Raw genomic sequence first — 144,179 nt, 5'->3', positions numbered from 1 at the left:
TATGGCCAGGTAGCATAAAGAGGTGTGCATATGGTCTTTCTTTGTGGTCCTGCCTTGGTCTTGGCCTTTTGGCTTAGAGGAAGTAACCCATACAGGGTCAGACAATAGATAAAACAAAAGCCAGGCTGAGGGAAGGTGACTTATCCAGGATGGGTAACAGACTGTGGAGGACCAGAACCACTGAATGCTAAAACAGCGATGAGCCCAGTGGAGCTGAAAACTCAAGCCAGGGAAAACCTTACTAGAGAGAAAGGAGAACTGAAGGACAGCAGCAGGCTGGGAGGTAGAGTTGTCCCCCATCCTGGAGCACGGGGACCCCAGCAGCAGTCTGGGAGGCAGAATCAGGTCCCCCTAAACCCAAGCCAGGGAAAACCTTCCTACAGAGAAAGGAGAACTGAAGGACAGCAGCAGGCTGGGAGGTAGAGTTGTCCCCCACCCTGGAGCACGGGGACCCCAGCAGCACTCTGGGAGACAGAGACAGGTCTCCTTGGAGGGCATGGACCCCAGTGGCAGATACAGAGGTAGAGTGGTTCTCCTTGAGCAAGGGGACCCCAGTGGCAATCCAGGAGGCTGTAGGATCCCACAGGAGGGTGTAGACTCCCAGCGACAGTCTAGGAGTTAGAATTGAGTCCCCCTGGGGCAAGGGGACCCAGCAGCAGTCTGGGAGGCATAGTAGGGCCCCTCAGGAGGGCATGGACCACAGCAGCAGATCCAGAGGTGGAATGGTCCCCCTGGTGTAAGGGGAACCCAGCAGTCCGGATCGCTCAGGAGAGTCATGGTCCCAGTGTCAGATGCGGAGGTAGAGTTGTCTCCCTTGAGCAAGGGGACCCCAGTGGGCAGTCCAGAAGGTAGATTCAGATCCCCCAGGAGGGCATGGACCCCAGGGGCATATCCAGAGTTGGAGTGGTCCCCCGGAGCAAGGGACCCCAGTGGCAGTCTGGGAGGCAGTCAGGTCTCCCAGGAGGGCGTGGACCCCAGCGAAAGACTGTGAAGTAGAGTCACATCCTCCATGAGGGCATGACCCCAGTGTTGGCCCGGACCTTTCAGTGAAGTGGAAGGAGACAGTTTAGATACAGCGGACCCCCCCCCCCCCCCCCCCAGGCCAACACTGCCCACCTGCCCAGTTGCATCTTTTCACATGGGTGACACTTGGGATAAAGGGGGGAGGATAATAATAATAATTTAGTAAGCAGGAACGCAAGAGGTCCCTTCTTTTCTATTTGATGGTATACTGTGGGGGCCATCAATCTCAAATTGCAAATACTAAATGAACATAAGAGCATAAGAACATAAGAAATTGCCATGCTGGATCAGACCAAGGATCCCTCAAGCCCAGCATCCTGTTTCCAACAGAGACCAAACCAGGTCACAAGAACCTGGCAAGTACCCAAACACCAAGAAGATCCTATGCTACTGATGCAATTAATAGCAGTGGCTAGTCCCTAAGTCAACTTGATTAATAGCAGTTAATGGACTTCTCCTCCAAGAGCTTATCCAAACCTTTTTTTGAACCCAGCTACAATAATTACACTAACCATATCCTCTGGCAACAAATTCCAGAGCTTAATTGTGCGTTGAGTGAAAAAGAATTTTCTCCGATTAGTCTTAAATGTGCTACTTGCTTACTTCATGGAGTACGCTCTAGTCCTTTTATTATCTTAAAGTATAAATAACCGATTTACATTTACTCATTCATGACCTCTCATGATTTTAAAGACCTCTATCATTTCCCCCCTCAGCCGTCTCTTCTCCAAGCTGAACAATCCTAACCTCTTCAGCCTTTTCTCATAGGGGAGCATTTCCATCACCTTTATTATTTTGGTTGTCCTTCTCTGTACCTTCTCCATTGCAACTATATCCTTTTTGAGATGTGGCAACCAGAATTGTACACAGTATTCAAGGTGCGGTCTCACCATGGAGCAATACATGTTCTTGCTACCTTGTAGAAATGTATATAGTTTGAGACTATTAACCATGAGTAGATGTGTGCTGCTTGACATCCTTTTAGCCATGTACATAGTCATGTAGAAATGTATATACTGAATAGTCTAATAAACCTGTATATATTTGTACATACTACCAGTATTGTTCACAATCCCATTTGTTTTTCCTGGGGTGGAGGGAGGGAAATCCCACCCACTAACACCTTCTTCCCCAGGTGGAGGCACCAGGTGCCAAGAACATGAGGATTGACAGAGTCTGCCCTAGGGGCGCTCCCACCAGGTTGGTCCCGGACCCAGGAATGCCTTGCAAGGTAAGCGGTCAAGGAGGCATTTCAACCATGTGGCCCATATAGTCTGCCCATCCATCTAACTAATTTAGCATTATAATTCTTATCACTTCCTTGGAGATCACCTGTATTTATCCCATGATTTATTGAATTCAGATACCGTTATTGTCTCCACCACTTCCACTGGGAGGCTGTTCCACACATTCACCACCCTCTCTGTAAAGAAATATTTCCTAAGATTACTCCGTTCAACATCATCGCATGACCCCCTCATTCTAGAGACTCTTTTCTGTTAAAAAGGCAAACCTCCTGTGCAAGGAAACCTTTGAGATATTTGAATGTCTCTATCATATCACCCCTATCTTGCCTCTCTAGAGTATACATGTTTAGATCTTTCAGTCTATCTCCATATGCTTTAAAACAAAGACCACTGACCATTTTAATATCAGGTCATTAACCCCATCTTTGTCCATCCTAATAGACAGTACAGCGGTACATCTCCTATTGAGGGAGACAGTGTTGCAGTCCTGGCAGGCTGTGCAGGAGTAGGTAAGTTTTTAGCAATATGAACATGCTGACAACTTTTATACTAGAATGGGCTCCTGCTCTAGGCCATATCCAACTTGCCTAGGAAAGGGCGGGGGTGGGATGGCACAGACAGTGCCTTGGGGTTAAAAAGAACAAAATTCCTTTCTAACACAGTTTGGTCCACATATAGACACATTCATTCTATGTTCAATTTGTAGAGATCTGATAGACTATTGTTCTTTATGTTAATCACAATCACAATTATATTTAGCTCAATAAAAAAGTATCATCTTGTTTTCTGGTTTATATTTCTATAAAAATGTAGGTTGATTGTTGCTTATTTTCCTCTTTTATGAATTTAGGAAGCTATAGGCACATGGGGCCTGAGCCAAGCGTGCCTAGCACTCTCCTCCAGAGCTTGAAGTTGCTCCTGCTTCTGCTCCTGGCCTACCTTTCTCTCCCTTTCCTTGTTCAGTCTGTGTCCCGGCCTGGAGCTGTAAAGTGTAAACTTTTTCCTGTAGTACTAGCTCCTCCTCAATTACTGTCATGGCCAGTGTGCTTCATACAACTGCTGTATGATCCATACAGTGCTTTCTAGGGAGCCCTTTGTGGTTCAAACAGTGCTGCTTTATGAACCACATGGGCAGTGACAGGAAGTGAGGAGGAGCCAGCGCTGTAGGAAGAAGCTTAAGCTTTACAGTGTCAGCTAGAACATGGGGGATGGGGAATAGGGAGAAAGGCACATCAGAAGCAGGAGCAAGCTTCAGACTCCAGGAGGGAAGAACCAGGGCTCTATTGCAATAATAATTTAGGGATGGCCTGGTATATTAGGATGTGGGACTGGGGGACTCCCAGATTTGAAAGGGAAGGGAAGAAGAGAGAGCAAATTGGTGGGTAGGGGAACAAGAGAATACCATTTCCATACAGGGTGTGGAGAATGGTGACTACCAGATTGGATGGTGGACTCAGGGATGGGAGGGAAGAGTGGGCACTCAGAGATTGTGCTGGGATTGGATAGTAGAGCAGGATCTCAGAGAGAGACTAGGGGGAGAACAGGGACTTGAGATTGAATGGGGACTTGGATACTGAACAGGAATTGGGGGAAGGGGTAGCAGGGACTCAGAGATGGGGGGAGGGCTGGGACATTAGGATGGATGGTACAGAAGGGACTCAGCAGGTAGAGGGGAGGTATGAGTGTGGATATGTTAGGTGGGCTAAGGTATGAGATGAAGTTATGTATGTGAGATGGGGTGTGAGATAGGGGGGGGGGGAATAAAGGGTGGGGAGTTTGGGATATGGTATGAAGGACCTGGAGGGCTGGAGAGTTGGTGAGAAGCAGTGGAAAGAGTTAGCCCTGTGAAGGGTTTGAGAGAAGGTGAAAATGGCTCGGTGAGGAAGTGAAAGAGGAGTAATGGGACACTGGGCAGGGGATAAGAGACAGAAGAAAGGGGATAGAAGCAGGGGAGAGGGTGAGCAAAGCAAAAGGCAGGGACTAATGAAGGAATGAGAGGTAGTAGTGAGGGCTGAGGAGGGAATAAGGAGGGGGTGGAAATGGGGGATTGGGGGAAATAGACTGAGGAAGGAATGTGAACAAAGGGAGGAATGAAAGGACTGTGAATGGGTGAGAAAGGGAACGGTGGTAGATACTGATGAACTGAAAAGATAGGGATTCAAGTTCTCTCATTCTCCAGTCCTCTAGCTCTGTCTTTTCATCTCACCTACCTACCATCTTTCTCTTTCTCACCCTTCACAGTCCTCTCCTGTTCTCTCTTCTTCCTCAGTCTGTTTCCCTCACTCCCTATTTCCTCATTTCCATCCCCTGCACTCACCCCTTCCTCAATTTGCAGTGGATAGAGGTAGAAAAAAGAAGAAGGGGAAAGATCAATGGAGACAGAAAGGGGAGAAAGTGGAGAGAGAAGAAATAGAAAAGGAGAGCCTGGCTAGTAGAAGAGTGGAGGAGAAGCCTAATGGTTGAAGCAGTGGCCTATGAACCAGGAAGCCAGGCTTCAAAATCCCACTGCTGCTCCTTGTGACCTTGGGTAAGTCACTTTACCCTCTGTTGCCTCAGGTACAAACCTTGGCTCTATTTACTAAGCATTTTTTCTATAGACCCAAAATGGGAGAAAGCCTTTAGTAAACAGCCCCTTAGGATCTTAATGTAATCTGCTTTGAAGTGTCAAAAAGCAGATATAAATAGAAGATAGACCAGAGGAAGGTAGAAAAGAGACCAGGACCAACATGATTAGAAAAATAAAATGCCAAGACAGCAAAGGTAGAAACAAACATTTTATTTTCAGTTTAGTGATTGGAAGATATCAACTTGTAAATGTTTGCGTATTTACTATTATTGTTTTTTGTAGGAAATCTATAGCATGAGTCTGGCTTGTTTTGGTCAGTATGTAGGGTATTGGTGTTCTAGGTCCTACTGTAATATTTGCAGTATGGCTTTTTTATGGGTGAGATTATTGTTTGAGTTTGGAGTCTGAGTACATTTTTGCAAGGTTTTGTATTTCTTCACAATATTCCTGATAGCAGAGGGAATTTGTGTGCTATTACTGATATGACACAGAATTTGAATATAACTTTTGTAAGGTGAGTAGCAAATTTAATATTTAAGTCTGATGTCCAATTATGTATTGTTACAGGATTATTTGTGGTGGTGGTGGGAGGAGCTGATTATGATTGTTGAGTTTATTTATTTTGCAAGCTTATTACTTGCCTTATCATGCTAATGCACAAAGTGAGTCACAAAATCTCAGAGGAGGAGGTGAGTGAGCTTATAGGTCTGTATCCCGTGTCTTTTAACTACTTAGCAATGCCTCTGCATTTAAAAGAAATTGTCAGATGTATGAATGCAGTAAGTGTGTAATTGGTCTTTGGTTTTGCAGCAACACCATAAAAAATCTCCCTTTAACCTTATCTCCATGAGATTGGCACTGCACATTGACTAGATAGAAAACCAAAAAATGTACACCCTAACAAAAAGATTGCACATTTTTGTTTGCCAGTTGTGGAAAGTGATCTATTGGGTAAATGTTTCTTTTGAAAACAATGTTCTTTGCTGTTTCAACAAGCATTACTTGTCTTTTTTATTATCTTATTGCTTATATAATTCAACATTCAACATTTTTGTTGGTCCTGTGAAAAGTTTCACAACCCATTAAATTTCCAGTTCTCTCCAACATCATTAAAGCCACTAGAACTCCCCTTATTAGGATTTACTCTTTGGGGTCCTGAGTAATTCCTTAGAGGCCAATATACTAACCTGAGAGAAATTTTGAAAAGCTTGCATCACAGGTAAAAACAGCAAATATTGGGGCGGATTTTCAAAGGGTTACGCTCGTAAATCGTCCTGCGCGCGCCGAGCCTATTTTGCATAGGCCCGGCGACACACACAAGCCCCGGGACGTGCATATGTCCCGGGGCTTTGTGAAAGGGGCAGGACCGAGACCTCCGGCACAGAGGCCGTGCCAGGGATCGCGCACCGGCACTTGGCTGGCTCAGGCAGGCATAAATAACAGAATAAAGGTGGTGGGGGGGGGGGGATTTCGGAGCAGCCTCGGAGGGAATATGGAAAGCCATCGGGGCTCCCCTAGGGCTTGGCGCGCGCAAGGTGCACAAGTGTGCACCCCCTTGCATGCGCTGACCCCAGATTTTATAACATGCGCACGGCTGCAAGCACATGTTATAAAATCAGGCGTACATTTGTGCGCACTGGGTTGCACGCACGTCCTAAAATCCAGCCCATTGTGTTTGACTATTTCAGGGGTGGCCAACTCCGGTCCTTGAGAGCCAGATACAGGTCAGGATTTCCGGATGACCATAAAGAATATGCATGAGATATTTAATTATTTACAAACACTTGCGGCCTTCATTGCCAAAAATGTGTTTGAAGTAGATCATAACAGTTCATAAACAATCAAGCATATACTGTTAAATTAAAAAAAACAACCCCCTCCCCCCCACACTCTGGATATTCTAAACACCTGGCTTTCTAGGACTGTATTTGGCCACCCCTGCACTACCTGCTGTTTTAGTACTCAAATGAGGCATTGCAAATTATTCCAGCTTTTCAAATTTCAAGTGTAGGCTCATTAACTTAGTGGATAGTAAAACTATACATGAAATTGACTTTGCAAAGCCAATTTCATAAAAATTGTAACCTCATTTAACTAATGTGGAAAAGAGGATTTACATTCAGACAACATCCAATAAGGCATGGATCTGTGCAGTCTGGGTAAACAAGCATCGGGGTAACTTGCTTGATGCGGCGGTTACTACCCTTAACCATTAAGCCTTATGCTCACCTTTGATGCAACTCCAACATTACTCTCTGCATCAATGGCAGGGGGTGGCAGGAAATTTGAATCAAAGAGTTACCAACAAGGGCCCTGAACTTGGTGGTCGGTGAAACAGATAAGTATGGGAAAATAAGTGTGGGAGCTTGCTGGGCAGACTAGATGGGCTGATTGGTCTTTTTCTGCCATCATTTCTATGCTTTATGTTTCTATGTTTACACTTCAATGTGTATAGTTAAATATTTTGTAAAGTTTCCTGTAGAAAAACATAAAGGTGAATTTTCAAAGGAAGTATGCATGTAAATATAACATACTATTGCAGCAATTTTTAATAGCCATTTACCTGTGTTAAGTGCACTTAAAGTGTTGTGTTGGAGGTGGACCCTTGGGCTGAGGTGGGGTTGACGCAACCCGTAGACGAGGACCTACGGGTCCCCACCATCAGCAGATGGAGTGCGCTGAAGCTAGAGACCATTGGAGCTTCACCTATAGCAAGCCCTCATTCCCCTTGGGTTGAGCCTTTGGGTGCCGGGGCCGGCAGGACTTAGGTGGCCCTCGAGGTTAGCTAGAGAAGAATAGTAGTTCAGCCCAGACACAGCAGTCTGTAGATGGTGCAGTTCTATCCTGGACTGGATTCAGTATGGAGGCTCAGGTGCCAAAGGAACAATGGGGAACTGGAGGCACCCAAGCAAAGGAAGGCCTAAGCCAGAAGATAGGCAAGGAGAGGTGTCACTGACAGGCTAGGTTCAGAACTGGTGGTGAATGGAAGTTGTGGTAAGCAATGTAGAGATTTAACACACAATCACTATACACTGTACATGTGCACACAAACAATCAACCAATGGAAAATATATATATAATAAAACGATACTCACAGATTATTGGAGATTGATGTACATACTTACAAAAATTGATCCATCATATGCATAACCACCAGGGCAGCACAAAAACTTCTTTAAGCCTCGTCTCTGAGTTCAGTGTCCTCCGGGTATTACTGCTCCAGCAATGCTCCTCCAGGACACTTAAGTCTGGGTACTCTTCCTTTGAACTTAAAACCAAATTAAATGTCCGAGAACTTAGTGTGGAATTGGACCCTGTCCACCAGCATTCAATGCAACACTACCCAAAATAACAATAGCCTCAGCTATTGCTAAGTCCCTTCGTGCAGTTGCCAAAAATGTATATATTACCTGACTGTGTAAATGGCGCTTCTCTGCTACAGGACACACAAGGAAATCACAAGGAATTTAGTAAAAGCAAAGATAAATTTATTATTGCATATCCTTGGGAGACACAGACAGCCAGACCTTCAATATAGGTAGGGCATTACTGTCTCTCCCAGTATCTTGTAAAAGCTGTATTATATAGGTTTAAACCATACACAGAATGCCTGTGATGAGGATTACTTACGCAATATGACAGTGAAATAAACTAAACTTCTTTAACCTGAAACTCCACCCACATTAAGGTCCCTTTGTTCTAGCCTTGCTTTTGATGTGTCCTGCTTCTTCTGAGTTTCTTTGTTCTGTCAATAGATCAATCATTTCATCTCCAGGGGGCAGGGAGAAACTCTGATTTCAGTTTGAGTCTCTTGGAGCCAAATAAGCCAAGAATGCTGCCTGGAATGTTGCCTCAGCCATTTGTTATCTGTAGCCTCATGACCTTTAAGTATAGGCTTTGCAGAGCCTAAATGTATTCCAGATGTCTTCCAAAGTCTTGAATCTTTTAGTTGCAAACAGGTCACAGACAATGAAGGATTCTGGATGCTGAGTGAGCAATAGTCTTAGCATTAGTCTCCAAATTAGGCTGTGGGCATGCCCAGTGCACTTGCCAATAAAATAGCTGCACAAACTCTGCTGGGAGCAGCTAAGATGATGCTGGAAAGTGGAGAGCACCCTGCCAAATTGCGGAACGAAGTTTGCACCCCTGGGGGCACTACCATCTATGCCTATCATGAGCTGGAAAGAGGGGGTCTGCGGGCCACAGTCATGAATGCGGTGGAGATAGCAACAAAGCAGGCTCAAGAAATGGGAAAAAGCTAAGACCTCCTGCTACACCAGGGGGAATGAGAAACTGTTGTTGGACAGCTTCACCTGTGCAGTTTGAAATGCACATTGTTCAAATACACTCAAGTATTCAGGACTAGTGATTAAAGAGCACAGATCTGTGGAAACTAGAGGTTCAGGTTCCAGTCCCACCCCTACCAAGCAAGGCACTTAACTCCTTGTACTGAAAAAATGTGAATTATTATGAGTAGGGGTTTTGTAACCATCTCATTTATAAAATACTATGTATGCTGACAGTTCTGTATAAATCAGTAATAATTAAAATAACGTGACTGATTGGGTAGAATGCAGTTATCTCTGGGTTACATCCAAAAGCTGCTGCGATGGATATATCTGACTCTTAAGAGCTTTATTTGGCTCTCCCAGTCTCAGGACCTTTTTGCTACTTGGCAGTATTCTCAGTCCAACTTGAAAACAGGGCCTCCTCTATGGCAGCACAGAAGGTTACCTACTGCTCCAGGTGTTTGGCACAGCTCTGAGTAAGCAAATAAAGGCTATTGCTGATTGTCTGAGGTCATTTCATGGCTGCGTAATGAAAGAAATCTTTACTCTTTAAGGCCTAATATATCAGGACACAGGAAAGTCTATAGCGTAGTTGTGCAAAGCAAGGGTCAGGGCATGGAGAAGGCAGATGTAGTCAATTCAGGCAATAGTCAACGTATGGAGAAGGCAAGTGTAGTCTGTCAAGGCAATGGTCAAGGCATGGAGAAGACAGGGGTGGTCAGGCATAGCAGATGTCCGGGGTTGGAGAGAAGCTGAAGAGTAGTCTGGCATAGTGGAGGATCGGGGCTGGAGAGAAGATGAAGAGTAGTCAGGCATAGTGGAGGTCTGGGGCTGGAGAGAAGCTGAAGAGTAGTCAGGCGAAGTGGTGGTCAAATCCAGAGAGTCAATCCAACACATAGATTAACAGGAACTAGGAGAACAGGAACCGGGAACCAGGAAGACAGGAACACAATAACGAGACGAATCAGGAACAGGAATGAGTACTCGGAGTACAAGGAGACCTGTTGCAAAGGCAACGCTATGGAGCGAGGCCTGAGCTTTTATACGCTGAGGAGTCTGACATCAGCATACGGGTCCGTGGCCAGGTTCCCGCTGTGGGCCGTTGAAAATGCGCGGCGCTGATGGCGCCATCTCACCGTGGGCCACGAGGAGAGGCCCGACGAACAGGGACATCCTGGCTAGTGACACTGGGTAGCGTGGCAGGGCTGGAGGCACTGGAGGGAATCTAAGGTCGGAGCTGGCGGCCCACCGCCACCAGCGAGGAGGAGCCAGCAGCTGGAGTCCGTCTGGACAGGTGAGAGTGCCGCACCGCGGGGCTGCAGCGGGCGGCATCATAACATAAAGCTAGTAAAACCTATGGACAAGTCAATAGCATATATTGCAGCAATTTTCAAAACCCCCCTTACACGGATCAAGTGCATTTACACATGTAAAACCCAGTTTCAAGCATGTAAATGCTTTTGAAAATCAGGCCTTATGCTTACTATTTTTCTACTGGACTTATTTTGTTTCCAGTTTAGAACATAATTGCCATGCTGGGTCTGACAATGGTCACTCTAGGTCACAAGTACCAGCAGATCCCAAAAAGTAGATCTATTTCTTGTTACTCATGCCCAAGAATAGAAATAGCTTTCTTTAGTCCACCTAGCTAATAATGGTTTATAAACTTGTCCAAACCACTTTTGAACCCCGCTGTGCTAGTCACTTCGATCACATCCTCTGGCATCAGATTCCACAGCTTGATTGTGCACCAAATGAAAAAAAAATACTTTCTCTGATTTATTTTAAATCTGCAGTTAGTTTCATGGAGTATCCCCTCCAGTATTTGAATATGTACATAACCATCCCTTTTCGGCCCCCCATGCATGATTTTATAAATCTCTATCATATCCCCTCTCAGTCCTCTCTTCTCCAGTCTGAGGAGCCCTAATCTGTTTAGCCTTCCTTCAAATGGGAGTCATTCCATCCCTTTTATCATTTTTGCTGCCCATCTCAGCAATTTTTCTATTTTCGCTATCTTTTTTTCAGATGGGGCAACCAGAACTGCACACTATACTCAAAGTACAGTCACAGCATAGATAAATATAGAAGCATTATGATATTCTTTGTTGTATTTTCCATTCTTTGCGGATCATTCCTAACATTCTACTTGCTTTTTTGATTGCCGATTTCAATATATTGTTGCCGGAGTCTGAACAGGGCACAGACACAATTCACAAACAGCAACATGTATTAAACATAACACAGGTTCCTGGCTTAAAATATGCAGGAGAACCAAAAGTATTCAAGAGTACTCTCTTACCGGTGGAAGAGGGTGGGGAAGGAGAATTGGATTCAGACTGCAACCAACACAGGCCCTGACTTTTACGGTCTTGGGGAACTGATATGCAGAGATAAGGAAATAAGCACCCGACTTCTTCTATGCTCAAATCCAAAAGTTAAACAAGTCAGCATTGCTGGAATTTTCTGGAAGGCAGTAATTTTTTTATGGGTTTGACAGTTGCTTGGATTTTGATTGTAAATATTACTACCCTTATCATAAGGACTAGGGGTAACTGCTTGGACTATCCTTAAGAGAAACCTAGGTGTGACCTACATGGTGCAAAAGATATTACCATAAGAAGCTTGCTTGGCAGACAGGATGGACCATTTGCTCCTTTTCTGCCATCGTTTCTATGTTACTATGTTATATGTTAAGCGAGGAGTGAAAACCAGAACTGCTCAGCCAGATTCAGAGCAGCCCTTACAGTAGGGTTGCCAATTGGCTCCAGGTTTTCAGGCAGGCTGATCCAGTCCAGGTTTCACCCCCACTGCTTGCATGGACTTGTAGATCTGGTGTCCCTATTGATTTCCTAAGAAAAGCAAGACTAAAAGTTCATGCAGACAATGGGCTAAAACCAGGGATGGATCAGCTTGTCCTGAAAATCTGGAGCTTTACAAACCCAGCCCAGAGAATTAAGGATTTGTTATGCCAGCAGAGACTCTATGTTGGCTAGGGGTTTAAGCAGGGTACGCTATTAAGGCTAGGTCTCCTTTTGGGCCAGTGAAACTTCACTAGGCGTGTCCTAGCCCCCAATACCTGGAAGATAGAAATAACTAGTGAGAAAAATGCTCCAATTAGAGCCAAAAAGGTGAATATATTTGATCCTCAGCTGTTTAACTAAGCACTTAAAAGCTTTAGACTAGGAAAAATACTAGTAATATTTGTTGAAGGTATAGTTAAGCTCTGAAAAGAAAGGAACTAGGAAAAAGTGAAAACCACATGTGTTACCATATAGATGTTAAAATCTTTTAATAGGTCTTCCAATGTACAAATATATCACTTCCACCAATTATATGATGTGGCCTCAGAGCAATTCCCTATGGAGTATGATATGATATAGTGAATGTATAATCCAAAGCCACAACATTTTATAGATATGATTTCTTTTGTGTCTATTATTTGAATAAGATGTTAATTGAAATTACATTGGTTGAAAAAATGTGTCAGTGTAAGCATTTTCCATGAACTGTTGTTTGCAACATGGAAAATATATTCTCAATCAAAATTAGTCCCTTATGAATGTTGTAAACATTGCAAGCAAGAATTCTTTGCCAAGTTTGTTGCAGTAAGATTCTACACACTACATGCTCATTAATATACAACCATTTAAAAAGTACCTCATGTATGAACATTTGAATAAAAAATTTAAAAGGTGTATGAAAATTTGATAACTCTTGCTTTCAACCTGTTTTCAAAACATTTTGAAAACACTTCCTGTTTTATCATCATTAAACAAAGTTAAAAGCATGTCTAATTTTGCAAATGTGAAATTTTTCTAATCAGCTCAGGTGGGAATTTTATGTAACAGTTGATTGCAAATTTTTTATATTTCCTTAAATTTTGATGAGGCTTATACTGTTATGCATACTACAGCTTTAAACTTTGCAGCTAGTAGAGTATTTGGCTGTCTTTATACACAGGATTCTGTCATAGGAGATAATAAAATGGAATGCTGAGATTTTATGCACTGAAAGTTTTGCAGTAACTGAATACAAATTTTTTCAGTAGTTCTTCTGATGTTCAGATATAAAGTCAATATGGTAACACCTATGGTTTTTACTTTTTCCTAGTTCTTTTGTGAAGGAGTGAACAGGATACTCCCTCAGAACACCTTAAAGGACTCGCCACAGCTATCTGGCCCAGTCCTCCTTAAAAACCAGCCCTGCAAGGGATTCTGGTTGTAGGGTGACACCTTGGAGAGAAAGGAAAAAAGTTAGGGCCCAGAAGCAGCTTGAGAGAGAAGCCTGGGATGTGAGAAGGTACTGTCAGACAGGGCAACCTTAAACAGAGAACAGGGTTAACTGCTGGAAAAGCAGACTGCTTGTGGGACAAGCTAGAGGGAGCACAGACAGGTTCTGCTGGAAGCCCTAAACCTGAGGATAGGGCTATCTTAAACTGCAAAGGTGAGCAGACTGTGTATGTTTGGTGAATGTACTGCATGAACTTTCTGTTTCCCTCTACAGTAAAGCAGTCTGGTTTAGAGGAGTTTTGTGTCCAGCTGCTTCTGTTTCTGACTTGTGTCCAGAGCCAGGCTGTTGGCTCTGATACACATGGTGGCAGCAGTGGGACCATCTAGTCTACGCAGTGCACAGACCAGAGACCCATGACACAGGGGGACTGAAGCTGGCCACAGTAGCAGAGCTAAGAAAGCGGATTCCCAAAGGAATAAGGGGAATTCTGGATGGTCAGAAGACAGACAGGCAGTAAAGAAAGCAACCAGACCAGATCAGACCAGACCAGGGACAACCAGAAGGAGACATGGAAAGCAGCAAGAACAGTCCAGACAGTGGGAGCTGTGGAAAGCTGGAGAAGCCTGTTTTTCTTCATTCTGGTAAGCGTACCTGGTGCAGGTGGTTGTAATGAGGCTAGGTGTAGCCCTGAAAGACACTAATATGCCTTACTATTGGTAGGTAAGGTTAGCTAACCCATAGGAGCTTGGAGTTGTAGAGTTGCTGTTTTGCATGGGAGGGGTCAAGAGAAGTAAACCTTAGAAAAATGTTTCCCCTTCTCTCGTCTTGTTTCTAGTTCTCAAGGGCAGATTGCAGGAAAATATCAGCCCGGGAGATTTTTTTCAAAACCAGCCCATGGGGTATCTGACTCCCTTGTACACTTCTGCTGCAGCACATGCATCAACACGCCAAGTCGAAATTGAACCTGGCAAAATTAAGCCCAAATATTTCCAAAATAAATTTCACATTTTTCCTAAGTAACTAAGAAATAGAACATACTCTAGACCAGCAGTGAGTAAACAAAGCTGTAAACCCCATTCCATTCATACAAATCGATTGTGGCCACCCCACAAGTCTGCTTAGCAGAATACCTCACCTTAGTCACACATGAGGAGCACTGACCCTCACCAAATACAAAATGAAGAGATAATAAAGTGTATGTTACAGCTCCGGTCTGCGCAGCTCCGCGGCCGGTTCCTCTCCCTACCTCGGGGCTGTTAAAGCTGTCCGCGGCGTCCTCCATGCCCAGCCGGGCATTGTCGGGGCCTTCCCGCGGTGCTCCCTCCACGAGGGAGATGCTGCTCTGTCTCCACCCCTTAGACACACGTGCGCACAGGGGCCGAAAATTTAAAGGGACCAGCGCGGGAACTTTAGCTCTGCCCTGGGGAATGACATCAGATGCCTTCAGACATTTAAACCCAGCTGTGAGTCCCACTCTTTGCCTTGCAACGGGTCTTCTCGTTTGAGAGTGAGTTGCTGTTCCTGCCGTTCCAGCTTGTTCCTGATTCCTGCTCCGCTCCAGCTTGTTCCTGATTCCTGCTCCCTCCACGCCTGGTCCAAGCTCCTGCTACTCCCTTGGCTTGTCTCTCTGGCTCCTGACCTTGGTACGTTCTCTGGACTTCCTGTTTCACTGCCCATCTTGACCTCTGGCTTGTCTCTGGTTTCCCTTGCCTGCCGCCTGCCCAGACTACTGGTCCATGTCCTCGTACTGCACCGCTGCCGCCTGCCACAACCTCTGGACTTCCTAGTTTCTCTGTTCCGCCTCCCAGCTACGAGCCTCGTGTGGACCTTCCCTCAGCAAATCCTCTTCATCCTCTAGCCGGCTCAAGGGTCCACAACTCAACGGTATAAATAGAAACATGCAGACAAAAACTGAACTTGAAACTGCAACAGAGTCTGTATGGAATGGTAAAACAAATATTATTCCTCATTAAACATCAAACAATAACATCAAGAAATATAAAGCATCAATTATATTAGTAAAACCAAACTCATAAAAAGAATAAATATTTCAAAACAACTGATGAAAAGAACATCTAATGAAAAAAAAAAACAATGTTATATGTTTGTAAATTTCCCAAACATCGATAAAATATTTCAAAATAGCATACAGCAAACAACACCCGATAATTAAAATTAAAGCTAAAATAAATCCCCTGCTCTCCATTCCTGGGAAGTTTAGATTCCAGTCATCCTGAGATTGTCATGGATTAGTAAAGGGTGAGAAATGTGCACAACTTTCTTCTCTCTCTAACACACATGTTCATTCTCACACAAACTCCCGTATATTCTCTCTCACACGCATGCTCACTAGATCACACACTGTTTCTAGTACATGCTCACTGGCTCACATGCTCTCTCTCACAGATATGTACAAGAAAGTCTGTAAGCAGGCAAGGCTTCCCATAATAGAGCTGAGGAGCAGGTAAAAACTTGAATCAGCAGTTAGAAACCCTGAAGCTAAAGCAGAAGGAGAGCATAGAAGCTCAGGAAGCTTGGCATGAGCTGAAAGGAAGATTTGAAGAGAAGGAGCAGAATTATAAAGCCCAAGTCCAGGAGCTGAAATTTCAACTGTTAAAGAAGGAGGGTGAGCTACAAGTCATAGAAGGTGCCAAGTAATGCCTAGAGTGGAAAGTATAAGACAAGGCTCAACAGGAGAAAAGTATGAGCCTTAGGATCTGCAATTAAAAGCAGAAATGGATACTTACGAAAGGAAGCAGATGAAGCAAGAGGATAGACTTCTGGAGGCCCAGGACCGGCTCCTGGAGAATGAGCAAGCTAAGATTGAGCTTATTGAAGAAGTTGCTCAATTAAAGGAAGAGGTCTTTGTCTTAAGGGCTCAATTGCAGGAGAAATAGAGACAAACCCAAGGAAAGGCTAACCAGAATATAAACTGGGTACTCTGGGTTCAAAACAATGAAGAAGTAAGCTTGAGACTGAAGGGGAAGACATGGACCTGTAATAAGTCGGAAGAAGAAGAAGAGCTCATGGCTAGGGCCATGAGGTCCGATGAAGCAGAGTCAATAAGAAAAGAAGAATCTGGCAAAAGGACTTGGATATGAAGCAAAGCTGAGCTGCTAACACCTAAACAAGCAATAGAAAGGCTTTGGAAGCTGGAGCCAGTAGAATAAGAATTAAAATGCCCACTATTAGGAAGGAAACTAGTAGTGGAAAGGTTTAGAACAACTGTGTACAGTAAGGAACCACAAGGGGTGACAAATCAGGAACGAGCAAGACCTGAAATAGTCTGGAAGGTAGATCATCAAGGAAGAAATCTGCTGCATAGAAAAACAGGGGGGGGGGGGGGGGGGTCCTTAGTGAGGTTCCATGATCTGGCTAGGGGTAGCCAATTAAGGAGTCAGAAGGGGCTAGGAGGTGAAGCTCCTTGGCAGATCCATTGGGGGAAGGATTGTAGGAAGAATGGGAGCACAAATTTGTTTATAGCTTATGTCACTGTTAGACAAAATAAGCAGTTAGAAGTCGGTGAACCTTTAAAAGCTCTGAAAGAACAAACATGGGTAGATTTATAGGACACAAGGTAAACAGAGGAAGGAAAGCAGAGAAATCAGTTGAGTATAATGCCTTCTTTTAGAATAGAAATCTCCCCCCCCCCCCCCCAAGTCCCTGTCTTGAGAGAGGTCCCTGGCAGGGGCAGGCACTCACCTTGGTAAGGCTGAGCTGAGGGTAAAGGTATGTGAGGGACTGTATAGGATACCCCCTCAGAATACCTTAATGAACTGGCCACAGCTGTCTGGCCCGGTCTGCCTTAAGTACCAGCCCCTCAAGGGATTCTGGTTGAAGGGCAGCTGCTTGTTTTTCTGCAGTTTCTCTTTTTGAGAGGAGCACAGAGAAGCTCTCCCTCTCTAACTGCAATTCACCACTCTAACAACCTTAGTTCTAAACTGTCATCTAATTCTTAGTGTAAACCTACCTCAGTGAGAGACAACTTGTCGTAGCCGAGTGTTGTGTATTCATTTGGGATGTGAATCGTTTTTTGACGATTTAAAATATCGTCCGATATATTTTAAATCGTCAAAAAATTGTTAGGGCCACGATACAATACCAATTCCCCCGATTTATCGTTAAAAAATCGTAAATCGGGGGAAGGGGGAGGGCAGGAAAACCGGCACACTAAAACCCCCTAAAACCCACCCCCGACCCTTTAAATTAAATCCCCCACCCTCCCGAACCCCCCCCCCCAATGCTTTAAATTACCTGGGGATCCGGCGGTGGTCCAGAACGGCGGCGGTCCGGAACGGCCCCCTCAATAGAATCGTGTTGTCTTCAGCCGGCGCCATTTTTCAAAATGGCCGCCGCAAAATGGCGGCGGCCATAGACAAAAACGATTCGACGGAGGAGGGCGTTCCGGACCCCCGCTGGACTTTTGGCAAGTCTTGTGGGGGTCAGGAGGCCCCCCCAAGCTGGCCAAAAGTTTCCTGGGAGTCCAGCAGGGTTCCGGGAGCGATTTCTTGCCGCAAATCGTTTTCGTACGGAAAATGGCGCCGGCAGGAGATCGAGTGCAGGAGGTCGTTCAGCGGTGGTCCGGAACCCCCGCTGAACGACCTCCTGCAGTCGATCTCCTGCCGGCGCCATTTTCCATACGAAAACGATTTGCGGCAAGAAATCGCTCCCAGAACCCCGCTGGACTCCCAGGAAACTTTTGGCCAGCTTGGGGGGGCCTCCTGACCCCCACAAGACTTGCCAAAAGTCCAGCGGGGGTCCGGAACGACCTCTTCCGTCGAATCGTTTTTGTCTATGGCCGCCGCCATTTTGCGGTGGCCATTTTGAAAAATGGCGCCGGCTGAAGACAACATGATTCTATTGAGGGGACCGTTCCGGACCGCCGCCGTTCTGGACCACCGCCGGATCCCCAGGTAATTTAAAGCATTTGGGGGGGGGTTCGGGAGGGTGGGGGATTTAATTTAAAGGGTCGGGGTGGGTTTTAGGGGGGTTTAGTGTGCCGGCTCACGATTTTAACGATTTTTCACGATAGTTTACACACCCAAACGGCAACAATACGATTCCCTCCTCCTCCCAGCCGAAATCGATCGTTAAGACGATCGAGGACACGATTCACATCTCTAGTATTCATGGCAGCAAGTAATTGATGGTATGTTCACAGCAATACAGTTTAATATAAAATATTAAAAGAATAACTTCACTGACAGTAATCTTTTAGAATTTCATAAGTTTACTTTTATTTGAGCACAATATCTTATCTATAATAGATTACTTTTAGTTTCTACACTGACTTGAAATGAAACACCAGATATCAATATATATCATATAGTTTCTATTGACTATACTCGTTTTCAGATTTTGAGAAAGAACTAAATAACTTCAAGCAAAACAATACATCAAGTTATTCCTACTACCAAAATTATTATCTTAGATAATTATATATTTTTTCTCTAAATTATTTCTTTAAAACTATCTGTAATAGTCACTTGTTTCAACTTCTGATGTGTTAAATTCTATTTTCTAATAATGAAGACAGTCAATGTGTGGTGAAGGATACTCGCTGATAAGTATCTCTCTTTCTCTTTTCTCTATTTCTTTTCCTTTTCTCTCTTAATAGTGTTTATTATTTCTTGTCTGAGCTCAGGCCCGGCTTATTGAAATGTCTTATTTGTGTGAGTAATCACTTATCTGTTCATCATCTTCTTTATGTGTTTCTTTGCTGGCCAGATGTCTTCCTTCTTCTTCCTTCTTTCTTCTCTCCTACTACACTAAACTTTAAATAAATTAAAAAGAGAAACTAACTTCCTTTAACCGTTCCCAATCTTCCAAATGCTAAATCAGTGGTTTTCCCTATTGTGAATATCCATGATGATTTGTTGTAACTGAATATCACTAACTAGTAAAAATAAATGATAATTCTTGAACCCTATTATTGATGTCAAAGGACAGCTAAAAATGTGCATTCACGATCTCACTTTATCTCTGTATGAATAACTTCTTAAAAGTCAAGTTTCAAATTTGTCATAGAAAATCCTTACATATATTTCTCATATATTCAGGCAATTAGGCTTTTAATCATTTGCTAGTATCTTCTGCTGTTTCTAAGTGATGTTGTGCTGATGCGGTGGAACATGAAATTAAACTAAAATAAACTATCCTAAACTTTAATTTAATTGTAAAGAAAATGATATTACTCATTCATTCCATATATTCCTATTCATACTTTAAATGTTCTATACTAAGGCTAGATATGAGAAGAGTTCCAGCAGCACCTCCTCTCACTTCAGCTAGACTATGTTCCATGGGAGCGTTTGGTTGGTTCAAATGTTCTTTTCTTTTCTTTTTTTTTTTTTTTTAATTCTTTATTTTAAGTTTTCAAAATACAATTCCAGGTATATAAACCTTGTACAGAAAAACAGGATATTGTTTTTTCAATATAAACACAAAAGAGGAAACATTTTCTTTCTCAAAAATAATTCAATTTCCAATTCACAATATCCATAAATTATAAGTAAATAATGGGGGTGGGGGAACAGAAAAAAAAGCAATATTAAGAAGAAATTCAATATAACAAAGGAAAACAAAGCCTTTACATCGAGGAGAGCAAAGGTACTTTAGCTTATTGAGCCGGGTTAATAACTGGTGGTGATAGGGAGCGAGCCTCTAAAAAGGCCCCAAGCTGCTCTGCCTCATAGAATATGCATTGTACATTCTGATACCTTATTGCATATTTGCACGGATACTTGAGAACATAGCTTGCCCCCAACTGTTGAACTTCAGATCGCATCTGTAAAAACATTTTCCTACGTACTTGTATTGTTTTTATTATATCTGGGTAGATCCATATGGGTCGTCCAAAAAACAGTATTTGTCTATTCCTCAGAATCAAGCGTAGTATATGATTGCGTTCTGATAGGAAAGCAAAGGAAATTAAGAGTGATTTCCTTTGGGTAACCTCAGTTCCCATGGTCGTTTCCAGGAAATGTATTAAATTTAAAGTAGCATCTGCATTTCCTTCTTGTTCCCCTTCTTCAGTTTGGGCCTGCTGTTGCTGTTGTGGAAGATAGTAAGCCTTTACAATTACCAGTGTAGCAGATTCCGGTATTTTAAGAATCTGGTGCATATATGTCTTGAAAAGTTCCAACGGAGAAATTAACCTAATTACAGGGAAATTTATAACCCTCAGGTTATGAGCCCTTAATGCATTTTCTACTCTTTCGAGCCTTTTGTTAAAGAGTCCTTCAGATGTAATTAATTTTATCTGGGTGTTTTCGGTAGCTGTCATTCACTTTTTCAGATCCTCTACTTTTTTTGTATAAGAAATAATCAAGTTGGTCTCTAGTATCTATTGTCACCAGTGATAGGGACTTGATAGATTTCTCTATCGATCTTAACACTGTCCATATCCCTGATAATGTGCCACTTTATCTGTCTCTGTTAAGGAACCAGACATCAGGGCCCTCAAGTGGTTTTCTCCCTCCTCCAGTTTACCGCTCCTCTCAGACGGCATACCTTGTGTTGTTTCCAGCAATCGTAGTTGTTCACTCCGGGCCATGTCAGCAGGCAACTCCTCCACTATTCTCCCTGGAGCTGTCTCTGCATACGCCGCTTCCTGGATTGCCTCCTGGATCCTCAGTGCCTCTCCCCTTCGAACCACCATCGAAGGAGGGCTTCCTCTCTCCCGGGTACACTGGGTAGCATCGATATTGGTCAGGGGGCTGGTCTCACTGGCTCACCGGGGCTCAAGGTAGTTTCAAGAGTCAAGGAGGAGAGCGCCTGCTCTCGCGATACTCCTCCAGCAACTGAGCTTTCCGGAGTTGACGCCATTGCTCCCGCAAAGAAACCTTCGATTCAGGGTTGATAGGCATCCACCGTCGGGGAATAAACCGACCCCCTTAATCTTCCCTTTCTCTTTGTGTGTGGCATGGAGAAAAGAAGAAAATTTTCAATTCAGGTAAAAACCTCTCCTCGAACGGCGTTTTAGCGGACCTATTCAATGGCGGCCATCTTGCCCCGGTTCCAATGTTATTTTCAATAAAGTTTTTTCTTTTCTTTTAACTCCAAAAACCCTTTCATTCAGTCAGAAAAAAATTATCTTCTTGTTCATTTAAAATCTTTTCGGAAGTTCAGAAGTGCTTGGTAATAAATTTTATTTTATTGTTTAAAATTCGCCAAACCGATCGCAGACATTATCAATTGTTCATTAATTCAAGGTTCAGTTCCAGACCCTCAAACTCGCAATCCTCAAGCCGCTCTTGAAAAAAACTAACCTTTCCCCAGATGATCCAGCCAACTATCGACCCATTGCAAATCTCCCCTTCATCTCTAAAATCCTGGAAAAAATAGTAAACAGACAACTGACGGAGTACCTAGATGACAACAAAATTCTAGCACCATCACAATTCGGTTTTCGTAAAGAACGGAGTACTGAAACTCTTCTAATCACTTTAACTGACACAATACTCCTGAACCTTGATAAAAAACAATCCTGCTTACTCATACTCCTCGATCTATAAGCCGCATTTGATACGGTTAAACACTCTCTACTCTTGGAACGTCTAGCTGACATCGGAATCAAAGACACCGCTCTTAACTGGTTTAAGTCATTTCTACAAAACCAATTCTACAAAGTCAGAATCAACAACAAGGAATCACACCCCGTCGACTCCTCCATGGGAGTCCCTCAAGGCTCCTCACTATCTCCGACTCTTTTCAACATATACCTCTTACCGCTATGCCAGATCCTTTCCAAACTAAATCTTAACCATTTCATTTACGCAGACGACATACAAATTCCTTATACCAATTAAAGAATCCCTTCAAAAAAACACTAGAATTCTGGAACACCTACCTTTTATCCATCAACAACTTGCTCTCAAACCTTAACCTAATCCTCAATTCTAATAAAACGGAAATACTCCTTATCTCTTAAGACGGTAACTACGCTAGGACAAACTCTAACCAAACAAATCAACCTTCCTTTTCTACCCAAGTGAGAAATCTCGGAGTTATCATGGACGATCAACTAAACCTAAAGAGATTCGTCAATAACACTGCTAAGGAGGGCTTCTTTAAATTGCAAGTCCTTAAATGACTCAGACCACTCTTACACTTCCAAGATTACCGTTCAGTCCTCCAAGCAATCATCTTCTCTAAAATCGATTATTGCAATTCTCTGCTAATCGGCATTCCAACTAATACCCTTAAACCCCTTCAAATCCTGCAAAACTCCACAGCCAGGATATTGACTAAGACAAACAAGAGAGACCACATCACCCCCATCTTAAGGAACCTACATTGGCTCCCAATAAAGTACAGAATCTTATACAAAACACTAACAATCGTTCACAAAACCATACACAATCTCATTCCTCTGGATCTCAACATTCCACTTCAATTTCATCTACCAACCAGACCAACGAGAACAGCTTACAAAAACACTCTCATAACAACACACATCAAATCTTCTCTAAGCAAACGTTCCTTTTCTGCAGCAGGTCCAACACAATGGAACTCTCTACCGCCTGCACTCAGGACAGAACAATGCCCAATCAACTTCAAAAAGAGACTAAAAACCTGGCTTTTCGAGCAAGCGTTCCAATTATGATAACAATATACCTCAACACCACCACACTATTCAACAGGCTAAAGACTCTTAAACCAAGCTTATAATATCACATTTTATAATAAGATTAAGTTATGTTTGTTTCCCTTTTTCTATTATGTTCATGTTTTACTGTATACTGTACCAAGTTTTATTTCCTGTTCTATGTAATTAGCATTCTTATATGCTTGTTTTTCAGTTTCAATGTAAACCGAGACGATATGCGAATTCGCATGAATCCCGGTATATAAAAATGTTAAATAAATAAATAAATAAATAAATAAAATCTGTCACTTCCTGAATTTTTAGTTTGCTTCCTATTTTTTTTTTTTTTTTAAAGATCTTGATTAGGATTGCCCTGTCTGGTACAGCTTTTTGTTCTTAAAAATAGATACTTTCAATAGGATGGTTAAAAGTCACTTTGAAGGTGCATTGCTGGTGTTGTTTTATTTATAACAGTGTCCTCCTAGATCCAACACTCAATTGCAGCATTAGAGGGGGTTGTCAGTGGTGCAGGAGTTGGGTGAGGGGGAGAGAGAGAGAAAGACAGACTCTTTCTAGGGCTCAGTCTGATATTCTATATATGGACCATTGTAAGGGGGCACTTTTATTTGGGGTGAGATTTTAGGATGTAGGTTGGGGTTAGGCGGTGTTACAGACAAATTCAGAGGTATCTATTGTAAAATTCACATCATTAAAGATTTTTTGACCTTAAAAGTGATGTAAAGGAGTTGATTTGTAAAATGCAGTTGTCAGAGACTGCAGTGTACAAATCATCTCCTATTAAAATCTACCTTTAAGTGCATAAGTGCTGCAAACACACCTCTCTTCTTTTGCTTCCCTGTCTCTCCTACACGGGTCTCACTTTTCACTTTTTTCTTTTCATGCCGACGCAGCAATTTTCTTTATCTCTGTCAGCTTTTAGTGTTGTAGTTTCTCTCTCTTCTCTCAGTGCTATCAGGCTTGCTTCTCAGTCTTCATGGCCGCTTCATTCGCAATGTGACTTGACATCTTTTGTCTCATTTCCTTCACTTGAGGTCTTTTGCGGTGTGGTGGCTCTTCCCTTTCATAACATTTTCACTCTCACAGCTCTCTGTCATTACTGAAGTCAAATTTGCTCTCAGCATCACTATCACAGGTCTCCTTCTTGGTAGTTCTGATGTCTGCTCCGATACTTTACTGGCCCCCTGGCATCCTTAAGGCTAGGCCTGTCTCTCCATTTAACTCTTTCTCCTTTTCTTTTTATTAATTCAGTTATCTTTGCTGCCCTGTCTTTTTAAACTTGGGGTTTCACTGGCACTCTTTTTCTGATTTTAGTCCTCTCTTTTTTTTTTTTTCTTTTTACAGATTTCTTTCCTTCTGAACCTCCATTTCTTGCCTTCAGGCTCTGGCAGTTTATAGTAGCCTCGCAGAGCACTGTTTTCAGCCTGCTGTCACTGCCACTGGCCTACTCATCTCAGAACTCATCTGGACATAGCCATTCTCTGAAGCTTCAGAATCAGGTAAGTCCAAACTTTAATTAAATCTTTTTATTTATATTTATTTATTTATTTATTTAATTAATTTTTTTTTAGAGTACCCCCTTTGCACTAGCATCAAGAAATTAATTCTCTCGCTTACATCATCTGACATCAGAAATAGTCCTTGCATTGATTGGTATTAGGTAATGCTATTAAATAATCTTCTATGAACTTTGTGATTCCCATTCTGTTCATTCACTCCTCCCCTGCCATAAATCTATCATTCACCTTGTTACCTCTCACTGATTCCTATTCAAACCTCTCTCCAACAAAATCGTCACTTACTCCACTTTGCTTCTTCCCCTAACCCCCAATGAATCTATTACTCACCCCAGTTCACTCACTTCCCCACAGATCTCCGTTCTGCACATTTACTCCCCATGAGCCCTGTGATCTCCAGTTCACTGTCTCCCTGCCCCACCTTTATTTCCTTGCTCACTGTCTCCATTGACAATGAAACGGGAGGAGGAGGAAGAGGGCAGCCTTGTAGCAGCTCTGGCATGATCTTTTTCCTCCTCTGCCAGGGCCCAGGGGCATGTATTTAGCCACATGATTCAAAGTACACCATGATGCTCAGGCCCCAGCAGTCTCTTGGAGAGACTGGGTGGTCTGGATCCTCTGTCTTCTACTAAAGTGGCCACCATTGCCCATGGGTGCAGGTGGCTGGCAGGACTTCCCAGGCAGAAGAAGGACCGAAGATTAGACCTGGAACTGGATGCAAGGGTGTAGCCCAGAGCAGGACCCAGGACCACAGGAACATGGCCAGTCAACAATATAACACAAAGCGAACTCTGCATGGACTGTTGGTCTAGAAATACTGGGTCAGGCTAGAGCTCCTTACATACAGCCCTGTATTTAGGACACACCCAATGCTTGTCCAATAGGAAGCCTCCAGAAGCAGGGCTCTCTAACTTTACTTCGCTTAGTATTTTCTGTAGAGTTCTTGATGATTCAGAGTCCTTGTAGCTCCACTGCAAGATCCCCTGGACTTAAACATCTGGGGCTACAAATTAAATCCCTGCTGCTTCTAACAGAATGTTAAGTCTTTGGGGGGTGACCAGGGATCCTGTCTTATTTATTTAAATAATTATTTTTAACACAGGCATGACGCAACATTTAAAATACCTTATAAAACAAGTCAAATGCAACATATCAAAAAATGGCTTTGAAGTGCCTGAAAAAGTGGAATATAAATCTAAATAAATAATGGGAAAATACATTTCTAGAGAAGAATTGCCCTTATATTCATTAAAATTTTATCACTGTGTGTGTATTCTTCATGTAGCAATCCTTGTTGACAGGTTTAATAATTTTCTCATAGAAAAATTATCAAAATATGAAATATAGAAAGAGAAAGATGAGTTATAGAGGCATAAACAAAAGTAGTCCAAATTCTAAGCTTTAGTACTGCAGTTTACAGAAGAACTCATTTTTCTACATTGCATGGTTAATGCTGAGGAAGGAGGAGGGTAGTACTTTTTAGCCAAAAACCCCTACCCCAAATATTCCAATAGGGAATCTCTAAACAGGGGTGCCCCTGACTTTACTATGCTTAGTATTTTCTGCAGGGGGATTACTGGTTCAGAATTGCTGTGGCTCTATAGCAAGGTCTCCTGGTCTTGCATACCTAGGGCTGCAAATTCAGTCCCCACTGCTCCCCTTGCACAATGTTATTTTTCTGGGACAGGTAACCAGGGACTCAGATTTATTTAAATAATTATTTTTGACACAAAATGAAAAATATCTCATAAAAGTCATGAAATGCAACATATCAAAAACAGAAAAAGGCCCCTGCTAATATTCATTAAAATGTTATCACTATGGGTACATTCTTCATGTAACAATCCTTGCTGAGAGGTTTCATGACAGCTTTCTCATTGAATAATTATCAAAATATTAAATAGAGAAATATGAGTTGTAGAAGCATAAGACAAAAATATTCCAAATTGTATGCCTTAATACTACAATTTTCACCACCCCCATCTTTCTACATTGGCTGGTTATTGCTACAGAATAGAGTGAGGGACGCTTTTCCCAACCCCAAATATATTAGAGGCAGTGCTACTGGCACTGCCTATGGTACTGCCGCTCCAGGTCTCCACAATTAGCATGGCTCTCCAAGGGCCTTGTCCTGGGTGGTGACTCCCATAAGAACATAAGAAATTGCCACGCTGGGTCAGACCAAGGGTCCATCAAGCCCAGCATCCTGTTTCCAACAGAGACCAAACCAAGCCACAAGAACCTGACAATTACCCAAACACTAAGAAGATCCCATGCTACTGATGCAATTAATAGCAATGGCTATTCCATAAGGGCCAGATTTTAAAAACTACGCACGGGCGTAGATTTGTGCACACAACTGGGTGCGCACAAATCTACGCCCGATTTTATAACATGTGTGCGCATGTTATAAAATCCAGGGTCGGCGTGCGCAAGGGGGTGCACAATTGTGCAACTTGCGCGTGCCGAGCTGCGCAGCCTTCCTCCGTTCCCTCCAAGGCCGCCCTGAAATTTAATTTTTAAGTTGTGCCTGCCTCCGGGCAGGCGTAGGTTTTGCGCGCTGCTGACGGCCGGCCTGCGATCCCAGACACAGCAACAAATGGCCGCTGTGCCTGGAGGCTCCAGCCCCGCCCCACCCATTTTTCAAACCTCGGGACATACGTGAGTCCCGGGGCTTGCGCGCGTCGCCGAGTCTATACAAAATAGGCTCGGTGCGCGCAGGAGGATTTTAAAAGGGTTACGCTCGTATATTACATGCGTAACCCTTTTAAAATCCGCCCCTAAGTCAACTTGATTAATAGCCGTTAATGGACTTCTCCAAGAACTTATCCAAACCTTTTTTGAAACCAGCTACACTAACTGCACTAACCACATCCTCTGGCAACAAATTCCAGAGCTTTATTGTGCTTTGAGTGAAAAAGAATTTTCTCCGATTAGTTTTAAATGTACAGAATACAACACTGTTTAGCTGTCGTTGAGATTATTTTTCCTATATTCATCACTTTGCACTTTAAAATTTAAATACCATTCAGATGGCAAGTCTCCTAGTCTCACGAGGTCCTTCTGCAGTTCCTTGCAATCTGCTGCTATTTTAACAACTTTGAATAATTTTATGTCATCTAAAAGTTTGATCACCTCACTCATTGTTCCCTTTTCCAGATCATTTATTAATATGTTAAACAGCACAGGTGCCAGTACTGATTCCTATTGTACTCCACTAAGAACCTTTCTCCATTTGGAAAACTGACCATTTAGTCCTACTCTCTGATCCCTGTCTTTTAACCAATTACCACTCCATAATAGGACATTGCCTCCTGTCTCATGACTTAATTTCCTAAGGAATGTCTCCTAGGGGACTTTGTGATATGCTGTCTGAAAATCTAAAAACACTGTATTGAGCAGCCCACCTTTATCTACATGTTTATTTACACCTTAAGAAAAAAACATAAAGTTTGGTAAGGCAAGATTTCTCTTCCATATTAAGCCATATCTATCTCTTTGGCCAATGATTTTATTTTTAAAAATAACTTCTACCATTTTGTCTAGCACTGACCTCATGCTCACTGGTCAAGTTTCCTGGATCATCCCTAGAACCTTTTTAAAAATCAGCAATACATTGGCCATCTTATAGTATTTAGGTATTGTGACTTTTTAAATGATAGGTTACAGATTACTAGTAACAAGTTTACAATCTCATCTTTTAGTTATTTCAGGATGTCATCAGGTCCTGGTGATTTATTACTTTTTAGTTTGTCAGTTTGATCAATTACATCCTCCATTATCACATTGATTTGTTTTAGCTGCTTAGAATCATCACCAAAGAATGTTTCTAGTGTGGGTATATTCCCAAAATCCTACTGGTTAAAGACTGAGGCAAATAATTAATTCAAATTTTTTTTCTGTTTCTTTGTCCACCCTGAATAACCCTTTTATTCCTCAGTCATCTAGCACCCTAATTGGCTCCCTGACAGACTTTTTGCTTTGAACATACTTGAAAAATTGATATTAGTATTGCCTCTTTGGCAAACTTCTTATCAAATTCTCTCTTGTCTGTCATGCTTTTGTTCTACAACTAACTTGCCAGTGCGTTTGCTGTTTTCTTCATTTAGGTCTGCTTTCTGTTTTTTGAATGATGACCTTTTTGGATTTAGCTGCCTCCCTCACATCACCATTAAACCTTGCTGGTAGTTTTTTGATCTTCTTTCAACCTTTTTCAATGCATGTAATACATATTGGGGCGGATTTTCAGAGCCCTGCTCGCCGGTGCGCCTATGTTCAATAGGCCTACCGGCGCGCGCAGACCCCGGGACTCGCGTAAGTCCCGGGGTTTTCCGAGGGGGCGTGTCGGGGGGGGCGGGCCCGATCTGCGCGGCGTTTTCGGGGCGGGACGTAACGTTTTGGGGGCGGGCCCGGGGGCATGGTTACAGCCCGGGGCGGTCCGGGGGCATGGCTGCGCCCTCCGGACCCGCCCCCAGGTCGCGTCCCGGCGCGCTAGTGGCCCGCTGGCGCGTGGGGATTTACGTCTCCCTCCGGGAGGCGTAAATCCCCCGACAAAGGTAAGGGGGGGGGTTTAGACAGGGCTGGGCAGGTGGGTTAGGTAGGGGAAGGGAGGGGAAGGTGAGGGGAGGGCAAAAGAAAGTTCCCTCCGAGGCCGCTCCGATTTCGGAGCGGCCTCGGAGGGAACGGAGGTAGGCTGCGCGGCTCGGCGCGCGCCGGCTATATGGAATCGATAGCCTTGCGCGCGCCGATCCCGGATTTTAGCGGCTACGTGCGTATCTACTAAAATCCAGCGTACTTTTGTTGGCGCCTGATGCGCCAACAAAAGTACGCCAAATCGCGCTATTTGAAAATCTACCCCATTGTCTGGTAAACACAAAAGGATAGATGACTTGATCTTTTTCAAATATTTATTAAAGTAGAGACGTATTCATAAAACCGCCCGACTCAGGCCGAGTTTTGCAGCTCAACAGCTGCTGCCTCAGGGGCTTAGACAAGTCTTTACTGCTATCCGAGCGGAGAATTGCAAGTTGGTTTTGCATTGCTGACACACAGTTACTTGTTGCTTGATGATACTACACCTTTGTATTTCATTCAAGATCTTGGATTGTCTAAGCCCCTGAGGCAGCAGCTGTTGAGCTGCGAAACTCAGCCTGAGTCGGGCGGTTTTATGAATACATCTCTACTTTAATAAATATTTGAAAAAGATCAAGGCATCTATCCTTTTGTGTTTACCTGACAGCCATTATAGATTGCCTACCTCTTTGCTTTCTGGATACATATTGTCTGTACTTCCAAAATGGTGTTTTTAAACAAAAGGAAGATTCATACGAGGTTGATAGAACACAGGAGTTGTATAAAAACATCCAAACTCATGGCGCCCTTGGTGTAACATTGTATACAGAAGAACCATGGTTTTGTGAATTTAAGGTGGTCGATTTTGGAACAGATAAATGAGGGAGGAAGAGGGGGAGACATACAGTTTTGTTTAAATAAACGTGAACAGTTTTGGATTTTCACATTAGATTCGGTAGATCCTCGAGGTTTAAATGAGAGAATTAATTGGTATTCACTAATTTAATTCGGAGTCTACATGCACATTTTGGAAAGTATTATTGAGATATTAGGTAGGGAAATACAAAAGGAAGAGGACTCCAGAACTGCATAGATCAATGTGGGTCTTTTAAGAAAAAACACTACCTGATTAAGAACTTTGTGTTGGTTGTAACAAGGGAGGTAGGACCTGTTTGAGAACTTTAGGTTTGTCTCAAAAAGGAAGATAGTACTTGTTTGAGAACAGAGAGTTGTTGAATAAGGTTCAATAAAAATGTTCAGTATTATTCTATGAAACATTCTGTATTGTTTACAATTAGTAAGTCGCTATCTAATAGCATATACAGTTGGGAGTGAGTTATTAAGCAGTAACATTATGTATTAGAGCATGTTACGATGTTTACAATTTGCAAATTACTACCTGATAGAGAACTGTGAATAAGAAACGTCACTTCTGGGAGGTGTATAAAGGGTTCCTCATTGCCGCCATGTTTTGAATAGTTTGAAAAAAGATGGCGATTCTGAAGTCAGGTCGTGGAAGAAAATTATGAAGATAGCTGCTTTGACAAATTGACATTGAGCTGTTTGAATGTTTGGAACTGAGTGAAAATTCAAGAAAAGATTCCCCCTGAGGCAGAACTGTGTGGTTCGAAACATGATCATGTCGGGGTTGGATTAATGCTAGCTTTGGAGAGTTGAGTATATACCAATTTATGATTGTAAAAAAATGATCATTGATATCAGAGTTCATCAGCATGTTGAGAGACATTATTGAAATAATTTTTAGAAAAAATTGATGAAATAGTAATAATAAAGTAAAGGGACCTAGTACTAATTTGGGTTTGATTGATATACAAACTCCTTAAGTGTGGGTCCTACATAAATAATATCAAATAAAAATAAAAAATAACAAAAATATATAAATACATATTTATATGAAATAAGTAAGTAAAGTGTGGCTATACGTAAGAAGAAATATTTGAAGGACATACCAGTAGACTAGTTGAATTGCGTTGTATTACTATCAACAGTCTCTGGAATACATATTTGTATAAGGACAGATTTTGTGTTTTTAAACAAGCGCCATGCCTCATGCAAACTTTGCATATGCTCCTTTTTAGTTTTTTCTAATTTCCTCATTCTGTTATAGTTTTCCTTTTTTTTTAAATTATATGCTATTGAAGTAGTTTAACTTAATGTCTTCCTTCCAGTGATTATGTCAAATTTGATTGTTATAGCTTAGTGACTCAACAATAACCCCTTGCATCAGATTGTGTGTTCCATTGAGAACTAGATCAAAAGTAATTGCCACTCTCTTCAGTTCTACACCAGCTGCTCCATAAAGCAGACCTTTATGGTATCGAAAAACTACTTCTCTAGATTATCCCAATTAAACACTGACCCAATCAATTCTGGAATAATTGAAATCCCCCATTATTATTGTTTTGTCAAATTTATTTGCCTTTATAATGTCTAAGGATGTGCATTGAAAAAAATAATCATGTAGGTTTTTTGTTCTTGTTGTTTTTTGGGTTTTTTTTCCCCCAGGATATTGTTTCTTGTAATCTTTATTTCATTTCTGTTTGTAAAAATGAAATAAATATAAAAAAATGCAAATACAAAACAAAGCAGGGTTTCCCCAGGACCTACTGAGCCTCATCACACCCACCCCCAAAGAGCTGGGGTCATGAACTTCCTTGGCTCCATTTACCTGATCAGGAATCTATTGTGGCCTGATCCTGTCCTTAAGGCCTAGGCCTAATGCTGGGGCCCAGCCCAAGGCCCAGTCCTGATGCCTAGGCTTGACATTAGGGCCCAGCCCGAGTCCTGGCTCTGAGGCCTTGGTCCAATGCTATGTCCTGGCCTGATCTAGCTGCTGAGGCCTAGACAAGGACTCTCTTCTTCAGTTCTTCAAAAAGTGATGTGTCTGATTTATGGATGCACTACAATGACATCACTGTAGTACATCCCTAAAGTGGTTATGTCATTTTTTTTGAAGAATCAAAGAAGAAACATAGGGGGCCTGGTTTAGGCCTCCTCAGCAGGACTGGGCCTTAGACTGGGCTCCAGTGTTCATCCTAGGCCTTGGCAGCAGGACTGGGCCCCAGCATCATGCCTAGGCCTCCAATTTTTACATTTTTTTTTCTAAATAAAATGAAAGTAAAACCAACAAAATGTTGTTGCTTTTTTCTTTGTTCTGTTTTGAAAATGATATGAAACAAAATAGGTTAGTGCAGTTAGTGTAATCAGTTTAAAAAAGGTTTGGATACATTCATGGAGGAGAAGTCCATTAACTGCTGTTAATCATGGTGTCTAGGGAATAGCCACTGCTATTACTGGCATCAGTAGCATGGGATCTACTTAGTGTTTGGGTACTTGCCAGGTACTTGTAGCCTGGATTGGCTACTGTTGGAAACAGGATGCTGGGTTTGATGGACCCTTGGTCTGACCCAGTATGGAAATTTCTTATGTTCTTATTTGAATGGCATTTTCTATTTTATTTCAAATGAATGAACATCCTTAATAATTTCAGGGAGCATTTCAGGTTTTTTCTTCATCTTGGCCAGGTGGCTAGTAGCATGCACCCATTACATATGGAATTTATATGCATAAGGGTTATGCTGCGTATTTTGTTTCCTGTAGACTTTTATCAGAATTGACTTTATGCCATCCTTTACATATAGTGGCACCACTCAGCAATTTAATCTGTCTTGACATGGCAATAAAAGGTTTACCTTCATAGTGTCACATTGATTATCCTCCTTCCTCCAGGTCTCTGAAATTCCTATATCCTCAGATCACTTTTCTCTGGGCTGGAGAAGAGATGGCTGAGGGGGGAAATAGTATGGCCAGGTGGACGGTAGTATACTTCTATCACTGTACTCTTACCTAACACACATGGGATTTCTACCAATATAGGGGCGGATTTTCAGAGCCCTGCTCGCGTAAATCCGCCCAAAACCGGGCGGATTTACGCGAGCAGGGCCCTGCGCGCCGGTGAGCCTATTTTACATAGGCTCACCGGCGCGCGCAGAACCCCGGGACTCGCGTAAGTCCCGGGGTTTTCGGAGTGGGCGTGTCGGGAGGCGTGTCGGGGGCGGGGCCGGAGTGCGCGGCATTGCGGGGGCGTGTCGGCAGCGTTTTGGGGGCGGGTACGGGGGCATGGCTACGGCCCGGGGGCGTGGCCGCGCCCTCCGTACCCGCCCCCAGGTCGTGGCCCGGCGCGCAGGAGGCCCGCTGGCGCACGGGGATTTACGCCTCCCTCTGGGAGGCGTAAATCCCCCGACAAAGGTAGGATGGGGGTTTAGACAGGGCCGGGGCGGGTGGGTTAGGTAGGGGAAGGTGAGGGGAGGGCAAAGGAAAGTTCCCTTCTAGGCCGCTCCGATTTCGGAGCGGCCTAGGAGGGAACAGGGGTAGGCTGCGCGGCTCGGCGCGCGCAGGCTATACGAAATCGATAGCCTTGCGCGCGCCGATCCAGGATTTTAGCCGATACGCGCGACTACGCGCGTATCTACTAAAATCCAGCGTACTTTTGTTTGCGCCTGGAGCGCAAACAAAAGTAGGCTATTCGCGCTCGTCTGAAAATCTACCCCATAGCTTCTACTGAGTATTTAGTCTCTTGTATGGTCTTTATCTTGTTGAACTCTATACGCTCCCGGATATAAAACACAACACCCCCACCAAGTTGATCCTCCCTATCATTACAATATAATTTGTACCCTAATATAGCACTGTTCCATTGGTTATCCTCCTTCCACCAGGTCTCTGAGATGCCAATTATGTCTATCTCATCATTCACTGCTATATACTCTATCTCTCCCATCTTACTTCTTAGATTTCTGGCAGATCTCAAAGTGTGTTTTTTGTTTTTATTAGCAAACTGCTTTTCAATTGATAGTGATAGTTTGGAATTCTTTAGCTCAGGTGATACATTGCTTATAGGCACATGGATTACTTTTGCTCTTATTGGAATATCTCTGTCGGGATGCCCTAACTCTCCTGTTTCATTAGTATCCTTCAAAGATGCATTCCTCTGAACCACGCACTGCTGAGTGACTGTTGGCTTTCCCCATTGTTCTCATTTAAAAACTGCTCTATCTCCTTTTTAAAGGTTAGTGCCAGCAGCCTGGTTCTACTCTGGTTAAAGTGGAGCCTGTCCTTTCAGAAAGGTTTCCCCTTCCCCAAAAGGTTGTCCAGTTCCTTACAAAACTGAATCCTTTTTCCCTGCACCATTGTCTTATCCATGCATTGAGATTTCAGAGTTCTGCTTGCCTCTGGGGACCTGCACATGGAACATAAAGCATTTCAGAGAATGCCAACCTGGAGGTTCTGATTTTCAGTTTTCTACCTAAAATCCTAAATTTGACTTCCAGAACCTCCCTCCCACATTCTCTTATGTCGTTGGTGCCCACATGTACCATGACAGCCGGCTCCTCCACAGCACTGTCTATAATCCTATCTAGGTGACGCGTGAGGCCTGCCAGTTTCGCACCAGGCAGGCAAGTTACCAGGCGGCCCCTCATGTCCACCAGCCACCCAGCTGTCTTCATTTCTAATAATCGAATCACCAACTATGATGGCTGACCTAACCCCTTCCCTGCTGGGCAGTAGCCCTAGGAGACTTGTCCTGAGTTACAGAAACCAATGCGGGAGTGTGAATGCCTGACAACCCTTGTCCTGTGCTTACTGACCAGCTTGTTAAGATTCAGCCACTGCTCGATTGGTCTCAAGCAAAACAACAGGGAGCTGGAAGGAGGGAAAGGAGGTGGGCAAACCTCCTGCAGCTTTCACTTGTGGTAGTGCGGCATAGACAGGAAGGGAGCTGTGAAAAGCTAGTGTGGGGCAAGCCAGCATTGATGTTTTGGCACTGTTTTCTTTGTTGTCCTGACGAATGGGAACATCAATGGTTTTTTTTTTGTTTCACACCTTCCTTTTGAGCTAGTTTGCTCATATTTTAATTGGAGTTCTCTGTATGCTGTTGCCCACGGTGACATCCTTCCACAGGGGCTGCAAGTATTTGTGTTATGATTGGAGCCTAGGCATTTCAGACATAATGAATGTAAGTCCAAAATGGATATTTTTTCTTACATTTTTCTCACAGCTTTTGAATGTGCTGTTTCCCTTCTTGACGGAAGATGATTTTCCTGTCAACATTTTTGTTTTGATTATCTTGGCTGTAAACGTGGAAATGCTGGAGAGTGGAGCGAGATCTTTTCCTGATCGTTGGGGAAGTAGATGAAAATAGACTGAGGGAAGGGTGCACACTGCAGCACTAGCCTACTAAGTCCTGCACATGTTTAGAAGGTGGTCTCAACACGTTCTGAGCTAGGAGAGAGACAAGGCCTGATTTGGCGCCATCAGATGACATTATCCATATTATGTGGTTGTATTGTTCTGCTTGTCCACAGAGAATGTAAAAATCATTGGACCTACTTAACAAAAATGGTCATCAAAATATTTCCAAGAATGGTTTGATCTGTTCCTTTTCACAAGCTCGTCAGATCACACATACTTACATTGTTTTATGCTTATTTTTATAAGACTTGCAAATGGGAATGCTAACCCCAGCATTTGGTAATATGAATACCCGCAAACCTTGTTTACTGTACACATCAGTTTTCTTCTGTTGGGGGAAAAAAAAAGGCTCCTCTTTATCGTTAATGATCTAAAAAAGACAGTTCCAAAAGCTGCATCTAGAGTATCCAAACAAACACTCTGTGCAGTTGGTTACATCCATTCTTTTTGTTTTGAAGAGGCCCTGTGGGAAGCAAATAATATTAATCTATAAATTATCTCAGTTGGATTAATGAAGACAATCAATTTAAAGCATTTTCCTTGCGATTTAGGCATGGATTTGTTCTCTTCAATACGACTTTATTCTTTTCTCAGTATACCACAAGCTATGTTTCTTTGAATGCAGTGCAGCAGCAGCATAAATCATCTTGATAAAGGTTGTATCAGAAAATCTCACCAGCTCTCTGCTAGGGGGCAAACAATATATATATATATATATATATATACCTATTACAGAAACCAAAACTAAGGCAATGTGTAGAGCTAACTAGTGCTTATTGTATATCACACAAAAAAAACTCCAAAAGGAGAAGGAAAAAAGCACATTGAACGATTATATATTCTCCAAAACACAAAAAGTATGTAAGTATTTGAAGTAAATATTTATTCAAGCAATAATCCTATAAAAATCCCCTTCTGTCCACGCTCTCTCCCATAGCGCACCACACGTTCGGAGACAGGATATCGTACCATCGGAACACTACAGCTTGATATTTATAAGAATATTACACCTCTTACATTTATATGACATTAAGAAAATGTTTTGGCTATAAATAGTAGATCAAGAGATACATTGTTAAATTGTTTAACAGTGCTTGTGATACTTTGTTACATTATATAATAGTGACTGTGATTGTATTTTTTGGATGCAGAAGCATTGCCTAATTTCAGGTTGGCTTGAGATTAGTAGTAGTAGTTTAGATCTGAGGGTTTGGAATGTCTATTGATGTACTTAATATATCAATGAATAGTAAATATGTGTTTAATGTGTTTTAAGATATATGTATAAGTATTTTTAGGAAAACTTTAGGGATGAGCATATGTAATTTGTTTTTATAGGATTATTGCTTGAATAAATATTTACTTCAAATACTTGCATACTTTTTGGAGAATATAAGAATCCTTCAATGAGCTTTTTTCCTTCTCCTTTTGGAGTTTTTTTGTGTTATATATATATATATATATGTGTGTGTGTGTGTGTGTGTATGTGCATATATGTATGTGTGTATATATGTATATGTTTGTGTGTGTAAATTTCACAACCATATTGCCTTAGGTAAGGATCTTAGTAGCCCCAAAAGCTTGCATCATAAAACTTTTGTTAGCTCAAAAGAGATCACATCTTTATCCAGTTACTTTGTTGGTTTGCATTGGACAAACTTTATCTTTGGTGGGCTAGCATAGCTCTTGCTTTATACAGAGGAATAGACAGTTTACAATGCATTAGAACAGCTTCAGAGGTACAAATGAGAATCTTGGGAATGTATCATGGAACAATGTAAATTAAATATTTAAATCCATTATAATTTGCATATGACCATTAATAGGCAGAAATGACAGCAAGTATTACCTTCACTGCTGTAGGTCATTCAGCTGCTAAGGATAATGTAATCGCTATCACGATTTCCCTAGTGAGCTGGTGATTAAGACTAGTACTCAATACTCATTTAGGGGCAGCTCAGCTCTGGAAAGCTACAGGGGGGTGAAAGCTTTGCTGCTGCAGGACCAAAACTGTGGGGAGAGGGTGAGGAGCTGGAGCTGTACAGAGCTTCCAAAAGCAGCCAGATTTTGGGAGGATTTCATCAGAGCACAGCGACAACTTAATAATAATGTTTTGTTTTATACAAAAAGATCTTGAAAATTGAGCAGCAGAACTCAGTGGGTATAGAAAAGTAGCCAATAAACCCCAGACCAACCAAAAACAAAACAGCCATCTTCAAAACTGTAACCTGCATTGTCGCTGCAAAGCACCAACTCCTCCTCAGATCACATGACAGACAGTTAACGTGAAATTCTGTCTAAAGACTGTCAAAACATTCTCTCAAAAGGTACCTGCCTAATCCTCTCTTCAGAACAACAGAGAAACAAGCTTTGGACGAAAATAGCACTGAAGTAAGCCCTCTGATAAACAAGGTCTCCAAGATGCAGCTACTTGTATAAGAAATGTGTAATTTTATTTTGTTGTGCAATAAAGTAAATTGAGTTGCTCTGAAATGTTGTTTGTCTTTATTACTGCTGAATATATTATTGTATTTCTTTAAATTGTACCCAACAAGAAGTATTAAATAGAAATTATTGCCGTTAATGTAAAGAAAACTTGCAGTTAGAGTTAGCTCTGGTGCCTGCTGGCCTGAGGAGCATGCTTCATCCAGCAGCTCTTCTCAGCAAATACACTATTTTTGTGGCCTATGTGCTATGGTATTGGTGTTAATGCCCACACTATTACTAGCATTAGTAATAGCTATCACCCTTGTATTATAGGCATTCATGCATGCTTTTTACATACATGTTAGCATTACCACTGGCTCCCCAACAGTAATATTAATATGCTTGTAAATGATCTTTATAGAAAAGAATGCAAATGTATTCATTATGTATCTCTCTTTCTTTCTCCAGGCACATCCACAACACTGCCAAGAAGTGTTGTTTCTTTCTCTATATATCCAAAATCTGTCTTTTCCTTTCTGAACATACTGCCAGAACCCTTATGTGCTCTTATCACCTCCCACTTAGATACTGCAAACTGCTCCTCAAGTCCTCATGGGTCTTCCACTGAAGAATCTCTCTCAATTATAGTCTGTATAAAATATAGACTTGTGCTATTTAATGCATTCATAAATGATCTGGAAAAAGAAACAATGAGTGAGATGATCAAATTTGCAGATGACACAAAATATTCAAAGTTGTTAAAATAGCAGCGGATTGCGAGGAACTGCAGAAGGACCATGTTGGACTCAGAGACTGGACAACTGAATAGAAGATGAAATATAATATGGAAAAGTGCAAACTGATGCACATAGGGAAGAATAATCCAAACTATGGTTACATGATGCTGGGTTCTGTATTGGGAGTCACTACTGAGGAAAAGGACTTTGGAATTCTTGTGGACAATATGGTTAAATCCTCTGTTCAATGTTGGTCAAAAAAGCAAATAGAATGTTAGGAATAATCAAAAAAAGGAGAAAAAAATGGAAATTATCATATTACCTCTGCATTGAGCCATGGAGTGACCATATCAGTATAAAAAATCAGTGAATGAATGAATGAATGAATGAATATCTTGAGTACTATGTGCAGTTCTGGTCACCCTATCTCAAGAAAGACATAGCGGAACTAGAAAAGGTTCAAAGAGTGACAAAAATGATAACAGGGATAGATCATCTCTCCTATGATGAGAGGGAAGGCAGACTAGGGATCTTCAGCTTAGAAACGAGATGGCTGAAAGGGGATATGAAAGAGTTTATAAAATCATGAGTGGGGTGGAACAAGTAAATAAAGGAAGGTTATTTACCTTTTCAAATAATACTAAAATAGGGGGGACACGCCATGAAACTAACAACCAGAAGTTTCAAAACTAATCGTTTAAAGTTCCTTTTTCACTCGACACACTAGCAAACTGTGGAATTTGTTGCCAGAGGATATGATCAAGGCGACTGGCATAATGGAGTTTAAAAGTGGTTTGGATAAATTCCTGTAGGAAAAGTGCATAACACATTATTAGCCAGGTAGACTAAAGAAAGCTATTCCTAACCCTGGGAGCGAATAACAGGCATTATATCTGCTTTATGGAATCTGCAAGGTGCTTGTGACCTGGTTTGGCTAGGGCTGGCGCGTCCATTAGGCGAACTTCGGCGGTCGCCTAGGGCGCCGAGCTGTAGGGGGTGCCGAGGAGCAGCCACGTGGTGCCGCAAACGGGGCCTATCCCGCTGGCAGCAAAGAGAAATAGGGACTGTGTGCTTCTCAGGGCCACGAGCAGTGAGCTGTTCACGGCCCTGAGAAGCAAACAGTTGGTGCCGAAACAGGTACGGGGAGGTGGGGAGGGGGGGGTGGCAGTGCAAGGTTCGCTTAGAGTGCCCAATACCCTTGCACAGGCCTTGGGTTTAGCTACTGTTAGAGACAGGATGCTGGGCTCAATGGGCCTTCATCTGACATAGGATGGCAGTTCTTATGTTCATATGTTCTTATTTACTGCTGATATCATTAAGATTACGTAATCCTTCTGAAATCATTACATTGATTTCCATCTGCTGCTTCCACATAAAATTCAAATTTCTTATACTTGCCTACAAGTGCATTCACTCTGAAGATTCTCATTAACTCTTCTCATTATCTCTTATTTCCCCATATACCCCTCTTTCCAAACTTTATTTGAGCCCAATTACTGTTATCTGTACACCTCTTCCCATAGTCAAATCTCTGCTCTGCACATTCCACCTTGCTTCATTGAATACCCGGATTAGCCTTCCTGAATGCAAGTGCCGGATTTTGCTCTTGCAATTCAAATCCAGCCTGAAAAATCACCTCTCTGAGGCTGCTATTAATGCTTGAAACTTAGATCTGTTGCATGAGGAGGAAGAATTGTCAGTCTGACATCTGGGCTGGGAGTGCATTTCTTAGTGTGTCTCAGATAGAAGTGGGGTAGATATTCTATAACTATTTACATAAAGTAAGAAAAGGCTGACTAGTAACAGCATACGTAACCAGAGTTCTCCTTAAATAGTAAAAAGACTCCAATATCAGATTTCATGATATCAGTTCTTGATGTTCCTTCTCCGAGAGTAATCCAGTTGGAAGAAATATGGGAATGCACATTCTCTTTTGCAGGTCCACTATTATGGAATTCCCTTACATATGATCTGAGGAACCTTACCAAAAAATCTTTTTTCAGAAAAACTTTAAAAACATACTTCTTTAAGAAAGCCTTCCCCAACCAAGCGGGCAAGACAAGATTATTCCTGGCCTCCCATAGACAGGAAATCAATTTATCCACTAAAGTAATCTTAATTCTGTGTTATATTTTTTATTGTATTTTATTTTTTAAAGTTTTAGTGATTTTGTTATGTCTTATTTATGTGTTACTTATTATGTATGTTTTTATTGTATTCTGCCCTGAAGGGCGTGTAATAAATGCTTAATAAACAAATAAATAAATAAATTCACATCCTCAGTTTAATCCCATCTATAACCACTTGTTTTAATTCTCCATAGTTATGGCCTTGTTGCAAGTGTTGGTTCCAGTCGCCATGGAACCAATCCGCTCTGGTTTTTCAGGATATCCCTAATGAATATTTATTTATTTATTTATTTATTTATTAACTTTTATTTACCGACATTCGTGAAGCACATCATGCCGGTTTACAAAGAACTCAGGCGGGAAATACAAAGAAACAAAGTAACAATATAACAATATAACAATATAACATTAATAACAGAACCAAAAATCAGAATACAAAAAGAACCAAAAGGGGCAAGGATGGCGGGGGGAGGAAGGGGGGAGGGAGCGGTGGGGGAGGGGGTATGGGAAAGAGGGGATGGGGAGCGGGTGGAAAGGCGTATCTAGATGAAGTATACGACAACAGAAACAAAAATGAAATAAAAAATAGAAGAGGGAGACTATGTACAGTTGAAGTATGTACAGGTACATACCAGCTATATTAATTAGGCATATGATAGATCTGCATAAAATTGAAGCAGCATGCTTGGAAATATCTCTCACACATATTCATTAAGGATATCCTAAAAACCTAAGCAGATTGGTATCCATGAGGTCTAGAGGTTGCCTGCTCCTGCCTTACTGTCTTACCTCAGAGCTTCATTTTTGTTTTTCTTGTCTTCTTTGTCTTGACTAGAATGTAAATTCCAAGGAGTAGGAACTGTCCAAAATGTATCTCTGTACAGCACTGCATACATATGTTTTATACAAATGATTAATAATAATTGTTTCTGGATTTATGTTCCAGAATTAATAGCTCACAGGTTAATGCCATCCTCCTAATGCAGCAACGTTAACTATGCCACGAAATACATCCAGGTTCTCCCACCCTAAACTTACAAAGTGGACCATAGTATTTGTCAGTTAGTGGACCAATTTTAATTTGGTGCTACTTCCAGGAGAAGGGAAATTGACTCCCTCCCACTGATGAAGAATCTAAAGACATTTTGGAGGGCTGAATGGGGGGCTCTGGGATGGATGGGCACCCCTAAAATCTACTTCCTAAGTTTGGGGTTCAGAGTGGAGTATATTGGGGGGGGGGGGGGGGGGGGGGGGGGGGGCCAGAGGCCATTTTGTAAGTTTTGGGATCCAAGAAGCTACTTTAACTTTAGGTGGTATCCAGAGACCTTTGTGTAAGTTTCTGGTGGGGGGTGGGTCAGGGAGTATCAGAGATCAGAGGCCTGAATTTGTGTTTGATGAGCTGGGTGGGATAATGACAGCAGTCCTTTGTGTTTAGTTTTGGAGGTGGGATAGAGTCCCTGTGTTAGTGGCCCACCTCCCCTCATCGACTACCTTGCAACCCATGTTAATCATCTACATTTCTCATGGTTGGTGGTTGGTTAATGAAGGCTACAAGAGACAATGCAGGGCATAAAATGGCAGTGTTCAGTTTAGCATGGCTATTTTAACACTGCTGCATTCTGCATATCTTTAGTTTGCATCCTACATTAAAACAGGATGTAATGTCTGTGTTAGAATGAAGAAGTGCCACCTGCCACTTCTAATGCGGTTTAGGATATACCCTAATGGTTTTGAATTGGATGGTTTACAATATAATTACCACTTTGATGTTCATAGAATGCAAATAATTCACTTCTTCATTAGATTAATCTGATATACATTTGTGACTACACTTTGAAAGTTGTTTTCCATTCATCATGTCAGTGTAAAATTAACTAACTTGGACACTGGGCAGACCTGTCAGGTTTATACATGCAAAGAGGCCTATGATCAATTCACTAAGAGCTATGCTTCTCCCACCAGAGGACATATTGAGATTGTCAGATTAGTGAGTGGCTGAACCATTTACTATGGCATTTCCCTTTAGGAGTGCCCACAATAGTGCATTCCAGAGTGTTGATCACAGAAGCCCAAGAATATTTTTTGGATCTGTGAGAAGTCGTCCAGTCGCCTCCTAGGCAGAAGAGAATAGTTGGAAACTGGAGAGGGAGGAAGCAATCCTCTTGTATCCAGGAACCCACAGTGAGTATATAAGACCACACAGTAATGTCCCTGTGCTGGTGGCTTCTGATACAGCATTATAAGTAGCTATTCCTGAGGGATCCATCAGTGGGGTGAAGAGTATCTCAACCTAGCTTGATGGACTGTCTATCTGGGTAACATCAAGCTAGGTTGAAAGAACATTGCACAAATCTCATCTTTGAATGAGTTTACTCACTCCGAGGGTTATCAAATCTTCACAAGAGAGAACTGTTCTGTTCGTATGTCTCACTTTGAATGTCAAAGTGGCCCCTAACCCCTACACTAATACCTAAACCTCACCTCGAGTTACTAGTTGGACCTCCCATAGAGATATAAATACCTATCTAATGTTGGGGGCATTATGGCTAGGTGCTCTCTTTCTCTCTCTCTCTCTCAGACAGGGCCTGGATAGATTGGCTGGTGCTCCGGAAGCCTCAAAACTACTAAAACAGCATCAAGAACACATCACAAAATGCAATCAAGCCCACTCCTGCCCCTAACTCCTCCTTTTCAGATTTGCATTGCACCATACATTATGGTGCTATCACATGTGTTAAAGGCATTTTTGCATGCGATAAGCCCTTAACACATGTGAAAATGCCTTATAGCATTTTGATAAATGACCCTATTAGATTGTAAGCCCTCTGGGGATAGGGAAATACCTACAGTACCTGAATGTAATCCACTTTGAAGAGCTGAAAAAAGTACGAAAAGTGGAATATAAATCTAAATCTAATTAAAATGTAAAAGGAGAAAGATTCAAGCATTTGGAGTAACAGCTACCAAAAGGATCCTTGGTGAAGTCAAGAAGCCCAGCATTCATCCTAGAGAACCTTTAACCCCCCGGAAAAAAAAAGTGAGGGGATCCCAGGAGGGTACACAAGGAAGCATTAGAAACCCCTCCTTGTGATATCTCGGTACCTCTTTGGAAGATATTTCCAGCTTGAAGCTCGTTGACATTGCCTATGTGGTTAAAAATGAAAGCACATTAGATGGTTACTTTAGAACTGGAGATAGAGAAGTAGGGAATATTTCTTTCAGTTGTATGGATCCCTCAGGCACAGCTACTATAATGCTGTATCAGAAGCCACCACACAGGGACATTACTGTGTGGCCTTATATACGCACTCTGGGTTCCTGGATTCAGTAGTAGTGACTTTTTTGCTCTAATGTAAATGACCAGCAGATAAAGACCAAAATGGTCTCTCCTCTCTGTTCAGTGCTGTTTGAGACTGCAGCTCTGCGCGGTTATCCCCATGCATTTCTTGAGGTATAAAGCAGCCATAGCACTACTGTTATGGACCTAACTGTCGTTTATTGCTCCATGCAGTTTACCCAGTGCTTCATTACCATCATCTTGTCTCCAGAGATCCTTTGTATTTATCACACTGGGGTTTTTTTTTTCCTTTCAATTCTGTTATGTTTATGTCTCCACTACCTCCTCTGTGGGTTTTCCTTTCTTTGCATTGCAATAGGTTTTCTCTGGATATTTTAAGTGAAGATGCAAATTTCTTGGAGAAAATTTTAAGATTGTAGATGGTTTCTTTTAAAGGATTCAGTTAGAACTTTGAATCCTGTCTGTTTCTGTCAGAACACATATATATATATTTTTTTTTATGAAGTCTTCAAGTGAGAATATTCTTTCACTCTTTTCAGAGAAGGGCGAACAGGTGAAGTTTGCTATTGCTTCAGATGTATTTCTGAGTTTCAAAGAGCTATAATACCGCATTTATGAAGAGATTTAGGACCTTATTCAGAAAAGACTTTTCCTTGGTTTCTGGAGAAATTCTTTATTGAGTTAAGCTCTACAAATGTTCTCCCATTTGGCACAGTTTTGCCCTTGGTGTGTGTAGAATCTTGATCAGGCAGCGACAGGTTAAACATTATCCACTGCTAGGCTGGATACCTATCCCTTAGGTTAAGAATCTACAAAACATAACAGAAAAATGACCATTATAAAAAGTACAAGCACCACAGAGGAGCAAATGCTGCACTCCAACTATAATATCCAAATCACCAGGGAGATGCAGAAACATAAAGTCAGTCCCAAACTTCAAAATTTGTGTGAACAATTTTTTAATTCATTATATCGGCAACTCCATTGCTTAAAAGGCGCAAACGTTTATCAACACGGCGTCCCCCGACACGGACCCGTGTTCCACCAAACGCAGCTGCGTCGGGGGGGGGGGGGTAATTTTTTGCGGTATTCAAAGCTTTAAAGCTTTAAATTTAAAGCTTTGAATACCGCAAAAAATTACTGTTCCCCCTCGACACAGCCGCGTTTGGCGAAACACGGGTCCGTGTCGGGGGACGCCGTGTTGATAAACTTTTGCGCCTTTTAAGCAATAGAGTTGCCGATATAATGAATTAAAGAATTGTTCACACAAATTTTGAAGTTTGGGACTGACTTTATGTTTCTGCATCTCTCTGGTCATTATAAAAAGTAACAATATTGGGTCACAGCACATACAGAATATACTATACTCTGCCCTCACAGCCACCATATGGTAAAGTTTCTGCTGTAATCCCTTTGGGATTGATTCAACTCTGCTCAAGTGTTAGATACATTTGGCAAAAATATATTTACACTCTCAGAAGAATAAAAATAATGATATCTCGAAGTTAAAAAAAAACAACAAAAAACCCTGCCGAGAAGTGCCATGCATCACGGAAAGCTGTAATAAACAAACCCCCTTTCCTAGAGGCTTTAGGTCTAGACTTCAACCCCCCATCACATACTGCATTGTCAGATTCATTACAACCTGCATAATCCTCCTTATCTATGTAAAGTTGTTATGTTGCTGTCAACAACATCTGGAATAAGGTAGAGGAACTACAGAGCATGATCACAGCATGAGACTACTGTAATCCAAGGGATAGAGGCCAAAATGACCTGCTCTCAGTTCATTTATTTAACAGCCTCATTTTAAATATTCCTTCAAACACTTATGTGAACTGACTTCATAGGAAACAATGGGGAGAAATGTAATAAATATAAAGCAAAGAATCTAAACTTCCAAAAATCCATTTTGTTATTGTAACTTTTGTCAGAATACACATTTTTATGAGAACAGCAACAAAAAAATAACAAAAAATTAATAAAATCCCTTTTCTCTGCCTTCTCCTTAACTGAATAACAGCGCAATTCTTCTGCCCATAAAGGTGCATCGTTGTCAACTCAGATGGCAAAACGCACCTTTCTCATACTCAGTCAGCCCTTGCAATATTTTCATGGCCTGAGAGCTCTCAGCAATATTTAACAGCAGCGATGATTTAGCATTTTGTTATCCCTACATACTGTTGATGCTGTCTCTCCCTCCCCATATCTTCCCCGACCCATAAGATAAGACAACAGGAAGTAGATCTACGGCACAGCCTCACCGTTTTCAGTGGAAGCTCAGGAATAGATGTGGTGGCAACAAATTGAAAATTCCAAAGCGCATTGACAAACATTCTCATCTTTTAGTTTACATTATAAAACAAAACTAGTAGTAAAAGCCTGTCCAAGGATGGGGAAATACTGTGAAGTATAGGAGGTGTGTAATTAGCATAAATGGCTTACTGTAGGACACATTTGTGCGGCGCAACTGTGGGGTCGGAACATGGCCTCCGAGTTTCACTTATATGGTTATAACTCTTGGAATACACTGCCAACCCCGGCCGGAGAGGCCTATTGGTTAGAGTGGTTGCATGAGGGTCGTGAAGGGAGGACATCCTGTTGTTAGAGGGAAGTAGGAGTTGAACAAAAATGACGGAGGAGGTCTGATCACAATTGTCTTGTTGTGGGCAATGGTTTACTTGTATATGTGCATGAGAGGGTAGGGGTGGTGGCTGTGTATGTGTGTGTGTATATATGTGAGATGTATGTGAGGAGGTTGGTGGTGATGTGTGTGAGACATGTGCATGAATAAGAGAGTGGCAGTAGTAGTGGTGTGTGGGAGAGATGTGTGCATGTGTGGGGGACAGGTGTGGTGTGTGGAAGATGTGTGCATGTGGGAGAGAGCTGGTGGTGTGTGTCTGTGGTTGTGAGTGTGTGTGAGATGGGGTGTGCTGTGTGTGCAATATATGCAGGGTGTGTGTGTGTTTGGGAAGGAGAAGTTGGTGGTGCTGTGTGGTGGGTCTGGGGGAGTGTGTAGGGGTGAAGGGGTTTGTGGTGTGGAGATGGGGTGTGGGGGAGTATATGTGTGATGTGTCTGTGGGGGGTTGGTAGTGTGGGATATGGGAATGTGGGGAGGGGTTTGTCTCTGTACTCTCTCCTCCCTCTCCCTTAGCACTCTTGCCTTCCCCCCTCTCCTCTTTGTTTCTCCTCTTTCTCAACCCTCCCCTCCCCAGACCTTGCTGCACCCCTCCTCTTCCACCCAATCCAACTGTTTTCATTTCTCTCCTCCACTATGGGCCACTTTCTTTGGCTGATAGGTCACAAGAAACCCCCACCTGCCTTTCTGAGACCTTCTTCACTGCCCATTGCGAATCCTACTGCTCACTCCCCTCACATCTTGGCTGCTTTTTGCCGCTAGTAGGGGCCCAGCTGCTGGGCTGCTTGTTTTTATTCTTCCCTCTCTGGTGTGGCTCTGCTGCTCCTGCCTCTCTCCTGATGTTTGTGGTAGTGGCCCCGCCCCAAGTGGCTTCAAGTGAATGTTGCTGCATGTATCCATGCACAGTCGCACTACGATGATCACATGGAACCCCCAAAATAGAGCTTTACCCCCATGTAAATAGAGGCCCATCCCCTTAAGGGGTAGAGCTCTATTTGCATACCAATGATGCAGTCATGGGACAACATTCCTCTTTATTGCATAGAGTTTTCAAAAGTTGCTTGGGTTTGTATATTTTATTTTCTTTTTAGTGGGTGAAGAAAATGATTATCAAGTATCAGTATATGGAAGAGGTCTCTGGGATGGGCAGAAGAGAAGATAGGAATCTAGGAAACTTCCAGATGGGCTCAGCTCAGCCAAGCTGAGTAGGTCTGGGCTGCCGTATTTTGGGAGAGGGGTGAGGAATCATAGAGGGCCTAGGAGGCCCCCCCCCCCCCCAGCTCCAGCTACTGATCTCATTTTATTTTATTTTTCTTGTGAAATAGTGCATATTTGCTAATAATGCACATTATTTCCAGGAAAGAAAACACCTACATTTTCAAGATTTGTTTCAAGATGTGCATTTGTTTCATGTAATCTGAACTGAAATGAAAATGTCCCATCTTGGTTCAGACTACCCATTGTTTAAAGCAATTGTACTGTATATTTCTACTGACAATTATCCCTGGTACATCCTCCTGCCAGATACAGTTACTATTTGTCTTTTCCCATATTATTGTTTGTACGTTTATGGTTCCCACACATTGTTGATGAGTCTTACATGTGCTATAAAGGTGTCAGAGCAGTTGTGGTTGATTTGAATTTTGCTATGACCTTAAGTTAAATGGCAATTTCCCTTTTGTGTTTTTAGACATACCTGGACTCTGTTAACACTGTAGCACCGGTCCAAGGATAAGGCAGGGCACCCATTTGCCTCACAAGTAGAATGGGGAATACTCATCTTCCTTCTCTAACTACTTTCCCCACCTCCCTTTCCTTTCACTCTCCCCTCCCCTATCTTTTATCCCCTTCCTCCCACCCCATCACCCCTATCCCTTCACTGTCACTCCCTTCATTGGGCTCTCACTCACCCACATATCTTCTCAGTCTTCCACTGATGAGGTTTCCTTCTCAGAGTTTAATTCAGTGGTGCAGGACAGCTGGCTTCTGTTCCACTGACAAGGCATGGCCTTCCCATCAGTGGCTCCTGTTCCATTGATGGGGCTTGGTCTCCATGTCAGTGATTCAATTTAGCAGCATAGGTTTAAGAGAAATAGGACAAAATATTTTTTTTACTCAACGCATAATTAAACTCTGGAATTCACTGCTGGAGAATGTGGTGGAAGCTGTTAGTGTAGCTGGTTTAAAAATGATTTTAACAATTTCCTGGAAGAAAAGTTCAAGTAGACTTGGGAAAATACACTGCTTATCCCTAGAATAAGCAGCATAGAATCTATCAGCCTTTTGGGATCCTGCCAGCTACTTGTCACCTGGATTGACCAGTGTTGGAAACAGGATACTGGGCTTGATGGACTTGTGATCTGACCGAGTATGGCAAATCTTATATTTTTATATTCTTATGTAAAAGCAAGCTCTGTGGGCCATAGTTTGGAGACCTCTGCTCTAGCTCATCATAAAATTAATCCCTTCTTTTCTGAACAACCACCAAAACCCTTATCCACTCTCATAATTTCTTAATTAGACTGTTGCAACCTGCTCTTCAAACATCTATCTCTACTACAGGCAATGCAATATTTAGCTTTGTAACTTGTCTTTTTACAATGCTATTATGATCATGTAACCCCTCTACCAATCTTCTTTTAAATACAATTCAAGCTGCTTCTCCTCCCATACATATCTTCACTCTGCAGCTCCTCATTACTTCTACTCTTCTCTGTACACTTCCTTTTGATTTTAATTAATTCAGCATGTTATTTTTATCTGTGCCCTTCTCTATCGCCAGCTCCTGACTCCACACGTTCCACCTTGTAGCACCAAATGCTTGGAACAGTTTTCCTAAGACAGTGTACCTTTCTCTTCACTAAAAGCCTACCTTTTTGAGATTGCTTACAAATCTTAAACTTTGGCTTTCCCTGATCATAGCTTTGTTGATTTTAACCATTTTTACTGTAATAAATCATTTTCTTGAACCATCCTATTTATTTTGTTTATATCTTAAATAGATTGTAAGCTCTCTTATGTGTACTCATTTAGGACTGCATACAGCTAGTAACAGGATGCTGGGCTTGATGGACCCTTGGTCTGTCCCAGCATGGCAATTTCTTATGTTCTTATGTTCTTAATGCTATAAAAGTAAGTAGTAAGGGTAGTCTATGATTGCAAATTTGCTTTCACTTGGTATATTTATTTTTCATGCTGGTATGGCAGGTATTGTATAATAGTTTCTAATTTCTGTATGTCCTTGTTCATGTCTGTCATTTATACCTGTGCTATGTAAAAAATTGTATTTTGTGTTGTTGGCATAGTTTGATATTGCATATAAAAGGAAAAATGTATGCTGCTTATTGCAGAGTAAGTATTGTTCTCAAGATGACTACAACGTGGTCTAACTTTTGTTACATTATTTTTCTATTTTTCTTATCTTGTGTTTAGCTATCCATGGTCTGTTTATGGTTATATATGTATTTCATTGTCTTTTCCTCTAGGTCTTTAATATTTTAGTTATGTATCCATTTTCAGATGCCACTATTTAGATTTTAAGTTAATGACACAGTCTGAATTAATGCAATTTTCATAAGTCTCTACAGTCCATGCCTGAACCGAAAACCAACATGGAGAAAGGCAAATGCCCCAGAATCCTCTGGTTTCTTAGCCTGCATGAACTCTAAGTGACTTATTGAGAATGACTTACAGAATTCCCAGGACATCTGGACAGGCAGTCAAGCTGGCTTCATAAGGTGATGCTTAATCATAGGGTCACACAAAGCAGAAGCCAACAGCGGGAACTTCAGGCTATCCTGTCACAATAGAGGCACTCTTTTTCAGGGGTTTCTATAAACACAGCCACAGATGTGTTAATTACCCTGACCAGCAAGATTCTAACAGAACAAAAGACTATCCAAAGAGTGATGGTAAATGGGCCCCACCTTGGAGAAATACCCAGGGGTAGCTAGGGATAATCTTATCATGCTGTTGACATGACAACCTATGACAACCTATGTAAATTATCCTTGAGGTAGTCATGCACTCTAGAATCTGCCACAATATTGTATGTTATCTACAAAAGAAGGATCACTTCCTATATATGATGAGATGCTGGTAGTCAGTTTGTCAGAGAAATGGCATCAGCATCTCCCAAGAATACTTATATTAATAAATAAAAGATTATGCTTTCTACCAAAATCTAAGTGTTCTTGTATCCCTGGACATAAGCGTCATAATGAATGGCCTGGCACTTAACAGTCTATAGTGTCCTTTGTGGAATATAAAGAGACTCCACAGCTCCCTCTGTAATGGACCTAAATCCTCAAAGTCTAGATTTTCTGCTTGGAGATGATGCATGCTTGCATACTCTGGGGTTTACCATGGAGTAGATAAGATGGACCTTCTGTATGAGGAGGTACATATGCTGCCAACTGTCTTGTGTTCACTTCCCTATGTTCTATCTATGGAACATCTTCTCTCATTTGCCTTTTTTTTTCTTTCGCACTGTAGCTTGCTGGTTTTCTGGCAGGAGGACCAGTTGGAGAAGTAACAGGAGAGATAGTAGCAAATAAAAGTCCTCCCCTTCTTCCTTCAAGAGATGAAAAGAGTGACCTTCCATCTCCTGTATGTGTTCTGCATTCCCAGAGGTGGTAACCAAAAGATAGAAAATGCAGGAATTGTTTCTAGTTTTTCAGTCAATATTTTATTTTTGGCTTAAATATTCTGTATAGTATCATTTCTTGCAGGCATAGTTGTGCTTGACCATGAACCATAGGTATGAGTGAATGTCCAGAATATGTGTACTGCTTATGTATGAATAGCAGAGAACATTTGAAAATGAGGTATCTTTGAAAGCAAGGGGCATATATAGTAAGTTAGAGTACTAGGGTAGTAGGAGGTAATGTTTGGTGAGGTGCTTTTAAAAAGAAAGAACTGTGATCTGCTTCAGAGAAGGCAGTGTTGTCTCTTTAAAAGTAGCTTCTGCCATAAGAAATTACAGCCAGTGTTGCTTTTTTCACCAAAGATTTATTTTTAACCTTTACAGATCATGGTATGTCAGAGTAAAAAGGCATGGCTTGTTTCTGCTAGGTTTGTCATTTTTTACCAGGAGAGGAAAAGAAACATTGACAACTTTTTCTCATAGACTATGATGGGACCTGTACAGCTGTGGCAAAGAAACGTCTTGAGATTCTCCTGCCCAGGGCAGTAGTAAATGACTTTAGGTTGAGGGCACAAGGAGGTAAATTAAAAGGGCATAAGATAATGTGAGTGAATAATTCTTTGTGGGCCATTCCATGGGCAGAGTAGAGGGAATATAACAAATAAATAATGTATGGGTGAATGGGGTGAGTGAGTAGGATAGATAGCTCAGCCAGGCCAGTATGCAGTTCAGTAAAGGTTTATTTGTATAGCTTTAAGGCAGTTTCCAATAATAGATGATAGGAATATAACTATGAGCTTGACAAGAGCAGGAACTGAAGGAAAAAAAAATAAAAGCATTTACCCTGAATAGCAGGTTCAACACCAAGAATAGTGATTCAGCCTTACATCTTACATGTGATTCCTTATGGTCTATATTTCACGTATTTATATATTTATTTGCATTATGTATCTACTGTTGTAACTTGCTGTAACATGCTTTGAACTCTCTTGGTGCAAAAGTGGACATAAATAATCTATCTTGATGTTGATCTGTAGGCTCTGTAATCTTCTCTAGCCTTCCTCTCTCTCACAGGGAGTATATATTTGGGCTGGGCAGGGAGTATAAGCAGCTAAACTCCCTCTGCATTCTTCAAAACTGTCACACAGTATAGCACTCTCCCTTAGCTGCCTCCAATCTGGGCAACAGGAAATATTTTCAAGCTGCCCAGCATGCTCCCTAATTAAGGAAGTTTTATTACCTGACTTTAGCCAGTTGCTAATAGGAGGTACAGATCTGAGCATCAGGTCTGCAGTAGAAGCATTCGGCCTCTGTCTAATCAAGGGATACTTTTCTCTAATCAGTATAATTCAGTGTCAAGGGATACCCATACCTGATCAGTGTCTTTCAGTAATAGGGCTTTCCACTGCAGATATATATATCTACAGTACACCTATATTCTTGTTTGTTTAGTGGAAGACCTGGTTGAATTACCAGCAAAGGTTGTAATCTAGTGTAGCAAGCCTGGCAGAAACCTGATTATCCAGCGATATTCGCTTTCTAGAGTTCTGAAAGTTAGGGGTTGAGTTGACCGCTTTCAGTTTAATAATATATCTTTAAAGTATCCCAAAATGCTTAGTTCTTACAAATTATATAACATGATCTTGAACCCTTACATATTTCATTTTTGTACTATGTTGTCACCTGCAACTTATTCTATAGTAGATAGAAATTCCTAACATTTCATAAAATCCTTTTTGCATGAAGCAAGCATATACAGTATAGCATATTTTGTTGATATTACAAAAATGTTGCAGGAAATAAAGGTCTCATACAACATATTCCATAATGTGTTTATGCTTTTCTAAATAAAACAATTTTTTAGCCTTGGTTCAAGAGAACAGAGAGGCTTATCAGATTGAACATTGCATTTAATGTTTGAATGTGTCATCCTTCCACTCCCTTTATAGATTTGGAATAGCTATTTATTTTTATTTTATTTATATTCCACCTTTCATACCTAGCTACACCAAATTTTGTGTGGAGTTAGGTTGTAGTTTTTAAAGTTCTAGACTGATATGTTGGTGGTGGAGGAGGGTAAATTTGGCATATTTAGGAAATGCATGGATGTTAAACAGAGACTGTAAGGGAGCCAGTAAGTAAATCTACGGCTCTAGCACTAAACTTTTAAAAGCAAAACTTTGATAAAATGAGAAAAATGGTTAAAAAAACCCTGAAAGGTGCGGCCTCAAAGGTTAAGAGTGTGTAACAGGCATAGACATTGTTAAAAAAAAATACCATCCTAGAAGTGCAGTCCAGATGTATTCCACACATTAAGTAAGGTGGAAGGAAGGTCAAACGATTACCAGCATGGCTAAAAGGTAAGGTGAAAGAGGATATTTTAGTCAAAAGATCGTCATTCAAAAATTGGAAGAAGGATCCATCTGAAGAAAATAGAATAAAGCATAAGCATTGACAAGTTAAATGCAAGATATTTCTTGGGTGGTAGAACCTAATATGGAACCTAACATTGTATAACTATAGCATGGGTTATTTTTCCCTATATGCATCACCTTGCACTTATCCACATTAAATTTCATCTGCCATTTCATAAGAACATAAGAAATTGCCATGCTGGGTCAGACCAAGTGTCCATCAAGCCCAGCATCCTGTTTCCAATAAGGCCAAACCAGGCCACAAGAACCTGGCAATTACTCAAACACTAAGAAGATCTCTTGCTACTGATGTAATTAATAGCAGTGGCTATTCCCTAAGTAAACTTGATTAAAAGCCGTTACTTTTCTCCGATTAGTCTTAAATGTGATACTTGCTAACTTCATGGAATGCCCCCTAGTCCTTCTATTATTTGAAAGTGTAAATAACCGATTCACATCTACTCGTTCAAGACCTCTCATGATCTTAAAGAACTCTATCATATCCCCCTTCAGCCATCTCTTCTCCAAACTGAACAGCCCTAACCTCTTCAACCTTTCCTCTTAGGGGAGCTGTTCCATCCCCTTTATCATTTTGTTTGCCCTTCTCTATACCTTCTCCATCACAACTATATCTTTTTTGAGATGCAGCAACCAGAATTGTACACAGTATTCAAGGTGCGGTCTCACCATCAAGCGATATAGAGGCATTATGACATTTTCTATTTTATTAACCATTCCCTTCCTAATAATTCCTAACATTCTTTTTGCTTTTTTGACTGCTGCAGCACACTGAGCTGACGATTTTAAAGTATTATCCACTATGATGTCTAAATCTTTTTCCGGGTGGTAGCTCCTAACATGGAACCTAACATCGTGTAACTCCAGCAAGGGTTATTTTTCCCTATATGCAGCACCTTGCACTTATCCACATTAAATTTCATCTGCCATTTGGATGCCCAATCTTCCAGTCTTGCAAGGTCCTCCTGTAATGTATCACAATCCGTTTGTAATTTAACTACTCTGAATAATTTTGTATCATCCACAAATTTGACAACCTCACTCATTGTATTCTTTTCCAGATCATTTATATATATATATATATATTGAAAAGCACTGGTCCAAGTAAGATCCCTGAGGCACTCCACTGTTTACCCTTTTACACTGAGAAAACTGCCCATTTAATCCTACTCTCTGTTTCCTGTCTTTTAACCAGTTTGTAATCCATGCAAGGATATCGCCTCCTATCCCATGACTTTTTAGTTTTCTTAGAAGCCTCTCATGAGGGACTTTGTCAAACGCCTTCTGAAAATACAAATACACTGCATCTCCTGGTTCACCTTTATCCACATGCTTAGTAACCCCTTTAAAAAAATGAAGCAGATTTGTTAGACATGACTTCCCTTGTGTAAATCCATGTTGACTGTGTTCCATTAAACCATGTCTTTCTATATGCTCTATGATTTTGATCTTGAGAATAGTTTCCACTATTTTTCCCGGCACTAAAGTCAGGCTCACTGGTCTATAGTTATCTGGTTCGCCCCTGGAGCCTTTTTTAAATATTAGGGTTACATTGGCCACCCTCCAGTCTTCAGGTACAGTGGATGATTTTAATGATAAGTTACAAATTTTAACTAATAGATCGGAAATTTCATTTTTTAGTTCCTTCAGTACCCTAGGTTGTATACCATCTGGTCCAGGTGATTTGCTATCTTTAGTTTATCAATCTGGCCTACAGAAACAAATCGGAAACCGATCCAAGATGCTGATAAGCGAAGAAACATAAGGTGATCGGTAAAAAGCAGCCTTTATTAGAATAAGCCCGACTCTGGCCGAGTTTCGCTCATGCAACTGGTTGCTAACCTTAGGTTCATATTTTTTCACAGATTATTACACCAAGTTGCTCCATCTGAATTATTGGTTTTTAGACTGCTTGTGTAAAAACCACAATTGAAGACATTAACCAATGATAGGTAATTACAAATTTGTGTTCTTGCGCAATCTGACCGGCCCCCACCTTCACAGCACTTCTGTTTCTGCGATATACAGCATGCATTCACAACTTATTAATAACAGAGTCTTAGTCCACTGTACTGGTTTTTTTTTTTTTAAATACAAAAACACATACATGTACATTTATAATTTATTTTAGATTTGTATATAATTAGAAAACCTAATGCATGTTAATTATGCACACCTGTATTCGTTACATTTATCTGTTTGTGCATAGGATTTGTTAAATTGTTTTACAGTTATTTGTCTATTGTTTTGAAAATATTTATTCAAACAGTATACCCTATAACATAAACGGACCCAAAAAACAAAGCGGTAGCCGATCCAATAGGCTGTGTAACAGTGAAGACAATAGGAATTGGATGATGAACAAGCCCTTTATTAAAATGCCCGACTCTGGCCGAGTTTCACTCTTTTGCACAGAGCTGCCTCAGGGGCAATTGATTGAACCAGGACTTGGATTGGTTCACATTGATGATATCGCAATGACATTCAGTGTATTTGAGTGCATATCAAATAAGAAGAGCTTTTTCTTATCCACACAGCATTGCCATGTGATACCGACAGTGAAGGCAATAATATCCAATAAATTGCAAATCAAGACAAACAAGCATTAACTGTAATACTGCTTGTTCATCATCCGATTCCTATTGTCTTCACTGTTACATACCCTATAACATATACACATATTCTCAGTAGATTCACACCTATTTATGTATTATGGGGCAGATTTTAAGAGCCCTGCTCGCGTAAATCCGCCCGGATTTACGCGAGCAGGGCCCTGCGCGCCGGTGCGCCTATTTTACATAGGCCTACCAGCGCGCGCAGAGCCCTGGGACTTGCGTAAGTCCCGGGGTTCTCCGAGGGGGGCGTGTCGGGGGCGGTCCCGGTCGTCGCGGCGTTTTCGGGGCGTGTCGGCAGCGTTTTGGGGGCGGGTACGGGGCATGGCTACGGCCCGGGGCGGTCCGGGGGCATGGCCGCGCCCTCCGTACCCGCCCCCAGGTTGCGGCCCGGCACGCAAGAGGCCCGCTGGCGCGCGGGGATTTACGCCTCCCTCCGGGAGGCGTAAATCCCCCGACAAAGGTAAGGTGGGGGCTTAGACAGGGCCGGGTGGGTGGGTTAGGTAGGGGAAGGGAGGGGAAGGTGAGGGGAGGGCAAAAGGAAGTTCCCTCCGAGGCCGCTCCGATTTCGGAGCGGCCTTGGAGGGAACGGGGGTAGGCTGCGCGGCTCGGCGCGCGGCTTAGCACGCGCCGGCTATACAAAATCGATAGCCTTGCGCGCGCCGATCCAGGTTTTTAGCAGATACGTGCGGCTCCGCGCATATCTACTAAAATCCAGCGTACTTTTGTTTGCGCCTGGAGCGCAAACAAAAGTAGGCCTATTCGCGGAGTATGAAAATCCGCCCCTATATGTATGTGCATTTACTTGTGAGTTTTTAATTTTAATCTTTTATTTTTGAGTTTTAAGTTACATATTTTTTTGCCCCCAACAGTCCCTGAGGCAGCTCCTGCTTGAGCGAAACTCGGCCAGAATCGGGCTTATTCTAATAAAGGCTGCTTTTTACCGATCACCTTGTGTTTCTTCGTCAATCTGGCCTACTACATCTTCCACGTTCACAATGATTTTCGTTCCGTTTCGTTCAGCGTGTATCCCCAAAAACCCGCTCCTCCATGTGCTGAGCCTATTTTGCATAGGCTTGGTGGGGGGGGGGGGGGGTGGGTTAGATAGAGTAAGGGTGGGGAAGGTGTAGGGGGAGGGGTGAAAGGAAAGTTCCCTCCGAGGTCGCTCCAAAATCGGACGGAACGAGAAAAGCCATCGGGGCTCTCCTAGGGCTCGGCGCTTGCAAGGTGCACAAGTGTGCACCCTGTTGTGTGCGCCGACCCCAGATTTTATAACATGCACGTGGCTACGCGCGCATGTTATATAATCGGGCATATATTTGTGCGCGCCGGGTTGCGTGCACAAATCTATACCCATGCATAGGTTAGAAAATCTAGCCCATTCTTTGCTTCAGTGTTTACTGAAGAGGATATTGGGGAGATATCTGTTCCAGAGATGGTTTTCAAGGGTGATGATTCAGATGAACTGAACCAAATCATGGTGAACCTGGAAGATGTGGTAGGCCAGACTGAAAAACTGAAGAGTAGTAAATCATCTGGACCGGATGGTATACACCCGAGTGATTCTGAAAGAACTAAAAAATGAAATTTCAGACCTTTTTTAATTAATTAATTAATTCGTAACCTATCATTAAAATTATCCATTGCATCTAAAGACTGGAAGATGGCCAATATAATCTCAATATTTAAAATGGGCACCAGGGGTGATCTGGGAAACTATAGTCCGGTGAGCCTGAATTCAGTGCTGGGAAAATTTGTGGAAACTGTTATAAAGAATAAAATCACAAAACATTTAGAAAGACATGGTTTAATGAGACACAGCCAGCATGGATTTACCAAAGGGAAGTCTTGCCTAACAAATCTCTTACATTTTTTGAAGGGGTGAATAAACTTGTGGACAAAGGTGAACCTGGAGATGTGGTTTATTTAGATTTTCAGAAGGCATTCAACAAAGGCCCTTAGGAGAGGCTTCTATGAAAACTAAAAAGTCATGGGATAGGAGCCAATATCCTTTTGTGGATTGCACACTGTTTCAAAGACAGGAAACAGAGCGTAGGATTAAATGGTCTATTTCACAGTGGAAAAAGGTAAATAATGAAGTGCCTCAGGGATCTGTACTTGGACCGGTGCTTTTTAATATATTTATAAATGAAAGGGGTATGGCAAATGAGTTGATCAAATTTGTAGATGATGCAAAATTATGGAGACTAGTTAAATTTATAGCGGATTGTGATAACTTGCAAGAGGACCTTGTGAGACTGGAAGATTGGGCTTCCAAATGGCAGATGAAATTTAATGTGGACAAGTGCAAGGTGATGCATATAAGAAAAAAATAACCCTTGCTGAATTTATATATTGTTAGATTCTTTCTTAGGAGCTACCACCCAGGAAAGGGATCTAGGCATGGATAATACATTGAAATTGTTGGCTCAGCGTGCTTTGGTGGTCAAAAAAGCAAAAGGAATGTTAGGAATTATTAGGAAGGGAATGGCACATAAAATGGTTGATGTCATAATGCCTCTGTATTGCTCCATGGTGAGACCACATCTTGAATACTGTGTGCAATTATGGTCACTACATCTCAAAAAAGATATAGTTGCACTGGAGAAAGTGCAGAGAAGGGGCATGGAATGCCTCCCCCACGAGGAAATAACTTAGGCCTGTTCAGTTTGAAGAAGAGATGATTGAGAGGGGGGGGGGGGGGGGGTATGATAGAGTTCTACAAAACCATGAAAGGACTTGAATTGACTATTCTTTTAGATATTAGAAGGACTAGGGGGCACTCTATGAAGTTAATAAGTGGCTCATTTTAAACAAATTGTAGAAAATTCTTTCACTCAGCTCATAGTTAAGTTCTGGAAATCATTGCCAGAGGATGTGGTTACAGCAGTTAGTGTAACTGAGTTTAAAAAAGGTTTTGTTAAGTTCCTAGAGGAAAAATCCATAAACTACTATTAATCAATAAGGAATAGTAGCTTGAAATCTATTTAATGTCTGGGTACTTGCTAGGTACTTGTGACTTGATTTGGCCACTGTTGGAAACAGGATGCTGGACTTGATGGACTTTTGGTCTGACTCAATATGGCAAAACTTATATTCTTATAGAATGTCACACCTTCTACTGGTTACACGGTAGAGGAAGGTTTGACCCATAAGTGCTTAAAAATGTGCTGGGTACATTTCAATGGATTGTTTTCCATTGGTGTATAAAAAAAGCTATAAGATTTGAGTCAGATATGTATTAACACTATGGACTATGCCAAATATCCAGGTCAAAGAGAAGCCTACTTTTGTTTGCTTTAGAGTCATGAGCAGACTTACCTACAAACACAGATCAACACGAGATTTAGAATTAGATGGGTTAAACTGATGAGGGAAGGAAACCTAGACTAAAGCACTCCAGTGATTACACACCTGACATCATGGTTTCTGAGGATGACCGCATTTGCAAGTGTGATCTGTGTATGTTTAAATTGTTATCTGACAGTGTCCTATAACCTAAAGGCAAGCTGATTCCATTGCCGCTCCATGTTTCATGTAAATCAACATTTGTTGTGTACATGATCGTTTGTCCATGTAATTTAAAATATGCCTGAATGACCAAACGCAAGAATAAGACTAGACTTGTAGAGCATAGAAGTTGCTTAAAGACCAGCAAGATGGAAGCCCCCTTGGTCACTCATTTTTTACAGCTTAAACATGATTTCAAAGATATTAAATGGACCATCTTGGAAAAAGTCCCGGTGCATTGGAGAGGTGGAGATCTAATTTATAAAGTCCAGCAAGAGCAGAGATGGATATTTTGACTCCAAAAAGTCATTCCGCAAGGCCTGAATAAAGAAATTGAGTGGGGGGGGGGTTCTTGTAGCTTGTTCTCGTAGCCTGCTTTATGTAATATTGTTCGGTCACATTATCTAATTATGTCATTCATGTATGAGTGATGTATATCCTAAGTGTATGCATAGGGCCAGATTTTAAAAGCTCTAAATCACCTTACACGTGCCGGGCCTATTTTCAAAAGGCCCGGCGACGCATGTAAAGTCCCAGGACGCGTCTAAGTCCCGGGGCTTTACCAAAGGGGCGGGGGAGGGGGCGTGGTGGTCTCGGGGTGGGGCCAGAGGCCTGCGACACAGTGGCAATTGCTGCTGTGTCAGAGGATCACGTGCTGGCAGGCTGCTAGCGTGTGCAACCTGCGCCAGCCTCCAGGCGCAAAATGTTTAACAAAGGTCAGGGGGTAGAGTAGGGCTGGGGGGGAAAGGTTAGGGGAAGGGGTGGGAAGGTTAGGTTAGGTTAGGGGGGATGGAACGGAGGTACGCAGCGCAGCTCGGTGTGCACAAGGTGCACAATTGTGCACCCCCCCTTGCGTGCGCTGACCCCTGATCTCATAACCTGCGTGCGTCTTCTTGTGCAAGTTATAAAATTGAGCGTACATGTGTGCGCGCCGGGTAGCACACACACATGTACGCCCGTGTGCTGCTTTGAAAATCTACCCCATAAAGCGCACACAGCACAGGTGCCTAAGTAACGAAAGTTGATGTGCTTGAGATGTCCCGGCGTCTAGTAAGTGTTCTTTCTGTCACATGAATATTGTCTTTTATGTGAAGTGGCTTTTTACTCTTTTTAATTTTTCATTGTTCAGTGATTTCATCAACTAAATTATTAGGAAGTGTGACAGTCATTCTTGTTCTTAGCAAAGAATTATACTGGGAGCCCCTGAAGCAGTTTATTATGAAACATGATATCGTGTTGGGCTTGTTCACATTGGATGATGGTCCTTCTCTCCAAACTTTGTTAAGTTGCTCAATATTGAAGACTAATTTGCACACGTCTCTTGTGTTTTAGCATTGTCTCGTATGCATTTTTGACTGGACTTTTTGCGGGTAAACGTTCACCTTCCAGCAGCAGATATCAGCATGTTTTCCTGGCCAGTTTATTCGATCTTATCTGCACTATAGTTCCTACTTCCTCTTGTTGGGGGGGGGGGGCATCTTGTTTCCTTCTTTATTATATGTATATATACTGTGGACCTTGCATTTCTTCTTTTCCAGAGTTTGGTTCTTTACTACTCCAGCATGCAAATTTTGCTTCCAGTGGATCCTGTGGTGGCCTTGTTTCTCCCTGGATCTAGACTTTTTGTTGGACTCTCTTTATTCAGGCTCCAGCTCCAGTTGTGCCTTGGCTCTCCTTTCAAAGTGACTATCCCTGAAGATGTTTGTTCAGCTGGTTTCTCTTTGTGTCTGACTATCTTGGGTAACTCATCTCCTTGAACCAGCCCTGTGCAGCTAAAGGCCTAGCAGCCATCAGCACCTAAGAGCTCAACTGGAGGAGAAGGCAGAAACTACAAGTGGAAGACCATGCCTTCCATATTCCGGTACCAGGGTGCTTGGTTCTGCAGTTTTCCTTGCCTTGTCCCTGGGCTTCATCCTACTCATCATTTTGGGGCCCCTTCCTTCAATAAGAATCATCACAGGGTGCTCTAATTCTTCTTAAGACAGACCTTCAGTAATAGGGGTTATATGATTATTCTGTTTGAAGCTGTATCATCTGCTCAGTTTAAACTTAATGAATTAATTCAGTGTAATATTCAGTTTAATGAATATCAGAGTAATAATAAATTGGGGCTTGGATGATTCATACAAGAGCTGACACTATTAAATAATAATAGCATCTCTCTATTTCTTGCTGATATTTGCTCTTGAAAGAACCAACCTGAATATTGCATACGCTTGAGCCTAGGAGCCAACTTTTCAAAACCATTGGGAGTGCTAAACTCAACACAAATTATTCCTTCCTGGACACAGTGAGGGAGTTTGCTGAATATTGGGGGTGCTCAAGGGCTCTCTGTACTCACAGAGCTGGCACCAATGTGCCAGATGATCATTCTAAGGAAGTCAATTTCTTCTTCACATTATCAGCCTCCCCAGACTTCAGCGTTATCACCAACAAAATACAAGAAATGTTCCAGCACTAAAGTTTCACATCTGTCTGAAAGAAAGAGAAAATCCCGCTTGCTTGAAAATTAGAACAGCTAAAGGTCTGCCCTGCTAGGAGTTGTGAACATGCTTCAAAATAGCTTTGCTCCAGATTTTTCTTTGTGAAGCTGTTTATCAGAGATATTCATATCTGATTCCTAGAAAGGACATGTTTCAGTGATAAGTCAAAAAATAAGAAAATGAACAGCTGGTGATGCTTTTCACATAGCTAGAATACAACTGAATCTGAAATGATCAAAGCCTTTGAATAAAATCCATTTTATCTTTCTGAACTAAGCTGCTGGTAAATCACTTGCAGAGAGATCACGTTCAAAACTGGATTCAGGATTATTAACTGGTCTCAATTTTTAATTCCAAAAGTAGAATCGTGCTTCATATAGAAAAAGATTATATTAACTTTCCACAATCTTATATAGATCTTTTTCAGTGTGAAATGTGATGTGTTCAGTTCTACTTTCTGAATGGGAACTTGCTGGAATAACTTACTTTGACCCCCCAAATAAAGATAAACAAACCCCTTTAAACTCTGAAAAGCGCGGATTTTGTTGAAATTTGTTGCATATTCTTCCTACTTCATTTCCATTCTTTTTTTTTTTACTTTCCTAGTTTTTATTTACATTGCACGCATGGAACTATGGTTTTAATTTTCATGAAGAAAGCAGGTCTGTTTTAGATTGGTAAACTTATGATCCCACCTGGAGCTGGGATAAGGTCAACAAAGGCAAAATTAATTCCAAGAAGAATGTGATCTAAACAAAACTTCAGATATGGGAAAGGCAATTTTCAAAGGCCATTTAGCTACGTTATTACTGATTTACCTGGGTGAAAGGACTTTTTGAAAATTATCCACCTTCCCTCTGCTTTTAACCTGCATTATGTAGCTACATTCCGGGGGAAGGGAGGGGAGGGGAGATTAGATCAAGAGCTGCAACAGTAGGCATAGTTTTGCATTTTCAAATCTGGTGCTTTCCATAAAAGAAGTATTTCTAGAGAAAGCAAGTGCAAATCTCCGTGGGTACTTTTCCTGGGACAGCTTTCAAAGGAAAAGAATGTTCATATGATCCCTTTCAAAATTAGTGCAATTTCTACAGGTAAAGTGCCCATGGACCTTTGCACCTAGGTGAGCAGATATAAAAATTTGTCCCAACACTGTGACAAAAAAATAACACAACTGCAAATCATAAATGAGAAACAGTCTGCAAGAATATTAAACATTGAAATGCAAAACATAACCTGGAGGGACAGAGGATGAGCATGGCATATAATTCTGCAGGTAAAAATAATTGTATCCATATAAATCTAGCAGTCTAAATATTGCCATCCATCAATGGAACTAAAATTACACATGACTTTATACAATGTACGTACTTTTTGCCACATTATGAGAAATTGGGCGTGTTTAGGTCAAGGGAGGAAATTAATGCATGTAGATTGCATTTTCAGACATTTTTTCATGAAACAAGTACCCACAAGCAAAGCAGGCACACCTGCTTTCCTTGTGTGCACTCAGGGCAAATTTGAAAGGGAAAATATGCATGTAGTTTGAGAATTGATGTAAAACTTGCAGATAAACATACAGTTTTAAAATTACCTCCTTAATGCCCATGGCTGGTGAAGGTATCCATGAATCCAGTAGATATATCTACATAATGGGGTAGATTTTCAAACAAGGCGCGTTGGCGTACTTTTTTTGGCACTCCAGGCGCAAACAAAAGTACGCGGGATTTTAGTAGATATGCGCGGAGCCGCGCGTATCTGCTAAAATCCTGGATCGGCGCGCGCAAGGCTATCAATTACGTATAGCCGGCGCGCGCCGAGCCGCACAGCCTACCCCCGTTCCCTCTAACGCCCTCCCCTCACCTTCCCCTCCCTTCCTCTACCTAACCCACCCCCCCGGCCCTGTCTAAACCCCCCCCTTACCTTTGTCGGGGAATTTACGACTCCCGGAGGGAGACGTAAATCCCCGCGCGCCAGCAGGCCGCTAGCGCGCCGGGACGCGACCTGGGGGCGGGTACGGAGGGTGCGGCCCCCGGACTGCCCCGGGCCGTAACCACGCCCCCGGACCCGCCCCCAAAACGCTGCCGACACGCCCCCTAAACGCCGCAACGACCGGGCCCGCCCCCGACACGCCCCCCTCGGAGAACCCCGAGACTTACGCAAGTCCCGGGGTCTGCGCGCGCCGGTGAGCCTATGTAAAATAGGCTCACCGGTGCGCAGGGCCCTGCTCGCCTAAATCCGCCCGGATTTGGGCGGATTTAGGCGAGCAGGGCTCTTAAAATCCGCCCCAATGCTTTGCTTAGACATGATGGACCCCATTGCCCAGAAGAGGATCCCACAGCTTATGGATGTATCCCAGACCAAATTATGTCTACTGGCATTATGTATTGACATTCTGACAAGAGCCAGGAGGAGATCGCTGTGTGTATCAGGACCTTGAACAATATGCACCCTACAATAAATAAATGAGGGGAGAAAAGAAGCCAGAAATGCAGCAACAAAATTCTTAAAATAAAAAAGGGGCTGCAATCTTGTGCTAATCAAAAAATATGGAATACCAACTCTTCCTTCCGACAAACAGGAGAAGACAGTATGGAGTCCATGAAGCATGCTAGGAACTCACCCATGCTAACAGCACCATACAGGATTCTTCAGCTTAGGTACCTGGTCGGTCTTGTGATGAGCTGTGTAGAATACTGTCTATTGGAGATCCTTGACTTCAGCAGGCAGGAGAGCATCCCACCAGATGGTGTCTGGGTGAGAGACGTGGAAGTACAGGCTATGCAGTATGAGTCAGTAGAGCTTCTACCTCCACATGTTACAGAATCATGTTGGGGCAAACTCTGACATCCAAGATGTCTGGATGGGAAGATTAAGGAGATTTGCAGCATTTGGAGCAGATGAGTAGATCTTGAAGTTTGGGGCTCAGAGCAGGTATCACTCCCTCAAGTAAAGTGCTTTTCTTTCTCCCAGCTTGATGAAGTCACTTTTGATTTGATCTGTGTGGCATCTAGCAATATTTGTGCCAACATATAAAAAACAAAAGCAATGAATAATAAAAAGATTGCCCCTTATTTGACAGGTAGAACCCATCCCCGACGATCAAGCTCAATCCAAAGCCAATGAACTCGCTATCTTCTTTCAGAATAAAATCGCTAAAACTCTAGCGCTGCTCCCTACTAACCCTACACCTCTAGATCTAAACTACGCTACCACAGACTCCCCCAGAGCTACCCTAGAGTCCTTCGAGCCTACCACCTCTCTGGAGATAGAATCAACACTCAAGAAGTTGAAACCATCCAACCACCCGATGGACCAAATCCCAACAAAACTACTGCTCCTTATTCCAGGCACCATCTCCAGATCCCTGGCCGACATTATTAACTGCTCCCTTGCCCAAGGAATTTACCCGGATGACCTTAAAACAGCATCTATTAAACCCCTCTTGAAGAAACCCAACCTGGACACCAATGAGCTCTCCAATTTCCGACCCATATCCAACCTCCCGCTGCTAGCAAAACTAACCGAGAAGGTGGTGAACACACAGCTTTCGGATTACCTAGAAGAACATAAAATCCTATACCCCTCCCAGTATGGCTTCGCAAGTCTTCCAGTACTGAAACCCTCCTCATCTCGCTAACAGACCACATCCTTATGGGCCTAGACAAAGGGATTTCATTCCTGCTAGTTCTCTTGGACATATCTGCGGCTTTTGATACCGTGAACCATAGCATCCTCCTCAATAGTCTCGCAGACATTGGACTATCTGGATATGCCTTCCAATGGTTCAGCTCATTCCTCGATAATAGAAGTTCCAAGATCACGATCAACAATAAAGAATCTCCTAACTTCAAAACCACTCTAGGTGTTCCTCAAGGCTCCTCTCTTTCCCCCACACTCTTTAATATCTATCTACTGCCTCTCTGCCAGCTCCTCACAAACTTTAACCTAATTCACTACTTATATGCCGATGATGTTCAGATCCTGATCCCTATAAAAGAATCCCTTCCAAAGACACTCTCCTTCTGGGAGGACTGGCTCAAGTCCATCAACCACCTACTCACCAGTCTGAACCTGGTCCTCAATGCAGCCAAAACAGAAATTCTTCACATCTCCTCCGACCATTCTACAGCCATGATCAGACAACCTATACTCCTCAGACCACTCATGTTAGAGACTTAGGAGTCACCACCGACAATCATTTAAACCTAAAAAAATCAATCAACAATATTACAAAGGACTGTTTCTTTAAACTACAAGTTATGAAAAGACTCAAACCCCTCCTCCATCTCCAGGACTTCAGAACGGTCCTCCAGTCAACCATATTTTCCAAAACCGACTACTGCAATACTCTCCTCTTAGGACTCCCGATCTCTGCCACTAGACCACTACAGATGCTCCAGAATTCAGCAGCCAGGATATTAACCAACACTAACCGGAGAACTCATATCACCCCTATACTTAGAAATTTACACTGGTTACCCATTAAATACAGAATTTTGCACAAGGCATTCACCATTATCCACAAATCCATACACAACCAACTTCCTCTAGACCTTCAGTTCCCTCTCAAACTATACACATCTACAAGACCCATCAGAGCGGCACACAAAGGAACCCTTCAAGTTCCCCAAAATAAATCCACCCGTCTAACCTCCACAAAAGAAAGAGCATTCTCCACAGTTGGCCCCATCATCTGGAACAACCTGCCAACTGACCTAAGACTGGAGCCCTGCCTGATTACATTCAGAAAGAAACTCAAGACTTGGATTTTCGTCCAAGCCTTCCCTGAAGCCTAACAGTGCAACAGTTTTGCTTTCATATAGCCCATCAGACTAAATGTCAGACCTAACCATTGTTCATTCATTCATGTTCATTCTCCAGTTCTTTCTGTCCTTAATTTCCTGGCTACTCTAGCCCCCAAGTTTAATATCCCTGTTATTTGTACCTGCGCCTCGGCCTTCTTGTTATATGGTTTTGTTAAGTTAACCCCAAGTTTGATGTAAACCGGCCTGATATGAAGCTTGTCATGAAGTTCGGTATAGAAAAATGTTAAATAAATAAAAATAAATAAATCTCTGTTCAGCAGTCCTTGAAACATTGCCCCCATGTTCCAGGAAGCCAAAATATTCTCATCGGCAACATCTACACAGCTGTTCATTCATCTTCAGAATATGAACTTCCCTGCCTGGGTCTTTATCATTGAGGATTGAGGAGAATAGTACCATTGCACCTATCTGCTTTACCTTCTCCCAGAGCCATGAAATCACTTTTGATTTGATCTGTGTGGCACCTAGCAGTATCATTCATGCCAACAAATCAAAAACAAAAGCAATGTATAAGAAGAAAAATTGCCCCTTCAAAATAAGATCTTGAATTGAGTCAGAAAGATAACTGCTGTTTATGATAGAGCACCTCTAAGGATCCTTAGAAGAGATTCGTAGAGAAGATCCATAGAGGTGCTCTATCGCAAACAGTGGTTATACATAAAATATAATAGAAATCATGAAGAAGACGAAAAAACCCCATAGATTACAAAGACCTAGGACCTGAATAAGGAAAGGTAGCTTTAGAGTTAAAATTTAGCCTGGTATAATCAACAATAAGCATTCTTAAATAGGAAGGTTTTCAACAGACCTCTAAATGTTTTTGTACAGACACTGAGTCGCAGTTTGATAGAAAAGGAATTCTATAAAATAGGAACTTCTACTGAAAAGGCAGACTCCCTAATTGCAAAGAGACAGGCACGTTTTAGAGATGGAACAAGCAGCAAACCTCTCTGGGAGGATCCTAACTATCATGAGGGCTGATGCATTTTGAGAAAAGCATTTGACCAGGGTCAAGAACCCAGGTGAGCTAGACCAATTTTGTATTCAATACGCTGTCACACAGGCACCAATGTAGATGTACAAGCATTGGGGTAATATGCATATACCATTTGACACCAGAGATCAAATGAGCAGCAGCGTTGAGAAGCAGTTGGAGAGGCTGCAAAGTGGCATCAAGGAGGCCAAGATAGAAGCCATTACAATAGTTGATGAGAGGAAAATCATTGCATAAACAACAATGTGAAACTCTGGATCATGTAGCAAGCACTTCAGACCAGAGAAAACTCAAAGTTTATGGAAACCAGCTCTACCAACTGATTTGATGTATGCCCAGAAAGAGAGGTGAGAATTGAGCCATACACCTAAACTCTCGATACTTCATGCTTGATGCTAAAGGTCACACCATTTGGAGTAATAGAGGAATGTTGTAGCATGGATTGTGTCCTTTGAATAAGAAGATATTCAGACTGGCAAACCAATTGAGGAGTGCTTTAAACTAGATGGGTAAACAAAGTCCTAATGGAAGGAAAAGTCCACAGGTAAATAAAACATTAAACAATTGTATAGAAGTGGGGAAAAAAGTAAGAGAAGTTTTTTTTTTCTCTTTCTCTCTCTTTTATTTTAATAGAATTTTAAAAAAGGCACAGTGTGGGGAAAATGGAATAATGGAATAAAATAGGCTAAGAGAATGAGAGTTGCCTCCCTTGAAGCTCCTATTGCTGGCTGAAGAGTGAAGTAATAAACAATATAAAAATAAAGATCAAAGGAAATATGTGCCCTAAACAAAAAAACTAACCCCTACATTAAATCTAAACTGAGGGATATTAGTAACTTTCAAACTGGTGCGCGGGTGAACATATGTGCGTGCATGGCAGCCCGCGTCGAGATATGCAGCCATTTTATTACATGCGCGTGTATGTTATAAAATAACCTGGCCTTGCGCACGTGTGCGCCCAATTGTAAGTGGGCGCACTTATGTGCGCGAAAATCCCATTTTTACTGCACAAGTCGGGGGATTTTAAATGTGGTCCACGCCAACACCTTTGCCAGTTAAACCAGTTTATCCCCAGTCCGCCTAGTTAAGGGATAGGTCCTCCAAACCCTCCTAGATTAAAAGCCTTCACTCCCCCCCCCCCCCCCCCCCCCCCCCCGGTTAGCCCCTACCCTTCAAACCCCGCAGATGTGCCCATTTTTCTTTATTTTATCACTTACACCTCTGCCGTAGCAGAAGTAAACATAAGCGGCAGAGGATCTGGGAATGTGGGTAAGAATTTACACGCACATCTTTGGTTCAGGGCCCGAAACACCCATGCCCCGCCCAGACCATGACTATTCCCCACCCCTTTTTTTTTTTTAAACCTTTGGAGATGCGCGCGCTACAGGAGATGCGCACGTATGCAGGAGGCTTTTAGTACCTGCTCAGTGTCCACGAGCCCAGTTTATTTGCGCATTCCCTAATTAATGTGTGCGCTGGACTTTTAAAATTCACCTTATAATGTAAATCTTGAAATTAAACCTAAATGTACAGCGAAATGAAAGGAGAGGATATGAAAGTAAATAAAGCTAAAGGGGGAGGATATGCTTCTTGTAATATCCGGAGGTAGGTACAAACAAATTAAAGCAGAAATAAATTAAAATGAAGATTAATACCGCAATACAAAATGAACTGAGGCATTGCTAGTTACCTAAAAGATTGGCTATTTCAGACCCATAGTCACCATCTCCTCCAAAACACTCACTTGTGCACTTCTTCTCCTCTCCCCCAATAAAGAATGAGCATACAATAACATTTTTAACAATTTTAATGATTTAAAGTAGTAGAGGTAAATAAGCAGTCTATAGAGAGACCAGGGAAAATGTGTGTCGTAGTCTCTCACATTAGGCAATTTCGTAATATCTATGATTACATTTTGTTACCACAAAATTTAAGTTACTGGCCAACTCTCAGGGCTGGAGGATATGTTCTAAAGAGAAGAGAACTAGGAGTCAGATAAAACCAAATCATTTCATTAAATTATACAGTTTCCTACATGTACATTTTCTCTGTGTGGGAGATGCATCCAGGTCATGAAACTTTTAACTGGGTTGCAATATATTTTACATTGGTTAATTCATTTATATTCTCTTTCAAGCAATACAATAATCTCCAGACTTTGCAATCTCTGACTTGATTTTCTGCTCTTTTTTTTTGCTTTCTCTCCAGAATTGTTTGTTCCCTAACTTCCTTATGTGATCTTTCTCCTCTATGTTTACCTTCTATATTCTCATCCCCTGCATTCTCTCCCTCTCCTCATTCCTACTGACCAGGGGTGGACTGACCATTTGTGCAATAGGGCAGTGCCTGAGAGCCCACTGCACTTTCCTCTGGCCTCGCTTAGGGTCCAATGATCCTTATTGCCCAGGGGCCCAGATCACTGCTAGTTTGTCCTTGCTCCTGACACCTTTCTCGTCTCCCCCCCCCCCCTTCCTCCTGGGAATTTTTACCTCACCCCATTCCTCGTTTATTTTTCTGCACTGGTCAGTCTTGCACTATCTTTCCTATCCTCCTGCTGTCATCCCCCTTACCACATTCAAAGTGTTCTAATCCCCCTACCTCCTTGCGCTGTCTCCCTTCTTTCCTTCCCCTCCACTCCAGGCATAGGTAGAAGGGAAGACCAAGAGCAGATCGCTGATAATCCCTTTCTCTCCCGCAGCATGTGATTCTCCCAAGGAAGGGAAGGAAATGAGCCAGTCCTATCTTTTCCTGTGGTATCAGCAAGAACTCTTCAGGAGAGGAAGAGATTTGCTGGTTGGTCCTCCCTCCTGCAGTAAGGGTAGCAGATCTTCCAGTGGATAGGGAGAGGATGTGAATCAGCAGCCATCCTTTTTCCCTTCCAGTGACAATAGCTCTTCAAGAGAGGTGGAAGGAAGCAGAGTATCGGCTGCTGAAGGCAGTTCTTTGGAAGACAAGGGGGAACGATTGCTTAATGGCCCTGTGCACACAGTACAGAAGGGGAAAGGCAATATCTTTTGGAGAGAGGGAGAGTACCAGACCTGCTCCCCACCCCTTAAAGACAAAGGAGCTGTCAGGCTGGCCAGCTATTTTACAGAACCCCAGGTATTTGTGATGGCTTTGTTTCCCATGCAATTAAGATTTAGCATGGTCAAAAATTCTTGGCACAATGCAAAATAGATTTGGAGCACAGACCCCATTGGTCCCAGCCTAACAATGCCCCTGTAAAATACAGTATGTCAAAATTTGAAACCTAACCAACAGATGTTTATATTTTATGAAACCTTCCCTCCCAAGGGAGAGAGGGTAAAGAGCATGCTACCATTTAAGTGAACTGCAGCAGAGAAAACAAAGGGGACAATGCAGCTATGTAACATGAGCTACCAGCCTAGGAAACCCAGAATGAGATTGAACAGGTTGCTAGACTCCTTACTGTGAAAGTGCTTAAATGACCATTGAATAGATGAGTCAGAGACTCAGGTAGGGGAATTTGCATGTCACAGCCCTCTGGACTACGTTTGGTAACTTGCAGTGAAATATCACTTTAAATCAACAGAACTATGACTGGAGAAGTCCTACACTGGAGAATTCTGAATGAGAGAGGGATTCATAGGAGAAATGTACTGAAATAAAAACAGTCCTACGAAGCAAACAGATTCTTACCCTAACAAGGGAAGTTAGAACCTTGGGTACCCAATTCTCAGACAACAGAAAAATAAAAAGCCAGGCAGGATAGAAAGGTATGCACACATTCTCTTCCCATGGTCCTGCTTGGGTCTTGTCCTTTTGGCTGAGAGAAGGTAACCTATCCAGGCTGGGTAACAGTGAATAACTGGCCATGAGCTTAGCAGATCTAAAATCACTGAAAGCCTGAATCACTGAATGCTAAACAAGCCATGTGCCTAGTAGAGCTATAAACCAAAGCCAGGAAAAGCCCTCCTACCAAGAGAGAAGAATTGAAGGATAGCAGCGTATCTGGAAGTGGAGCAATTCCCCCAGAGGGTGGGGGACCCCCAATGGCAGATCGGGAGGTGACTTTGGGTCCCCCTTGAGCAAGGGGACCCCAGCGGCAGATCAAGAGGTCCCTATGAGGGTGTGGACCTGCTGGCATAACAAGAGGTCCCCAGGAGGGTGTAGACTCCAGCAATATTCCAGGAGTTGGGTCCCCCAGGAGAGTGTGGACCCCAGCATTGGCATGGACCCTTCAGCAGAGCAGAAGCAGCACTGATGAGATGGAAGCAATTTAGATACAACGGACCCCCCTAGGCCAATACTGCCCACCAGCTCAGTTGCATATTTTCACATGGGTAAGACTTGGGGAAAAAAAGGGGGAGGATAACAATAACACTTGATTAAGCGGGAACTCAAAAGGTCTCTTCTATCCTATATAGTGGTATATTGTGGGACTAACAATCCCACATTGCCAAATATTAAATGTTCTTGCTACCTTGCAGAAATATTTGTAGTTGCGTGGCCTGAAACTATTAACCACGGTAGATAAGTGTGCTGTTTTACATCCTATTAGTTATGTACATAATCATGTAGAAATGTATATACTTATATAATCTAATAAACCTGAATATATTTGTACATTCTGCCAGCCTTGTTCACAGTCCCATTTGTTTTCCTGGGGTGAAGAGAGGGAAATCCCACCCACTAACACCTTCTTCCCCTGGTGGAGGCACCAGGCACCAAGAACGTGAGGACTGATGGAGCCTGCCTTAGTGGGGGATTCCCACCAGATCAGTCCTGGATCCAGGAATGCTTTGCAAGTTAAGCAGTCAAGGGGGTGGTTCATTTATGAATTCCATTGCTGAATCTGATCTGAATACATTTTGTCTCAGCCCTATGAAAAGCAAAACTATTTTAGGCCAATAAACTATTTCTCCTAATATAGGAATCATTAATACCAACATTAGTTCTCCCTTAATAAAGAAAAAGCTAAAAAGAATTGATCAAATATGAAAATAAACACAAATTGTAAATTGATTGTACATGATTATGTATGCTGTGATGTTGAATCAGAAAGGAAAACATTAACACAAAGCACATGATCTTTGACCATGTATAAGAATGCCAGTTCTGTAAACCATTGTGATCTTCTTTTGGAATGATGGTATATAAAACACCCAAATAAATTAATAAATTAATGAAAAGGCAATATAGTATACCTGAATAAAATAATGAACACTATATACTAAGCGTTTTTCCCATAGGCAAAACATGGAAGAAAACTTTAGTATTCAAAAATAACCCAAAATCTGTACGGGTCAGGGAAGTGCAGAGCACATAATTTACTGCCCACTGGTTGCCAAAAGCATCCACTGGATCAAAGGATACTATAAAGAGGTGTTCTGCTCAAATCCAGGAATGTATCACTGAACAGAACATGACCCAACAGTACAGGGGGCACTCGGGCAAACATTGTCTCCTGGTAAGGATATGCAACACCAACATTTTCAGCTTGGTTCATTTTCTTTTACTTGGATTCAATTTGTTTAATGTTTGTTTTGTTTTAGATCATTTGCCAAACAGGAAAACACATTAAACTGGGGGAAAAAAAACAAAGCGAAACATAAAAATACAGGTCTCTAGTGGCCCTGGCTGGGCCATCCCTAGCCCGGTGTCAATGCTTAGGCCCGGGTCTGGTCCCAGCACCAAGGCTAGGGCTGGGCCTGGGCCTAAAGCCTAGATTCAATGCTAGGGCCCATTCCTGAGGCCTAGGTGCAGGAGTCTTGCCCATAGCTGACACTTGAAAAATGATGCTGTCTGCCTGTAGGATGGTGCTAGAGTGATATCACTTCAGCACTTTCCAACAGTGCAGTTGGCACCATTTTGACTATACATTTCTATGGCTATACATTAAAATGGTACCATCCGCTCTGGAGGAATATACTGAAATGACTTTACTCTGGCACTGTCTTCTAGGCAGATGGTGCCATTTTTCAAGGGCCAAGACATGGGTAAGACCAGGCCTCATCATCCGACCTAGGCCTAGGCCTTGACACAATGTCTGGTCCTTGACACAAGGACCAGACCTCAGGGCCCCAACTGGACATAAGCCTCTGGATTGTGCCTTGCGGGCAGGCCTGGACTAGTCAAGGCCTCGAAGCTGGCAACAGGTCTCATGGCCAGGCCATTTCCTAGGCCTTGATGCTAGAAACAGTCCACAGGCCTGGCTCTGGTACCAGAGATAGGCCTCAGGTCTGGGAACTGGAATGGGCCTAGGCCAGGTCTCAGCCCTGGGACCAGTCCTCAGTGCCAGGCTCCAGCCTTGGCTTAGGACCTGGCACCAGGAGTAGGCCTTAGTGCTGGGACTGGCCTGCGCCTAAGCCTCAGTGCTAGGACCTGACATAGACATAGACTTCAGTGCTAGGGCCTCAGCATCATGCCCAGTCCGGGCCTAGGTCTCAACAGTGTGGTCTGGTGCCTATGCCTGGTCCCTCAGGAGGCCTCTTTTTTTTTTTTAATGCAAGCAATATGAAAATACCTGAAAACTTTTGGCTATTTTTGATTTGTTCCATTTTGAGCAAACCAACAATGGTCTTATTTGTTGTATTTTTTGCATTTGTTAAAATGAATGCACATCCCTAACTCCAGGTCATATAGATGGACATCTTAGAAGAGGCTGACAAGGAGAGATTCCTTGTGCTGCGATTTAGAATCCTGAATATGGTACACTCCAAACTGCAAAGGTGTGTGTTGGGTTACGGAGGGAAGGGAATGAAGCCAATACTACAGTTGAAGGTTCTTTAAGAATTAAAGAAAAGAGCTACAATCTGGTATAGGGTTGCCAGCTGGCCAGTTTTTGGGCAACTTTTCCAGTTTAATTGACAGGAGGTTGTTGGTTAGCAGGACTTTTAAACCATTAATGATATTCTGCTGACCGCCAGTCTCTGCTACAGAAAACCTTCCTCTCTTCCCTCTCCAGAAACCATCTTCCCACCCCCAAAAGCTCCTCTCTTCTCCTCCACACAGCATCTGCTATTATTCTCTCTCTACAGATCTATTCTTTTTCACAAACCTCTCTTCCCATATAGACCTTTTTTTCTGAAGTAGGGGTCATGCTGGGCCTAACCATGGTGGCAGTAACAAGATATGAAGGCATGCAGATCTAGGCTTGAGCCAGTTGGTACTCTGCTCCTAGACCCCACCTCTTATACAGAAGCCAGGAGAAGTCAGGGCCATTATGGAGCCTAGGAGTAGAGCACATTCTGGCTTAGTCCCTGGCCTGTGCAGTGCACCTTCACAACCTGTCGCTATTGTCCTGCAACAGTTGGGCCTAGGACAGACCCCTGCTGCAGAAGAACAAATATGTAGGGAGAGGAGGGGATAGAGAAGGAACATTCCACAAGAAGGGGAAGGTTGTGGAAAGGTCTAATGAATAGAACCCTCATATAGAATGAGAAAGGATTCCTCTACTTCCCTTCATTCAGGAGGCAGTTTCAGGATCACATGTTTTCTAAAAGACATCATGTGGTGTAAAGCTTTGTCTTTGTAATCCAGGGGTAGGCATTGCCAAGATGGGAGAAAAGATCTCCCTTCTCCTCACCCAGGGTGCCCAGGTCCGCTATCAGTAGAGACTTGGGCATATAGTATAGTATATTTAATAGCATTACCCACATTTCAGGGGACACTAGAGGCTCAATTTGGGTATAGATCCCCTCTGTCATTCTGCCATAGATTAAGATTATTGCTATGTGGGCAGCAGCCAGCATATGCAGGAAGATAACTATATTCTTCTACATTCTGTTGGCCACTGTGATGATTGCATGACCCACCCCCCAGGCCAAAGCCTTAACATGAGCCTAAAGTGGAATGTCCCCTTCCCCCCCAATAGTTGAGCACCTGATCCCATGTTTCTGGGACAAATTGAAAGTAGTACCCAGTCTAAATGGGGAAATGTCTTATCCTTGCAGCTGGTTGAATTGGTTTAAGGATCTGCCTGCAAAGGCCCCTGCCACCAAGTCATCGCATAAGGGGAAATGCATGGCACTTTGGCAACAGTGGAGGTGATAGAAAAACTATGGTAGTGATGGATGTTGCTGATCCAAAGACATGGAGACAAAAGCAGTAGTATTAGGAGTGTAAATGTGTCAAAGTGTCCTTTACTATATGCATCAGAGTCTTCAGACACTGGACATGTAATGTTAGAGAGAGTAGGAGTTGTGATGAGTTGAGCCAGAGCGGAGTCTCTGTGCTGTAAAACTTTGAGGTGTTTTCATGGTTACTTTGCAGGAAGGAAACTACATTTCCCAGATGCCCTGGTAATCAGCCTCAGGAAGGGTTGGGGGCAGGGAAACACAAGGGTGGTGTCTTCCTAGGGAGGGGCACTCTATCTGACATAAAGAGAGTAGCCTTCCAAAGGAAAGGGAGAGAGGAGAGCTGGAGGGAAGGCAAGTAAGATCTAAAGCCTGAGGCTGGGGGATGGTGCCCAGGCAGACCTTTTCCACTAAAAGCTAAGTCAGCTCTAACAGGGTTCCTTCACTTTTAATGTCTGTGTAACAGTGGGTATGCATAAGTATCTTCAGCAGTGCCTTGAGGGTTAATTAGAGGGATTAGCTCCGGTGGCGTTGAAGAAGCTGAGGTAGGAAGGTTTATGTAAATGTGGGGAATGCTTATTGTGGGGTTTGGAACGAAGTATAAGTTAAAAAGGAAGAATATAAAATGGTTTTAGGACTGCACAAGCCAGGGGAGCTTGTGGCAGTGAAAAGAGTTGTTTTACTTGATTAAGGCAGCTGGAGGAAAAGAGGTGATTAGGACCTGGCAGCTGGCCCAAGGAGACGTTCCTGCAGTGGGGGAGGTTTCAGTACTAGGTTATACTTGGGGGGAAGAAGAATGTACTGGGGGAAAAACCTACTTTGCCCACATGTTGTGCAGGGGAACGTATACTAGAGACTCAGAGTGAGAAGCTTGATGTTTGGGGATTAGTGAATCAGGGCTTAAAGGGTGTCAAACCCGCAAGCTCCCAGTTACTGCTTGGTAATGCAGGTCTGGTAATACTGTTTATGTTGAGTGTTTTTCCTTTCTGTGGAGTTTGGTTTAATTAATAAACTTCAATACAAAAGAAGCTTCTGCCTGAATGTAATATGTTATGTTAAAGGGCTGCCAGGGAGGTGACCCTTACTCTAGTGGAGAATGAAGGAAGTTTGATCTCAGGGGCCTAGTTGTAAGAGGGCCTTCCCTTACAAGTGGTGCTGACCCATAGCCTCCTTGCCTTATGGTTATCCTCTACTCCTGTCTCGTGGGAGAAACTTCAGGAAGGGATCTGCTATAAAGGACTTTGTGGAAGCAGTCCTTGATAATTAGCCCGGAGCCCGAAGTCACCGCTAAGGACCTGCCACCAGGGGTACCATCATCGCCACAGAGTGTATAATGTTCCCTGATACTTCTGAGTTGGAGGTGTCTTGTCAAGGACCATGTTTAACAAAACTCATGAGCTCACTTTGGCTCATGTTCTTTCATCCAGTATTGCATCCCTACCAGGAGGTAGGGATATCATCTTGGGGTCCAGGGATGATCCTGAATTTGAGATAACCAAAAGAAGTGAAGAATAGTGAAAGGGAGTTAGTCCCATATTCCTTACATGTCACTGAAGATTTGCTTTAAGGGTCTTCAGAGTGGATTTCTTGTTTTAGTCAGAGTAAAGACTGGGAGATCTACTTTCAGAGTTGCTTCTTAGACAGAATCAACTAAAGCTCCTCGATTCAGGAGAGAGTGTTCTGGTTGCTGGCTGGACTACAGAGATCTGCACACAAAAAAAGGAGGTACCAGTAAGGAGAAAACCCATGGAGGGTTCCAGTCTCTTGGTAGTTCTGAGGCATTCCCTTAATCTGTGAAAATTTATAGTGACTAACTTTTTGTGCTGTGTACTGCCTTTCATTTTGTATGCCAATTACAATATTCATCAGTGTGCACTCTACTGAATGTATTCATCTGCATCAATATTCCAGTAAAGGTTTATTTTTTTGAACACCACCACCACCACCACCACCACACTGTGTGAAAGTGTGTTATTCTTACTGGAAGGTAGCTGAAGATCTCCTAATGGCCTAAGGACCTTGAAATACTTTAACTTTCCCCCCTGCCAGGAAAGAAATCTAGGAGCATGTGTTAGAAGTTGGCCTTAGCACTCCCAAGTAAGCCTCTAAACCCTACTAACCCAGTTGAACATCGGCTACAGAAGCACTGGTGGAGACTTTGTCTAGAGATGCAGCTAGCTCTGAGGTGGTTCTAGACAGAGGCAGAAGTGACAGGGCTGAGGCATCACTGACAATCACAGCAGTGGGTGACAATAGAATAAGAAATGCTGTGGTCTGCAGAACCCTGGACAAGGTGGTGTGTGATGCAACATTACATTTAGATGAGATAGCAGTTTGAGACACTGCAACAGATGGCATAATGTTCAAGACTGCTGTAATTTGGGTTTCTCAGTTAAAGGGGCCTCTGCCCCTGCCCTATAATGAGTCAAGGCAGGTCACTCTGATCTCACATTAGACTTTGCTGGGCAGAAGATACATCACCAGCAATGGCTATAGTGACCTAGGGTAACTAACTGGCTCCAGATTTTCAGGACAGTTTAATCCAGTCCTGGTTTACTATACTATCTGTATGGAGCTATATTAGGATAGAAAAACAAAAAGACTACAAGTCCATGCAAGCAGTGGGGGTAAAACCAGGACTGGTTCAGTCTGTCCTGAAAATCTGGTGCCAGTTGGTAACCTTAAAGGTGGGCAGCAGTACTTGCTGCTGCTGGGGTGAAAGCTGCAGATCACAGGGGATTTAGCTGTTGGTACCGCCGGAAGTATAGCTGCAGCGGATGATGATGCTGCACCCTCAGTGAGCAAGAAAACTTAAGAAGAAAAGGGAGGCTGAATTCAAAAGGACAGGCAAAAAGTCTTAATATAAACCCTCACCTATGGGAGGGAGCACATAAATAACTCCACCGCTCAGTTGTGTAATTTAGAATGGGATTGTGTAGCACTCCCAAACAACTGAAGTTTCTCCCAGAGGTGATTTTTATTTATTTTATTATTATGTATATTTTTATGTGAGCTGCTAAGGACATCTGATTATGTGGCATTCGAATGTTTTAAAATAAATAAATAAATCTCAGTAGGGACTGAGCAGTAGGCAGGGATAAAACTTTGTGAAAGCATTTTATACATCTAACAGAGGCAATATCAGAGAAAAAACCAACATTCCTCATTTATCACCACAGAATAAATGAGTACAATGGTAAAACAAGCAATAGGAAAGGATGTCATCATTATAACGGCATGGATATTTATCAAAATCCTAAATACCAATAAATATTTTCAGTACAGAAAGGCAAGCGAATTAGATTAGAAATCCAGCATAGGACAGAAGAGAATTGAACATCATCATTTATAATTATATTGTTTTCCTCCCAGAAATCTAATAAAAACAGAAGCTAAAGTCGAACCCATAAAAATGCCAGCTAAAAAGAATTCAACTATAGTTTCTTGATTCTAATATATTTAACTGCCTGAAATCATTTGAGATGCAGATGTTTTACCATCTTATCGCATACTCATTCCCATTTTGATGCTTGACTAAATTAACAGCATATAACCTTGTTTGAAGAGGTAGTTGACTTAGTTGCAATCCCAATTTGACTCTAATTGGATTATGAGCCAGACCCAATAACAAGTGACTGTTTTTTCAGAACAGGCAGATTCAGTGCGGATTTTACACCATTTCATCCATCCATTTCACATGGAAGCTTTTTTTTTTTTTTGTCTGCTTCTTAATGTAGTCTAGTGGTTTATTAAGTAGTTCTTTTCCCTGCCTGGTTAGGGCAAATTAAAATTACAAAGGAGATAGTCCTGACCACTTTTTTTGAACTCAGGAAATGCCAAATAGCAGAACAACTAATGTTCCTTTTGAAATTCAACAGGAGGGCCATTAACACTTCTGGTGATGATTGATTATTACATTCTTTTTGATGCCTTTTTAGCTGGAAGCCAGTGCTATATTATTTCCTATACTACACTGACACAAGTGGACATTACTGGAAAGGAAGGCTATCAGAATTCATTATAATTAATTTTTCATAAGCAGCCTATGAAATACTGATTTATATTTGAACTGACAAATGGCATATCTTTTGTATCAAAGCTTGGGTGGGTACAAGTGAGAAGCAAAGGATTGAATAATAATCAATCATTTTAATCATGTATGATAGGTGGGGCTGCTTTTGTTAAGGGAGAGAGATAGAAGTCATGAGGTGAGATGTTTTACCTGCAGCTTGGCTGCAGACTAAAAAGGTAGCAAAACACAAGGAAAGCACTTTGTTGTGCTTTTTTTTTTTTTTTTTTTAAAGAAAGAGTAATTAAAGTGACCTTTTAGATAAGCTTTGTTTTGTTTATTTTCCAGTTGCTTTACAGTCCTAGAATAGTTGCTTACACACTATGGGGTAGATTTTAAATATTTGCGCAATCGCATACTTTTGTTCGCGCACCAGGTGAACAAGATACGTGCGAAGCCATGCGTATCTTATAAAATCCGGGGTCGGCTCGCGTAAGGGGGTGCACATTTGTGCAACCTGCGCGTGCTGAGCCCAGCACGCGCTGCCTGTTCCCTCGCCCTCCCCCCACCTCTTCCCCTCCCTTCCCCTACCTAACCCCCCCCCCCCCCCCGGCCCTATCGAAACCCCCCCTAACTTTGCGTGCACCGGCCGGCAGCCCCGCTCGTGTTCCGGTCCCAGGGGCTGGTCCGGAGGCCTCGACCACGCCCCCGGGCCGGCGCCATGCCCCCGGGCCCACCCCCGAAATGCCGCGGCACGCCCACGCCATGTCATTTCGGGAATGCCCCCGGACACGCCCCCTCCCACCCCTTTTCGAAAGCCCCGGGACTTGCGCATGTCCCAGGGCTATAGGCGTGCAGGCCTTTTAAAATCCGCTCCTATTAGTATTAGGCTACTTTAATTCAGGGACATTTTTGAAGATTTGTCACATTATTTTGATTAGAGATGGAATTTTTTTTTTTTTTTGTGAGAGCTCAGACAATCTCTATAAGAAGAAAGGCACTGGAGGTGCTGCAAAGTTGCCATCTCTTCCTCCTCCTGTTTAACTTAATCAGCAGGTGAGTAAGGGGATATGAGGGGGGAGGGGGTGCAGAAGGGAAAGCTGTGTCTATCACAATATTTTTCTTCTGGAGAAGGCAGGTTGGAGAAAGGCAATGAACTGAGTGCTGTCCTACTATCACTAATGCATTTTTTTGAGAAAGTCCCTGGTTTCCCTTGCTAATAATGGCTTCAGAATCATGAGAGACTGGGGGCCCTGGTGATAGGTCACGTCCTCTTCAATGTTTTTGTAAGTGACATTGGGGAAGGAAGAGAATATATACCTATATGCAGATGATATGAAAATTTTCAGCAGAACATAAGATATGCCATGCTGGGTCAGACCAAATATTCATCAAGCCCAGCATCTTGTCTCTTAAAGTGGCCAATCTGGGTCATTGAAAATACCTAGCAGATTCAAAGAATATATTCATTTCTTGTTCCTCACTCCCAAGGATAAGCTTTTCCAGTTTCTAGTTTATTAGTTTTTTATGTACCTCGTATCAATAGAACCTTCACAATGGTTTACAATACAATGAAAGTAGAGAAAATACAATAAAACCAAAATACTAGCAGATATATAGCTATAAGATAATAAATAATTAAGAACTAGCAGAATAGTAAAGTAATAAAAGCATAATAATTCTGCAGAGATGTTGTTTTATTTTAAAATACCTGGAACTGAAGGGAGTTTGTATATTCACCATTAATAAGGTGACATCAGAATCTGAATTAGTTTTGTGAGTTGTAAGAGGAAACATCCTAGTTCTGATCTGTATCAATTGTTGGGGAGTTTTTGTGAATGCATATTATGTTTACAGACCTGGATTCACAGAGGTCCATATTCAAAAGCCATTTAGATAGATAACATAATAGTTCTGCATCTAAATGGCCTATCTGGCTATATTCAGCCTTTATTCGGCTAAATTCTAGCCAGCTAAGAAGTTAGATAGCTAGAATTTAGCAAATTAAGTTAGGGGCAGTCCAAGGGGTAATTGGGAGGAGTTGAATTAGCTAAGTTAACTGGCTAATTCTAATATTCAGAGTTAGCCAGATGACTTAGCTGGCTAAGTCTGCTTGAGTCCAAGAGCTGTTCTGTAGTTAGTTGGCTAACTAATTAAGATAACCGGCTATATTCAATAGTGTGACTGTAATGTTGAATATGCCTCCACAGTTATCCGGCTAAGTTTATCCAGCTAACTTTGCTAACCGGTCTATATCTGACTATTGACCTCACAGATCTTGTGATCTTGTCTCATTCGGCTAGATTCTAGACTTCACTGGAGTTTTCCAACCTTCTTTGGGGATGGAGAGACAACAATACTAATAGTACCAAGAAGCAGTTAAAACCTAAATCCATCTCTAAACGCCTACCTGGTTAATAACTATTTATGGATTTTTCCTAGAGAAAGTATCTACTAGGGATATGCAGAAGGACGCCATACGTTGCATTCAGGATTCATATTTGTCGGGGGGCAGATACGTTGCATTCGGGAAGGGGGGCCCCAGATAAGTTCATGAGTTAATTCTTATTTGTTTCTGGCTAAAATTGAATTAACTACAACCCCCCACCCTCCTGACCCCCCCAAGACTTACCAAAACTCCCTGGTGGTCCAGCGGGGGGTCCAGGAGCCATCCATTGCTCCTATCATGTGACAGGGGCTGACCAATGGCACCGGTAGCCCCTGTGACATAGTAAGGGTAAAGGCTATTGGCGCCATTTTGAATACCGGCAGCCGAGGGCGTGAGTGCAGGAGATGGCTCCCAGACCCTCTGCTAGACCATCAGGGTGTTTTAGTAAGTCTTGGGGGGTCAGGAGGGTGGGGGGTTTGTTAAAATTTGCTCCTTTAGACGGCTGAATAATTTGGCGAAGATTTGTTGTATTCGTGGGGAATCACGATACGTTTTGCTTCCCCACGAATATGGCTCTATATGTTGCGGATTACCAATACGTAGGAAACGAATGCACACCCCTAGTATCTACCTCCCTTTTAAATCTAGCTATGTTAGATGTTTTGACTATATCATCCAGCAACCCATTCCACAGCTCGATTCTTGATTCTTTCTAGTTTGTTTTAACTATGCTGTTAGTTTCATGAAGTGTCCCTTAGTCTTAGTAATATTTGAAAGAGTAAATAACTGTTCCTTATTTGCTTATTCTACCCCACTCATGATTTGATAACTCCTCTATTATATCCCCTTTCAGTCATGTAACAAACTCATATACTTTGTTACATGTGCCCCCACAAGGCTTACTGCCACCCTCTTATTAAAGTTCGCTCCCAAAATTCTCGTTAGATTGTACACTTAGTTCCAACCACAGTTATTATTAAATGTAAAATAGTACGACCTCTTGTCTTACTATTCCAATTGTTGTCATGTGAACCGATGTGACGTACGCCAACGAATGTTGGTATATAAAAGCAAATAAATAAATAAATACATCTCTTCTCCAAACTGATTCTTTATTTGTTTAGCTTTTTTTTTTTTTTTTTTTATTGTTCTTCCCCTTTATCATTTTTGTTGCCCCTTTCTGTACTTTTTCTAGCTCTCCTATATCTTTTTTTTGAGATGGGGTAATCAAAACTATTCACAACACTCAAGGTGCAATCACAGCATGGATCAATACAGAGGCATTATGATAGAGATTAAAAGTGAGACTATTCCTTTCTAAATAACTACTGCTGCACATGGAACTGAGGATTTCAATGAATTTTCTACAACTGCAAGATCCTTTTCCTAAGTGGTGACTCCTAATACTGAACTCAGCATTGTGTAGCTATAGTTAAGATTATTTTTCCCTAGGTATATCACTTTGTACTTGTCACTTTAAATATCAGCTGCCATCAAGATGTCCATTTCCCCAGTCTGGCAACAGTTATGTTTGTTCCTCACAGTCTAGTTTTGATTTAATTACTTTGAATATTTTCAAGTCATCTGCAGATTTGATTACTTCACTTGTTACTCCCTTTCCCCCAATCATTTAAGATAAGTAAAACACTGGTCTCAGGACAGATCCCTGAGGCACTCTACTGTTTGTTTTTCTATCTGGAAAACTGACCATTAAGTCCTATTTTTTTTGTTTCCTGCCTTTTAATCAATTACCAGTCCACATTGCCTTCTATTCCTTGACTTTTGAATTTTCTGAGGAGTACTTCATGAGAGACTTTATCAAATGAAGGAGCTAAAGATATACATTTAGAAGACACAAGAAAAAGGGGATATATGATACAAATTTTCAAATTATCTAGTAGGCTCTAACCAGAAGAAAGCATTTTTCATTGAATAGAAAGCTCCAGGACAATGGATTCATCATTTGAAGCTGAAGGGTGGCAGACATCTGGAACAAACTTTCAGCTAAGGTTAAAGGAATCAAAAGAGTGGTAGAATTCAAGCATGCATGGGATAGACACAAAGGGACCTTCATGGAGAAGGGAGGGAGAAGTAAAACATATATCAGATAAGTGAGCAAATACAAATGGACAGACTGGGGAGACCAAATGGGCCTTTCCTGCCATCTTCTATATTTTTATAAGTATCTTCTGTAAAAGCAGAGGTAGAGGAGAAATAGGGCAAAAGAAATGGGGGGGCCCTGGGTGTGGACTGCTTACAGAAACTTATATGTTCATTTATCCATAAGTATAGAGCTTCAAAAGGGGAGATGACAAAGCAAAGTGCCAGTATGACTGTGTCAGACTCCCAATGCTAGGGTGTAAGGTCAGCTGACATGCAGCGTGTAACAAAGCTGTGCTGCATTTTCAGATATAAATAAGAGAAGGGCTGATGTGCCATTTTTTCCTAACATTGGCAGCAGGCCGACTTGGCTATATTTCCCAGTTAAGGACATGAGAGATTGCTCTTTCTCCTCACAGATAGTCAGGATTGTATGGCTGAATGCTGGGAGAGATCATTATCTCAGTGGGTAGTTGTAAGGACAAGGAAGGGTGACGACCAGAGTTATAGCAGTGCAGGCAGTCAAGCCTGCAGGACTGTTAGCTGAGACATATCCTTAGCTACAACAGTAAGGTTAACTGGGAAAACTGGGTGGGCCAAATTGTCTTGATCAGCTGATATCTACGATGCTGCTAGTTAACCACACTTGGTTAAGAATCCAAACGGGCCTTAATTCCTAATTCTGTGAGTGCCTTCCACATTTAAATTTTATGATTATGGAAAAACAGTCAAACTATCAGTGTCATAAGCAATTTTTTGCCTAAAGTTGACAGGGCACATGTTTTTTTGTTTGGTATGTTCTGGAACAGAATGACATTATAGATTTAACATTTCAGTTGTTGGTGAGTCCCCTATGCAGCTACAATATACAAGGCAACTACTGCTACCTTTACTGAAGACACATTATTGACTGGAAAATTCATAACTGTTACTTGCATTTTTATGTACCACAGCTAAAGATTTTCCCACATGATATTGGCTTTAGGATCTCTACCTGTCTGGATTTTTGCAACTGCATCTCTCTTGGACAAATTTTACTAAATATTTTAAATCGTGCAGATATTTTTTGGGGAGTGGGTGGGAGGGAGGCAATGTTCAGAGATATCTGAATAGTGTTTCTGGTTTTTCATTTGTTTCTGCTGGTATTGCTGCTGCTCAATAGGTCATGTAAATCCATTTCAGACTGTATCGGGAATATATAGTGCTGCTGCTTGTACTTTTAGCAGTCCAGCCAGGTGAAAATGTATTTTTATTTACATAGGTTTTCTCTTATTGAACCATCACTGCTGCCATTGGCACCAAAGAAATGTTTTATATTGGCTAAATGCATTTTTTTCTCCCATGAGATGATCTTTTTCTATCTAACTGAATCCATTTTTCCAGTCATGACATCATGTTTATAATATTTACTGCCAAGGTATGGAACTTAGTTCTAGTATTATTCATTTTCAATGTTTTCGCCAAGTGAGCAATGCATATATTTCAGTTCTTTAACATCAAAATGAGGTCACTGATCTATGCTTATGACTCATTCCATTATAAGTCAGTGGGTGATCACAAGTCCCAAATCATCAATATCCAACTGTAGGTGAAATAATAGTAATTTGCACACTGTGTTCAGATTTCCTTCTTTGAAGCTACACCAAACTGTACTGTATTTGCAATGTTCTAACAAGCATGCAATCAGTTTGAAATGAGTCAAAAATGCTGGATCAATACCTTCTTTCTATCATCCTTAATGAAGTCACTTTTGTTACAGTTTCCTATTCAGCCCGCTTCAGGAAATCATCTTTAATACCTTACAGTGAAATTTCCAAATATTGCACAGTTGATAGCTGACCTAAAGGAGAATAACTGAAATCTGAAAGTAAAAGGAAAAAGAGGGTGGGGGAGTCAAAGATGACACCCCAGAATCAGGCTAACAGAAAGGGAGGCATTTGGAATTAATAAGAAAAAAAAATCTTTGATGTATGACAAGAAATATAAATGTTATATAAAAAAAAGAACTCCAGTTTTGGATGTGTAGTGCCCCCCTTGGGTCTGCCACTAGATGGCCCTACATCCCAGCTTAGAAAGTAATCATCTCTGCGAGCCTTCCATCCTCTTCAGCCCCTGCCAACCAGGAGGGCTGGGATTGGTTCCCTCATCCTATTAGTGAAGCTAGTTTAATACTTGGTGTGGTCAGTTCAGTTAACCTCAGAGCGGTGAGGATGCATTTGTTATACTGCCTGGTGAGGCCTCCCAGCCTCATCATGTACTTTAATTTAGAAGTGGTCTTTCATCATGCATTCCCTGATGGAGATTCTCTCTCCCAGTAGTTGCAGTGAGATAGAGTTTTATGCTAGATTCCCTCATTGGACTCTCATCCTAAGGGCTGAAGACCTGTGTGCTGCACTCTACTCCGTAAGTGGGCAAGACCAGTGACATTACCTTCTGCATGAGATTTTGATGGCTGAAAATGTACCTGATTTTAGAAGGGATGGCTACTTAAACCTTGCACCCTTTGGAGAAGACTCCCCCTTGACAGAAATGACAAGGGTTGAAGATCTATGAACCCTAATCCACTCCCTGGATGGGGCAAGACCAGTAAAAGTAAAGCAGCAGTCACTTAGTGATTTTTACGTCAAGCAAGAATTCCCTTATTGTTTTGTGGGGAGGTTTTTGACTCACCCCTCCCCATGGAGATCCAAGGCTGGGATAGCCTGGTTCCCGTGTTCTAAAGACTTTTTCTGCCAGAGAATTCACAGGCACCATGACCGAGAAACAAGGACCAAGATCTCTGGACCAAGACATGCTGGAGGACTGTGAATAAACTGGACTCAGGTAAGAGTTTTCATGTTTGACGGGACCAATTCAATAGAATTCCTGTTTGGCTAACTGGAAAAGCTTTGTGCATTTTAAAATCAACATGGGAAGCTTTACCTAGAAAACAGAGATAAAGGACACCTATCCAGAAGAAGAAAATTACCAGCTGCAGTTTCACATTTATGGATAAAAGGACTTTAATTTAATTGTTAAAGAATCAGTAAACATTTAACACCCAGTGCCTTGTCCTGCCTTGTTTGTCCTAGCATCTCACCCCTTGAGATGCAGCATCTAACACCATGCAGAGAGAAACACACCATCACCTGGGACATAAGTGAGATCTTCCCCCACAGAAAGGATCCACCTATGGGATATAGAGTCATGTATGGGAGGAGTGCTAGCTGGATGCATGCCCCAAAGAGTAAAAATAAATTTGTGTGTCCTTGGGACCTAAAACTTCTCAAGCAGGAGGGCAGGCCTGCGAAAGCCGGCAGCGATTGCACCACTGCGGTGCGATTGCTGCCAGCTTTCGCAAAACAATAGCGCCACCATGAAAGGTGGTGCTATTGGCCGCGTTACTGACGGCGATAAGGCTTCTTAACTTTTCACCGTCAGCAACGTCTTCGCAGTGTCCACCCCGGTGCTGCCCCGAACCCGCCCTCATCTAGGTATTGCATGCGATACCTTTGGAAAATGACCCCCAAAGTGTCTGAGAAAACTGAGTTGAATATTTTACATTTTTAAAAAAATTATTTAAAACATTTGCTTTTTACTTATAACAAATCAGCCATGCTAAGCAGATACAGCAAGAATATATGGTTGAAGTTCTGTGAACTTAGGAAGACTGGAGTAGGTAAAGGATCAACTGGGAAAGTGGTGGACACTGAAGCATGGAGTAGATAAAAAGTCTCACTGATAGAAGCAAGAAAGAGAAAAGAGATTTAAATATCATTGTTGCAGGAGCACTAGGGAGCAGTCCGAATTCAGGAGAGAGACTGTGCCCTTGGGCCACAGCATGTCCCCAGAGGGGAACTCCGGAGAGGCGCCGAGGCAGGCAAGAGTATCCAAGCATGGGCAGACAGGCTGAAGACTCAGGGCCCTGACCTCTGCTGAACGCAAACGCACCAGGGGAGACCCAGCAATGCAATGCTGGTCTCTGGGGTAACCCTTTGGCCACTCGATAGCCCTTTCAAACCCGTTGCCTGGGAGTGGCAGGTGCGACAGGATGGACAGAGGTCGAGGACAGGCAATGTCTGAGGAACAAGGATGAGACATAAGCACTTGGAGACTGGGACGAGATGAGGTACTTGGAGACTCAGCAGGCACTACCCCTCAGGGCACCTTACACAGCCCTCCATGAGCTGGTCGCAGACCACCCTGTCCCACTGCACACCCTATACAACCTGAAGAGGCTGGTCGCGGACCACATGGAAAGCGGGGCAAGCGCAGGACTGAAGCTCAGGACAGAAGAGGAATCTGGGCAGCACTTGAAGACAGATCCGACCGGAACAGGGCTCCAATGACCGGGAACAGGACTCGGGCTCAGATTCAAACATGGATTCAGGCAAACTCAGGATGGTCATCTGGAGGTGGAATCCGGTAATGAGACAAAACTGGAATACCCGGAGCCAGGAACTGGAGGAACTGGGACAACTGGGCACAGGAACTGAAATACTAGAACAACTGGAGATGAAGACATCTAGAGACAGGAACTGGAGAACTGGAGCGACAAGGCACAGGACGGACAAGGATGCAGGAACCATGGACGAAGACAAGAGAGCTTCTATGAAGAACATGGACCTTGAAAGAAAGACAATAGACCTCGGAGCCTCCTGGATGAAGAGCTGGAACGGAGCATCCAGGGGCAGGCAAGCTCCTTGCGAAGGCGACGAGGATCTGGCTAGGTGCCCCTTCATATGGCTGAAGATGCGACACCAGGAGACGTCATCAGGCAGGGCCATGGGGCTTTTCCCACCATGGGCCCATTAAATACTGAAGAGAGGAGTGGCTGCGCACTTAGGAAGAGGCCAGGTCCGTGGACAGCAGCGTGGCATCCATGCCGTGAAGCAAGGCTGAGGGCCCCATTCCTGCCTCAGGATGAGACCGGGATGTTGGCAGCTTCCTGGCCCTGAAGAAGAGAATGGTAATGGCACTTCTGCCACAAAGGAGAAGGCAGCCACGGCTTCCCTGCCACACCAGGAGAGGCTTCATCGGGGGCCTCCAGGCCGCACCTGAGGAAAGTCGGCAGCAGCTCTGCCCGCCACAAGGAGAGGACGGCAGTGGCGCAAGGCAGCGGTATCAGCGGCTGGTGGGCAGTGGCAGAGAGCAGAGCTGGCGAAAGTGAGAGGCTGACACAATGGTAGCTCCATGCCGTGGAGGTGGGGCTATGTCAGTGGTCTCCGGGCCATAGGGGCAGAACCATGCCAGCGGCAGTTCCCAGCTGCAAGGATGACTGGAGCGACGACAGCACCCTGCCGTGGGTGGGAAATGGCAGTCGGCTGCAGGGAGATGAGATGCTGCTTGCGGCTAGGGCCTGAGAGCAGTATCGTAACAATCATAAGACTTGAAGGATAAGAGTGTGGAAGAGACAAATAAATCAGAGAAGTATTCTCGACATATAAAATTATAGAAAGAAACTAAGGATAGAGTAGGTGGGATTGATGCAGAGGCTGCAAGTGATATTGAAGGAAGAGCAAGGGTGCCCAGCGGACTGTGAAAATAGGATAATGTAATGTTGGGTCTTAGCCAAGCTATAGAAATCCTTCCAGAATACCTCAGCTTAGAAAAGCATTCAGTGTTAAGAACATAATATGTCAGGGCATAGAGTAAGGAAGCGAAGATTAGGGTTCAGGTAGAATTATAGGGCATAGCAATGTAAAGGTGTCAGAAAGGAAAATATTAAAAGTGGAATCTGTAGTAGAACATTGAAGAGTCACGAATATAAAGGAAGATGGAATGCTAGGTCGGACAGCATTAGTGAACTTGGACTTCTCAAGGTTATGAATAGTGTGAAAATAGGTACTAGAGATGTGAATCGTGTGATCGATCGTCTTAATGATCGATTTCGGCTGGGAGGGGGAGGGAATCGGATCGTCGCAGTTTGGTTTTTTTAAATATCGTGTAAATCGAAAACCGGCACACTAAAACATCCCTAAAACCCACCCCGACCCTTTAAAATAAATCCCCCACCCTCCCGAACCCCCCCAAAATGCCTTAAATTACCTGGGGTCCAGTGGGGGGGGAGGGGAAGGGGGAGGGCGGGAAAACCGGCACACTAAAACAACCCTAAAACCCACCCCGACCCTTTAAAATAAATCCCCCACCCTCCCGAACCCCCCCAAAATGCCTTAAATTACCTGGGGTCCAGAGGAAGGGTCCCGGTGTGATCTTTTACTCTCGGACCTCCTGTGCGTTGTAGAAATGGCGCCGGCGCTACGTTTGACCTGTCATATGACAATGTTTTATATCCTCCCAATTAGTGGACTATTACAGTGTCATATAGAAGGTAGATGCCTGTAAACATTGTACTTCTGATTTAATTTCATGATATGTAATTGTATTTCTTTGATTTTTTGCATTTTTATGATTTGTAAAAACTCTAATAAACTATAAATAAAAAAAAAAATAAAATATATCGGACGATATTTTAAATCGTCAAAAAACGATTCACATCCCTAATAGGTACTAGCAGGAAGAATTAGAAGGAAGGGGGTGGAAATAATGAAAACCATGAAGGAAATGATAGAGTATATGAGTAGTGATAGTGACATTGGTGAGAGAGAGGACAGAGACCATAAGATATGCCATGTTGGCTCAGAACAATGGTCCATTTAGATTAGCATCCTGTCTTCAAGTATCTAGTTTAGGTCACAAATACCCAGTAGATCCCAAAAGGTGGATCTGTTTCTTGCTGCTCACTCACTGGGATAAGTTCCAGCTTCCCAAGTCTACCTGGCTAATAACTGTTCACAGACTTTTCCTCTAGGAACTTGTTCAAACCTCTTTCAAATCCTGCTATGCTAGTTGCCTTGACCATACCCATCTAGCTACAAATTCCAGAGCCTGATTGTGTACTCAGTGAAAAAATACTTTCTATGATTTGTTTTAAATCTGCAGGTTGCTAGTTTTTTTATTATTATTTGAAAGGGTAAATAACCATGCCCTATTTACCCATTTCACCTCACTCATGATTTTATAAACCTCTATCATATCGCCTCTCAGTTGTTTCTTTACCAAGCTGAAGAGCCTTAACTTGTTCACTCTTTCTTCATAAGGGAGCCATTCCATCCCTCATTACTATTATTGTTGCCCTCCTCAGTATTTGTTCTAGTTCTACTGTCTTTTTTGAGATGGGCTGACCAGAACAGTACCCATTACTCAAAATTCTGTCACATCATGGATCAATAGAGAGGCATTTTGAAAGTCTAAGTTATATTCTCCATTCCTTTCCAAATAACTCCTAACATTCTATTTGTGTTCTAGATCATTGCTGCACACTGAACTAAGGATTTCAAAGTATTTTCCACAAGGACTCTAAGGTCCTTTTTCTGAATTTAGAAACTGAACAATAACTGTTGAAATTAGATCTATTTAGTGGCCTACTGAATAAGTCAAAGTAATAGAAAGGAGTGAAAAGGCAAAGGATGAAGAGAGAGGTGGGTTCAGAATTACCCAGTTGACTATTAAAGTTTCCCAGAGGAAGAAAATGAAGTGGACAGAGATGTCTAACGGGGGTCCCAAATAAGCCTGGATTTGCCAATAAGCATACAAGGCCTGTGCCTAGGGCAGAAAATTTCAGGGAGACAGCAGACACCCCTTCAATGTGACCCAGGGCAGGGCCAAACAGCCCCCACCCTCAGCCCAATGTCAGAATCATCACTTTTTGTTCTTCCTGATGTGGCCAGCAGTGGGGCCAAGGTAAAAAGAGCCACTTCCTTTACTGGTGTATCCCACCAAGCCCATGGAATGAGTACAGCCCTGTTCAAACTCCCTCACTTACCACCTCTACAGTTTTGGTTGACTGGAGAGTAGGGCAGTAGCACTGTGCTTCTAATCTGCTCCTTCTGCTGACAGCTCCTGTCTCTCCCCTGTGATTCAGATCACCAGATTGAACTATACAACTGGTAGAGGTGCTGGCAGCAATAGGAACAGGTTAGGAAAGCTGAGCCCCTCCCTCTTCTGCTGTCTGTTCCAGTCACATAGACGGGGATGGAGGGAGTTGGGAGAGACAGATGCTCCTGGAAGCAGGAGAGGCAACTTTAAAGCTCTGGGAGGGGACTCAAGGCTTGAGTTGGGGCATGGAGACTGGTAGATTGAGTGGAAACTTGGATTGGAAGTTAAAGAGGAGGCTTGGGGATGGAGGCAGGAACAGCAGGGACTCAGTGATTGGGAGGGGAGACTGAGCAGGGAGTGGGAGACAGGGCTGGGAATGTGAGAATATGTCAACTTCTGAGAATGTGTACCTCTGATATCTTTTCTATTTTGCTCAGCATAAAAGGAAATGCACTTCTGCTTTTATAAAAACAGGTTAAACAAAAGTTACCTGGGCTTCCGCAGAAGCAGAGCTAGGCAGAGACAGTATGCTGTTCTTTTTGTTTGTCTGCTTTTTCTCCCCAGTGTATCAGCTGTTTAGATAGGAATGAAGGGCTCCTGCTACCTGCAACCACAGGAGATCATAAAGATCCTGCCGGTTTAGTCTCACTTTAGCAGCCCAGCAGTGATGATGTCATCATTTTAAAAGGGGCCAGGTTATAACAGCACCACAGGTGCAGGCACAAAAGTAAAATAAATCAAAATAAAACAAAACTAAGATAGATTAAAATAAAGGCATGGGGGGGGGGGGGGGGGGAGACAAGCAGCAGAAGTCACTTATCAAACTCCTGCAACAGAGACAGGCTCCCGTAGACCTGCAGGGACAGGATGCACAGCCCCCTCCTCGGGAACGATGGAGGCACTTGGAGCACAGAGCCCAGCAGGGACAGCAGCAAAGCTTGCTGGCATTGCCTCTGCTGCTTGGCTGTATGAGAGAAGATCCTGGAAAGAAAAGTGAATCCTGGTAAGCAAATCAATGTAGCCCCCCATGAAGAACAGTTTAAAAGTGAGTCTTTGGACCAGATTGAATGTTGGGGTGGCCTGTGCTAGCCCCCATCACTTGTACAAGGCTGGTTTGGTATGTTTATGTGGCTGAGGAAAGCCCCTGTGCTGGGACTCCAGTCTAAGCAGGAATCCACAGAAGATTTTCCTGTAGGCACACTGTATGTGTATTGTAAAGCTCAAAAGCACGGGGGGGGGGGGGGGGGGGGGGGCTAGTCTCATGGCATTTGTCAATGATTTGCCTAGTGTAGGAGCACTAAAACGTAAGGTGACTAGCCCCTAGAACCTTGTTTTGGGACAGCGCAGCTATTTTAAAATGGAAGAAAAATTAAATGGAAGTGGTTGACACCGCTGTCCTGTCCCCAGGAAGGCTGAGAGTAGCAGTATCAGTGAAAGAAGATTTTTAAAAGTGGCACTATTTTTAAGTAACATCAGTGGAGCAAGGATTTGCACTGGGAGAAAGATTTTTCACATGAGGAACTAATTAGAAGGCAGGAGGCTTTTTCAGGAGGCAGAAGTGTTGGTCATCATCGTGGTCAAGCCTCAAAAGCATTCATGGTGGAGTAAGCCTACACCAGAGGGGAATAGCTACAGTAGCCAGTAACACTGTTGTTACTGAGTTACTATGTCCCTGGGAGATTTGAAAGCGAGAAAGAAAAGAGAAAAAAAGGTTTTTTGATTCCAGATCCCAGAGATACACCTGTGCCCTGAAGGTAAAGAAAAGAAGGGACAGGGTAGTCAACAGTAAAAGAAACGTGGTAGGTTTTTTTTCCTGTTCTAATTAGAGAGGAGTGGGATTTTTTGTATGAAACTGCTGTTCTCCTGAAATTAAAGACAAGGATTTTCTGATTATCATTTGTTTTCATTAGCTAGATAAAACAGTTTCACCAAGCTGCCAGACACCCGCAGTAGAAAGACTTTTAGCTTGCGGAAGAGAGCTCAGTGCCAGGAAGGTAGTCTTTGTTTTTGAGTTAGGTAGTAGGTACCCCTTGGAGGTGAACACTGATGGGGGGAAGACCAGATGCCAGCAACTTCAGGATCCATTGCCTGGAGGAGATGTTGCTGTGCCAGAGATCATCACATCAGAGACTGCATCGCAACAGACTGAGCTGGGATTCCAGATAAGTATGTGCATACACCTCCAAAAATCATTCCTTAGATCTGAACAACTAGCACACTAGCAGAATCTAATTGGGCTCAATAGGAAAGTAACACAAAGGGACAGACGACACCGAAAATAAACAGCAAACACAAAAGACAAAAAGAGGATACTTATCATGAGGGACTCTTGATTTTTAGAAGAGCCTGGAAAAGAGAATACCCACAAAGACTTAATTTCTTATGCTACAGATCTGAATGTTAAACACAGAGTAAAGTAAAATAAAGACCAACACACAAAAGAATAAAAGTAATATTTATCTGACTTGAAGTTGAATCCAGCAAAAGGTTCCTGTAAACAAGAGAATAGAATTGTTAACATTGTTTTAGCACTGCTACTGTATAATACAATTTGGAAAGTATTTACAGTTTCTAATTGTTGTCTAATTGTTTATGGTTAACAAATGTTTTTGAAGTATTATTCCAAAAGGTACATGCTAAAGAACTTGAATACTTGAATTGCTCACTACAAGATTACTTCTAATCCTTTTCTTTTTGTTAAAAATAAATTTGTCCATCAGGAATTGTTTATTTCCAAAGTACTTCAGGTACCATCCTCCCTCAGGATGGTTATCCTAAATTTATCCCTGCTTCTTCTCCCTACCCCTGGGAGTATTTGCTGGGTGGGTTCTGGACCCTACACCTGTGTAAGAGACCCAGTAGGGAAGATGGCATTGAACACTGAAAAGTACAGCCTGCAAGATTCCATCTAGAGTCCTTGCAACCCAGTGACCACCGTTTAGATTTATTTCTCCAGGGTTACGCTACATGCAGAATTGGCCTTCTTAGAGTTTCCATTTGAGTCTTTTTCTGCACATTTCTAGTTTCCAATTTGTGGTCCCTTATTCTGATTTGGTGAGTGTTTTTCTATGTTTTGTGTGTGTGGTCAAGGTGATGAATTCTGCTACTGTATAGTTTCTGTGAAGAGATCTAACACAGTCCAGCCTGTTCTATTCCCCCAATAGAAGGTGTATTGGTGGTCTAGGTAGGCTATACTTTTGGGTTGATTGGGAGAACTAGGGTTTGAGGTAGGTGCTGCATACAAGTTTGAATCCTTTCTATCCGATCATGTATATCAAGTTCAGATTAGGAGAGAGGAATCTGGATGGACACCCCTTGTGTCTTAGTCCTTCAGGCCTCCTCCCTTTCCTTTGCCCTATTTAATAGGGCAATAGGGCAGGTGATTATAACATTTGGGATCGTTTTTAGAATAAATGCAGATGATGTTCAATTCTTTGTTCCCCATCACCCAAATAAGGTAGAAGCGCTACAGAGAAAGTCCAAGTGCTTAGATGCTGTAGGAGGGTGGTTATTTGAAAACAACTTTAATTGAATTGGAAAAAACAGAGGCTTTATTGATTGGTCATACTGCAAAATTAGAGGTATGGGATTCTAGCCTTGCAGGAGACCTGATACTATCCATAGAATAAGAAGTAAAATTTTTAGGGATTTTATTTGCTATTTTGTCTATGAATGAAAGGTTAAAGCTATTGATAAAGCAGCCTTCTTTAAATTAAGATTGGTCCGCAGATTAAAGCTGTTTTTACCCTTGAAGGATTTCAGATCAGTTACACAGACTTTGGTTGTGTCAGGGATTGATTACTGTAGCTCAATATATCTTGGCCTTCCTAATACTTGGATTCTGGTCTTACAGATTAACTTGGCTCTTTCTGAGGTCTTCTTGTTTGATTTAAATTTTATTTGGTTTTGTTGGATTGGTGGCTTTTCATTTTATGGTATTTGCTATGTGCTATATGTTTTGCATTTTTATAATTTTTCTTGTACTCCACTATGATCTCATTTGATGGACTGGCAGAGAACAAATGCTCTAAAATAAATAAGTCAGCAAATAGATAGAGTTGTTGCTGTTTGACTCCTGGGATTTAGTGCTGTTTTGGTATGGCAGATTTTTTCTCTAGGTTCTGAGTGACTTGTTTTTACAGGACCTTTGCTTTATTTCACAAATAAATGTATTAGAATACGTTTGTGTCACTGTTACTGAGGAGACATCAGAATCTGAATTGTTTTTTTTATATGGTGAGTTAAAAGGGGACTGCCCTAGTTCTGATCAGCATCTTTTATTGAGGGAGTTTCTATGGATGCAGAGTATGTTTACAGAACTGGAGATACTGGGTTGTATTGTGATTCTGTCCCATCCTGTATACACCTCAGACTTCATTGGTGTTGTCCAACCTTCTTCAGGAGAAAGGGGGAGGGGGGGGGGGGCAATGGCACCAGCAGTGCCTAGGAGCAACAACATCTAAATCCATTACTAGCGTGACCAAAAACCCGGTTTAAATTGGACAGTCCAGTTTTACAGCCTGTCGTACAGTGTCCGGTTACAATGGTAACCGAACACTGTAAAACCCAGTTAAGCACAGCCTGGTCTATCTCAGATGGGTAGCCAATCAGTGATGGTGGTGTAAAACCAATCAGTTACCTGTTCTTTTCTTTTTGGCAGCTGGTACAGCCGCAGAAGAGAGAGGAGGGGCGTTTTTTTCCTTTCCTGCTATGAGTGTTTCCAATTTTGTCTATCAGCTCACCCTCCCTTGCTTACAGATCTTCCTCCCAGCTTGTTATATTCCATTCCTGTCCTGTCCCGGCATTCTCTGAGTCCTGCATTCCTTTCCCTTAACTCCAAGTTAGGTCATGGTTCAAGGTGGCTGCTGTGAAACCTGTCTGCTTACTGTATCTGGCCTTGGCAAAATAAAGGTATGTGCATCCTTGTGTTGTTGGTCCATAGTGCCTGCCTCCCTCTCTCCTCTGGTTGTCTCAGTCCCGCTGAGCCCTGTAAATTGTGTGTGTGTGAGACAGAGAAAGCATGTGTATGTGTGTGTGTGTGTGTGTGTGTGTGTGTGTGTGTCTCACCCAGTTCAGGGCAATCTCATGGTGACAGGTACATTGGCGAGTGAGGATTTTTTCTTTATCCTTTTTAGTTTTATTATTGGGTGTTATTTGATGTGTCTATATGTTTTAAATATTGTACGGTGTTTTGGAAATTAAAAAAAAGTTGAGCATGATTTTAATTATTGCATGTTATTCTATTTATCAGTTGTTTTAAAATCTTTAGTTTTTTAGTAGTATGCTTTTACTATTCTGATTGATAATTTATATTTCATGATTGTATTGTTTTATGAGGAATGGTGATATTTCTGCTTTTCCCATTGTTGAACTGCATACAGTGTCTGATTTTTTTGTGGTTTCCAGTTCACTTTTTTTCTGCACATTTTTTTTTTATACTTTAGGGTCCCTTTATTGTGTATTTATTAAGGGGCTGTGTTTTGCATCTATGATGAAGGTGAGGTATTTTGCTACTGTTATGGGAGGTTTATTATACTGTAATTGTAATTCAGTTAACTCATGCAGAGCAACTGAATGGCAGGGCCCTCCATTGCTCAGAGAGGCTAGAAGAAAAATATGCAAATTTATTCAAATGTGCCCCATTAGTTCTCAAGTGGTTAATTCAGGTCTGTTATAAAGTTGCCAATCCTATCCATTACTGGTCTCAGATCATGGAAAAAAAAAAGAGTTAAATGTGCAGTGGGATGTTTGTGAACAAAAACAAGTTGAGATGGAAGTGAAAATTGGGCCAGATGCGGAAGGGTAGGGAGTAGAAGAAACATTGGCCCAAGAAAGGGTGGAGAAGCAATGTCTAAGTTGGAAGCCTCAAGGGTCCATTGCCTTCTCTAGGGATGCTGGCAAAGCAACTCAAGTCACTGACAATTTAAATTATGGGAACCAAGAAATTCACTAAGAAATATTAAATTATAGCTTCTTATATGATAAGAATCAAGCTTATGCATTTTTATTACAATGGAAATAGCTACTAATAGGGAAATGCACACAGGAGGTAACTTTCTTCCTGAAGAAACTGTGTATGGGGAAGCAGATGTTAGAGAATTTAAAGCAATACATGCACCCCCTGTGGTGATATGTGCATCTCTGCCACAGTAATTCTAGACCTCCTCCAAATGCTGATCAACTTGCAGGGCGCCCACTTGTGACACAGAAATCAGGATACAGTCCTTCTAAGTTTTACTTGCAATATTGTCATAGCCACAGCTATATTTATAAAAAGTACAGAATCCCTAAACCAAAGTCTCTGAGAAATACTTCAGCACAGCAGCATTTCTGATCCTGGCCAATTAGAGGACAAAATATTACATCTGGTGGTTAATTCCAGATCTTCCATTGTACATAGTAAAAAGTAGGCCATTTGACGGATCCCAATACTCAAGCTGAATAGTAATATAACACCTATCTGGAAAATATGGTCTTTATTAAAAGTCTCTAAATGATAGTTAAGAAAATCATCACTAGAAGCGTTGTCAATAACCACTGTTTAAGAGATAGTTCCCTTGATGGTAATTTTGTAACAACCCACATAAAATTGGCAGCAAATACACACAAAACATATCCATTTTCAAAGCAAACTTATATGCGTGAGTTTGCTATTAAAATGATCTCTTTAAAAAGTACTCAAACATAATATATGTGGTCATTTCTGCACCAAATTTTTCTTTGAAAATGCACACACATAGAGGTAGATTTCAAAAAGCCTTGCTTGCCCAAAAACAGCCACATACATGCAGAAGCGACGCGGATTTTAAATAGCCGGAAAGGATGTACGTGGAAAAGGGGCAGGACATGGGTGTCCCAGAGACGGGGCCAGCACTAACACACATACCCCTAATTTTCTTGAGAAAGAGAGAAGCCTCTTTATAGTATTCAGCCTGACACTCAATATTGATTCAGGGTGAGTTTTCGGGAAGCGAGTTGGGGTTTGGGTGGTGGTGGTGGTGGTGGTGGGGGAGGGGGGGGTGTTACAGAAACATTTAGAGGTATTCATTGTAAAATTGACATCATTAAATGATTTTAGTTCCTTATAAGTGATGAAAATTCTAACAAGAGGAGTTGATTTGTACACCAACCCACCTTCCAAAAACTCACCCTGAATCAAAGTGCCCCTCACAATGGTGAATATATTGATGTCAGGCTGAGTCCTGTAAAGACTCTCGCTCTCTCTCTCTCTCTCTCTCAAAAAAGACTGCAGACATATGTGTGTGAAGAGCATTTTAAAACCTGCGTACACATTTATGGGTGCACGTGCGGCCCTTTTAAAATCTACCCAATACTTTTGAAAATGGAAATGAATGCACGTAAATGCAAATTCCTCCCCGGCTGTACCCTCTGGAATTTCTGTGCTTGGTCCAGATAAACTTACACATGAACATAGCATGCGCATATCAGTTTACCTGCATAAAGGCCTGGAAATTTTGTAAAGGCCATTTCCATAGGTAAAGCACTGTTTTACCCATGGAAATGCCTTTGAAAATTATGCTCACTATGTTATAGCCACCTATTATTTTATGAAACGTCATTGAACTTGGTTACGTTCAAACTTCACAGATATGTTTGAAAGTAAAGCTGTCAAGTCTCCACCTGTTTTTAAAGCACAGAAACACATAACCTTGCTGTTCAATTATAACCACTGTATTATTATTCCTAATGCTAATTTCTCAGCCACAATTCTGTTCCTAAAATGAACATATTGTTTGCAGCTTAGTCAATCAATGATGTGAAAGAGCAGTTTCTTTCTGGTTAGAATAAAATGCATTCTTCAACTGTTTTTAAACTTTCTTGTCCTGCAATTAGTATGTCTGGGGAAACATCATTATGCAGGTTCGCCAAATCTTATCTTGTACAAAAAGGAAACAAAAATGAAAAGTATTGCTACAAGGAAAATGTCAAAAGGAAAAATCAGTTCCTCAAGCTTTTGAACATGTCAATGAAATAATATTTTAATGATTATTGTAATATCAGTAAGAAGAATCCAAATTGTTTTGTACCTGTTAATTGCAGTATTTACCAGCTTCTTTTATCTTTGGTTAACTATCCTTTTCGTAATACACAATCTATCCTAATTACATTATTTAAGTGAAGCAAGATTGTAGCTGATGTTGTGCAAGAAGGAAGGACTTTGACACATACCTAATTCAAAATGTTGTTGTTCAGGATCATTCAGTAATTCATTATGCCATTTGCATAATAAGTTATTCCTTTAGTGATATATAAAATACAAACTTAATTCTGATTAACCAGTTCTACCAGAGGTATTAAAAATTACATTGTGGGGTTAATTTGATGCAAGTGAAAATTAACGTTTGCAGTGAGTAGGAGGAAAAGGATAACATGTTAAAAGAACCTGGTTGTCTGTTTTTCTCTGTTTATGCTCAATAAAAATTGTTTAATCTAAAAGAATTTCTGATGCCATTTTCTCCAGACTAGTTTAGGCCACCTATTCTTTTATCATTATTAAATGAGCACAATTTGGCTAGTAGGTTGCTGTCCCCTCAGGTTCCTTCAGTTGGCTATCTCATCATGTCCTGAGCCACCTACAAGGACATTGCTGCAAAACCACTCAAACGATGACTGAATGTATGATGAGATGAAGAAACTGCATATTTTTTCAGGTCCCCATTTAAAGGTGCAATAAACAGAATTGTTAAGCAGCAGGACTGGAGATGAAAAAAAATAATTAATTTTGTTATACTTGCTTACCTACCTGCTGCAGATAAGGATGCCCATCTGCTTTAAATTCTTTTCTTTAAATAACAACAAATACTTTCCAATTTTAAGGCTCGTTCTTTATAGATTGCAATACCTTGTATTGAACCAACATCAGGTTTACCCAAGGATGTCATACATGAGCTTTCAAAACTGGATATATCTATTCTTCAAGTTTCAGCTAAAATTGGGAACCAGTGGGCTCAAAAGCTTACAGACAGCATCATGTTTGGATAATTCATATGCTTAGGAATGAATTTTCAAAAAGGAGTTAGGTGCGTAAAAGTAGCATATATCATAGCAATTTTCAAAAGCCCATTTATGTGCCTAAAACCTTTTGAAAATTCAGCCCGAATGAATGTTCAGCCCGAATGAATGTTCAATGGAACTGTGCACATAAAATTAGCAATTTTCAAAGGCTGTTTTTCACACATAAATCCTTTTGAAAAATACCTCCATTGTGACTAAAAGTTTTTATAATCTGTAAGAATTTCATTTTCTCCAGGTCCAATAATGCTACTAGAACTCTGTGTTACCAAACTCTCTTATAAATATTCCCCTCTCACGTTAGACATCTGCCACACATCCCTTCATGCTGCTGGCTGATTTTCCTGACTGCCTTCATCCTCATCAGATCTGACAAAACCCTGCAGCTCATCTTCTGTTTCTTTCTCCATATATTTCCATGCCCTTCTTGTTGGCTCTGCATGGACTCCCTAGGAAGTACTACTGTCAATTCGAAATGGTCAATGACTTTCAATGTTCTCACGGTGCTGCCCTTTTCTCTCTTTCCACTCAAAACTCTCGTTATGCTCTTTCATGTACTGCTTGCTCTTCCAAACATACACTTCTTTTTCCCTGTGCATCACTCAAGTCTCTTCTCAGTTTTGAGTCCTTTTACTACTTGCCTCTTTCTTTTCTCTGGATCAAGCTCCCACCAGATGACCAGGATGCATCAATTTTGCTTATCTTCAGAACTAAACCTAAAACCCATTTATTCTGATTAGCTTTACCATGCATAATTTGTATTGTAGCCAATGGGTTTTTACAAATTCTGTAAAGTTTCTAGGGTTAAGACACAAATAAATTCCTAAAACAACAATAATAATAATAATAAAACTATTGTGCCTGGTTCATTATAACATGTGCTTAATTTGGCAAGGTTTGTAGACTGGTAAAATCAGTGTTGCCTGTTGATGAATAGTTATGGGCATTAACTACCCAATTGAATGTTGGCATGACAAAGTATTAAGCAAAATTTCCAGTCCAAACACAAACTTAAGAGTCAGTTTACTATCAAGATTCAGAGCCGAAGCATTCTCCATAGGATCCAATCTAAATGTTAACAATAGTTTTAATGTTAACCTGGCCCTAGCCTGCTTCAAGCCAAAGGCTCTCCACCTAGAAGCACAAAGTCTAGTTAAGTCCAGAAACAATTATTTTTGTTGAATTCATAGGGCCGGATTTTAAGACATACGCGCGGGCGTAGATTTGTGCGCGCCGGGTTGCGCGCACAAATCTACGCCCGATTTTATAACATGCGCGCACAGCTGCGAGCATGCTATAAAATCCGGGGTCGGTGCACGCAAGGGGGTGCACACTTGTGCACCTTGCGTGTGCCGAGCCCTAGGGGAGCCCAGATGGTTTTCCCCATTCCCTCCGATTTGCATCGCACCATACTTCAAGGGCTTAATGCATGCGAAAATGCCTTAGCGCATTTTGATAAGGGCTTAACGCATGCGATCGCACCATAACGTATGGTGCGATGCAAATCTGAAAAAGAGGTGGAGTGGGCTGGGTTTACCATTTTGTGAGTTCCTATTGCATGGCTTTAACTACCCCTTTTTCAGTAGTGTTAAGCCGTGTGATAGCTCCTGGAGCACCAGCCTAGCTATCCAGGCTGAGAGAGAGAGAGAGACTAGCTATAATGCCCTCACCCTAGATAGGTATTTATATCTCTATGGGAGGCCCACCTAGTATCTTGAGGTGAGGTTTAGGTATTAGTGTAGAGGGTTAGGGGCCACTTTGACATTCAAAGTGAGACATACAAACAGAACAGTGCTCTCTTGTGAAGATTTGATGACCCTCAGAGTGAGGAAACTCACCTAAAGATGAGACTTGTGCAATGTTCTCTCAACCTAGCTTGATGTTACCCAGGTAGAGAGTCCATCAAGCTAGGTTGAAAGAACATTGCACAAATCTCATCTTTGAGTGAGTTTCCTCCCTCAGAGGTTCATCAAATCTTCACAAGAGAGCACTGTTCTGTTCATACGTCTCACATTGAATGTCAAATGCCCCCTACACTAATACCTAAACCTCACCTCGAGTTACTTGGTGGGCCTCCCATAGAGATATAAATACCTACCTAGGGTGAGGGCAAAAGGGCATTATGACTAGGGGTTCTCGCGCTCTCTTTCTCTCCTTCTCCTCAGTGGCCCTGGTAGTAAACATGGTCCCCCCAGTGGGTGTATGTAGGAAATACCACATTCTGGCACTTATCTCAAAGTGCAAAAAAGTTATCGCAAATTGTGGTAACTTAGCTCTTTGCATAGGTATTAGCGCAAATTGCGATAAACTGCCTATTACCATAAACACGCCCCTTTTTCTATTGCATGCAGTATTTAGTGCATTTTCATAAATCCAGGCCTGAGGTTGCATGACGTTCTATCTACATTATCAGAGCATTCTATTACATAATTTAGAATGTTTCCTCTTTAGAGCCAATTCCTTGCTTACCAGATTATTAAAATTTAATCCTGATTTATCAGTTTTAATCATTTATTATTTACTTCAGTCAAAACTTATTTTGTGCTTAGCAATGGAATGACCATGTACATTGTTAAATACACTTTGATCTTAGCTCAAAGCCCATGTTTCATTTGATTTATAAACTTCCAGGCTAATGATTGTTGAAAGTATTGTGATATATGTCGGTAGACCCCATACTCAGTAATATCTTGAAATGATAGGCTGACATTATTCTCCAACCTTTAAGTTGGCTGCAGAATCTACACCAATGACCTTGGCTAACCAATAAAAATCAATGTATTTTTTTCACTCCTCATTTTAGGATAGTTATTTTCTGATCCATTTCTGATAAATTGATCAAATATTTGAGTAAAATTTGCAGAAACATTGTAGGAAATGCTTAGGATTGGGTTCACTCATTCATAAAATGGCAAAAAAAGACTTGCTCTGCGTGCCCTTGGCTACTTCAAGCCTACTTAGCAAACTTATACTTAAAGTCTCAACTTGAACCATAACAATAGCCCTAAAAGTGAAATGAAATTAAGCAGTATTTTCTGATTAAAACAGGACCATTGCACTTTTATTTGTACCAAAACCTGCCAGAAATTTGTGAAATTATCTGTAATTTTTAACAACTATGAGGCTGCATGATATTATATTTTTATGACACTGGATGGATGTTTTATTTATGATTTTTTTTTAAATTTTACCTTGCCTTAAACCTGGTGGATATGGTGAGTTAATACAAATAAAATTAAAAAAAAATAATAATATATATATATATATATATAAACCCTGTGCTTCTAAAGAGGAATAAACTGATATATGCAGATGGCATCGTCTGTTTATCAGAGCTGTTTAGTGACCAGTCCTCTGGTATTATTTATTTATTTTTAGATTTTTATATACCGGTGTTCCTGTATTAAAATACAGATCACATCGGTTTACATTGAAACATAAAAATTATGCCAAGAGGCGGTACATATAACAAGGTTATAGAACTTGGAAAACATGGAAAACAGATTCGAATAATAACACTGATAAAGTTGTAAAGTCTCTGAGAAATCAAATCATAAAATAAGGCGTAATTGTCTAAGATAACTGTGATCTGCAAAAGGGATTGAGATGGTGAGAAAATCTTGATAGCTGGAGGTAAAAAATAATCAAAGTTCTGGAAAAGCTTGGCTAAAGAGCCAGGTTTTAATTTTCTTTTTGAAGGAAGCAAAGCAGATCTCAAGGCGGATGTCTGGTGGGAGCATGTTCCATTGGACAGGTCCTGCTAAAGAAATGGAACATTTCCGATGTAAGGATATTGTTGAAGGAACATAGAGTGTGCCTTTATAAGCTCCTCTGATAGGTCTAGTTGAAGAATGAAAACGTAGTTGGGTGCTTAAGTGGAGTGGGGATATGTTGTAAATAGATTTATGAATTGCTGTGTAAACTTTATAGAGAATCCTTTGCTTAATAGGCAGCCAGTGGAGGAGTTTTAGTATGCGGGTTATGTGGTCTCTTTTATTCGTATTGGTAAGGATTCTAGCTGCAGAGTTTTGAATCATCTGGAGGGGTTTGATGGATGAGGTTGGTAGGCCAAAAAGGAGCGAGTTGCAATAGTCAATTTTTGTTAGTATAATGGCTTGCAGAACCATCCGAAAATCATAGAAGTGGAGAAGTGGTTTCAATTTTCTCAGGACAAGAAGTTTATAGAAACAGTCTTTAGTGGTGGTGCTTATAAATTTTTTGAAGTTAAGCTGATTATCTATCATAACGCCTAAATCACATACATATGGTGAATGATTAATTGTAGGAGTGGTAGAATTGAGTGGGACAGCTGGGTATATTAGATTGTTATTAACGTCATGATTGATAATTAAGATCTCTGTTTTGTTGTTGTTGAGAATGAGGCTGAGACTGGATAGAAGATGATTGATTAGTTGCAAGCAATTATTCCAGTGAATCAAGGTTTTGTGAAGGGATTCTGAGATTGGGATGATTATTTGGATGTCATCCGCGTAAATGTAGTGTGTTAGGTTTAGATTTTTAAGAAGTCGACAGAGAGGGAGAAGGTAAATGTTGAAAAGGGTTGGAGAGAGGGAGGAACCTTGAGGGACTCCTTGATTTGCTGGGACCGGGTGTGATTCTTTGTTGTTTATCTTTACCTTGAATTGTCTATTAACCAGGAAGGACTTGAACTAGCTGAGTACTGTTCCCTTAATGCCTATGTCTATCAGACCTTGTAATAAAGATGAATGGTTGACAGTGTCAAAGGCCGCAGAGAGATCTAAAAGAATAAGGAGGTGAGGTTGTTTTTTATCCATATTAGTTAGAATATTGTCGGTGAGAGAGATAAGTAGGGATTCAGTGCTTAACGATTTACGAAAACCGTACTGGTAGGAGCCTTTAGATTGGTCTTGGGTTTTTTGACCCTCATCCCATCCCAAGAATTTTGATATCTGTTGTGCTGATTTCGAAGGGAAGAAAAACAGAACTACAAATGCAGAGTTACCAGATGGCTTCATGTCATCAGACACAGCCTTGGTTTTTCCCCCTTCTATCTATGATCTGTTTTTCATAGAGTATCTCAAACTACAAGCCCTTGCATGTAGCAGGGTAAAAACCAGGATCCGAGTGGTAAATCTGTGCAAATCATGATCATGATTATACCTACAGATTGTAGCAGAGGCTGTAACTATTGAAGCATTTATCTGTTCTAGAAGATTTTTTTGGCTATCCATATTTTAATATTATTTATTCTTATTGCACCTCTGGATTATTCTGGCTATTATTTTTTTACTGATATTACATGAACCTTTGCAAATGCCACAATACACAGGGATACAAGTTTTAAACCTGGAATAGCCCAGACTTTCCCTCCAGAAAGCAGGTTACTTGTCAGCTTCACTTTAAGTATATGAAAAGTGATGCAGAAAAAATGTGATGCCATCTACTATGCAACAATGTATTTCATTGTAATAATGCAGCAGTCCACCTTTAAATACAGCATTTTAACATGGCAATAAAAATGAAAAACCTATTTTACATTGGCCTTCAATTTAAAAGCAGAGAGAGCAGATTGGAGCTGAAAATAGTATCCCTGCCTGCCTATCAGTGTAGTGAAAAACCTGTCCTCAAATCAATACAATACTAATTAAGAGAATATTGACTGGACAGAATGTAGTAGTTACTGACTGGCCTGGTGTTCCTTGTTCTAAAAAGACAATGAAGCAAGAGGGTGTTTTGAGACAAAGCTGCCCTTGAGCGCTGATTATTTCTGGGTTAATGTACAGCCCTTTGAAACAGCTTTTGCAAAACAAAACAAAAAACAGTGCATGTCGGGGGAAGATCTGGGCTTGTCTTTGAATTTTTCAAGAAATTTAACTTTTTGTGATGGGTATTAGTTTTTTTGATATATTTTGAGACTTTTTCTAAAGATTTGGCTTAGAATTTGCTTTATTATTATTACGTCTGTTGGGAAGGAGCTCCTCTATGATTGTATTTGTTTGTAACTGATAGCTACTGCTGTTTGGTGTACAGCTTGTTCGATTTTTTTCCCCAACTACATAGGTGTTTCTACTCACAGATTTTTGACTGTGGAGTTAATTCAAAATTTTTTCTTCTTTTTTCATATGTTGTGGACAGAGTGAACATGAAACTTTTTTTTTTTAATTTCTTTTGGAAAAAGAAAAAAATGAACAGCTTTTTTTTTCTCTAAAAATGCTTCTTTATTTGCGACTCCCCATCAATGAAGTAAAAATCATTTTGTTTAAGAAAATAATATTAGTCACCAAGAAAGAAACATAAACAAACTTGAGTTTTCTTAAGAGTCTGCTGTGTGCTTGAATGTTATGTGAAAAATTATGCAGAAAATAACTTCTGATGTCACCAGTTCCGTGACACTTTGTTCCATTATGATAATGTGATCGTTCGGATTCAAAACAGTGGCAACACACTAGAAAAAGAATGTTCTGTTCATTAAAGCATGAATGTTTTCCTGATTCAGCTGCCACGTTTGACTCCTAAAACACAGCCAACTAGTTGCTTATGTTCCTGAATAACAGTGGAGTGCTGCAGTCCTTGTCTTATATCAATACAAGCAGATGTCCTCATCAGAGATGGATTTGGTCTACCATCATCCCTAAGCACTAATTCGATGCTGGTGCCATGCTGCCTCTCCACCCCAGCAAACTACCTAGCTCTGCAGAGCACTGCTCTTTTCCCACCAGAACTCAGCTCTAGCAGTAATCTTCAAAGTGCAGTGAGCACTGGATGGATGCGCCGATTTTATAACATGTGCGCATCAGCGTGCACATATTATAAAATCGGTGAGCTGCACGCACATGTGTGCCGGATTTTGTAATTTGTGTGCGCAGCGCTGCAAGGGGGGGGGGGGGGGTTTACAATTATGCTAAATTCACGCAGCGACACATCCCATCCTTCCCTAGTTCCCTCCCAGTCCACTCCAATTAAGGAGCAGACTGGGAGGTAACTTCCCTACCCCCTGCACTAATCTCCCTTTCCCTTCCCCTCTCCTACCCACCCCCTATCCCTATCCTAGTTAACCCGGTTTTTTAAATTTACATTTTGCTCCTCAACAGGAGTAGTAGCAAGTAGAGTGCACCGGCAAAGCGGCAAATGGCCTCTGTACTGGCTACTTCAGCCCCTCCCCTCCCCCCAGGACTGCCCCTTTTATCTGAGCCTGGCAATTTGGCGCGTAACAGAGGTTATGCTCGTGGCCGGGCTCATTTGAAGATATGCCCAATGTACGCAAGGCCTGTCCACGCGTGTAACCCCCGTTTTTTTATGCACGAGGGGGATTTAAAATTTGGCAGAAAGCCTGTATCCACAGGGCTCACCCCCTTAAAGATTTCTGAGGGGTGGGGCCTGTGCACACAGGAATAGTTCCTGCTTTCCCAGTGCTGGAGGATTGCCACTGGAGCTGAGGCCCAGGGGAGACAGGAAGTGGTGGCAGTAGCCTGAGGGTACTTTTAGAGGTTTGGGGCAGGATTGCAGCGGGTGGAAAATTTGGCATCCTCCAAAGTTTGTCATCTCAAGCACAGTGCACGTGAACAAGCACAATGTAGTAAAAGTAAGGTGACCTTATATTTCAATGTCCAAAAGGATAAGCTGAGCCAGTTTAAGTTCACCCCACTGCATACAGGGAGATGATGTTCTTATTTCCCTTTAAAAAAGCAGGACTACATCTTCCTACATGCACTGGGGGCAAAACCAGGGCTGAGCTTAGCTTTTTCCCATGGACATGCAGCTATATGGTCATCTTAACTGAAAAGGGACTGCATCAATATTCTCAAGAATCTAAAAATCTGAAACTAAAGAGGTCTAATAATAACGCGGAAGGAATGACAACATTTTTTCAAGATTAGACCCAATAAATAATTGGGTCTAATCTTGATAATCTAATATATTCTATTTTATGAATATAAGAAATGTCATGTTGGGTCAGACCAATGAACCATGAAGCTTAACATCCTGAGAGACCAGACCAAGTCACTTGGAAGAAACCAGCAGATCTTAATGGGGAGATCCATTTCCTGTTGCTTAGTTCCCTGAAATAGTAACTCCAGTAGTCTCTCTAATGGTTGCTAATGGACCTGTTCTCTAGAAACTTGTCCAAACTTTCTTAAAATTCAGTTATATTATTAGCTGAACTCATCCTCTGGTAACTTAATTGTATACTAACTGAAAAAAAATACTCTTAAATTTCTTTTAAATCGTCTACCAGTTAAGTTTAATGAAGTTTTCCCTAATCCTAGTACCACTTGAAAGGGTAAGTAGCTGTTCCCTATTAACTTGTTCCTCGCCATTCATAATTTTGTAAACCTCTTTCATTTCCTCTCTCAGTTTTATTTTCTCCAAGGTGAAGAGCCCTAACCTGTTTAGACTTTCTTCATAAGGGAGCTGTTACATACCCATTATCATTTGTATTGCCATTCTCTGTTTCTATTCTAGTTCTGTTACATCTTTCTTGAGATGGAACACAACCTAAGCTGCACAAAATACTCAAGATATTTTATCACACTGTGGATCCATACAAAGGTATCATGATATTCTAAGTTTTATTCTAATACTCCCGAATAATTCCTAACATTGTATTTGCATTTTTGGCTGCTGCACTTTGAGCTCAGGAGTTCAAAGGATTCTTCAAAATAATTCCAAGATCCTTTTTACTATTGTGGCAGCTAGTATTATGTACATAAAATTTAGGATTATTTTCCAATGTTCATTACTTTGCACCTGTGCATATTAAATCTCATCTATCATTTACATGCCCCATTTCCCAGTCTCACAAGGTCCTCCTGCAATTCCTCACATACTTTAAGTCCTTTAAATAATTTTGTGTCATCTCCAGATTTGATTACTTGTTGCTCCCTTTTCCAGATTATTAGATAGCAATTTTCATATCTATCTCTGTAGATAAATCAGTGTTTTACCCATGAGAATTGACCCTTCCTCAATTCAGATAAAATTTATGTACATTGTAGAAAAAACAGCGAGGATAATTTTGCCTGCCTTACCAAGAATCATTCCTAACAGTGTGTTTGGAAAGTGTATCCATAGAAAAAGCAAGTGCAAATCTCTGCAGGTACTTTTTCCTGGGACAATAATCAAAGCAAATCTGCACACAGTTTTGCTTTGAATATCGGTATATTTTATTTTATTTTTTAAAAGGTTTTGTATACCGTCATTTGAAAATATATCACATCGGTTTACAGTAAGAAACAAAAACAAATAACAAAAACAGTATATAAATCTACATTATTCATCGAAAAGACCGGATGCAATAATTTAAAATAGAAATCGTAGGTAAACAAAACAATAATTCGAGACTCTTGATGTTAATGACCCTTTTTTTTAATCTTACAGATAGGCTCGCTCGAAGAGCCAGGTTTTTAGGTCTTTTCTAAATTTTCTTAAATCAGTTTCCAGCCTTAACTCTGAATGTGTAAAATATTTTATTACTGCCCCCTACAAGAATAAGTAAAACTACACTGGTCTCAGTACAGATATCTGGGGCACTCCACTATTCACCTTTCTCCAATGGGAAAACAGACTTTTTGTCCTTTCTTTCCTGTCCTTTAACCTCTAAACAATCCTAACCCATGAATTTTAAATTTCCTCAGAAGTCTCTCATAATGGACTTTATCACGTGCCTTATGAAAATAGAGATACACTGTAAATTCTGTTCTTAATAATAGCTTCCACTATTTTGCAAAGCACAGTTATGATTGCTAGTCTGTAGTTTACTTGATCACCACTGGTACTCTAAAATTGGCATTACGTTGGCTTATCTCCAGTCTTCAGGTGTCAGATTTTAATGTTAGGTTACAAATTATCAGTAACAAGTCTGCAATTTCACATATGAGATCCTTAAGGAATTTGAAGTGAATACCATCAGCTCCTGGTGATTTGCTACAATTTAATTTAATTTGTTCTAACCCCTCTTTTAGATTAATAATGAATTGCTGTAGTTTCTTTGAATCAAAACCTACAAAAAAATGGTTCCAGTATGGGTATCTGCCCAGTATTTTGTACAGTGAATAATGAAGCAAAGAATTCATTTAGATTTGTTTCTATGGCTTTATCTTCCCTTTCACCACTTATTCATCTAATTATACTGCTGACTCCCTCGCAGGCTTCTTGCTTGTGAAATATGCAAAAATATATATTTTTTTAAATTAGGTTTTACTTCTTTGGCAAGGTTCCATGAAATTCTGCTTTAATGTGTTATATTTAATTTGCCAGTGTTTTTGCTCTTTCCTCATTTTCTCATTAGGATTAGATATTTTAAAGGATCATTTATTCTAAAAAGTCTGCCATTTTGGATTTAATTGCCTCTCTCATTGCACCATTTAGCTATGCTGGCATTTGTTTGGTCTTCTTTCGATCTTTCTAATTTGTGAATTTTTAAAAAGATTTATGAACATAAAGCCCAAATGTATGCATGCAAATGGGCTTTTGCAAATTGCAGAAATGATTTACACATACTTTTACATGCACTACAGACATTCTGGGTGGTGGAGAAACCACTTATGCACATATTTTTTAATGTTATCTTAACTTGCAGGTGTAAACATGTGCGTGCTTGCTGCAAGGTTCCAAGCACAGCTGCTAATTTTCAAAATGGACTTATGCCCATAAGTCCCCTTTGAAAATTTGGGCTAAATTCAGTGTATATTTTCTACATGCAGACTTTACCCTGATGTGGCCTGTTACAAAATTATTCTTTTTCTCTGGGCTTCCATGATGGTATTTTTAAACTGTCTCCATGACTCATGCAGTCTTTTAACCCTTGCAACTGCTTTCAGTTTCCTAACTAATTTATTCATTTTACCATAGTCTCACTTTTTTAAATTAAATGCTACTGCAGTGAGTTTATTTATTATTCTCCCTCCACTAACTATGTCAAATATGATTATGTTATAGCCACTCTTGCAAATTAGTCCTACTAAAAACTAGATCTATAGTAATTTCCCTGCTTGTCAGTTCCAGGATTAGCTAATATATGAAGCAATGTTTTAATGACCTCTAGAAACTTTACCTCCCTTGCACACTCTGATAACATATTTACCCAATCAATATTGGAGTAATTATTGTTTCTCCAATTTTAGTAGCTTGTATAATATTTGTCAGCATTTCAGTCTATTCCATCATTAAATGGATAGTAGTATAACCCCACTATTATACTCTTCATCCATCACACATAGAATTTCTAATTATAGAGATTCCAGAATACAGTAAGGGGGTCGATTTTAAAAGCAGCGTGCATGCGTCCATGTACGTGTGGTTCCCAGCATGCGCATATGGATGCACTGATTTTATAACATGTATATGCATGTTATAAAATCCGATCACCATGCGCACGTGCATGCTGGATTTTAAAATTCACGTGCGCATGTGCAGGCGGCATGCGCAGGGGGAGGATTTTCACAAAATATGTGTGACACAATTGGGCCTCCCCCAGTTCCCTCCCAGACCACTCCAATTAAGGATCATACTGGGAGGGAACTTCCCTACTCCCTTACCTATCCTTCTTCCCTCTTCCCTTCTCCTCCCCACCTCCTAAACCTAACCTAACTATCCCCAAATTTTTTATTTTAGTATTTGCTGCTTCTCTGGAGCAGAAGTCATCTCCGCATGCCAGTGCACACTTTCGCAGAACAGTGTTGAATGGCGCTTTCGCGGCCTGCTGTGCCCCTCTCCGCCCAGATCCTGCCCCCATGCCTGCTCTTTTGGAGAGACCCAGCATTTCGATGCCTGGTGGGGTTTATGTGAGTGGCCTGGCCCATTGTAAAATGCGTACGGCGCGCACAAGGCCCGACCATGCACATTAACTCCAAAATCTATGTGCGTAGGCCATTTAAAATTTACTTGTTTGTGTTCTGTAGAACTTTCAGCCTGTTTGATTGAATACCATCCTAAACATAGGTGCCATGACCACCACCAGTTCAATATGTTCTGTCATAAAAATACAGTACATTTTGTGCACTATTAGGTCTCTGTGATGCTTAATATGTATATAATCCTTATTTAGTGCCATAACTCTAACTCTCCAACCTTATCTTTTGGATTTCTGAAATATGCATATAAGCACCAAAATAGATTATTTTATTCCTATTCACAACTTACTTAATAGCAGTAGATGCAGGTAATTTGGTATTATTCATATTTGCCTGCTCTTAATTTAAATCCACCTGAGTTTCCTTGGCTTTTTCATATCCTCTCTATCGGGATACTCTAATTTCCCTGTTTTAGTAGTATCCTTTAAAGATACCTCACTATAAACCATTCGCTCCTGTCATCTTTCTCCATGATCTAATTTTAAAACTGTTCTACTGGCAATGGACCAATTCTGCAAAATTCCCAAGCTGCATAAATAACAGGATATCTGAAGATATTCATGCCATGATATTTTCTCTTATGTTGCAAAGAAGATATTTGCAACATATCAGGGGATATCTGGTCTATTCCTGTGGAGATCTGCATTTTACAGCCATACATAATTCTTTGCACACTTGTGAATTTTTCAGACTAGAGGTCCATATCATTATATTTCAAATCGGAATCAGAAACAGTACACTTGAACAATTGCTGTTAGGTTTTTTTTTAATTGGATTATCAAACAGTACAGGAGTGTTATAAACACATTGACAATCTGATCAACCTGGAAGGAAAGCAAAGCTTTAAGTCAGTGCCATTAAAATGTGCTTTCCAGTTCTGATACAGATCTTTTCCTAATGTTACAGATATGCATTCAGGGCTTAAATCACCCAAGTTCATGACATAGAAAATTTTCCAGCAGAAAGATATTTGTTGAGTTTGTCTAATAAAAATAACCAGATCCTATGATAAAATACATGGATCAGAAAAGTTGCATAAACCTCCTTTATGTGATATTATAGGCAGATCCCTATCTTGAACAGTGCAATACATTATCATCCTTATTTCATTATGCAGGTTCCTCGTTATCCCATTTATGCTCTGCATCTATCCTAATGATATTATGCAAGTCTGGAATGGGGGTAGAATAATCAAACTGAGTATGCTCAGGTGCTGATGTCAGCATTAAGGAAAGGCATGAAACTAAGAATGTTGTCTAACCTCCAACCTTTAGCAATCCTTTTTTAATCTTTTTGAAAACAGTTTGGGCCACATTAAGATTCAATGGGAAAAATAAAGTACAATAAAAATTAGATCATATATTTTGTATACCACAAATTATACATTTCAAAATGTCAAATTACAGAGCAAAGTCTCAGTTTATGTTTCTATATAAAACTTTTAATTTGAATGACACAAAACACTATTTACTGCTATATCCTTATAGGACATTTTGTATTGCATATATTTACTTGCTAAAGAGGAAACCACAAGTGACATGACTATTTACATCACAGGTATACTTTTTTCAATTCAGAAACAACATTTCTCCACACCATCCTTCCTATGATAGTATGCACTGACATCTCTATGCTGAAGATAAAAGAATAAAGTATTACAGAGTCCAGGGAAGGATCAAGGTATGTGAAAGAGGCATCTGGTTAGAAGACAACAGTCAACTTCACACAATACTAGGGAAGAAGACCACTCTCACAGAAGCCCCTTTGCACTTTTTTTTTATCTTCCATTGCACCTCTCCAGGCACATTGCCAGGATGATCTATATCGAACTGCAACTGTCTCCTCACTTAATCAAACAACTGGGGGAGGACAAGAGATGAAACCTAGCCAGGCACACATTGTCAATTCTTCCAAATCCAGTCTGTCTTATCAGGGATCCTTAGCATCTCCTCTGTCTTTTCCTAACAGATGAGGATCAATCTTAGATTCACAGAGGTTTACATCAAGGACAAAACCATATTTATAAGATCAAGGGAGAATAAACATTCACATCCCTATAATGCAATAGCCCCTTATTCTCTATTATACTTTGGCTGTATTGTATACTTAGAGGTGAAGTTTTAAAGGAGTGATGTATTTAAAAGTACCATGTAGCGTGCATGCGCGTAAATACTATTTTATAAACATGAAAAGTATGCATGTATTTCTGGTTTTGTGTTCACATTTACCTGTGCAAAGAAGGGGCAGTCTAAGGCCATTCTGGGGTGAAGCCAAGAGGAATGCATGTAAGTTGCTGTTTTATAAGAGACTTATGCAAATACATTAGACAACTTATTTGTACAATTTTACACCTGCTAATTACCTAGCGCAATTGATATCAGACTCATTTGTTGTCCGCTGTTGGTTGGATGGGAGTTCTCAGTGAACTGGGGGGAGTTCAGAGAAAAGAGCTAGGAGAGTCTCAATGTCTTGGAGAAGGAGCTGGTAGAGCTATCAGTAAACTGGTGATTGCAATTATCACATAATATTTTAAAATATACCGACTTCTACATATAAATCAGGGTTTTCCACAAGCAAGTTATAGTTTGTCTTTCACATAAAATATATGTATATATGTATTTATAAAATAGGTAGGAAAGATACTCACTTTCAATGTATTACAAGTATTTGTACATAGGTTGGGGAATAGAGGTATGCATATTTTATAATCTGCTTGTACCTGATATGTGCAGGTTATAAAATACTGTACTACATCTCTGAGCAGCCATATATGCAAATAAAGGGGCCACACAAAGTTTGTTTTTTTAAAGTTATGCTCCCTTGTTTTAAACTACTTTTGGGTCATTTTTGACTTTTTAGGAAGGCCATATACAAATATAAAATATTTGAATAGAAAAAAAAAAAAAAAAAAGAGTAAAACATCATGCAAGTGGTTGATAAGCAGTCGGTATAATTTATAATTTCAAAGGTTCAGTGATTTCCCAGGAAGACAGTTGATCAGATAAGATATTACAGAAATACATGTTGTAAATTTTATGCTGTAATGTCAACTTCCTTTCAGTACCTAGTCTGAAAGAGTGGGAAGATCACTGAGATGGGAAGAATCAGAGATGGGAAGAATCAGAGGATATCTGGATGGTTTTTTTAGAGTCATCCACTATCGCCTTGTGAGCTGTAAATATGGCTTTATATGCTGGTTAGTTCAAATACCCATGTGATTGTGTGGCTGTGGTATTTGTCTTGTGCACATGACACTGATTAGTTTTGTCATGAAGACTCCAATTGTCCTTCAATGTGCCCTCAGTACTGCAGTCTGAACATTTCATCATTTTGGAGGTTTGTCTATATTAGTGGCACTTGGTTATTTCTTTGTCAATTTATCTCAAAACCTCTTATAGGCGCACTTTTGTATTGTTATATGGCTAATGTTGGGGATTGTGTTGGTGTACAGGTCCAATACTGCCAACTGCTATCAAAAGAATCTTTCTGTAGCAATCTGCTAAAGAAGCTTTCAGAATTTCATCTGATAGAGTGTCTGTGCTCGCTCATGCACGCTTATGGAAAGACTATTTGCTGGGCTCATTTATGTCATTTAATTTATTTTCACTGTATTGAGATGTCAAAGGGTAAGGAAGGAAGGGTGTTAAGGATGGGTTAATGGGTGCCAGTACTGACTGAATTTATTTTTGTTTTTGGCAATCCACAATCAATGGGTTCCTTCCCTGGTAAAGAGGGAGAGCAGCAGAGATATCTCAGGATTCTAGGTAGGAACAGCATTGGTGGGACAATGGAGGAGTCCACTTATACTCCACTTCCATAATAATCTCAAAAAAATAAATTCCTAAGATTTGGAATGATCTCCCTTTATTGATCAGGGAAGAAACATGCTTACTGCATTTTTGCCATAAATTGAAGGCATGGCTGATAACTTCTGAGCTCTGAGTTTAGGAAGTTTGTTTTAAGATTTAACTTTGATTTCCCTTTGACTGTAGTATCTTTAATAGTTTATTGTTTTAAGTATTTTTCTGTATTGTTATGAATTATTGTTCTGCTTTTGTTGTACATTGCCTTGGAAGAACTTATTGTAAATTCTGTAAGGAGATTCACAAAATTGTATAAATAAATAAATAAATAAAAAAATGTTAAACTTTTCTTTAACATATTATAGTTTGGCTGTTAGTTCATAGATTAGTGTGTATATTAAAGTCATAGTGTAATTCATACCAGCTGTGTGTCAAACTATATAGGAAGTAATCTATACTGGAGGTACAGCAACCTTTGAAAATGAGTAGTCTGTTGTTTGAATGATAATATATGCAATAACCATCAAGGACGGGAGGTAGTACGGAATCAGTAGTACTAGTAAATGATTATGTTGTTCCTGTCAAAAACTTGTATATGTCAGTATGAGATCAACAACAAGGATCACAAGGAGTTATCATGTAGAATGTGCGGTATGTGAAACTGACAGTTAAAGATGTGTATGACAAAATGTGACCCAAAGATTGGGCTTGTAATGTGAAAGGAAGTCATGAGAGTTTGAGGAAAGGAGGAGAGAGTCATTTTCAAAGTTATGACAATTAATAGAGCCCTTTCAAAGAATGAGAGAGATGATTTATAAAGGGTGAAGGTCAATTAAAGGTGGGAAAAAGCAGCACTGAGCCCTGAAAATTGAGCAAACTGAAAGTTAGACATGCTTTAAAATTAGAAGTAAAAGGTCCCTTCCCTCCCTCCCTCCCGGTGTGCTACATGTACAAAATATATCATGAGAATATGCACATAAGTATGAAAAGGGTCATCGTTTTGTGGAAAGAAAATAGAGTTTTCTATTCTGTTATTGGTCATGATGTTTTGTGACTATTTCTGGTTGACAGCAATAAAAATTATAAATAAAAAAAAATAAATTAGAAGTAAATGAAGCTGCCATTTTAGATAGAATAGAGTAATAAGAGAAGCATGGGTACAGCTAAAGATATGAAAAATCTGGGAAAGGGTTTTTTTTTTTTTTTTTGGAGGTGGCACTTTCATCCTACTGCTTAGGGTTTCTAACTGAATAGAAACCAGCCTTTGCTGGGTCACAGTGCCAATAGCCTTTCTTTACAAATACCCTATGATTGTTTTTACCTATTTTATATCCCCCTCACAACTTACTCAGGTCAGTCATTGCATACCAATCTTCAGCTGGGAGTTGCACAAGAGGACTTCTTCCAGAACTCCTGTATTAGTGATTCCTGCCATGGAGTATTTCCATTGTGTGGTGACTGGGATTCTCTCCCCCCAGAGACTGTGAGCATTGCCTCTGCAGCCTGGGAACCAGAAACTGGGCTTGGTATTCAAACTTAGGTCCTCCACATGGTGGCACTGCCATTGGGCTGGCCTGGAAAGATTTTAAAGTATTAACAACAATGGTTTGCAGGAAGTCAGTAATCCAAAAAGGATTTACTGCTGCTTCACACTATTCAGGGTAGAGAGCTCAGGGACTGGTGCAAATGTTGAGTGAATCAGTGCTTGGAGGCACTCCATTGGAGATTTGAGGCCATTAGTAAGGACCTCCATGATGACCTCTTCTACATAGCTCAGTTTCAAATCTATGGCAAATGTTTTCTTACAGACCAAATATCTGTTTTTGCAACAGTTGACATTTAGCCATAATTAATTTGAGAGGATTGAGACTCCAGAGAATAAAATGAAGTCCTATTGTTAAAATAAAATGCTGCTACATTTAGAGAAAATGCAAAAGGGAATCAAAAATGAAGTCTGTTAATTAAAAACATATTACAGTAAAGTTTCAGCAATGAAATGTCAGTGCTGACTGGTTGCTGTCAGCGAAGTGAATACAGAACTAAAAAATGAGAATCAAAATGAAGGCAGGTTATATTCATGTATGCTGTAAAGGAAATCAGCAGCACAGCATACAATGACATTAAAACTAATTTTCACAGTATTATCTAAGCACTACACAAACACAGAAAGTTTTCTATTAGAGGCAATCTTTGTCCACTTTCTCGAGTGTTAATACACCTGGTTGAGATGTCTTCTCTTTAAAATATAGAGCACCCAGTTTTGCAGAAACATAGTAGCTTTTAACACCCCCCCCCCCCCAAAAAAAAAAATCTTGCACTCTACAAATTAATACAAAAGAGCTAGCTGTTCGCAATGTTGGTTGTCAGAGATCCATGTGTGAAAACGACTCCTGTGTGGGTATTCTCCATGCCATATTTAACAACTTCTTAAGACCTTGTTATTTAATCACTAACTTTCCACAACTTTATAAGAACAAACCACTTCTCAGTCTATCCTCAGACTAGAACTTTTTTTTTAAAAAGCTCCCAACACAATAGCCAAAACCTCTCTGTGAATTTTCATGTTTTTTCACTTGTGTTAGGCTCATGCTCTCTAGATGACATGCAACACAATTTTTCTTTACTAGTGATGGCAACCATTTATGTATCAATCATTGGAATGGCAAGAGTTTACTTGATTCCTACTATCATGGATATCGAATGCATCTTTACAACTTAAAAGAAGCAATATGAGTAAAAAAGGAAGAGTCAAATGTTGATGTATGAATAGACTTGGATTGAGACATAGTGCATGTTGTTCATGACATGACTGTTATGCAAAATGTTTCTCTCCATGCTGATGGATAGGAGGAAAAAAAAAAAAAAGCCTAACATAAAACTTTGAAAATGGAAAATAAATTTGTAATTTGACTACTTAGTTACTTTGAACTGCATACGCAAATGCAGCAAGCCCAGAAAGCAGTTCTCCCTAGAGAAAGACCGATTTGAGGAAAGATTCTCATTGTGCTTCATACATATTCAATTCCATGCAACCATTTTGAGCTTAGAAAAGATATTCCTTAGGGCCCAACTCATGTAGATACAAAATGGGGGAAAACTCTGGGCCTTCCATTTTGCAAAACATGAAAGAGAGGAAAATCTGAATTTCCATTAGAAACAAAATGGATATCCTCCAAATTAGCCTGCCTATCTTCTTTGTACCAGGAAAAAAATGATGCCTTGGCCAGACAGCGCCAGATATTCAGCCATTTATGTAGCTCGAGAATTTTGCAAAAACAAGTCTAGGTAAATGTGGTCATTAGAGGTGCTTAAACATTAGTTTATCATTTTAATGATCTCTACTTATGGGTGTCTTCATCTCTGTTCCAAAATGTTATTACTCTAAATAAATTGATGTGTGGCTTTTTGAAACAGTTAACTGATCTTGAATATGAGTTTATTATCTAGCCCACTGTTAAAAAGGATTGAACTGGCTGATTGTTCTCTACTTGTACTTCATTTTACACCACGTTACTTTTAGGTTACCAACTAACTATGTCATCTGGCCAGGTGTAGAAAGTCCTGTTTTTATCAACTCATAGTCCTGCTTTTTTTCAGAAAAAAAAAAGAAACCACAAATAGATAGCTGCAATGGGGTAAAACTAGAACTGATCCAGCATGTCTATATGGCTTGGATCTAGTTGATAACTCTTGTTGCTTACTTACTATATAGGAACCACCAAGCTCAGTGGAGACGACCATGATATGTCTACACATTTTTATTAATATAGAATGATTTTAATAATTCTAATATGATTAGATTCACTGCTGTTTTGTGTATCTCACTGTTTGACCCTTTAGTCAGATGCCTTTTTAATGATTTCATGAAGCATTCTTGTAACTAAGGGCCTGATTTACCAAGACACAGAATGGGAGAAAATCCTTAAGTAAATCAAACCCTAAAAATATTTCTTGGCTCTTTTCAAAGATTATTTTAAACATGTGTATTATAATGGCATTGTAATGATTCTCATCTGTAATATTAGACATTGCCTTAGAGCCATTTAGCACTGCTGTATATTATGCCCTTAGAGGTAAATGTTAAAAGCCTGGCGTGTGCCAAAATCTGGAGATATGCACGCATGTAGGGCTTACACATGCCTGCCATATTTAAAAAGCCACCTACATGCATCTCCCGCAGTGCGCGCATCTGCCTTGGTTTCAAAAAGGGGAGTGGTTTGGGCTTGGTCTGGGCATTCCAGGTCAGGGTCTAGAGATGTGCACATACGTGCCTCAGCGTGTGCGCTGGTCCAGTGCCACATAAGTTTACTTCTGCTATGGAGGAGATGTAACTTAAAAAAAACAAAAAAAAAAACCCCCCAACAACAACCATTTCTGATGGGTTTAAAGGAACTGGGGTAATGGGGGGAGTGCAGGCAATTAAACCAGAGGGGTTTCAAGGACCTAACTCTAGTCTAGGTGTACTGGTGGATGAACTGGTGAAACTGGTCACGGCTTGCCGGTTATAAAATACTCTGACTTACATGGTAGAAATCCTATTTATGTGCCTAGGCGCGTGACATTTAAAATTGTGCACCCATGTGCATGTAGTCAGGCTATTTTATAATATGCATGCACAAGTTATAAAACGGCAACATCCCTGGGTGCGCACTGACATATGAATGGGTATGTGCCTGCACGCCAGTTTGAAAGTTATCATTCCTATGACTCAGTTCTATAAACTTCCCGATCTGTGTAATAAATGGTCAAATACCTAGAGATAGGTGGTCTGAGGAATTGTTTTCTCATATTGCAAAAAATATATACAGTCTGTTCATGGGATATTCAGGTCTGAACTGTGGAGGCTGACTCATGCCACATAGTGGGAGAGGGTCATGTATTCTGCAGAAGTACTGATAGTGGGCCAAAGAATTGGATTTAAGATTATGGTGCCTTTAGGCAGAGGACTGGGGAAGGGGATCTGCATCCCTCCTGGAAATCAAAGAGCTGTAAGGGGGAGGGAAGAAGCAAAATTCCCAGGTTTTGGCCACTTCAGAATTTGGCACCATAATGTTCTTACCTAAATGTTGCCCTTTCAGGCCAGCCCAGTGCCTCATTGCAGTGCTGTACACTGCCAAGTGAAAGACCATGGTTCAATTCCCATGCTTGACTCCTACTCCTGGGCCAGATGGAGCTGGGGATACTACAGAAGTAGTATTCATTATCCCTGAGAGGAAGAAGTCTCAGCCATTGCACAATGTTGACCCCTACTAACCAGGCTCAGATTTATTGGTGTGTTCTAGAGGGAGCCATGGTTTGTGGTCTCTGGTCAAGGACTGTCATTGCAATGGCTGGGGTAAATTGGGAGAATAAGAATAAGGTAAAAACCAGGGATAGGTTTGATTGAAGGCTCATGGGCATGGATCCCAATAGGCATCAGTTCTGGCTGAGCTAGAAGCTTAAAGAAATGGGAGAAAACCAGCAGGTCAAACAAGCAAGCACTTAAACATCTAATGCTGATAAAGGAATTGGTTTGGAGGATCTTGGGTTAGTTACAGGCTAGTTTTCAATACAGCATTCTTGAGTAAAATCATAGAAAAAGCTGATTTCAGCAACTTATTGCATTTTTGACTAATAAACGTGATAATTCACCCTTATCAGTCTGGTTTCCATTAGGATCATGGGACAGAAACAGTGATATTGCACATGGTCAATAAAGTTTCTTATCTTGTTAAATCTTATCAGCAGCTTTTGATGTCATTGACCATTGTTGTCTTCTCTCAAGGCTTGAGGCTTGATTTAAATCCACATGATAGGACTAATAGTGTAAACTGGAATGGCATCATTTTAGAATTGATTAGGCTACACCGTACCGTACCATATGCTTCCATACTATCGCCCTTGTAGTTTAAAATGTATTTGTCTCCTTTGGCAAAACTAATACAAAGCTATCAGTTGCATTGTTATATTCACACTGACAACATACGTCAATTTTGATGAAGATCAATTTGCAGGGGTTGCATAATTAAATACCTGCTTGGTAGGTGTAACAATCTGGTTTTGATACACTATGTTAAAATTAAATCCAACTAAAACAGAACTCTTATGGGTCAGTAGATGGGTCCGATTGTTGGTAACACTTCTGTTAATTAAGGGAGTGGAGTTGCACTCAAAGGCGGTAGCTTGGCATCCACCAGAACTCCCACACTACAATCTATGGAAACACATTAGGACAATGATTAGATCCCCCTTTGTTTATCTGCACAAAATTCAGTGTCTGTGATTTTATTTGCCAAAGAAGCTGACTTTAGTGTTTCATACATTAACATGTTGATTAGATTACTATAATTCATTGCTCCATGGCTTCCTAATCAAAATGCTAAAACGTTTAAAACATCTTCAAAATATTCTGGAAGGAGCAAATGCATGGGATTAAATAACCCCTGTCTTGGAGAAATTACATTGGCTTCCTATCATTTGGCAGATCACATTTAAAATTTTGACTGGTTTACTGATGCCTTTTTAAGGACATACTAATCCCTTATGATCACCCTTGTGGGCATTGTGGTCTTTCCAATATAGCTTGTTGATTCCTGTTATCATTACAAATTAAACTTGAGATAAACAAGAAAAATTGCATTTGCATACGTGGGCCTAGTGTAGTGTATCTTTATGGAATTAAATTATTTGAGTTTTAGGAAGAGGATAAAGGCTGGTTGTTAAGGCATTTCCAAATTCAGTACTTTGATGGAGGGCTTTTAGAATGATGTGGCCAGCAGAATGAGAACTTTTGATAATGGCATGTGATGAGACTTTTATAGGGTGGGATAAAGGGTTTTAATTTTAGAGGGGAGATAATAGTAGTGCAGAGGAAGTAGGAGAGTGATATTAGAGAATTTCAATGCTAGAATGAAGTTTTGCATTTTACATTGAAATTGTAACTTTGTATTTTTTATACATTGTGATCCGCTTTTGGTTTTAGAAAAACAATAAAGTGGAATATCAAATATGACTAAATAAAATAAAAATAGGGCCTCTAGTCAACTACATAAATGCATTCAAAATGCATAAAAATATTCCTTCTAGATAAGACTAAATTGTGAGACTGAGAGACTGGGCATTTAAAAAGCAGATAATATTTAATGTGGACAAGCGCAAAGTGATGAACCTTAGGAAAGAGCAAGCCAAATTATAGCGACATAATGCAAGGTTCCACATTGGGAGTTACCATCTAGGAAAAAGGATCTAGGTGTCATTGTGGATAAGAACATAAGAACATAAGAAAATGCCATACTGGGTCAGACCAAGGGTCCATCAAGCCCAGCATCCTGTTTCCAACAGTGGCCAATCCAGGCCATAAGAACCTGGCAAGTACCCAAAAACTAAGTCTATTCCATGTTACCATTGCTAATGGCAGTGGCTATTCTCTAAGTGAACTTAATAGCAGGTAATGGACTTCTCCTCCAAGAACTTATCCAATCCTTTTTTAAACACAGCTATACTAACTGCACTAACCACATCCTCTGCAACAAATTCCAGAGTTTAATTGTGCGTTGAGTAAAAAAGAACTTTCTCCGATTAGTTTTAAATGTGCCCCATGCTAACTTCATGGAGTGCCCCCTAGTCTTTCTACTATCTGAAAGAGTAAATAACCGATTCACATCTACCCGTTCTAGACCTCTCATGATTTTAAACATCTCTATCATATCCCCCCTCAACCGTCTCTTCTCCAAGCTAATATGTTTAAATTTTCTGCTCAGTGTGCGGCGTTAACCAAGAAAGCAAAGAGAATGCTAGGAATTATTAGGAAAAGAATGGAGAATAAAACAGAGAATATCATAATGCCTCTGTATCGCTCCATGGTGCGACTGCACCTTGAGTATTGTATGAAATTCTGGTCACCGCATCTCCAAAAAGTTATAGCAGAATTAGAAAAGATACAGAGAAGGGCAACCAAAATGCTAAAGGGGATGGAACGAAAACTCAAGGGGATATGCGATGAAGTTACTATGTAATGCACTTAAAACAATTAGGAGAAAATATTTTTTACTTAATGCATAATTAAGTTCTGGAATTTGTTGCCAGTGGTAAAAATTCATTAGTGTAGCTGGATTTAAAAAAAGGTTTGGTCAAGTTCCTGGAAGAAATGTCCATAAACCATTAATAAGGTGGACTTGGGAAAATCCACTTCTTAGCCTTGGAAACAGGTTACTGGGCTTGATGGACCTTTGATCTGATCTAGTATGGCAAATCTTATATTTTTATGTTCTTAAATTCAAAGCAGTTATATGATTCCACAGACATCAATGAACATTCCTCTCGCACATTCCCTAAACTTTTCATACATTAATCTTTCTATACCCATTTTTGCCACTCATTTTTGTCATCCCTACTTATCACATTCTTTTTCTCTTTTGTCATAGTGCTTTCTCTTTTTCTCTAATTATGTTTCCCAAATGGTGATCTCTCACCCTATTTTTGTTCCTTCCATCATGTCTCATTGCCCTTCTCTAATTCCTTGCCTGAAAGACAAAAATGGACCAAAAGATCACAATCATAACCTTACTTTCAATCTCTGATTTTTCCCATGGGTGGGATTTATTAGACCATGATTTCTTATTGTAAAAATACAATACATTAAAATAAGGAAAAAATGGCCAAATGCCAAAGACAGGGTTAGGGTTAGGGATACTGATCACAATGTTGACGGAGCTCTACATGAAACATAATTTCCCTTTTCTAGTCTCCTGTTTCATTTAATTAACTTAAATATATAAGCCACCAACCCAGTCAAAGGCTTCCTCCTATCACATTGTGCTCCATCACACCCTTGTTTTCTCTCCTCTACTACTAAAGTCAACTAACCCCCCTCCCTATACACACACATATTGCAACCTGCTGTATTCTTCAAAATCCCTAATACTTTATCCTGTGGACATTTACTCATGCCACCAAGTGGGAGCGAGCAATGCATTCTGCAGATATACTGACAGTGGGCCACAAGGCCAGATTTAAAATTATGGCACCCATAGGCAGAGAACTAGGGATGGTATGTCCACCCACTCAACTTAAGAGAGGTTACTAGTGGTGTGCCATTGGGAGTGGTCTTCATCCAGTTCTGTTCAATATTTTCATAAGCGATATTGTGGAAAGGCTGTTGGGAAAGTTTGCCTTTTTGTGGATCATACAAAATATACAATATGGTATACTTTGTCAAAGATGTGGAAAACATGGGAAGGTGAAGCTTGGGAATGGACAAGAGTTTGACAGCTAAGATTTAATGCTAAAAAATGCAGGACCATGCACTTGGATTGAAACAATCCAAGGGAGAAGTACAGTGTAGGGGGTGAAGTTCTGAGCGCAAAACAAGAGAGGGATGAGGGTGATCATATCTGATGATCTTAATGTGACCAAACAGGTATAGAAGGTAATAGCAAAGACCAGAAGGTTACTTGGGTACATAGGGTGAGGGAGATGCATAGCAATCCTGAGAAAGGAGGTGATTATTGCCTCTGTTCAAACCTCTGGTGAGACATCATTTGGAGTACTGTGTACAATTCTGGAGACTACTTCTTCAAAAGAATATAAACTGGATGGAGTTTTTCTAGTGGGTAGCTATTAAAATGGTCAAAGGTCTTCGTGATTAAGCAAATAAAGAGAGACTTAAAAATCTGAACATGTATACCCTGGAGGAAAGGAGGGAAAGGAGAGATATGATAGAGGCATTTAAATAACTCCAAGGAATAAATGCTCAGAAAGCAGGTCCTCTTGAATGGAAAGGAGGCTCAAGAATGAAGGGTTATGAGATGAGAGTGAAAAGGGGAAAGGCTCAGGAATAATGTAAGGAAATATTTATTTACAGAAAGAATGGTGGATGTATGGAATAGCCTCCATGTGGAGGGGACAGAGCCAAGGACAGTATCTAAATTCAAGAAAGTATGGGATAAGCCAAGAGGATCTCCAAGGGAGAGAAAGCACTTATAAAGGTGAGCAGATGGTATGAATGGGAAGCCTAGATGGCTATGTTTCATACCCTCATCTATATTCCAGTAGTCTCACTCATATGATCTTACTTGTCTCTCCATTCTCCACCATTGCCTTTATCTGAACTTGTCCTCCATTTTCCCCCTTCTTCCATTCTTCCCATAGGCTCTTATGCTTCTCTTTTCTTCTCTCTTCTCATAGTTACCTAAAAACATTTTCCTAAATACTAATATCATACTCCTCGTAATCCCATACTCCCTCACCTCAATTATCACCCTTTTCTATCCCTCAGAACCCAATACTCTCTCCCTTCCAATCTTCCCATCTACCAAGTGCATATGTACCAATCTTGCACAGACACAAATGAATATGCCATTATCCGAACTAATGAACACTACCTTATACTGATAATCATTTAAATAAAAAATGTCTTATGCTACTTGATAGGGGGTTGAGATATTTATTAATTCTGATGTCCTCTGGGATTGAAGTGGGAAATATCTCCTGTTCCCACATTCCTCCTAAGACTGGAAGATGGTAGGTATCTTGAGGGTTAGATCAGTTAGGCAGTGAGCTTCTTAATTTCCCTAAAGGCCACACTACTGCTGCTGACAGCAATCTGGATGTTTCCAGATATATACTTGTGAGACTTCTGCATGATTCTGGAATGTTCCCAATAAAGCAGATAGAAGTTTACTAACAATTCCTGCATGAACATGTCAGTTTCCTAAGGATGAAAGTTAGGTTTCCTGGTTTTGGTCTTCCATCTATTTGGAGCATGCACAGATAATAGTTTGCCCTATAACAATGCCTCTGTCTGGGTAATCGGGAAGCCCAAATGCTGACTGAGACTACTCCAAGATATAACAGGAATAGGTCAGGAGGACCAAGTATGTTCCTTAATAATAGGTTCATGGGGTGCTAAACCTTTCTTCTTGGACTACAGATTCCTGAGATGCTGCTATTTTATACATGGTGATCCTTAATGGAGCTGAAGGTAGTGTGTTCCTGCAAAATAAAAATTCAGAAGCTGATGGTAATGATGGCAAGATGTGTGAATTTATGACCCGTTTCCTTGAATCAAAGAAAGATGAGCTGGGAATCACATTGAGAGAATGTATGAGAGAGGACAACTAGGAGAGGCAAGCTTTCCCGATCTGTTAAAATTCTTTGAAGGAGTAAATAATCATGTGAATAAGGATGAGCAGGTTGATATAGTGTACCTGGATTTTCAGAAGGCATTTAATAAAATCCCTTATGAGAGATTCCTTGGGAAATAGCAAAAGTCATGGGACAGGAGGCAATGTCCTATTGTGGACAGGTAACTGTTTAATGATAGGAAATAGAAAGTAGAATTAAGTTGTCTATTTCCCAGTTGAGAGAAGCAAATAGTGGAACATCCTGGGATCTATACTAGGACCAGTGTAGTTTATCATTCATAAGTTTTTAGAAGGAGCAATGAACAAGGTGATCAAGTTTGTAGAGGACACAAAATTATTCAAAAAGTAAAAACACGAGCAATTTTGAAGAATTTCAGGAGGACATTTCAAGACTGGGGAACTGGGCATCTAAATGGCAGATGAAATTTAAATGTGAGCAACTGCAAAGTGATGCACATAGAATTAGTTTTCCCTAATTATGTATACACAATGCTGAGTCATATTAAGAGTTTCTGCCCAGGAAAAGGACCTTGGGGTCATTGTGGACAACACATTGAAATCTTCAGCTCAGTGTGTGCAGAGGCAACAAAAAAAAAAAAAACCCCAAATAGAATGTCAGGAATTATTTGGAAATGAACAGAAAACAAAATTCAGAATATAATAATGCCTATTTATTGATGGTATGATCACACCTTAAGTATTGTATGCAGTTCTGGTCATTGCACCTCAAAAGAGATATAGCAGAACTAGAAACAGTACAGAGAACAAAAATAGTTACTGGGATGGATCAGATCCCTTATGAAAAAAAAGACTAAACTGGTTAAGGCTCTTCAACTTAGAAAAGGTCTACTTAGATGGGATAGAGGTTTATAACATTGTGTAGACTGTCAGGTTAATAGGGAACCATTACTTACAATATCAAATAGGGGACACTCCCTGAAACTAACAAGTAATTATTAGTCAGATAGACTTTAGTTTCTTCATCTCTAAATTCTTGGGAGGAGCAACATGGAACAGACTTTCATATTGAGATTTGCAAGTGAACCGGATTTGAGACAAGATGCTGGGATCATTTCTCAAGGTCTTAATGCAGAATGTGTTTTATTATAGAAAAATGCAAAATCAAAGTGAATTCCTATGTTGTAAGCAATTGCAGTGTATGTGGTAGCATCTAGAGATATTTTTCCTTTGAAACAGCTGCTGTGTGTTTGTGGGGGTAAAGATGGTGAGCTGAAGTTCCTTGAGTTTATTATTTAAGCTCTGAATTGAGTCCATGGTATAGGCAAAAAAAAAAAAAAAAAGGGGGGAAAAAGAAAAATCTATTTGTTTCTCTTGAAGTGTGGGCAATTGTTTTTGACCTCATAACCCCTACTCTGCATGCTCAACAGTATCTCGCTGCCCTTCATCCAGGGATACATCGCCTCATCAGGCAAAAAAGCAGAGACACAAGGGATAGGGCAGACATTTAAATAAGGATGATAATTTATAACATGACTGAGAACCAGGGTTGCATTTACAAGACATGCCTGAAATTGCTATAATCTACGACACTGATTTAACTGAAAACGAAGATTTCTATTTACAGCAAGGCTCAACTATCTTGGTACATAAGCTTTTCCGCACTTCTGAATTTTGCAGAATTAAGGCCTAAATACCTCTCTCTCTCTGTTCCAATGAACATCTTCAATGAACAGAGCCTTAACTGAGAATAGATTGTTCAAAAATTAACAGTCTAGTTGTCTTGTACACTGTGCTAGATGTACATAGTATACATAAAACAGTGTGGGTTCCTATATCTCCAATAACTGTACAAGATCTTAGCAAGTAAAGAATAAAGGAATTTTAGGATGGAAGATGATCAGGAGCCTCTTTCAGTCTATTCCTCTGTTCCTGAAACTTTGTAGATCATAAACATTTCAGTAGTTTGCAGTTGCCTATACAAATGCCAGTTAACTTGCTGTTCAAAGAAATAAAATAAAAGATAAATACCTTAATATTCAATTAAGGTTCCTAGTATATTTTCCTAAAAAAAGGAAAATAAAAGAAAAACAGCACTATTCTTCCAAAACTCTCTCTCTGCAGTTAAGCAAACTAGAATGTTAATATCTTGGACTCACATACCTGCTGTATGGGAAACCACACCTTTCAGTTTCTGACACATTTGAATGGATTGAGAACTAATTATGATAAACTATTCAACAGTGCTATTCTAGATAATATCATTTATCATCCCTATGGTCTCCATCATTCATGTATCTACAGGTTGGGAATATAGCGACAGCAAATAACAACCCATGATATATCCATATTCTAAAACAGTGAATGCTGCAGCAGCTCATTAGACAAAATGGAAAAAGGGTTATTTGCATAACTGGAAAAATGTAAAATTTTATTCCAAGAAAATTAACAGGCTACACAGGTAAATTTTGGCAAATGCAAACTTTATATTGAAATTCACACACATCTGCATCTTAAAGAATGAAAGACTCACAGACTCTTAAATGTATTTCTAAAGTACTATAAATTATAGTATATGCTTTCACAAGTTTAAAACTGAATTTGAAAACAACCAATACACCAAATGTGCAGAAAGTATAAACAAGACTGTGCCTTCAGTAGAATAAATGCTTCACAAATTGTGCAAGATATCATACTAAGGCTCAGGTCTCCCCATGACAGCTGTCTTAAAATAGAAACTTACATCAACTGCTTGTGTTTCTTAGAATAAAACAGAACAGACTGCACACCTAGAAAAAAAAATCATACCATCCCAATGCTGTGTGGACTGACTTGGGGAATCTGGGAGTGAAGGTTGTTGGGGGCATGTGGGAGGGGAAGTTGTTCTTTCATGCACTCTCAAACAGTTGACCAGAGGTACTGATTCAAAAATGTTCCTTGCTTATTTGAGCCAAGACTTAAACAAAAATGGAAGATACTAGATGACCCTTTAAGGCAACATGTTCAGTCTTTATTCCGCATTATCCTGACTGTGTAATATGTAAATCCTGCAATACTGCAAATTGGAAACTATGTTGCCTAGTACTGTGAGATCTAGCTCTTGTGTTTGCTTGTTGTTTTTTTTTAATTATTTAAATGAGTCAAATGAACATTATACTAAAATCAGCAAAAAACACAGAATACAGTTTAAATGCTAGAATTTTCACTGTTAAGGAAAGTGTTATATGGAAAGGTTACTTGTAAAAAAAAAAAAAAAAAAAGTAAAATCTAATTTGAGCAAAAATACTGTTTTGGAATACTCCTCAAAATGTACCCAGAAGGCAAACAGATCTGTATGTATGATAATCCAATAATGCATGGCACATCCTTAATCAGTTACAGTACTTAAAAGTTCCCAATTTTCAGTCTCTCCAAAACAATAAATTGGTATGAAATGTTTGAAAAGTCTTCACACTTTCTAAAATTAGTTTTATCAACATACCTCATACCAGTTTGTTAAGATGTCCAATGCTAAACTTTCTGATGGTCTTAATTGCATGTAGTGATATACACAGCACTTAGCACAGACACCTAGCACCTGCTACTCTCATTATTTAGCTTTTAACCACATAAAGGAATTCAAAGCAATAGGATCAGTCCTTTTTCCTTAATTACAAACCTTCACTGATGGTCAGCAGGATCACTTTTAGGTTTAAATTAGGATTACAGGTGAGCTATTGGAAAGACTGCACAATTTTGCCCAAATCCATACAACTGCTGACGTTCCATTCTTGATTCTCTTCTCAAGACATGGCTAGAGGCCACAATTGCTTAGCAGAGAAGGGTAGTGTTTCACAAGGCTAAAGATTTACAGATGCTCCCTCATATAACACAGTAAGGTTCCCTTGGCAACCTGGATTTTCTGCAGTAGAGAAGGGTTGTACTGAAGCAGCGCCTCAGCTCCCTGTTGGAGAAAATGCAGACAAAAGGATTGATTCCAGCTTGGGCAAAACTCATCCAGACAGCAGCCGTTAGAAATCCTCCTGGTACAACAGGCCCTCTCGCAAAAACTCTCCAGTAACACGCTACCAAATAGGGACCCCACAAGGTCAGAAATAGGAAAGTCATGATGTAGAACATTCTACTTATTCTTTTTTCCATTTTGAACTCGTCTAAGACTAATAACCTCCTCCTGCCCGGGGTGTTGGCATTTTGCCTGATGCCCAATAAGGTGGGTGGTGTGGGACCCCGTCCAAATCCCGCTAGCCAGTTAGCAGCAGCTTGACCACTAGCTCCAGGCCCATGGAAGGTCCAGTTCTGGCTCACTGCTGCAACAAACTGGACTGGCTTCATTTTCCTGCGATCGTGAACAAAAAAAATCAGCTTGAGGTAGACAAGCTGTGTGGCTAGGAGGATAAGGGCAAGGAGTAGCATAAATCCCAAGGAATCATTTGCTCTGAAGGAACGATGTTGAAAGGTACACTGGTCTTCCTCCCTAATGAAAGAATAAGTGCCCACATCTAAAACTGGGGGGAAAGCCATAGCAACAGAGAGGGTCCACACCATACAAACCACTGCCAAGCAAGTCCAAAAGGTCAGCCTTTTTGTATAAAACCGGTGGTGGGCTATAGCTAAGTATCTGGTGACACTTATGCAGAACAGCATGAAAGCAGTGTGGAAACAGGACAAAACCCCCAGAAATGCAATTACTTTGCAGGTCAGAGTCCCATACGTCCAGGTGGAGCCATTCTTGACAGAGGTGAACACAAATGGGAAACAAATCGCAGATCTGAGGATATCTGAGCAGCAAAGATCCAACAGTAAGTAGTATGGAGCTCTGTGCAAGGTCTTATCTTTGACTAGCAAGATGGAGATCAAAAGGTTACCCACCACACTGACTCCTATAATGAAACCCAGTGAAGTCAGTTTGAGGAACGCTGTTAAAGGGGAGAGATTTTGTAAAATGTTGTCAGCTGCATGGCTGTAGTTCGCCATAGATGGATGGATGATATGGATATTGTTTCACTCAAGTCTCATGATCTATATAGAAGGACAAGGAAGAGATAGATCCATACATTTTACTGCAGGTGTAATCCACATAAAGAAATGACCTGGTGTCTAGTCATACATCCTCTTTTTCCTTCCTTCTGATGTGTCATGCTGTCAAAAATATCTGGAAAAAATATTAAGCTATCAGTTTTTTAAGGCAGCAAGCAATTATGTGAACAAGTGCTAACATGAAAATGTTAATTTATGGAGAAAATGAAGTTGTAAATGTAAGTAGTATCTATACTGTTTTCAAACATTTGTATAATAATAGACTTTTTTAGTGCAATTTCAGAGAATTGTTTTCCATTCTACAATTGTTTCTCAACAGAGCAAACATGAAATCTCTGTCTTAAATATTGTGGGAAATTGAATTTCTATATGAAATTGTAGATAAAAAGATCCTCCACAATACACAGCATATCTGCAAAAACAGACTAGTATATAATGGAAAAAAATACAATCATGCATGACTAGAAGCATTCAAGAAATGGACATTTATGTATTCATTTAGGTCTCCTGTATGTGTCAGATTTTTTTCCAAAGACAGCTGCTGTGTTGATATGGATCACACCCAAAGAAACCCTGCAGAATTTATGTTTTCTAACCCAAGTCACCAAAGCACATTAATCATACACTGTTAGTTCATACACATTGCACAGAAAATGAAATTCATTATTGCTCTTTAAACACGATTTTGTAATTTAGGCTTGGAATCCAGAAGGCATATGCCAGTAAGCATTTTCAGATTTTTAGACATCTTAGATATCCAAACATTATTATTTGCATCGATTAATGTAAATATTGTAGAAAAAAATACATCCAGAGAAATAATGCACATCAGTTTGGAAGCAATAGCTGCTTTTGTTTAAAAATACAATAAACTGATCTTTCTTCAAGCAATTAAGCCTTAGCGATGTACACAGTTCTGTGTGCTGCAATCCAATGTATTCGGTACAGAAATCTATTATGTTGTAGCTGGACAGCAACGACACACATATTAAGGTTTAAAGCTCCATTATTCGTATGAATGATACTTTGCAGCCAAAGACCATTTGAGACTAAATAATACAAAAAACGGTGTAAGCTTATTGTACAGGATTGCTTAGTGAGTACAGGTTCACGACACATTTTAAACGTATGTGTGTATATATGCACATACACATACACTGTATATCCACAGCATAGTTAGCGTTGTGCAAGAGGTATGTACCTTATTTTCATTTTGTTTCAGTGGAATGCAGTCCCTTTTTATTTCCTGTCTTGCCAATGCTTTCCAGATATGGACCTCAGAATGTACAAAGCCTGCTGAAGATGCATTGTCTGTGTACACTACCATTATGCAGTTTATTATTAAAAATCTTCGCTATGAATATGTAAAATTAAGCTCACTTATTAACCATTGCATACTGCCCTTCCCCTCCCCGTCCAAAAAACAAAACTTATCTAAGTGTATATCCTCCTACCTGTTGGTACTGGATACCCCGAGTATTTTTTTCCCCCAGTAGCTTCTTCTTTCTATAAAATGCTGATTTTTTTTCCTTGGTACCTTGGCTGGTAGAATATAGAGGAATCAGTGGTTGAGAGCGCGCATGCGCGCTGAGGCTGCCGGCGGCTCCAGCCTCGTCCTCCCCTGTCGCAGCGGCACAGTCTCTCGTAGCCCGGGCAGCGGCTGTCCGCGCACCCTCCATTCATCTGCTGCAGCGGCCTTTCTGTATGAAAACTCAAGTGTACCAAATCCAGCTATGCAAAATCCTCTCCTTGCTGCAATTGAATTTGTTTTCACCAACGCCTTCGCTCTGTTAGAGACATGAGAGCTCCCAGCAAGCTCTGGCTTTTTTCCTCTCCGGCTCTGAAAATGATTGCAGCTTGCAGGCAGGGGCGGTTTTTGGGTTTTTTTTTTTTTTTTTCTGGGCTGGGCGGCTGCAAATATGCTTCAGTCACAGTATACGGTTTAGTGGCACAAAACTAAGGTTTGCTTTGTTCTAAAACGTCTCTGGCGACTCAGCTGAAGTGAATGAAAAGCGGGAACAGCTTTCCTGTGAAAGTTGTATGCATGTTGTGTGTTGGGGGAGGTGGGTGATAGGGGAAGGAGTGGAATTCAAAGGGGAGAAATTGAACTCTAGCGCGATGGAGGGGGAGGGGTTCACAGCACACTCTCTCTCTCTTTTTTTTTTTTTCTCTCAGCCCTCTCCCTTACTTCAAGGAGGGGTTTTATGAGGGAGGTCCTCTTTCTTCAGAGGGTTAACAGAATGAAATGAAAACAGGGAGGAAAGAAGGATATGGGAGGAGAAGGAAAATACATTTTTCCTTGCTCTTCACAGCACAGCAGGTAAGGAAAAAAAAAAAACAAAGGAAAAAAAAACTCGGCTTAATTGATTAATTAATTAAGTAGTCAGCACATTGCCTGTGTGGAATGTAAAGAAGAAAAGGCAAACTAGAGTAGGATGTGCAGAGAGAAAAGCAAACAAAATAGTATGAGGATGGAACAACCCCCCCAGGTTAATGGAGGTTCAGTAACTGAAAGGGGGTGTTTAAATAATCCTAACTTAAAAGGCAGGAAAAGGAGCAAGAAGGCTGGGAGTCTAGGGTGGGAGCAGAAGTGGCACAAGATTAACAGTTATAAACTGATTCTCTGTCCCTAGTTGTTGTCTGACAGTTACAGTTGCCTCACAGGCCTACAGGACTTGTCCTGTCTCCTGCTTGGTGGGTGGAGCCCCAGGAGGGCTTGTTCTGTAAAAAGGAAGTGGTATAAATCTGAGAAGAGGGAGGAGTGCTCACAAAAAAACAAACAAACAAACAAAAAAACCCACCCACTGCAACAGTGCTTTTGGGGACAACACTTGTAGCTGGTGGAAAGAAAGGCTGTTCCCCCAAAAGCTGTTTTTTTTATTTTTTTATCCCTCTCTGTCCCAGGATACTAAATAATACCAAAACATATAAGCTTAATTGTATATGATTGTTTAGTGAGTTCAGATGTAGGACACACTTTTAAACGTGTGTACACACACACGTGCACTATGTCCACAGCAGTTAGCTTTGTGCAAGAGGTATGTACCTTATTTTCATTTTGTTTCAGTGGAATGCAGTCCCTTTTTATTTCCTGTCTTATTTCCTTTTTATTTCCAGATATGGACCTTAGAATGTACAAACTACAAATCCTGCTGAAGATGCATTGTCTGTGTACACTACCATTCTGCAGTTTATTATTAAAAATCTTTGCTATGAATATGTAAAATTAAGCTCACTTATTAACCTCCCCTCCCAGTCCAAAAAACATATCTAAGTGTATATCCTCCTACTTGTTGGTACTGGATACCCCCAGTAGCTTCTTCTTTCTATAAAATGCAGATTTTCTTTCCTTGGTACCTTGGCTGGTAGAATATAGAGGAATCGGTGGTTGAGAGCGCGCATGTGCGCTTGAGGCTGCCAGCGGCTCCAGCCTCGTCCTCCCCTGTCTTAGCGACACAGTCTCTTGCAGCCCGGGCAGCGGCTGTCCGCTCACCCTCCATTCATCTGCTGTAGCGGCCTTTCTGTGTCAAAACTCAAGTGTACCAAATCCAGCTATGCAAAATCTTCTCCTTGCTGCAAGGTTTTTTTTTTTCCACCAATGCCTTCGCTCTGTCATAGACATGAGAGCTCCCAGTAAGCTCTAGCTTTCTTTCTCTCCAGCTCTGAAAATGATTGCAGCTTGCAAGCAGGGGTGATTTTTTTTTTTCTGGGCTGGGCAGCTGCAAATATGCTTCAGTCACAGTGTATGGTTAAATGGCACAAAACTAGGGTTTGCTTTGTTCTAAAACGCCCCTGGTGACTGCTGAAGTGAACGGAAAGCAGGAACAGCATGTTGTGTGGGGGTAGGGGTGGGTGATGAGAGAATGAAAGGAAGAGAGGTGCATCAGCAGGGATGTGGCTAGGCATGAGCGCTCGGGGAGGGGTTGGGGGCTTATGTCTGACTATTGCAGGCCTGGATTTAGGTATAGGCAACATATGCAACTACCCAATGCCAAATGTTGATTGGCATTGTTACTGCTTTCATGCTTCTATCGAGGCCTGTCTCCAAGTTGCCACTTGATATGTTGAACAGCCACACTCCACCCCTGCAGCAGCAGTAACAACTTCAAAAAGGAAATTCAGGACAGGGCTCCAGCTGCCTGTCCCAAAGGAACAGGCCCTGGGGTGAGCCTGTCCCTCACATGGGTTTCCATAGTAACTGGAAGGGGGCATGGCTGCAGCAGGACCTATGAGAAGGCAACAAGCAGTGCTGAGGGCCTGTGCTGAAATTCTTTTTTTAAACTTGCTGCAGTGATGCCACCACTCTATATAACAGGTAATTGGGAGGATCTGGGCAAGGGCATTCAGGGGTCCCTTGCTCTCCCTTTTTATTTCTGGTGAATTTAAGGGGTTGGGATGGGAGTCAACCCTCTCACTCTGCAACCTTTGATGATTTTGGAGGACTTGCCCCATTGCCTGTGGGTAACCAGTATTTAAAAGCAGCCCTGCACTATTATCAAGTGCCCAGAATCTCATTCAGGAGCCCTCTGTTTCCTGCTCCAGCCCCTCTCCAGGCAGCCTGCAGGGAACAAGCAGGAAACCTGCAAAAGAGTTGGTTGGATTGTTAGATGATCAAGGTGTTAAAGGTGCTGTTAGAAGATAAGGCCATCGTGGAAAGACTAAATTAATTCTTTGTTTCCATATTTACTAGTGAGGATGTTGAGGAGATACCGGTTCCAGAGACGGTTTTCAAGGATGATGATTCGGATGAACTGAACCAAATCACAGTGAACCTGGAAGATGTAGTAGGACAGATTGAAAAACTAGAGTAGCAAATCACCTGAACCAGATGGTATATACCCCATGGTTCTGAAGAACTCAAAAATGAAATTTCAGATTTATTAGTAAAAATCTGTAACCTATCATTAAAATCATCCTTTGTACCTGAAGACTGGAGGCTGGCCAATGTAACAGCGATATTTAAACAGGGCTCTGGGGTGATCCAGGAAACTATAGACTGGTGAGCCTGATTTCAGTGCTGGAAAAATAATGGAAATTATTCTCAAGAACAAAATCACATAACATATAGAAAGACACGGTTTAATGGAACACAGCCAGCATTGATTTACCCAAGGGAAGTCTTGCCTCACAAATCTGCATTTTTTTGAAGGGGTTAATAAACTTATGGATAAAGGTGAGCCGATAGATATGGTGTATTTGGATTTTCAGAAGGTGTTTGATAAAGTCCCTCATGAGAGGCTTCTAAGAAAACTAAAAGTCATGGGATAGGAGGCGATGTCCTTTCGTGGATTACAAACTGGTTAAAAGACAGGAAACAGAGAGTAGGATTAAATGGTCAGTTTTCTCAGTTGGAAAATGTAAACAGTGGAGTGCCTCAGGGATCTGTACTTGGTCCGATGCGCTCAATTGCAGATGAAATTTCATGTGGTAAAGTGCAAGGTGATGCATATAGGGAAAAAAACACATACTCTAGTTACACAATGTTATATTCCATATTAGGGAAAAGATCTAGGCACTATAGTGGATTACATTGAAATCGTTAGCTTGGTGTGCTGGGCGGTCAAAACAAACAGAATGTTAGGAATTATTAGGAAGGGAATGGTGAATAAAAATGGAGAATGGCACAATGCCTCTGTATCCTTCAATGGTGAGATTGCATCTTGAGTATTGTGTGCAGTTTTTATGGTCGCATCTCAAAAAAGATATATTTATTTAAAAACATTTCTTACCTGCCCTTCCTATGTTCAGGGTGGGGTACAGGTAATCAATAAAATTACTTAAAATTACATAAGAATCAATCAACATTGACAATAATCCAACAAAATTACAGATATTGACAGCGCTGATAGATCCAACTATTGTCAGAATAAATGACTTTATAATGCTCCGATGGAAACTGCCTTTTGAAATAAATGGGTTTTAAGAGCTTTCTGGAAAAACTTTGGTTCTGCTATTGTTCTTATCTCTTTTAGGAGGGAGTTCCATAAAAAAAGGGCTGGCAATGGAGAAAGCACGTTCCCTAGTCTATTCAAGATGGACAGTCCAAGGAGAGGGAGTATTTAAAAGGCACTGACTGGAGGAGAGTAAAGTTCTGAACGAAGTATGCATTTTTAGTGTTACTGCAATTCACGGTGAACGAATAATATGAATGAGAGTATGAATAGTAACTGTGAGTTTACATTATATCCAAAATGAAACTGTTAGCCACTGTAACATTTGCACAACTGCGGTGATGTATTCGCATATGTGTGTTCCCTTTAATAGTTGCACTGGAGAAGGTAGAGAGAAGGGTGACCAAAATGATAAAAGGGGTTAGAATGTCTCCCTTATGAGGAAAGGCTAAAGAGGTAAGGGCTGTTCAGCTTGGAGAAGAGACAGCTGAGGGGGGATATGATAGAGGTCTATAAAATCATGAGAGGACTAGAATGAGTAAATGTAAATCAGTTATTTACTCTTTCAGATAATAGAAGGACTAGGAGGCACTTCATGAAGTTAGTAAATAGCACATTTAAACAAATCAGAACAAATTCTTTTTTACTCAATGTTCAATTAAGCTCTGGAATTTGTTGATGGAGGATGTGGTTAGAGCAGTTACCGTAGCTGGGTTTAAAAATGATTTGGATAAATTCCTGGTGGTGAAGTCCATAAACTGCTATTAATCAAGGTGACTTAGGGAATAGCCACTGCTATTACTGGCATTAGTAGAATGGAATCTATTTAATGTTTGGGTATTTGCCAGGTAGTTGTAACCTGGATTGACTACTGTTGGAAACAGGATGCCGGGCTTGATGAACCCTCGGTTTGACCCAATATGGCAACTTACTCAGACTGCATCTTGCATAGGCCACAGTTCTTAGTACTTCTGGATTTGGCTGATTTAAAACTGCTCCAGGCAAGCATCTATATGCAGTTCATAGGGTTTGCCTGGGTCAGCAAAAGCAAGTACTGGTGTAATACACAGCCACTGTATGGTCCTTCTAAAGGCAACTCATATTTTTGAGTCCATTTTACGCCAAAGGACTCTGATACCTTGTAATATTCCCTCTTGTCAGTCACCTTATGCTTCTGCTTCTTGTTCACAGGTGGATAACCATGCATCAGCCTGAACAATGAATTTGCAATCTTTGAATAATTTTTCACAAACCTTCCGAAATAACCACTAAATCCAAGAAAGGAATGTAACTCTCTGAGGTTGGCTGGATGGGGCCAGGTGGTGAGAGCAGTTATCTTATCAGGGTCTGTGGCCACTCCCTCTTTAGAAACAATATGCCCAACATACTTAACCTCTGCTTGACAAAATTTGCATTTGTCTAGTGATAATTTAAGGCCACTGCCCATCGATCAAGTACCTTGAGTAGCCTTTCTTCATGCTTCTCTAGGGTTTTCCCGAAGACTATCAGGTCATCAAAGTATACTAGCACTTTTAATAGATTCATGTCCCTCATAGCCCTTCTCCATTAACTTTTGAAATATGGCTGGGGCACCTGAGCCCCTCTGGGGGAGTTGGTTAAATTGGTAAAACCCTAATGGGTTTTTACCTTGTCAACCTCGCTAAGAAGAGTGGGTGAATGTCTCTCCTTCCCCATCTGCCTGAAGTCAGCAATGCAAATTTGGGAAGTCTGGCATTTTTTCTTCCCCGAGGTTCATGTTGCCATGTGTTTGGCAGCAGATGTGAGAGGAACTGGGCTAGGGGTTGTGAGAGACTTGAGCCTGTGGTGGTGATGATGGTGGAGGGGTTTGCATGAGAGCTTGTGGAAAGAAGGTGAGATTGTGAAAGAGAGGCAGAGATAGAGTTGTGACAGAGGTGGCAATGGAGCATATGTGTGAGAGAGAATCAGGTGGTGACAGGGAAGAGACAAAGCTGGAAGTGGCGAAATGGGGGAATGTGATAGTATTGGTGATGGGGAAGAGAAGGTGACAGAGCCTGAGGTGATGAAGTGGTAAAGGGTGACATTGATAGCTAGACTTTGTTAAAACAGGGTGGAGTGGTAAAGAGTGTTAGCGAGCGAGTGGTAGCGAATGGGGGAGGGTGTGTAATTGAACCAAGTGTATATGATCATAGGAAAGGAGAAAACGAATAAGGGACAAGGATTTCCAGTCACGAGAAATGGCTTTTGTATCCCAAGGAAGCAATTTATAAGACAATGCCCACTTGTGTATTTTGCTACCACTAGAGGGCAGCATACAGGAACAACAATAGATAAAAAGAAACAAACCAGCATTTTTCTGTTCCACAATAAGTTGTTTCTGCTTTTATAAAGGAGAGGTTACATCTTCTTCGTGTTTAACTTGGTACATTGCCAAATCAAAATTATTTTCAGTTTGACAAATTTATATATAGCTAGGCCCTGCACCCCTGTTTTGCTCACTAATCCTGCCAGTGGGGGAACGTGTGTATAAGGGATTTAGGGGATAGGATATGGAGAAAAAGTGGTATGATTGGGGGCACTCTCCCCTTGCATTGGCCACTTTGTTTCGGTCTTCTCAGTCACCCTTGTGTGTATGTGTGGTGGCGGGATATGCGTGTGTGAAAACCAAATCCTCTTCCTCCCTTGCATTCTCTACTTTGTAGAGGCCTCCTCTCTCCCCCACCACATGTTGGCTTGTGTGCAGGGGAGTAGTGGTGTACGTGAGGTGGGGGTGTGACCACTACCCTCACATTTTCTTTCTAGCTCACTCTGTCCATTTTGTCCTTCTCACCTTGAGTGTTGGTGGATGGGAGGATGAGATGTTAGTGTAGCTGGGGTGTGGGTGAGGAGCATGGGGGATGGCGTAGGAGAGTGAGTAGGTAGGGGTGTGGGTTACGGCATGCAATCTTTCCCGCTCACACTTTCCATTTTATAGCCCGCTCCCCAGTATATGTGTATGTGCTGGGGGGGGGGGGGGTCATGTAGATGGGGGTCTGTGTTGGGGGAAAGAGGAGTCAGGGGTGAATGTTGAGGGCGCTGGTGGTGGTGGGCATGTATGACTTGGGACAATCGTAACTCTTGCACTCTGTCGCCCTCTCATCTATGTCTGTGTGTTTTGGGGGTTGGGGGAGATGGTAGTGTAGGGATGTTTGTGCCCTTTGTCGCATTCCTCCTCACACTCTCCACTTAGTTCCACTCCCCCCTACATTCTCCATTTTGTTCAACTCCACCTCACACTCTCCACTATATTCCCCTTCTCCTCCCCCTCACAGTCCTGATTGTGTAGCCTTCTCCCTCTGCCTGTGTGTGTGTGTGTGTGTGTGTGTGTATGGGGAGGTTGGGAGTGATTGGTGTCTACATCACTTTGGTTCTTGAAAGGAAGAAAGACAGTTTATCAAATAAACTAAATGAAATAATTATAGGGGTAGAGGTGTAGGGGTGTGTGTGTGTGGTGGGAGTTATGAGTGGGGGCACGCACCCCCCTCTCCTCACCCCTGTTTGTCTATGGAAGGGAGGGGAGGTGGGAGATGTGTGGAGGGTATGGGTGTGTATGTGTGTGGTGAGGGGGATGTTGTAGGGGTAAATGGCAGTGTGAAAGAGTGTGAGTGGAGGTGCGGGGCATGTGTATATACTCTCTTCACCCCTATCCCCACAATCACAATCCCCACTTGGTTCTTCTTTACCTCCCCTCCTCTCCTTTTCTTCATACTCATCCCTCCCCCTTCATCTTCCCTTCCTTCTTTCCTTCCCCTTCCTCCTTTGCATTTTTTTTTTTTTTAGAACAAAAGAACTTGAGATATGCCATAGTGGGTCAGGCCAAGAGTCCATGAAGTCCAGCATCCTGTTTCCAACAGTGGCCAGTCCAAGTCACAAGTACCTGGCAATTACCCAAACATTAAATAGGTCCCAAGCTACTATTCTTTATTGATTAATTTTTGCTTTGATTGGTTATATACTTAATATAACTATTTAAGTTATAATTCATCTATATAAACACCTCCTTGGAAAATTTTAGCCAAATATATTCAGTGCCACAGTTAACTATAGCCGGGTGTATTCAGCTGGAAATTTGTCCTAATCAATATCCATGACAAGTTATCTGGATAACATTAGCTGGATAACTTGTCCACTCTCCTGCTTTCTGAATATGAGCCTCTGAATGTTCAGGAGGCATGTACAGTATAGGACTGCACTCCACCACAGTCAGATGTACCCGGCTAAGTTTAAGTCTTGACCACAGAACACCCCCGCACTGCCTCTTTTTTTTATCCAGCTAAATTTTAACTAGGTAATGGCTTGTTCAGCTAAAAGCCAACCAGTGGTAGAAATATAAAATCCCTTGGTTTGTACGGCAAACTCCCAAACTTACCTGGACAAATTCTTTTGAATATTGATCTCACTCTCCAAAGTGAACAACAAGGGCAGAAATGAAAAGTACAACACTCTTATTTCAGTGGGCTTAGAACAAAGTGAGAGATAAGAATAAAATCATAGAAATACCAGACTGCAAGGGACTACAAGAGGTCATCTAGTCCAGGCAAATGTTTATCTAATCTGCTCTTAAAAATCTCCAATGATGTTATCATCCACCTAGGAAACTTGTTCCAGTGTTTAACCACCCATACAGCCCCTGAAGTGAGCTCAGTTGTTTGCATAAGGTAATGCATAGCTGGGCTCCTCCAAATGAATCTCATGTTAATCAAGTCAGTAGCTAATATTCCCAATGCAGAGAAGTGCAAAGACTTTAGTTATGTGTCCTAGGCATCAGCAAAAAATTAATAACAACATCCTATTGCAGTACATGTGGTAGGGTTTTTTTTTTAGGATTTAAAGTAGACCCCTTTATTCTTTAGCCACACTGCGCTGGTAACATCAATGCTTTCCTGGCTATGGGAAGTACCTTAGTATTCACTAAACAGCAGTACTGAATTTCTGCAATTTAGTGCATAAAGAAGTCATGAAAGTGCAGTAAAATTGCACATTTTAGTGCACTTTAGTTAACAGACCCCAGTGTTTGGTGATATCAAATG

The 144,179-nt window shown here is 41.2% G+C and overlaps 1 protein-coding gene across 3 annotated transcripts; it reads right to left on the bottom strand.

Annotated features, from left to right (window-relative positions):
• Nucleotides 1–44,609: 44,609 nt before the first annotated feature.
• On the bottom strand, nt 44,610–135,340 carry GPR85 (G protein-coupled receptor 85). 3 transcript variants are annotated; one of them, XR_003858773.1, is made up of 3 exons: nt 134,695–135,340; nt 131,862–133,355; nt 44,610–44,727 (listed from the first exon to the last, which is right to left on the bottom strand). XR_003858773.1 is itself a non-coding variant. In XM_029617071.1 (2 exons), exon 2 carries the CDS (start codon nt 133,175–133,177, stop codon nt 132,065–132,067), a length of 1,113 nt encoding a protein of 370 aa, XP_029472931.1. In that variant the 5' UTR covers nt 133,178–133,355; nt 134,695–135,340; the 3' UTR covers nt 130,676–132,064. The 3 variants fall into 3 exon arrangements, 2 of the variants coding, with proteins under 2 accessions (XP_029472931.1, XP_029472932.1); XM_029617071.1 differs by lacking the exon at nt 44,610–44,727 and having other exon boundaries at nt 130,676–133,355; XM_029617072.1 differs by lacking the exon at nt 44,610–44,727 and having other exon boundaries at nt 130,676–133,355; nt 134,778–135,340.
• Between the last annotated feature and the right edge of the window lie 8,839 nt (nt 135,341–144,179).

The sequence above is a fragment of the Rhinatrema bivittatum genome, chromosome 9 (genome assembly GCF_901001135.1).
Source record: "Rhinatrema bivittatum chromosome 9, aRhiBiv1.1, whole genome shotgun sequence".
Taxonomy (NCBI): Eukaryota; Metazoa; Chordata; class Amphibia; order Gymnophiona; family Rhinatrematidae; genus Rhinatrema; species Rhinatrema bivittatum.
This window is presented reverse-complemented; position numbering and strand designations above follow the sequence as displayed.

What these genes read in the sequence shown, in the direction of transcription:
- GPR85 (XM_029617071.1), bottom strand. Translation starts at nt 133,177, where the DNA reads ATGGCGAACTACAGCCATGCAGCTGACAACATTTTACAAAATCTCTCC.